The 124,923-nt window shown below is 40.4% G+C and overlaps 1 protein-coding gene across 1 annotated transcript; it reads right to left on the reverse strand.

The window, feature by feature from the left end:
- Positions 1-22,183: 22,183 nt before the first annotated feature.
- RPS6KA6 (ribosomal protein S6 kinase A6) lies at positions 22,184-93,348 on the reverse strand. The gene is made up of 22 exons (XM_063431842.1): positions 93,123-93,348; positions 75,887-75,946; positions 72,635-72,751; positions 71,378-71,459; positions 69,306-69,386; positions 68,486-68,565; positions 59,106-59,212; positions 57,712-57,749; positions 57,004-57,146; positions 56,450-56,520; positions 55,218-55,306; positions 54,595-54,659; positions 53,922-54,024; positions 52,087-52,211; positions 41,346-41,471; positions 37,701-37,790; positions 37,386-37,547; positions 29,441-29,602; positions 28,864-28,940; positions 25,609-25,726; positions 25,187-25,327; positions 22,184-24,977 (listed from the first exon to the last, which is right to left on the reverse strand). Exons 1-22 carry the CDS (start codon positions 93,195-93,197, stop codon positions 24,852-24,854), a joined length of 2,238 nt encoding a protein of 745 aa, XP_063287912.1. The 5' UTR covers positions 93,198-93,348; the 3' UTR covers positions 22,184-24,851.
- Positions 93,349-124,923: the final 31,575 nt, after the last annotated feature.

Genomic DNA, 124,923 nt, shown 5'->3' on the forward strand with positions numbered 1-124,923 from the left:
GTCCCCATGTCTGTATCCACAAGTGCCCCCATGTCTCCTTGTGTACCCAAGTGTCCCCGTGTCTCTGTGTCCCCATGTATGCTAGTGACATGGGACACACTGAGACATGGGGACACTTGGAGAAATGGGGACACAGATACTGGGAGACTAGGGGACTGGGCGACATGGGGACACTGACACAGTGATGCATAGGGACACTGATGCCAGGCTGGCCTTCCAATCTTTGGACAGACATACCCCCTTTTTGGGCATGTTCGCCCCTTCTGTCAGTTCTGGTCATGTGATTTGCATCAGTGGTCTACTCTTTTACCCCGCCCATTGGCTTCCTGCTTCACTGGACACTGCTGTTGGTATGGATTTACTTGAAAGATGAAAGCATAAATTAGATAAAGAGATTAGCATAGAGTATGTGTTTTCTTATAGCTGCATCCTTTGAGTTTCCCTCCAACACCAACTCCATCAGATACATAATGCTTGGGAGGTATGACTGTTTTAGTGTTTTTCATCAATAAGATTCTGTAATTAGGCCCCATCATAAATGTCAGCACCAGGCCCACTGGGCTCTTAATCCGGCCCTGTATAGCCGGGGTGTCCAAATAGGTAAAACTACAGCATCCACGATATTGCTGGCTAAGCATTATGGTAGTTGCAGTTCTTTTGGCAATCTACCATTTGGGTACCCCTGTTCCACAGCATGTTGGACCCAGCTGCCCCCTGACCCAAAGTCTTCATAAAACTGCTGATCTTCTAAACACTATACTACTAAATCTACTACACGCCATAACCCTAAATCCCTCATAACATTACCTTTCCTTTATATCTAACCTTATCATATAATAAACAATGCTATTGATTGAAGGGACACTTTACTGCCCAAATAAAATATGTCTTTAAAATCACTATTGAGTAGTGTGGCGAAACCAACTTCGCCACTGTGAACTGGAGAAGCCTGGTTGCTAGCCTCCTGCCGACTATGGCCCCTGGACATATTTGGGGCATATTGTATTTTATCGTGCGACTGCTGGCCCTTTAAGTAAAGTGAATGGTATTTTATTGTACTGCTGCTGGCCCTTTAAGAACTGTCTGGGGACCTATTGAGACTTTGGGTAACAATACCCTTTAAGACTATGGCCCCTGAAAACGTATGGACTTTTATTGGTGTGTATGGCCCTTTAAGAACCGTCTGGGGACATATTGTGACTTTGGTGAACAATGCCCCTTTAAGACTATGTCCCCAGACCGGTAAAATAACTTGCCCCTGGCTTTCCCCCACTTGGTTCAGTAAATAGGGCTTACTGAACCAAGTGCCACACAGGCGGACCACCCAGAAGTTAAAGTGTGCAGGCAATTTACCTCCCAGGCTGTGAGGTTACTGCGGGTCAATTGCACGTGGCGGCGGCCATCTTGGTTTCCTCGAATGCGGTCAGCGGTGTATGCTAAAGATTCTGTGGAACTAAAATCGGCTACACATTCTGCCGAACACCGCTGACCCTTACCTTCTCCCATACGGAACTTGCAGCTCCAGAGACTAAGTCCCGTTCGAAATGGGACTTAGTCGTTTTTCGGCATGAAATTGACCGACCGCACAGCCCAAATCTATGGAACTGTTTTGGGCAGGAAATTGTGCTTGCGGTCGGTCATAAAGGACTTCCAGCTAACTTTTGATCCACTGGAGGGATTTGGCTGATTTTTGGAAGTGTTTATGTTTGATGTATGCTGAGTCTGAATATGCAACTTTTATTGAAATTGAATGTATGGTTTTAAAGTTACAGTGTGTGTGTAAAAACTGTATTTTTATTGTATGTAATAATTGGTTTAACTGTTTATCTGAGGGGAGGGAATGTGTGGGTTGCACCAGATGTGTGATTGGTGATTTTATGCCTCCCCCTGGGTGTGGCCTGTAAGTGTACAAGTGTAATAAAAGCCAGGCTGGATGAGCCAGTCCAGAGGTCCTGTTTTACCCTCAACTTGAGTCCTGTGTCTTATTGGGGGAACCTGCTACAAGGGATTGCTATGCTAGGCATATTCCCTTGCTATAATCACTGAGCTCTTGTAAGAGCTTGTTCCTGCTTCGTTCTGAAGGGAGATAGCTGCAGCCTGCGGTGCTTATGGTGTCTGGTGGAGTGCTTGGAGTCCTCTGGAAGCGCTAGGAGCATCTTTCAACGGAGGTACCCAGTCGGGGTGCCAGTGGATCCGTTACAAGTAGCTTTACCCCTAATGAAAACATTGCATTTACATTTAAAATGCTCAATTTTCTATGACGTTTAACTGTATACCATTTGAGCACCTACTGGATTTTCATAACTAATATAATGGAAAAACCAAATTAAGTGAAACAATTAAATGATTCCTGACCTATTCTATCCATAATCACAGGCTCTTGGTCACCAATTTCTCAGTCCCTACTGGACTTCAAATAACTAGGCTTTTTTCAGGCCACCATGATTTCGATTTTTTTTTTTTTACAGAGGTTTAATAAAATCACATCAATTTCCAGATGTGTTAATTGGAATATGCTCATTCTTATGACGAAAGCTAACTCAACATTGAGGTTTTGGAATAGACTGCTTATCAGTTATAGGCAAGACCCTGAGACTTTAATTTATCAGGACCGGATGATGCTCATCCTGGTTCATTGGGGTACAAAAGGTCTCCAATACCTTTTAGAAAGCTTTTCAGATAGTTAATTAGAAGCTTACCTGACAGAATGCGTGAAGGTTTCAAGGTTCGCTGATTGTGATTACACCAATAACTGGTTTCGACTTTTGTGGGGGTGAATCTTGTGGCCAAATAAAGAGAAGTCAGAGGTGAAACTATCTAAACAAAATGACCTATAGTGCTATATTATTATTATTATTAGCATCTTAGATCTTTTATTTTTTTGAAAGGCGCAGTGATTGAACAATAAAGAGAGAGAGCCCCCGTTACATCTTTTGTTGTACTTCAAAGATTAAGATGTCAAACTACCCTAATTACACAGACACAAAAACTGATGTATTATAACATATAAAACTCAAGTTGCAAAGAGTTACTTATCTTTTATTCTACATATTCTAAATGAGAGATGCCAAAATATATTTTGCTAAAGATTTTAGTTTTAGAACAATGTACGGTACAGTAAACAAGTTCATCTTTTCACACTATAAAGCACTGCAGGTGGATGCCACCCGAAGATCTTCATGGGCCATATGGACCTCCCTGCTGCACTGCTGTCTTAAAGATTAGCTATGCCTGGTGATGCTAGAGTCTAAGCAGTTATCCCTCTGTATGTCCTGGCTATCACTTGGCCTAACGCCACCAAAAAGTTAAAAGGTATCTATAGAAAGGTTACTTAGTATACATTTGCTTAATATGGTCAGCTCATGAAATTGAATCTCCAATTCTTTCTTGGTTCGTCTTGTCCCCATATCACCTCTTTCTGTGTCATGGGACAACCACACATGCTCGTGTCCGTGGATAGTCCATGACATGCTGTTATAAAATACTTCAGGTCACTACTTCACTGCTGGCAGTCAGCAATGAATGATTTCATTTTCCGTATTGAGTTCAAACATGAAACACCAGAGTAAGAATCAATACATTCCATTACATACTGCACAGATTCTGAAAGGAGTTTCCAAGCCACCCAGAGCCTTCAGAGCCTTACTTGTGAGTAGGGACGTTAAAATGTCAAGCATTGACCAACTCAAGGGCGCACAAACAGCAAATTCTGAAGACATTGTGTCATTTGGCTGTCTAACTTGTAAGTACTCGATGATGCAAATATTAGCGTAAAAAAAAAAAGTTTGGCCAAGCCCAGGCTCTTTACTGAGCTAGCATCACTGCAATCCTATTTTCTCCTGGTGAACTGGGAAAGACTAGGAGGACTAGGAGGTTTACTCAATGTTGGTCTCTTAATCATCCCAAACACAAGGTTATTTAAGCCTTCTTGGATAAATAATGCACCACATGTATTAAAGGGAGGCTATAGGCACCTAGACCACTTCTTCTAATTGAAGTACTCTGGGTACAGTGTCCCTGCCCCCCTACCAGTCCTCTTTTAGTCCTCTGATCCCTCATTGGTTAGTGGCCTCGCTGCCTCATTCTGTGTTGATAACTTTGATAATTAATAACTTACATTTTAATCTAACAATATTCTTTTTTTTTTCATTGTTTACCGTTCCAGTCCTATATCCAAAAAAAAAGTCTGGATACCCTGGGTTAAAAAACACTGGTCTTGTTTTATGATGGCTAGGCTTGTCTCCCAAGTACTGTCAGGGCTATCCTCTACTTATCTCTGAATAATGGTTTAAAAAAAACACTGCCACTGCTTCCCAAAGATGTTTTGTAGCATTATCAAACACACCTGCTCAACAATAAAGAAAAAAACTAAATGTGAAAATAAAATTTTAATGCGATTTTTTCCCGTATGATAGTAAATTCCCAGAACAAAGATTCCAGGTTTCTCTGCTTTAAACCAGTATACAGATTGTCGAGTCTCCAACACATTTTCTGTGCCTATGTTCAATCTAACTCAATTACACAACCTGCTGGCCCTTTTAGTGGTGTATAAAATGTTAAAAAATTGTTTTGCCAATTTTAATTAGCGTTTGATTACGTTGTTAGCTTTCAAGGCATGATCAAGGTAAATATCTAAATGAACTCTTTGCAATTGCTGCTCTAAGAGGTGGTTGCATATTAGGGTTTTTCTTTCATAGCTGTAATTAGCATTTTCTTATTCCTGACACACTAATCAGGTAATTTCGATGCAGGTGGAGCAACACTGGATACAACTGGCCATATGTCTCATCATGGCTTAACCTGTAAATTGCCAGAAGAGAGAGCATTATTACGGTTTAACTCCTCCAGTATTTATTGTTTATTGTTAAAGCAGTCTTAGCAGTTTTTTGCAAGCATCTACCCAAAACGGTGTAGCATTTCCAGATCTTTGGATGAAAGGCATCAGATCCTGTGAACCCAAAACCATCAGTATCCAAGAGAACATCAAGGGTTCTAGGTGATTGCACCACTGAAACGACACTCCAGGCTGGAACGGACTCATTCTATATATTAAAATATGCTTAAACAACAAATCTAAAATAATAAAAGATATTCAAATAAAATAACTTTTAAAGCTCCTTCTTTTAGTGAAAATCCACAAATATTAAATTATCAGCCTGGGGCTTTTTTTTTACCACTTTAGTAAATAAGCATGGGGGGGGGGGGGGCTGCTAGGAGATTTTTATACAAAGCTTCAGTTCTGCACAGAGCAGGGGTTTCTGGGACTTAGTAGATAAGTTATTAGCGTTCTACTCATGAATGGTATAAAGTGATAATATCTATTGTTATTGGATGCTGGAGATTAGGAGAGATGAACAGAATGGGGACACTTTGTTTTTGGCTTTTTTTTTTTTAAATGTAGAAAATACAGGCACTTATTTAGACTAAAAGCTATAAAAAGTATAAACATTGCATTGGTGCCAGTGTACAAGCAATTCTTCTATTCTATTCCTCACGCGCATGTACATGTCACATAGCACTAAGGCTACCCTGCATAAATACTGTATAATGTCTGGACTTTAGAAACATTATACATACACATTGTAAATAAAGTAAGTCCTGTTGCAAAATGTCAAAAAGTAGAAAAGAAAAAAACAAACAGTTACCCAAGTTCCTGGAGTTTGTGAGCACAGTACCAAACAAGGGCTAGCTTCAGGCTTAAGTCAGAGGGTGAGAAAGAGGAAGGGAAATGTTCCGTATGCTCTCTGCATGTCAGATGTGTTCTGCTGTGTCTATCTTTACTGGGTATTTTAAGCTTCCAGAGTATGCTGAACTGACAATCCTGTAGTGTTTTTCCTGCGTGATATCACGGAGTTGCATTATGTCTGTGTCTGTGGCTATTGGGTGCAGAGGAGGTCATTATCACAGTGCTGTGGACACCGCAAGGAATAAAGTCACTGAGTGGAGCCACTACATGTCAAAGAATTCAAAAAATAAAATAACAAAAGAGATGCAATCTCCTATGCAAAGTGTCTCCTATGCTAAGTGGGAACTCAGACTAGACGTAGAAAAATGTGGTTTGTTTAACCCCTTAAGGACACATGACATGTGTGACATGTCATGATTCCCTTTTATTCCAGAAGTTTGGTCCTTAAGGAGTTAAGAATGAACCAAATTGTCCAAATGAAAATCCTTTTAGTCCACAACAAATGAATTAATTTGCCTTTATTTTCCAGATTAATGGATTAATTCGGGTGTGGATAAAAAGTAATTTTTATTTGGACGATTCGGATCTTCTATGAACGAAATACATTTTGGACAGAGCTAACTTGGGCTTTTGTGAGACGTTGCACGCTACAAGAATTTTTAAACTTGTCTCTGGGCCTTTAGCATATGGTGAAAAAAGAGGGTTACAATCGATTCTGAATTTTTTTTTCACCTTAAACATAAGTGACTGTTATTATAGAAACCATTGAAGTCTGTTTTATCTTGTGATTGAAATCAGGACAGGTGGTTTTGAAACAGACAGGCCTTTATACCATACCAGACATTGTAAGCAAAAGGAAAGATCGGAAAAGGTAAACGTAAAGTTTAATCAGCCAGACTAATGAGGTATGTAATGACAGGGCAAATAAAGTCCAACTTCCTGACATCAACACTATTTAACACGGAACCATTAAATGTCATCTGTGTGCTGTCCCCTGGGAAACACATTGTTTCACACAGTGACTGGGCACGTAGAGGTTACTCAGAGATCCCAGCCTATAACCTGTTCATTCAGCCCTCTATTGAGGCACTTAGTGAAATTCAGTACAGGAAATAAGCAAAGTGTTCAGTTCCCCAATAGTCATTAAAGGAAATTGCCGTTGCATTGCTTAGCTGCACACAGCACCTTTTACAGAAGACTTTTAGGCACTCAAAGCAAAACTATCACATAATCACAAATTATGTTGATTAGATGCAACAAGATAGCAATTCCAACATTTGAGGTCTGTGGAGTGTAAAAGAAAGTTTCACCGTATGCAATATTTATTTTGTCAAATGCTTAACTAGCCATGTGCTAGCCATGGTCATTGAAATGTAAAACTGCAACAACTCGGAAAAAGAACACTGATTTGCTTTACGACTGCTGTAAAGCTACAGAGTGCAGTACACGCACTGTGCGAGGGAATGTATTGGGCTTTTTTTAGCGTGATGTAGAAAATAAAAGAGAGAGGATTGCAGTGGGCATAATTTAAGAGGGTGCACACTTGTTTGCAGGAATTAAAAAAATTCCAAGGCTTCCCCAAACTCCGGCCCTCCAGATGTTGCTGAACTACAACTCCCATGATTCTCTTCACCTTGATTGAAAGGAGGGAGAGAGAAAAAAACAAGCAGAAGCAACACGGTCTCGCTGCTTACCTTAAAGGCACGGATACTTAAGTGTTTAGAGCCTATACCCACGTAAAAGGCTCTAATAAATGTACTACCCTGAGTGGTAAGTGTACATTTGTATTCTTGAGCACTGTGAATATACACCTATTTAGCGCTACACTCTTACCAATAGTGGGAAGGTGTTTACACTGACCCATTGAGGTTTGTTGTTCGTTTTTTTCCCATAATTCTCAGCCCATTTAGTTCATTCATAGAATCATGGGAGTTGTAGTTCAACAACATCTGGAGGGCCGGAGTTTGAGGAAGCCTGATTTAGACTCTGGTGATCTGATCATATCATTTGTAACTGCTGTACGTCTCTCATGTCAATGCATGTCGGTTTAAATATTATATTTAACCTATTATTTCAGAGCCGTTTACTGCAGGACCATTTAATTAACCCCTTCATGACCAGTTATATTGCTAGTCATTACAATATGTTCCCTTAGCTGTTATAGGAAAAGAATTCTTAAAGAGCATACGATACAGACTCCCATTAGTCTTTAATGGCTTAAAGTGACAATGTACATGCGCAAATATTCACTGACTGTATATTAATGGTTACTGATCATAGTGGGAGCATGTCTAAGAGGTTAATTCGCCAAACCGTGAACTGTGATAAAGAAAAAAAAAAATATTGCAAAATGTATAGCTAAAATAAAGTTTAGGAAATGTTGTCACCTGCCTACAATCCTACCAAGCATTTTTGTCCTAAACTTTGATTCATCACAGTCTGGTGTTTAGTGATTAACCCCTTCTAGTCAGGGGTCATGTCTTCAAGGCTATGTTCTTTATGAATGCAGCCCCGCTACCAGCTTCTAGCTCGCCTGAACGCAGGGCATGGGGTAATTTACAGATTTATTAATACCGCTGCATGCCAAACAATAAATTCAGCAAAATGAAAAGAAACACCATATTTTTTGTTACAGCAGCCTGCGTCTACAATAACTCCGTGCTATCTATCAATTTTTATGAAATACATTTGTTTGCAAAGTCTTCTATAATTTAGTCGACAATAACTGCGTGTGATCATCTGTGATGGCATCTTGAGACAAATAATAAAGAATATAAAAAGTTACCTTTGGTTAAGGCCTATGGTAAAATTCAAAATGGCGGCTTCTTAATAAAAGACTGACGCGCACACACATTTATATGACCATATCACACCATGCTCACACACCAGTATTATTCCGAATGTACACAACTTTATCATAACACCACCACAACCATCTCACAACACACTCACTATACACACCAATATCATCGCACTCACAGAACGACATCATTATAGATTACATATAATTCTACTAGAGATTGTAGCCGTATTCATCCAGTGATGTAGATGTAAAAATCATATAACATTTGTATCTTGTAATACCTTTTTTATTGGACAAACAGAATTTTTAATGACAAGCTTTCGGGAAGAACCTCCCTCCTCCCTTTCTCAAGTCTAAAGCATATCTGAGCAAGACGACACATAGAATTCAAAGTTGAGTTGTGATACAGGGGTATCAAACCTGTGTCTAAGCTGCACTCATGTCGCTTTAACCCCTGTATCACAACTCAACTTTGAATTCTATGTGTCGTCTTGCTCAGACACCGGTCTATACCTGTACATCATTACCATTCAACTATATCACAATGACACAACAGCCAAAAACAGAGCGCAAGAGAACACCAACAACAGACAATTTAAATAACTTGTCCTTTGGAGGGTCCACGCTCAGTTATCAAGCTGGTTTTCACTCATTTTGTGTTATTACAGAGAGAAACTAAACCCTTTGCATACAAGTCTGATCCCACCTAAAAGGACAGTTCAGATCCCCTTTGAATGGGATCTACAGAAACCCCGGACAATCATTTTGATCTTTGCGCACCTCATCAGTGTAGTGTGGTAGATACCCCTATAGGCACAATGAGCAGAGGGTCCACATATGGATTACACGTTTACCTAAGGGAGACCCTACACAATTTGCAAACAAATCAAAATAGGCTGCAAGAAAATACAGAGAATGGACAACAACTCAAGTAGCTTGCCCTTTGAAGGGGTTTTCAAGCTGGTTTTAGCTCACAGAGAGAAACTGAACAAGGTGCATATCTGACTTCTCCTACCCAAATGGGTGGTCCAGATCCAAAATAGCTGCCGGCTCTCTCTGTTACGTAACAGTATAACACACACAATGCAACACACTCATATACCACTATCACTTTCCTCTCACAACTACATTGTAACAAAGTAACCCTATCCCACACGCTATCTGACCACACCCATATATCAATACCCCCTATCCCACACGCTATCTCACCACACCCATATATCAATACCCCCTATCCCACACGCTATCTCACCACACCCATATATCAATACCCCCTATCCCACACACTATCTCACCACACCCATATATCAATACCCCCTATCCCACACGCTATCTCACCACACCCATATATCAATACCCCTTATCCCACACGCTATCTCACCACACCCATATATCAATACCCCCTATCCCACACGCTATCTCACCACACCCATATATCAATACCCCCTATCCCACACGCTATCTCACCACACCCATATATCAATACCCCTTATCCCACATGCTATCTCATCACACCCATATATCAATACCCCTTATCCCACATGCTATCTCACCACACCCATATATCAATACCCCCTATCCCACACGCTATCTCACCACACCCATATATCAATACCCCCTATCCCACACGCTATCTCACCACACCCATATATCAATACCCCTTATCCCACACGCTATCTCACCACACCCATATATCAATACCCCTTATCCCACACGCTATCTCACCACACCCATATATCAATACCCCTATCCCACACGCTATCTCACCACACCCATATATCAATACCCCCTATCCCACACGCTATCTCACCACACCCATATATCAATACCCCCTATCCCACACGCTATCTCACCACACCCATATATCAATACCCCTATCCCACACGCTATCTCACCACACCCATATATCAATACCCCCTATCCCACACGCTATCTCACCACACCCATATATCAATACCCCTATCCCACACGCTATCTCACCACACCCATATATCAATACCCCCTATCCCACACGCTATCTCACCACATCCATATATCAATACCCCCTATCCCACACGCTATCTCACCACACCCATATATCAATACCCCTCATACCAATTATTTAATAATAATGTAACCATAAACACATATGGCCCTTGCACCCATGCATCCTTGTCAGTTCTCTAACACAACAATATTATATTGATGCAACCAAATCACAGTGCTACAAAAATATCACACATATTAAACATGCCGCGCACCTAAATACAAACATATTGCACCACATCTGCGCACACATACACACAACATGTCACTCCACAATAATACGAACACATTTACCTCTAGACTGCAAGCTCGTTTGAGCAGGGTCCTCAACTACCTATTGTTCCTGTTACATTTTGTTATTGTCTCATTTGGTAAATTGCCCTTTTATGGTAAAGCGCCGCGGAATAAGCTGGCGCTATATAAGTACCAATAATAATAATAATTTACCTGAAGTATTTAATAGGTAACATTTTAGTAAATAGGATCGACATTAAATTCCTGAAAGCGACCTCGCTGTTGTCAAAGCCAAACAGAAGGAAGATTTGGGGTATCTTAACATTCATTTATTACAGACCATCATGTGAAATAAATTCAATATATATTATCGGGGTAACTCTAACACTAAGAAATTAGCTCAATAACATTAAGCTACTTTCAAACCCAACAGCCATTGGGTAGCCAAGTCTGTACTCTCGTAATTTTAATTGCAGCACTAGTTTAAATCAGAAAAGAAATTGGTTTTCTTTAATTTGGTGCAAAATTAATCACTCACCCTAGACTTATTCCTAGTTTAAAATTTGCTTTATAGATAATTAAAGTATCCAGAAAATTCAATTTCTCTTCCCCTTAGGCTTGCAATGTGTGTTTGCGCAGAAAGTCAAATACAACACAGCGCCAAGCGTTGAAGGATTTTAAAATATTAATTTTGCCAGCAGCCTTTTAATATGTTTATTTGAATTATATATTTTTTCCTTTGTCAATAATTTGCAAGGAACTCCATGATTGCATCCAGTACTTAAATAACAATTCCTTTGAATCTGTAAATGGTTGCAATTTATTTCCAAAACAATATGTTTAAATTATATCACTCTAGTGCAGCACAATTTAATGCCGGAGAGATTTTCTTACTCTTTTGCATATTGGATAGATAGAGCAATGCTTATGGTTGATAAATTAATACAAATTAGAGCAAATAAGAAAAATAAATTGCACATTTATATTTCATGAAAGGACACTCCTTGAACCCAATCATTAAAGGACCATTGTCGCCACCAACACCACTTTGTCTCAATGAAGTGGTGTGGGTACAATTGGCCTTGTAGTTTTGGTTTTCAGAGATACAGCACTGTTTACATTGCAGAGCTAAACATACCTGTGCTTCCATTGCTATAAATGAGTCACGCTCGGTTCTTCAGTCAATGCTTCCCATAGATGTGCTTCTCATTCACAATGACTCTCTTCGAGAAGCACTGGATTAGACGAGAAGACATCAGCATGCTATAGGCGTCAGCATGTTATAGTGTTTTGGTACGGGAAACAAGTAAAAATGTAGGGTCCCCCTCCCGTAGCGCTGAAGGGGTTAAAACTCCTTTAGCCACTTACCATAATCCGGTGCTGGTGACCTCTCCTCCCCATCCGACGTCAGCTCCCCCGTCCGACGTCACTGGAGCCGAATACGCATGTGCGGCAAGTGCCACGCGCGCATTCAAAGTGTCCATTGGAAAGCATTTCTCAAGGCTTTACTATGGACGCTCTGCGCGATGGAGGCGAAATTTGCCTCCAGCGTTGCAGATGCGCCTTTAGTGGCTGTCCAGAAGACAGCCACTAGAGGCTGAATTAACCCCAAATGTAAACAGCTGTTTCTCTGAACCTGCTATGTTTGCATCTGAAGGGTTAAAACCTGAGGACCTGGCACCCAGACCACTTCATTGAGCTGAAGTGGTCTGGGTGACTATAGTGTCCCTTTAAGTTAGACTTTCTCTACAAATAAAGGGGTTGAGCAGAGGTATCTGTAATGGCAAAAATATATTATGTTTACTCTAAAAATGCTTTTGTAAATCATTATGTGGATTAGATTTCTACAGTACCCAAAAACTGCCATTAAAGAAGAACTAATGAAATGAAAGCCCTTCTTTAAATATTATCTAGGACGGGGGTTCCCAACCCAGTCCTCATGTCCAGTCCAAGATTTTTAGGATTACCCTGTTGTGTCTAAAGTTTTTTGCTTTTTTTTCTACTTCTTCTAAAATCACCTTAGACTCAACTGGGTAATCCATCAATCTTGGACTGTTAGGGGGGTACTTGGGGACGGAGTTGGGAGCCCCTGATCGAGAACATAAATTGAGCGTCATGATTGGCTAGGTCACTTCCCTGTTAAGAGCTTAATTCCTATACTGTATTTGCAAATATTCTTAATACACTGACTATATAAGCACACTTTAAATTATTATTATATTTTTTTTTTAAAGAGTGTTTCACCCCCAGCTTGACGTGTACCTTTAACCCTTTGTGAGTACAATACAGTGCATGTCTTAAACATACACGCTTCTCCTCTTGTAATAGTGTGTTATAATCTGTAAATCTAATCATTTTGTGTTTACTTAAATAGTAAACACAATAAAGATACCCCTTAAAATCTTAAAAAATGCTAAATAAAAGCGTCAAACGATGTCCCTTTAAATATATATATATACACAGTAGTAGTAATAAGGATAAAATGCAGATGGAATATCAAACACTTTAAAGTGAGTCTAGGCTTATAATCCTCGATGTGTGTCTGTGTACATAAAATTCTGTTTGTGACACAGGAAGAACCTGTATATTATATGTGGTTTGCATTTAATATAGCGAAACTAAATCTTAGTCTGGTATTTCGAAACAAAAAACAGAGCAACAGTGCCCCCTTATGGTGCTGAGGTAAAATAACAAGGCTCTATGTTTACAGAGGTTTAACATTGAGTCTTACTAAATTCTGCCTGAACATGGTTTTACAAAGACCGATTTTCTGCAGTCTTATTCATAAACAGAGCTAACATATGTGATTCTCAAACAGTTGACTGTAGAGTGTAAACAGCCAGAAAACAGCACCGTATGCAAATTCTGCAAGATAATCTCTGCCATGGGTGTTCAAAATGGATAAAGGGAAACTATAGTTGATTTTCTAGCACTATAGATAGCCAATGGAGAGTTAACCCTGCAATGTAATTTTTGCAGTTTATCAAACATTGCAATAATTACCGTAGCAGGGTAAAGGGACCTGGGACACTACACCCAGACCACTTCAATGAGCTGATGTGGTCTGGGTGCCTATAGTGTCCCATTAATGATTGATCTCACATTTTGGATGAAATGGCTGTCAATTGCTAGATGCTATGATCAGAAGTTAATGATACTCACATTATTGATCTGGAGACATGAAAAACTATGCTGGTCCTATAACGTAAGTAAAATAAAACCAGTATGCGGGGGTGTTGGTTTAAAACTGGAGTGAATTGAGAAAACAGAATTGTTTGAGGTCAAAAGGTGGTAAATAGAGAGAAAAAAAAAAAGAGTGAATTAAGCCTAAAAAAAGAATGGTTGTTCAAGTTTTAATAAATGTGGTTTTAATGAGAGAGAAACAAGTGCCCCAATGGTAAAAAGAAGGGGGTAAAATAGTGAAAAACAAGGTTTGTTCTAGGATACAAAAAGTAAATAATGTGGCAAGAGAGTAATAAAAAAAAAAAAAGTTTTAGGATAAGCCTAAACTATACTGAAAAATCAGCCCATAGTCGATTACAACTAACAGTGTTATTTACTAAATAAAAAATGAATTCAATCGGGAATTCAAAGCGCATTTCAAAATGTACGGACAAAGTAGCCAAAGTGGACAAATTCTCCAAGTCAGCTATGCTTCCAGTGCAGCTACTGCACCCTGAAATTTGAAATTCTCTTTGAATTCCTACTTTGCTAAAAACACAGACTTGGGCATTCATTTTCCAAAGAATGGCAGCTATTTGTTGAAATTCTGAATTGCACAATGGAAGAATAAACTAATAAACAAACTGCTCGATAAGAACCTTTTTTAATTAGATTCGGACATTTTCTTTTCATTACTTCAATTAAGGAAAATACTACGCTTACATGGCATTCCATTCCATATTTAAGGTTACCACTACACATTCAGGGAGCTGTTGTGTGCTTATGCGGTTTTGTCGCTAGCTCCATAATGTAGTATCCTTAAATCTAGCAATCCCACATAAGAATAATAAATTATGGAACAATCTACCAGCTGAAAGACCAACACGATTAAAAGGGTTTTTCTTAAATGTCCTCATTCCGCTGTTAAGAAAAAGATGCGGAAAGCGTGTTGGTGCTTCGATAAATTATAATACACTGCGTGTGCATCTCCAACACCTATACAGAAACATAAAATATAAATTGTGCGAAGTTTGTACCTAGTGTATACACACACAAAGTACTTAGTTAAATGAATAGCTCCAATGATGACGTCAACAGAACCCAGAACAAATGTATCTAAACAGAGATTGATCATTATTTTCATTTATCTAATTTTACATACGTTTGTCTTTGTTCTGAATATGGTCGAACGAATCATTGGAACTATTCATTATACGAAGTATTATGTGTGTATACACTGGGTTCAAACTTCGCATGATTTATAATTAATCTTTCCGCAGTTTAGTAGACAGCTTTGTTATTTTGTATTCTTATGTGAGATTGCCATATTTAAAGTATACCAAAATACGGAGCTATCAAACATAGCTCCCTCCCAAATACCCTTAAGTATGGCAATCCCAAATAAGATTACAAAATTAGGGATTTATGTACTTTCTAAAGCAAAGATTTACCAGCGATTGTTTGAATGGAAATTCCAAACAGAAAATATTGAACAATTTTTTTCCGAAAAGAAGTGACTAAAGGGCAAAATTAATTTCTGATTAAACAAAAATTTCTGCTGTGCACAAGTCTACTTAAAAAGGAACACTAGAGTCACCAGAACAACTACAGCTTATTGAATTTGTTCTGGTGAGTAGAATCATTACCTTCAGTTTTTTTTGCTGTAAACACTCTTTTCAGAGAAAATGCAGTGTTCACATTACAGTCTAGTGATAACTTCACTGGCCGCTCCTCAGATTGCTGTTAGATATCCTTCCTGGGTCATGGCTGCCTAAAATGCATCCAAACATTCAGTATCCCCTCCCTCTGCATGCAGATACTGAACTTTCCTCATAGAGATTCATTGATTCAATTCATCTCTATGAGGAGATACTGATTGGCCCGGGCTGTGTTTGAATCATGCTGGCTCTGCGCCCCTGATCTGCCTCTTTGTCAGTCTCAGCCAATCCTATGGGGAAGCATTGTGACTGGATCAGGCAACCACTTCTGATGATGTCAGCAGGCAGGTCAAAAAGAAACAGTGACAAAGCAAGCAGCTGCAGACTTTAATACAAGTATGATTTTACTATATTTAGGGAGGCATGAGGGGATCAGGGTGGCTACATGGTGGTTTTAACCCCTATTGGGTCAGGAATATGTGTTTGTGTTCATGACCATATAGTGCTCCTTTAACACTAAATCTAGTTCATCTAAATTATGCTTTTCACGGAATCCACCACAAAGAAAGGCTTTACATGGAAAATAAATCAAGATTGAACATTAACGAGAGTGATTGTGTCTAAAGGGCAGTTTGTGTAACAAGTATGGACAACAGGAGCTACAGCTATTGATGTTGATCTATAGTAACCCTTATTGCATCTATAATGTGTAGACAAATATTTTTAAAATTGCTTGAGAAAAGTGTATTATCTATTTTATCACTTCTGGGGTAATATATATATATATATATATATATTCACAGCTTATAATAGCTTTTGTATTACAAGTTGTTTAAAGAACATTTTTTCAATGTTATTGCTTGTAAGGAAACCAAGTGTATTTAAACCTCCTTCGGTAATTTCCTCCCGAACCGCCAGAGCCTAGTATGTATAGCTCTCCGTTCGGTAGTTAAATTAGACGAAATCCATACGAAATACAAATAGTTTTACAAGATAATTCCCTTAGTAAAGCATACGAATCCCAAAACATCAGCTGAAGTCAAGAAGAAGGGTACAAAGTGAACTGGCTTTAATTATCACACACAGGCTTTATGCAAGTCCCCATGCAAGGGGACATCCCACAGGGAGGGACACAGTATAACCAATCACGTACAGTAAAATCATAAAACACACCCAGCACAAACATACAATTCCCTCCCCTAGCCCTGGAGATAATCAAGTCTGATAAAGTAATAACTTTATTATCTCCAGGCAGAAAAATCACAGTTTTCCCCAATATCTGGAACACCCCTTTATAAATGAGGTATCCCCACAAATATGTACCCTGATAGCCCCGATCTGGGTGAACAACATGTTCAAATTTCACCCAGATCGGTTCAGGGGTTCTCAAAAACTATGGAAGTCTTCTGTGACCGGTTCACCGTGAGTGGGCTGCCCAAAATAGTGTCACAAGGTTGAGTGGTTTTGCCTGTCACTTCATTAAAAGGAGAAAAACTAAAAGTACCGAATGGATCACCCTGGCTCCTAGCAGCGATTGTTCCCCTCATTTGTATGCACAACCGTACCGAATAGCGCTCTTCTAGCTAATCGGTACATATAGATCCAGCGTTCGGGAAGTCGAGTGTCCGATTTTAGTTCCAGACACTCGACGACCAATTCTCGCTGCCTTTGTTCGTCTGAAAAAAGATGGCCGCGGTTTTCTCAGCCACGTGGCGTTCGGTAGTACGAACGCTGGCCGCACACGTAGAGGGTTTAATTGAACCAGGCTTTGAAGTTTAATGAGCCAGGGGGTGGTCTTTGTTCGGTAGTTACATTTACCGAATGGAGACTGAAGAAATAATGAATAAAAAGGGTAATTTCTTCACATTGCTCTGCATCAGTCTTCTAATAATGCCATATTTTGTATTTATTTTACCAGAGTGGTATATCATTGGTTTATTGCTACTTTTTTGCAGTTATGAATTCTTTATAATTTTAAACCTCCAAAATAACCTTAACGGTGAGCTGGGAAAGTGAATAACGAACTTGCAAAACTCATCCAAATCTAGGACACAAACTTGGCTCATTTGATACCAAATATGCCACCATTTGTCATGGTGCATTCTGGTAGCTTACCAGGTCCCAAGTGGTCCAGTGACTGGAAAAGTAGCAATTATGACATAAGTTTGTATCCTGTATTATTCAGGCAGCCATCAGATCACAGTTTGGTTTAACAATTCACACATCCAGCTTGACTATTCCAATCAGCAAGTAGATAGACTGATTGAACCCTCCTATATGACTATCAGTGTATGTAAGTAAAGGCTCTCCACATCCTGGACTAAGATCCCATCACTTTGCAGAGAGGAAACCAAAAAAAAAGTGGTTTTGATCTATACATATAAGAATGACCGAGCCATGACATGTATGTAAAGTCTGTTTGTTTAATATCCAACCACCAAGGATTATAAAAATCAGAAGGGAATCCAAATAAAATTAATAAAATAAACATAATATAATTTGGTGTGGGGATGTGTTAACTGATGATTGTCAGCATTTTAGCACTGCTAAATCTTTTGGCCTGAAAGAATAATATAAAAAAAAAAAAAAAATGCAATGGCTCTTACCTTGTTAGAGAATTAGATCATTTTAAACAGAACATAAAGCCAGGGTTAATGTTGGATGCATTTTAAATGTATGTTTGTGCAGCATAAAATATACAAGACATAGTTTTAAGAATAGGCAGTTTTACTTTAGAGTATTTAAAAGGGCCACTTTAAAAGTGTGTATTTTTTTTTTTAACATTTTTTTATTTCAAAGCAGATTCCATTTTTTATTTTATTTTTAAAAACTTCCGGCATCACTGGAATAAAAACAGTAAACAGTAAAAGCAGCTGTACAAGAAAAACGTAGTGTAATGCAAATTTTAATGACCATATATACATAGCTTTAAAAGAAACATCTTTAACATTCTAAAAATAAAACAAAACTAAAAATCAAAAATAAATACATTATGATACAAAATGCACAATATGAGTACAGGAGGAGTGGTCAATACAGTATGTGAACATTGTGTCAGTTGAAGTACCTAAGACAACATGTAATTGCACCACCAGTTTTACATAATGCCCTTTCAAGTCATCAAGAGAGCCGTCAACTTGCCAGAACTTTGGGACTGCCATCCATAAATGTTCCAGTGATATGAGCGGTCACATGACAGATGGGTACCAACTTGATAACTCAATTGAATGGAGGCTTTAATGGTCAACCTGGTTACATATTGGTTAGGGATGGATTCCATCCTTCTAGATCAGGAATACCCAACAGGTAGTGCTTGAACAGTTACGTATAACAACTTTTGTTGTGCTCTGGCACCATAGCTAGGTATCCGCGTGTTGGCTGTCCCTAATCTAGAGAATACTTGGATAACATTTTAGGAAATGAAAATGATGCAAATAGACCCTTTCTATTGTATTAACAATGTAATAAATACTAGCCTAAGTTCCCACTTAACTCATCTATGATTAGAAACTTCTTAAAGGCTTAGTAAGCAATTTATTTGTGCAGCTATAACTCAACAATATGGTCAATAGTATGTTAAAGAAGAAAAAGTTACTTTCTGCATTCCAATTTTTTGAAACTATGTATTTCGGGCGCTCGCAGGCAGACCGATCAGATAAGCCAATTGTGTTTACGCATCCATCCGTTTAACTGTGAATTTACAGAGGTAATATTTAATAAAACAAAAAATTTCAATATGTAATGAGATCAGAACATATACATGGGTCCACGCTTGTGAACACAGAGTTTGTTCAGTAAACCTAGAACTGTACCAAACTGAAAATCAAAATTTGCACACACAAAAAAATGTAAAAATGGGCTTGCTATGACTAGAACGGCATGGGACTAAATTTTGCAATATGGTTTTCAATTACAATGAAAGGTTTAGAGAATAAACCACATTGTGATACAGACTAGGTTTACAATGAGAAGAGAAAACAAAAAAAAACGACAACTAGTTATGGAAGAGGAGGGAAATAAAACAAAAAGTATTTTACATGTTGGGATATTGGAAAACTGCTATAGTTGAAGAGACTCTTTTAAAAGAATGTGGTTAAACAGGGCTGACGTAGCAAGACCCATGTGCCATAACACGTTGCCTTGATCACTGGAATTTACCTGCATGGGATTCTACTAAGGCATTCAGCTGGGCAGGATGAGGAGCTCATGTGGAACCAAAGGAAGAGGAATTGACACAAGTTAAAGGACCACTCTAGGCACCCAGACCACTTCAGCTTAATGAAGTGGTCTGGGTGCCAGGTCCAGCTAGAGTTAACTAATTGTTTTATAAACATAGCAGTTTCAGAGAAACTGCTATGTTTATCAATTAGTTAAGCCTTCCCCTATTTCCTCTAGTGGCTGTCTCACTGACAGCCGCTAGAGGCGCTTGCGTGATTCTCACTGTGAAAATCACAGTGAGAGCACGCAAGCGTCCATAGGAAAGCATTATGAATGCTTTCCTATGTGACCGGCTGAATGCGCGCGCAGCTCTTGCCGCGCGTGCGCATTCAGCCGACGGGGAGGAACGGAGGCGGAGAGGAGGAGGAGAGCTCCCCGCCCAGCGCTGGAAAAAGGTAAGTTTTTACCCCTTTCCCCTTTCCAGAGCCGGGCGGGAGGGGGTCCCTGAGGGTGGGGGCACCCTCAGGGCACTCTAGTGCCAGGAAAACGAGTATGCTTTCCTGGCACTAGAGTGGTCCTTTAAGGCTGATTAGGCACAGGAGATGTTTGTAAACATTCTCCTGCAAGCTGGAGGAAAATCATGGTTTAGGAATACACAGACACAAGAGTTATAGTTAGCTATCAGTCCACTATAGAGGCCATTATTAGAAGTATGAGTTTGTTCTGTATACAACTGGGAGGTGAGAATGTTGTTATTGTTCTGGCTGACGTACATATGAGTCAATTCAACATTAAAATAGATTTAGTTTACATGATCTTGCACTTTCGTGATGAATAAACATGGAAAAAAGGAAATATAAAATACACACAGAACCAAATACTTTAGATAAATTAGAAGATTATAGTGAATCAAGCCATTTTCCAATGTAACTGCTCATACCATTAAAATATGTAATAAAAACTAAACAATAAAATTAAATACTGCTTACTTGTACTATACCAGTGAACAAATGGGCCAGCTAGTTAAGGAACATACCATAACCACTACAGCATCCTGTAGTAGTTATGAGGCTGGAGTGCCCTCACTACCTCTCCTTCCCCCATTGTATGTAGTCAAACCATACTTGAATGATGGTCTTCTTACCAAGAATGTGTTTAGCGACCTCCTTCATAGGAGCTCCTGCTGGCCCTTCTGAGCTAGGCCCTGCAGCACAGCACTAGCTCATTGGCAGAGAGAGCCAGGTGATCACTTAGCCAATGAGCTAATTTCTGCTTAGCTCAGAGAAAGCTTCCAGCTCTACTTTAGGCCATAGTGGATCAGTACCCAGCAACCCAATCTGTTCTAAAATAATTTGACTACTGACACTAGGGGGAGGGTGGTGCCAGGGCTCCTTTAAAAAGCCAATGACACAGGAAGATAACAGATAAATGAAATGTCCTGCCTCAACAGAAAAGTCACCCCTTAAAATATCCTTTATGAGGACCCATAACATTTACTTTTGGAGGTAATGCTGTAAAAACATAACCATTATGGGAGAAAAAAAATATATAATATGTATATAGGTTCCTCACGAAAGATTCATTTGCATTACTTGTGCTGTGTTTCTACAATAAGCATCGTACAACAAAGGGGAAATGTTGGCAAAAACAAAATTACCATTAAAGAAGGTGTGCATAATGTAACTAAAATATAAATGCACATGCTACTAAAGTAGAATCGTGTATGTTCAACAATTAGTTTTTTTTACTTCGAGCAGGTGTTGAAGGCCCTGCTTGCAAACATAATGGGAATAGAATGACCTCACAAAGTTCAGTTTACATCATAAACAACGAAAGACAAATGGTTTATGTGGGTCTCTAGAACCCAGGGATATTTTCCAACAACACACTTTACGGTTTTAGTTTTGTGTCTTTTAAAGTGCATTACTTTTTTTTTTTATGTTCTTTTAAAAATACTTTATTTTACTGAAATGAAAAGCACTTTATTCCACAGCAGTTGAATTGGCAGAAATTGCTGCAAAATTTTACTACCAGCTGCTACCTGATAATCCTGACTACAAACCTGCTCGTCCTCCACACATTTATTTTTGTAACTTTTAAAGATAGTAGAAATTGTATTAATCTGAAGAATGCCCTTGCAAAAAGTACAATTTAAAACTTTTTTTTTTTTTTTTTTAGAGGGGTAAATAAGAGAGTTATGCAAGAGTTTTAAGCCTACAAGACCCCATTCAGTAAAGTTTACAAACCCTATAGTTTGCAAGGGTGATGTCATCCCTGTAAATTATGGGGCTTGAAAATGAGTACGTAATATACTTTGTCATTGTTTTTGATGTAATATACACACATTTAATAAAATGTAAGAAGAAAAAAAAATTAAAAAAAAAATCACAGAATTTTGGTACTTTTACTAATTTCAATCTGTTTGAGTCTCTAGAAGCAGTCTGATCACAGAAAAAAATACAAGCATGACCAATGAAAGCTTTTTTTTATCTCACAGTTTTTAGAAGGTGCACAGAAATATCAAACATCTTTCAATATCTCATGCTTACATACGAGAACAGCCCTTAATATCTTTCAAGTATTTTAAATCATACAGAACATATGTTGACAGATTTGGCCCCTAAACATTCAAATAAACTAGATGGGGAACAATATTTCTATATTGTAAATACATACAAACATTACCATCAGGTGTGGCTACTTTCTACTTACATGGAGTATATAAAAACGGTTGCATAAATACATAGATACTGCACACGTGAAAAACACTCACAAAACGGACTGCTAATATTTAGCTATTACTGACTTACCTAAACATCAAGTGTTTAGATAGAGGGAACATTTTTTAGGAATATAAATTTTACGGTCATGTAATATGGCTTGCAGCGTAGCAGAAGTATGCAGTCACCAGGGTTAATTGCACGCATTGAGATCTCCCGTTTGCCTTGTGGTGTATTTTGATCAATACGTCCCAGATATTGCCCATGTGAGACTTGTTTATAGTTAGAGAGGGTCCTGCAGATTATAGAATCAAAACAAATGAGTTCTGGCCAATTTCAATGCAATGATGTGCAGATTATAAGTGTACCATGAGCAGATATAATAGGGAATTAAGCACATCTAGACAACGTTCTAGGTGTAGGGCCCCCCAAGATTCTTTTAAAACCCTCAAGTAAATAAAATAGGACCAGAAGACCAGATGTTCATAATTAAGGAGACTTATGCCACCAGTGGACAGGTGGACCTGACAGTGGGTTGAAATGTTGGCAACTGCACAATCAACTACATTGATAATAAAAGTAAGGTGCTGCGGCTCCCATTACTGTATTTCAAGTTTCTCAAAGCACCAGCCCAGAGAATTAAGGATTGCCCCATCTATCTGGCCAAGTAATGGTCATGTGTTGATTCCAAAACAAGAAATATATTTGTTATGAGCTAAAATTGAGTCAATCAATCACCAAGTTAGGATTGTCAAAAAGTTCAAAGATTGGCATGACTTATTAAAAGTTTCAGGCACAAGATGCAAGATCACACTTAATGAGTTAAAGATATACTTGTGGAATAAAGCCACAGAACGTCCAAATAGTGCTATTCTATCTAATGAAGAAAAGAAAGAGGCAGACTATGGCACATGACAATAGACCATTTTAGAGTGTCATTAAAGCTCCAGTCTTTATAATAGGTTGTCTCCTATATGAGCTGAACACAGCCCTCTCTAATGAGTGCATTGAACCAGACAGACACAAACATTTTTCCTAGCAAAAAGAAAATATCTGTGTATTCAGAATGAGGCTCTATTTCATTTCCATAACCATATTTGTCATATATAACTTACAAGTGAGCGATTTTACATTGTTGTTTTTTTTCTTTTACAAATTATATTTCCATAACCAGCATATTTTTCTTCTTCATGCACAGACAGGTTTGGCTAGCAAAAGTTCACACTTGCAAGCCAGATTCTTGAATTTTATTTTGTTTTTTTTTGTTTTTTAGATAACAATAAGAATAATAATTAGTTCTATAAAAATATAATTTTACCTACTTGGTAAAAATCATTGTATGGTACCTTGAATAGAACGAAAAAAAACAAACAAACAAAATAAATCAAAACAAATAATTAAAAAAAAAAAATATCCAACAAAACAAATATTGAGCAATTTGTACAATAGGTACAAAACATAATACAACATGTTTATATACAGCTCCACCCAAGATAAGTTACTTTAATACATGAAGCCTCCGAAAAGCAAGTTCTTCTGCAGAATACCCTCACTTAATGCCAGGGTCATATGGGCAAGCTAACCAGGTGAATTATTTCATTCACCACAGCCTGGTTTAGAACAGCATATATATTCAGAGAAGCAGAGACTTTAGTGACTTTTTAGGAGGGGAAGGGAAGCTTTCACAAAATGCAGGGACCATTTTTAACCATTGGATTTGTAAAAGACAACATCCACAAGACATCCACAGTGATATTTTAGTCTTTACACCAAACGCTCCGACATTGAACACATGACTCCAGTACGTAAGGAAAACAGATGATAGGCCACGCTCAGCGGGGTCGATACTTGTATCACCATCTAAAGTTGTAGTAGCACTAACTACTGGGGCGATCTAAAGCCAACCTGCTCAATATTAAAGTAGATAGCAAAGATGTGCAACACAATGCTAAGCTACTAAGTACTTGGATCAGAAGTTTTTTCTCTTTCCAATTCTAGCTTGATATGGAATCAGTCCCAACAATGTGAATGAAAAGTGAAATATAAAAAAAATAAAGCAGAAATATACAGCACGTTTTGAAGCATTTGAGGTGCAGCAGGTTCCAGGAGATTAAGCATCTTTTCAGCAGTAGCAAATGAGCAGATAGTATTTGATGCACAGAAACTTTGACATTTCGATGAAGTACCCAGATATTTAAATTAAATCAGCGACAAAAAAGACTTCAAAGACAAATAAAAACTACAAAAAAAGCACAGAATGAACCCACAAAAAAAATAAAAATAATGTTCCATGAGAGACTTGTACGCAATATTCAAGTAATATTGATAAAGACTAATTGCCGTTCAACCACAGGCTGGACAGAAGACTTCTTTAGCTTCAGTTTGGCCACGATGCACGGATTTATTTACATGTCCGTTGAAGTTCTCTTTTTCATACTCCGACGCTGAGCTAAATTTGATGCTGCAACAGGCTCTAAAACGGGCTGAAATGTCTTGTGATTCAGTGCAGAATACGTTGCCGCCATAGCTCCCTGTGGGGGTAAAAAAATATTATGACTATAAGCACAAATTAACTACACTTATTTTATCAGAAGGTTCCTAACGTTATTTTGGTGACAATTTTTTTTTTAGTTAGTATTTCTGGTCTTATTCTATGCTAGAAAGACAAGTGTTCACCACTGTACTGTGATTGACATTTTACAGAGAAAGTTATTTTCTTTCAATAAACAAGAATTGTCACCTTAACAAGATGAGGGGCATCCTGTCGGTTTAGCTGGTAGTGAGGAAGCTGGTCCCTACACGCAATCCAGGAATGTTTTAATACTTTCTCTGCTGTATATCGTTGATGTGGATCGACGTGAAGCATGTGTGATAACAAATCCTAGGAACCAAGAAACAAAATTCAACTCATTGCACGAACACAGTGAACTTTGCACCCACACCTTTTGTGATGTCAGCTCACACTTTAAGGTCTGCTGCTATAAAATAATCAAGAGATACATTAAAATACACACATACTTCCCACTTAAAAGTAGGATGTGTATCAAATGTAATGAAACAAATGTGAGCCAGAAGTGCACAACAAGATTTCAGTTCAAATGGTCTCCAAAATCTGTTGGCATACATTTCTCAGCAATTATGCTTTCCTGTATTTTACTCTACCTTTGCAAGATCTGAAACAGTGTCCCAGTTTCCTCCGCTCAATGAAAAGTTTCCACTTCCTATCCTCCGTAAGATTTCTTCTGGGGTGTCATTCGGCCCATTGGCGAAAGGTGTGTACCTAAAAATTAGAAAGAAAATTATGAAACAGAACAAAAAAAAAAAATCTCTACAATAAGACTAAAATAAATATTTGAAGGTGCATTTGGAACAGTGAATGTAATAGTCTTCCAGCTTCTCTATGGGCTGACTAAACACAGTCTAGAGCAGAGGTTCCCAACAGAGTCCTATAGGCACACCAGTAGACCATCTTTTGTAATAGTTAAAACACAATTAGGAAAAGCCCACATCCCGAACTGTTGGTGTGCTTTAAGAACATGGGTGGGAATCCCTTCTCTAGAGTGTTAGCTCCAGAATAAGACTGCCAAACATTAGTAGCAACCAGAGCGGCTCTAAATTTATTTTCTTTTTTTTATTATTGGCCATAGTTTCCAGGATTGTAAGAAAAAATAAAAAATAAATATTTAGATTGCTTTTATACTAATCTCTCTAACTATATACACATGATAGTGTCTAGATATATTTTATAGTGGAATGTCTCCCCTAGTAAATGATTTAGCGTTGGGTACATTTGAAATACGTTTTCAGAAGCTATGGTTAACGTTCATACACACCCCAACTGTACGAGACTTGTTGGGAGTTACACTCCCAGGCAACAACTGCGATTTGCTTCTACTATGATTACTGTGAAGAGATTGACAATGGGGTAAGAGAATTGCACTAACGCAAAGGGACTTGATAAACCGTAGCAGCTGCAAACAGCATGGCTGACTTAAAAATGTAATATACATTAATCTTTGCAAGCCAAGGCAGCTATAGCCCAGTGCCACCCTGAGATAAGGGGCACCACACCGCACATTGTCAGTTACCCACCAAGCAGTAAAGCATCTGAAAACAATCTGCTTGTTTGAATAAAGGCAGATCCATAGATTAATATACCGTACATTAATTTAAATGCTGTCCTCAAATGAGGAGCATTAAGTTATTTGATTGTTTGGTGTCCATAATGCTAAACGCTTGCTTATATAAAATATTACTGCAGAAAGCAGAATCTCATCTATTCTTTTTCCAAGGCTAAGCCCAATATCACTAAGCAACAATAACGTCAAATGTTCCAATATAATGTATACAAGCAGTTAGCAACCAAATTAAATGTTTTCTAACACTTTTGTGCTGGAGTGCCCTTGAGCCATTTCTCTGTAAATAGATTTAACTTTCTCATGCAAGATTTCACAATTGATTATATCCATTAATTTTAATGTTTTTTGGTTTTGTTTTATTATTTCTTTTCAGCTAGATTATATTTAGATTAGTGACTAAACTCCATTGATTTATCCAAACACTAAACAGTGATCTCATAAAAGAGAAGAGAATTTTGAGTTTGTTTCCCTAGAAAAAAACAAAATCTATTGTCTCATTTCAATGGATTCTGTCCAAAGCAGCAACAGAGACACTTTATAACTCAAATTCTTTTTCTGAAGATCCTTATTTTCCAATGATATCATTCGGTCTTTATCATCTAAATTTACTATCCTACTATCCATCTAGTGACAAGTACTTGTATTGGCATCTACCCATGACAAGATGCATGTCAGGATTGTCAACCTGGAAGATAGCAGTTGAACAGGGATGTGTGCTAGTTGACTTTAAACTACTATATTATGTTTTTCCCTCTCTGATCTTTAACAATATAGGGTACATGGCCAATGCACCAATATTAACTTTATTCCAGAAGTTAATCCAAGGGCTGTATTTGTCAAGGCTTCTTGTGGCAACAATGGTGATAAATCTTTAAAACTTTGCTCCAAAACAGCACCACGATAAATATGACCCCCATGCAGTCGTGGCCTGGGCATGTAGCGGAGCAGATGCCATTGCTTGAAACTCAGATTTTCTTTTCAACCCTCTTTAAAGAGGAACCGTCACTATTGTGGATGTTATCTTGATCTTACTGTCTATGTACGACATGAAAATAAATGTTCTCTTAATTTCATTTCACTTACCTTTAAATTATTAGAAATCTGTGTTTGGGGTCCTTTACATTGAGAGAGTCTCTTAATTTTTTAAAGTGCTTTTGTGTTCCATTCTTTTTTCACACTCCACTCATTTATATTCAAATATTTTGGTGGGTGGAATAATACCCACAAGGCCCATTTTTCTGTCAATTTACCAGTTGAAGCTGTGCTCATCGATACCTCCAGCATAACCTGGGTACTGCAGTGTCTGGCTTTAAAAGGGTTGCACAGTCCCCTACTCAATCACACCTCCTCAGTCATAGTTTAACAAAAATTGTAGTCCAGGCACTCAAAGATCAATTCAGAAGGTTTATGGGAACAGAATGCAATGTTTCGATCCCTTGTGAGATCGAAACGTTGCCCTCTGTTCCAATAAACCTGCTAAATTGATCCTGGAGTACAATTTGTGTTAAACTATCACAGGAGGGATAGCCAACCCCAGGTCTGTTTGCACCAAGATTTTAATAAGTGCGGTATTCCTCTCTTTTTTTTTATTTATACACCTCCTCAGTCATGACATTCTTTTTGTGCCCCTTATTATTAGTTACCTTGCTGTTAGCATGGAGCTCAGTCTTTTAACTCTTAATTTCATAGTAAGTTGTCAAGCAGACATTTAGGCTCACACTTGGATCATCTGCTATTACATACATTTTATTTCCTCTGCTTTACTGCAGGAACTCTTGGGGCTCAGCAAGAGCATCAAGCTTATCAAAAAGTAGTACCTGCCAGGTCCTTTATTTGGCTTACTTTGTCGAGAACTTATTGTGAAAACTTTTGCTATTTTAATCGTTGTGCTGTTGGGTGCATTTATAGTACATCTTAAATACATTAAACCTTTGGTATGTATGACTACACATGCATAACTTTGCCATTAAACTGCAATGGATGAAGTCATATTTAACATTTAGCCCCCCACACCCCCCCCCAAAAAAAAAAAAAAATCCAGAAACTCTTCAAATACAATTAACAAAAATCATTAATGTAACATTATGACATATCTGTGTCACACTTGTATCGGGCTTCTACCAAACACACCTACAAGCAGCAAAGAAATATGGGAAACTACTACACTCACAAATCATATAACATGCATTTATGCCTATATTGGAGGCAAATTACACTAGGGCTTCATCACAGATCTTTCATAGGACTAGATTATACAACGGAAGCTGTGAATTCTTACCCTGCAAGCATGGTATAGAGGAGGACACCCAGGCTCCAAATATCACACGCAGCGTCATAACCCTGCCTCATGAGTACCTGAAACAGAACATTGTTACAGGATGGGTAAGAAAATACTTCTTAGAAACATCAATGGTGCTGAAGCAACTACTTTAAAAGTGCCCTGCTATAAACATGTAGGTGCATAAAATTAACAAAATATTCAACATAGTAGAAAAAAAAAATTCAGAAACGGAGCGAGCACAATGGACTGTATATTATACTTGTTGCAAATATACTTAAAGAAACACTTGTTTGTGCTAGCTATGCACCCCATGCCTCAAATAAATGTAAGCCACTTTTTGATTTCTTATTTTCCAAAAAACTTCCATTTAATCTGTCTGATCTAGACCCTCTATCTGGTCTATTATCTCTCATTCATGTGACCTTCATATCCATTAACCATAATGGCTAATTCAACATTCTGTTGTTTTGAAACAGTTAAGTAACTAAAGAAGAAATTAAGATTTAAAAATCACAAACTTGGAAGAAAAAAAAAAAAAAGGACAACAAAACTTGGTTTGAAAGAATTAAATTACCTCTGGTGCCACAAAGTTGGCAGTGTAACACGGCGTTAAGAGCAGTCCATTATCTCCTCTCAGCTGCTTTGCGAAACCAAAATCACATATTCTTATTGAATCTGCATTACTGGAATCGTCCATATACAGAATATTACTAGGCTTAAGGTCACGATGAACCACCTGAGAAGGAATAAACATAAAAGGTTTGTAAAACAGAAAAAGCACTTGACATGCTCAGAACATCTAAAGCAGCAAGTAATTAGACACAGCGTGGCTTTACATTAAAGAAACACCATAGTGTTAGGAATACAAATGTGTATAAATTATAATGCCCTAATCACTATGAAGATTACCAGGCTCCCACTGTCAGGGTTAAAAAAAGGTGAGTTTATCGAAGATCTCAGCCAATCCAATGCTTTCCCACAGAAAAGCATTAGGAGGCTAATGTGCATGCACAGCAAAACGCCACTCTGACATCATCTGATTAAAATAGTGTAGTTTTACGCTGCTATTTCTCGGAAGTGCCTCTAGTGATTGTCTAGAGGCAAGTTAACCATGCACTGAAAACACTGCCGTTCCTACAGAAAGACAATGTCTTCAGTTGCAGCATTAAAAAAAAAAAAAAAAAAAAAACACGGGAGACATGGCACCCAGATTACTACACTGCTATGAAGTAGTTCGGGTATAGAGAAAGAAAACAAAGAAAAACAAAGAAAAGTAAAACACAGTGCCACCTTAATTTGGTTACTACAACAGTAATTATTACACTGTAGCAAATTTTTGCTTCGGAAAGGACAACGAAAATTAGTAGTGAGTTGGTTAATCATATTGGCTAGTCTTCCTTTTTGTCAAAGGTTTTGCATTGCAATTACATAATCCATGCAACTGCAGCCTAACCCAGATTCTATGAAAAGAACAGTGTTATTGTTATAAAGGGTGTGGGTACTATGAGGCCGTTCTAGCATCATGCAAACTATGGCAGTTGATAGTTTTAACTAGTTAGTAGACATGCCCCCACCTGCTACAGGTAGGTTCACAATGAGTTTTGAATCCTCCCTTATAGCAAAATGGGGATCTTATTGACCCCATAGGCTTTTTTTTCTTAATAATAATTTATTTATTTTTAACAAGTAGTCTTTCATAACAGAGACCTAGACATTAATTATGTCAGACAATTTCATTCAAATAATTTATCTTTGGAATTCAAGTATTAATCATACTATCATGGAAACGATCAATATAGTTAAGAATTTGACATAATACATGCAACAAGACATTGCATACTTATACATACTAAACTCAAAATCAAATTAAGTTGTGCGCGTAACAGGGATAACAGAACAGCCGAACCACTGTCTATTATATTAGAGTATAAATACGAAGCAGGGCTTTGTCAAATAGGAAATTTTGTTGCCTAATCATTCGACATTTTTCATACTGCTGGTGTACGAAGTACATAAAAATACAAACAAATAGATACATTGAAACCCAATGTAGAGGCGGGTGAGTGGGTTGAGCCAAGTAGAATTGTAGAGGCTTGCAGTAGGGATGGTGTTGAAAATAGGCCTAGGGAGGGAGTAGAGATAAACAGTTATATCAAGGTATTTACTGCTAGTAGTGGCAAGCATGGGGGGGAGGAGTGGGAGGGGACAAGAAACAGTTGTGATTTACAATTTAGAATTTTGCCAATAAAATCCTAACAGCCAGATTATTAATTAATGCATGAAGCTGCAAGTACAAGATACTACAGTAACATTATAGATAACAATGAAAACATTATTATAAAGAAGTAAGCTAGTGGCAAAGGGGAAAGAAATCCGGTGGGGCATCTTCTGAGTTCCAAATTTGTACCTTAAAGCTGTAGCGTTCAATTGTAGATATAAATAATGATGGCATTTTCTTAGAATTTACTTAATCTAATAAGCCAATTATTTTTCTTGTGTTATCATTGGATTCTCTGACCTCATCAAATATGCCCATCAAATATGGGCACAAGGTGTCCGACATTTTTGTATAAAATTCCACAGGGAATCCATCAGGGACGGATGCCTTATTAGGCCTCAGTTCTAATTGCACTCATAATTTCTTTATACTCAATAGGAGCATCTAAGTGGCTGGACTGTTCATCAGATAATTGTTTTTTTTTTTTTTAGAATCAATTACCGTATATACTCGAGTATAAGCCGAGTTTTTCAGCCCATTTTTTGGGCTGAAAAACCCCAACTCGGCTTATACTCGAGTCAGAGTCTGTATTATGGCAATTTGCATTGCCATAATACAGACTGGGGGGAGAGGGGGGCTGGCAGAGCTGTACTTACCTTTCCTGCAGCTCCTGTCAGCTCTCTCCTCCTCCGCGCCGTCCTTTCAGCACCTCGGTCAGCTCCCAGTGTAAGTCTCGCGAGAGCCGCGGCTCTCGCGAGATTTACACTGGGAGCTGACAGAAGAGCAGAACGGACGGCGCAGAGGAGGAGAGAGCTGACAGGAGCTGCAGGACAGGTAAGTACAGCTCTGCCAGCCCCCCTCTCCCCCCCACTGAACTGCCACTGGACCACCAGGGAAGGAGAGCCCCCCCTCCCTGCCATATATCAAGCAGGGAGGGGGGACGAAAAAAAAATATATAAATAAAATAAGAAATAAAATAATAAAAAAAAATTAATAATAAAAAAAAAGGGGTATAAGGACCACTATGGGAGGGGGGGGGGGTATAAGGACCACTATGGGAGGGAGGGGGTGGGTTAAGGACCACTATGGGAGGGAGGGGGGGGTATAAGGACCACTATGGGAGGGAGGGGGGGGGTATAAGGACCACTATGGGAGGGAGGGGGGGGTATAAGGACCACTATGGGAGGGAGGGGGGGGGTAAGGACCACTATGGGAGGGAGGGGGGGTATAAGGACCACTATGGGAGGGAGGGGGGGTATAAGGACCACTATGGGAGGGAGGGGGGGTATAAGGACCACTATGGGAGGGAGGGGGGGTATAAGGACCACTATGGGAGGGAGGGGGGTATAAGGACCACTATGGGAGGGAGGGGGGGGATAAGGACCACTATTGGAGGGAGGGGGGTATAAGGACCACTATGGGAGGGAGGGGGGGTATAAGGACCACTATGGGAGGGGGTGGGATAAGGACCACTATGGGAGGGAGGGGGGGTATAAGGACCACTATGGGAGGGGGTGGGATAAGGACCACTATGGGAGGGAGGGGGGGGTATAAGGACCATTATGGGAGGGAGTATATGGACCACTATGGGAGGGATGGGGGGGGATAAGGAACACTATGGGAGGGAGAAGGGGGATAAGGACCACTATGAGAGGGAGGGGGTGGGATAAGGACCACTATGGGAGGGGAAGGGGAAGTAAGGACCACTAGGGGAGGGGAGGGTAAGGACCACTAGGGGAGGGGTGAGTCAGGACCACTAGTGGGGGGAGTGAAGGAACACGGGGGTGGGGAGGTAAGGACCACTGAGGGAGGAGGAGGGGAAGTCAGGACATATGGGGGGGGGAGGGGCGGCAAAATTTTTTTTGCCTACGGCGGCAAATATCCTTGCACCGGCCCTGCACACACTGCATTCACACACTGCACTCATACACACACGCTGCACTCATACACACACACATACGCACACACTGCATTCATTATACACACACTGTAAATAAATATTCAATTAATATATTTTTTTTAGGATCTAATTTTATTTAGAAATTTACCAGTAGCTGCTGCATTTCCCACCCTAGTCTTATACTCGAGTCAATAAGTTTTCCCAGTTTTTTGGGATAAAATTAGGGGCCTCGGCTTATATTCGGGTCGGCTTATACTCGAGTATATACGGTAGATATTTTCTTATTTGTTCCCTATTTTTTAGTAGATCTGAAATGTTTTATAATTTTGAATACAATTTTTTGAACATTCGACCTATATTTTCTGGACTAGTGTATTCTTTATCCTCTTCAATTATTTTGAATATTCTATTTCTTAAAATTATGTTTTTTAAGTTGGTTAGTCATTTTATCTGCTCTATTACCCAAATAATACAATTTGTTTCATTTTCATATTATTAACATTTATAATGAATAGATCTTCAATTTCTCTCTGAATTATGAAAATTTCTTTAGTCTGTAGTATTAGAGCTTTTTTTTTTAACCCCATAGGCTTTAACTACCATCTGGCAAATAGTTCAGATTATTTTTAAATCTGGCCCGGGCCAGCAGTGTTTGGTGTAGCTGAAATTGTAAAATCTAGACATTGTTAAATATCATGAACAATGTCTGGATTTTGCAGTACAAAAGGCCCTGTATACAGCTGGCTGTTTCCCCTCCCATTTGTCATGGGTAGAGATGTTGTGAACATAAAATTTTCCGTTCGTAAATGGCGAATGCAAATTTCCGCAAATGTTCGCGAACGGGCGAACCGGGCAAACCGCCATAGACTTCAATGGGCAGGCGAATTTTAAAACCCACAGGGACTCTTTCTGGCCACAATAGTGATGGAAAAGTTGTTTCAAGGGGACTAACACCTGGACTGTGGCATGCCGGAGGGGGATCCATGGCAAAACTCCCATGGGAAATTACATAGTTGATGCAGAGTCTGGTTTTAATCCATAAAGGGCATAAATCACCTAACATTCCTAAATTGTTTGGAATAACGTGCTTTAAAACATCAGGTATGATGTTGTATCGATCAGGTAGTGTAAGGGTTACACCCGCTTTACAGTGACAGACCAAACTCCCCGTTTAACGCACCGCAAACAACCGCAAACTGTTGTCAGAGGCAGACACACCAAAAAAAAAATGACGCACTGCTGAGCTATGCAATGACGGCATGCTGGTGGTGGCAACAGCATGCGTTGATTGGCGTGCTGTCTGGCTGACCCCGGGTGCCGATGCATGCTGTCTGACTGTGCCACTAGCTCCCCCTGCTTCCAACTCGTCTCCTCCTCCCCATCTGAACTTTCCCCCTGTTCTTCTTTTCTTCTAGTGGGCACCCATGTGACATCCATGGACGCATCGTCATCATCAACCGCTTCACTTGTATCTGACGACTCAGCAAAGGAAGCAGCAGCGGGTACAACATCATCATCACACCGTACGTCCATGTGTGTAATGCTGCCTGACTGAGACATATCCCTGTTATCAACATCCTCTGGCAATAATGGTTGCACATCACTCATTTCTTCCAACTGATGTGTAAATAACTCCTCTGACAGATCAAGTGAAGCGGCTGTAGTGCTAGTGTTGGCGGCAGGCGGGCGAGTGGTAACTTGAGAGGTGCCCGAAGCTAAGCTGGAGGAGGATGGTGCGTCGATGTTCCGAGCGGAAGCTGTAGAAGATTGGGTGTCCTGTGTTAGCCAGTCAACTATGTCCTCAGAACTTTTCGAGTTCAGGGTACGTGGCCTCTGAACACTGGGCATTATTCTAGGGCAAAAGGGAATCACAGCACCACGACCACTACGGACCCTGCGGGGTGGCCTGCCTCTGCCTGTCATTTTTTTTCGATTAGTGGTACTATGCATGCAAGCTATTGTGACAGATATGAGTGGCACTGTGCACTGGCAGAAGTTGGCAGAGTAAACGCTGTAGGCCTGACACACACGCTTGCAGACAACTGCTATTCAATCTATTACAGTCAAATGTATTTATTTTTAAATGTACACTACTGTTACACCAGATATGAGTTGCACTGGTGTGACACTGTGCCCTGGCAGGCCCTGAAATGCACAGGCCCTGAAATGTGAAGGAAACTGACTGCTATTATATTACAGTCAAAAAAGTGTTTTTTTTTTTGTTTTTTTTTTTAAATACTATTGTGACACCAGATATGAGTGGTGGCACTGGGCAAATGGGCACAGTATACGCTGTGAGCCTGACACACACGCTGGAAGGCAGGCAACTGCAATTAGATTACACAGAAAAAAAAGACTGATGTTCTAGCCTAAAAAGGGCTTTTTGGGGTGCTGTCCTTACAGCAGAGATCAGATGAGTCCTTCAGGACTGTAGTGGACACTGAATACACTAGCCAAGCTATCAATTTCCCTATTAAATCAGAAGCAGTTACACTGTCCCTCCTCTCACTAAGAATGCAGCTTCCGGGGGGCGGGGCCTAGCTGTCATGGAGGAAAGACGCACTTCGTGTGTGCTCCCTCAAGATCTCACTTTAAGCAGCTATCAACAAGCGAATTTCACCCCAGAAGGGGATGACCCAGCAATGTTGCTCCTACCTGACCGACTCGACATGCTTAATAGCGGTCAGCAACTCGAAAGAGTCTTACTTACATCCGCGTGGCAAGTGTGGCCTGGTGCTCACCGGACGGGAGAGGCGGACGATCTTCCGATCCTGGGATGCCGAGAGGCTGTCTGGAGCTAATGGACGCACAGAGCACAGCCGCCCAGGCTGACATACTCATCTGCGACTCTTCCAATATGGCGGCAGCCGCGTGTCCTCCTGGTACCAGCAAAGCATGGCAGGATATTGAGTCTAAGCTGGACAGACTCTTTAATCAATTTTGGAAGCAAATAACAAGCAGGAAGCCCCAACAAGCTCCACCACAGCTAAGCGAAGCAGTCCCCATTAAAATCCACCAACGCAAAAGGCGTCAAAGACGGGACCGGAGGCACAAACAGAAATGCAGAGCCTGCCCCACGTCAAGCACTCGCCTCCACCTTAAGCCACCACAATCCCGCACCGGACGTGAAGCACCACCGGGACAGATTCGACCACCCGACAAAACAAGCTTCCACCACCTCAAGCCGCGAACCCGGCACTCAGCCAGAGACTTGCCTTTGTTGTTCCAGGTACCAGGGACTCCCAGGGTCTGCACCTGGCGCCCAGAAGGGATCGGATGAGCACAAGCAGTAAACAGCAGCCTGCCAAGCATGTCCCACTATAGCCGATCCTCCACACCATGCCTTTGATCACATGAACTGCTCTCTGCACATTAACTAATCGTAAAGTAGCAAGCGTTTAAACATGTCATTATTTCACCTCCTAAAGAGTTTGTCGTAGTTCCTTACATGCCTTTACCTTAACCGTTCATGTATTATGTTATTCACTAGTCTCATCTCATGGGGCGACTCACACTTGATTTATAACTAGTGGTGGAGCTGCTGATATAAATACACAGTTGATAACGTGCAAGCTACACCCTAAACATGACAGCCATCTTTCACAACAATGTACTGCTATATACTCATACCCTCAGTGCAACTAGCCATGATATACGCACGTTCAGCCTAGCATGCTCAAATTTAACACACTTCTGTCTAAAAAAAAAAAAAAAAATGCAGCTTCCGAATTAATCTAAAATTGATGCTGTCCAGGAGGTGGACGGTCTGGGAGGGAGGGTCTGCTGCTGATTGGCTGGAATGTGTCTGCTGAATGTGAGGTACATGGTCAAAGTGTACTCAATGAAGATGAATAGGGGGTGGACCGAACATCGCATATGTTCGCCATCCGTGGCGAACGCGAATAAGCTATGTTCACCAGGAACTATTCGGGACATCTCTAGTCATGGGTCCTATTTGGACTTTAGTGAATAAATGTATAAATGTATGTAGTGAGCTCTGCCCAGACTAGGAAGAAATTGACCTCTTTCAGCCAATTGTAGCATTTCCATTGTTCATAGTGAAAATGAAGCATATGAGAAACTACTGCTTACCAGATGGCATAAGTAGTTGGACAAGTAGTGAAAAAAACCACACAAAAAACATCTTCCTGTGATATCTAAGCAGGATGTGCACTTATAGTTGCAGCAATTTTTGCAATTTGTCACAGTTTTAAGTAACTATTTGCAGGGAGAGAATGACAGTGGAGCTCTTCAAACGATAAGATATCAAGAACCTAGGTTGCTATGGTGTTAAGAACATTGCAATTTGATCAGATTTTGTATGGTAGACAAATCTGAGCAACAACTTTTGCTGAGGGGGATGTAAGAAGTTGTGTAATTGAATCTGAAATGTTCACGTACCCCTTGACAGTGCAAGTAGTCTACAGTTTTGGTGATTGTGTACAATACAGCTCCGGCCTCTCGTTCAGAAAAGTATTTCTGACGCAGGATGCGATCCAACAGCTCACCACCCTTCATCAACTCTGTAACTAGGTAAACATACCGGCCATCGTCGTCATATACCTGTAAAAAGTAAGAAACAACAACATGGTATTGTCTTTCCTCAGAAAATAGAGAATATTGTAATTTAAAAAAAAGAAATAATAATAAAAAAAGGAATAAAGTCAGAAAAGGCACTTTCTTTTAAAAGAATCAAGAATACAGATCACATCTTACATCTTTCAGAGTAATGATGTTAGGATGCTGCCCATAGCGCATCAGAATTTCTATCTCTTCTGATGGATCCCTTTTACTTTTGTCAATTATCTGCAAGAAAACAAACATGCAAATCATACAATGAACTGTATACATTAAAATATACTCTCTAATGATGTAAAATCTAGTAACAGTCTAGTATGGTAGTAGTCCTATAAATAGTGAAAGTTACTCCAGCCAAAAAAAAAATAGCTTTTGGGTAGAGTAACCCTTCCGATCGTGGTTCCACCCCCCAAGAAATCAGCTAAAAACTCACCTTATGCTCTCCCTGCAGCCCAAATATCCCCTGCCAGGAAGGATGGGCTGAGGAGAGGACATGTTGTGCGTACCAATGACAGACGCTAAATATGCACAGAATTGACTTTAGCCAGCATGGAACTCTTGTTATGGGTTGGCTTATGATGCTTTAATGACGCAGAGGTGGAATTACACCTCCAGCCGCAGACGGGTTAAACTCTGCACATGCAGTGATTCATAGCAACTTTTGCCGAGGGGAATGTAAGAAGTTGGGTTATTGAATCTGAAATGTTCCCCATACCCCATTGACAGTGCAAGTAGTCTACAATTGTGGTGAATGTACAATACAGCTCCGGCCTCTCCTTCTGAATATATGTATGTATGACTACAAAATCAGGCTCAAGGAGAAGCAATGCCCACCATGGAGACTACGACTGGAAGCCAAGATAAAGACAACACGGAAGGAAGTTAGTAACCTGGATCAACTTGTTAACAGAGGAGGAAAAATATAAAGATAGATCCTGGCTGCTGCGGAAGTACAAGGATATGCCCATACAAGAGACGCTGGAAAAGAGCTAAGCAAAGACTGACCGCACTGGCAAACAGACTGAGCAGATACACCAGAGAATCAATGCCCTCTTTACCGAAGAACCATCCAAGGTGTATGCACAGCTACAGGGTAACCACCACATCTCCTCGCAAGATCCACCCAGAGCTGAGACTGAACAGTACTGGAAGAATATCTGGGGGAAAAGCAGCTCATAACACAGAGTCCCAGTGGCTACTGGACCAGAAAGCAGACCACTGCATGCTGCCAGTACAGGAACCAGTCACCATCACAGTCGAAGATATCCAACAGAGAGCAGCAGACATTAAGAGTTGGTAAGCCCCAAGACCTGACATGATCCAAAACAATTGGATAAAGAAGTTAACAACGCTGCATAAATGCCTAGCAGCACAAATGAATCATCTACTAGCAACAGGCTAACACAAGGCAGAACAATACTGATCATGAAAGACCCTCACAAGGGAACACCATCCAACTACCGACCAATAACCTGCCTGCCCACAACATGGAAACTCCTGTCAGTCATCGAAGCCTCCAAGATTCAAGGGCATATGAGTCAATATATGAGCAATACTCAGAAGGGGATTGGAAACAACACACAGGATCAAAACACCAACTACTGGTAGACCAAGCAGTCACAAGGGATTCTAAGACCAGACAGACCAATATGTGCACGGCCTGGGTGGACTACAAGAATGCCTATGACACAATGCCACACACGGATACTGGAATGCTTGGCTCTCTACAAGGTCAGCAAGACAATAAGAGCCTTCATCAAGAACTTGATGGGCAAGCAGAAAACAACTCTAGAAGCCAATTCCAGGACAATAACACAAGTGAACATCAAATGTGGCAAATACCAAGGTGATGCGCTATCCCCAATGCTGTTCTGCATAGGCCTCAACCCCCTTAGCCAGATCATCAAGAAGAGTGAATATGGATACAGGTTCAAGAGTGGAACTACCATCAGCCACCTACTCTACATGGATGACATCTAGCTGTATGCCAAGAATGAGCAGGACATTGACTCACTGATCCACCTAACTAGGATATACAGCAAGGACATCGGAATATCATTCAGACTAGAGAAGTGCGGGAGGATGATAGCAAAAAGAGGGAAGATGATCAGGACAGAAGGAGTTGAAGTTCCAGAAGGCCAAAGAGAAGATGTAGAGGACAGCTACAAGTACATGTGTGTACCACAAACCTGGCAACCATGAGGAAGAGGCAAGGAGGATTGCAACATCCAAGTACCTCCAAAGAGTCAGACAGGTCCTGAAGTCCCAGCTCAATGGCAAGAACAAGAACCAAGCCATCAACACATATCCCCGATCGGTCATCAGGTATCCAGCTGGAATGATAACCTGGCCAAGAGAAGAACTGGTCACCATGGATGTCAAGACCAGAAAAAATACTATGAATGGAGGATTCCACCCAAAATCCAGCACCCATAGATTGTACACCAGCCGAAAGGAAGGATGACGGGCCTGATGAGTGCCAAGGCCACAGTCCTGGATGACACAGAGCATCCCACAAGTACATCATGAATATGGCTCCCAAAGATGAACTGCTAAGGGAATGCCTGAGACTTCAACAGATATAGGATGCAGAAAAAGAGGAGGTTCCTTGGCAAGACAAACCTCTCCATGGGATGTACCACCGGCATATAGTGGATGTGGCTCACATGACAAAAACCTACCAGTGGTTGGAAAAGGTAGGACTGAAAGACAGCACTGAGGTACTAATCCTAGCAGCACATGAACAGGCACTCAGCACCAGATCAATAGAAGCTGGAGTCTACCACACCAGGCAAGACCCCAAGGTGCAGACTATGCAAAGAGGCCTCAGACAGTCCAGCACCTAGTAGCTGGATGCAAGATGTTAGCAGGAACAGCATACACAGAGAGACACAACCAAGTTGCTGGGATTGTGTAACGAAACATCTGCACAGAATATAGATTGGACCTGCCTAATTCCAGATGGGAGATACCACAAAGGGGTAGTCAAGAATGACAGGGCTAAGATCCTGTGGGACCTCAAGATCCAGACAGATAAGCAAGTGCTGGCCAACCAACCCAACATCGTGGTGGTAGACAAGGAATGGAAGACTGCAGTCGTGGTGGATGTGGCAATACCCATGACTAACATCAGGAAGAAGGAACATGAGAAGGTGGAGTAATACCAATGACTGAAAGAAGAACTAGAAAGGATGTGGAAATTGAAGGCAGTAGTAGTCCCAGTTGTGATAGGAGCACTCGGGGCTGTGACTCAAGTTGGGGGCTTCAACAGATTCCAGGTGGGACATCTGAGATCGCTGTCCATAAGAGTGCATTTCTAGGAACAGCTAAGATACTGCGCAGAACCTTCAAACTCCCAGGCCTCTGGTAGAGGACCCGAAAATAAGGAATAAACATACCACCCAGGGGGGTGAGAAAATTAGATATATTCTCAAATAACACATTTTACTGTAGAAGATATTCCTGGCAGTGATCTATATATTATAGTTTCCATATGTGCAAACGAAATGCTACTCTGGGGCCAATAAATGCGCTTCTGAATTTTGCTGCAAACATGATCTGACTGAGCAAACAGAGCATGCAGGTCTACAAATAAAACTGAGGCACACAGCCGTAAAAATATAGGTAAAATTCATAGAAAGGATGCATTCAAATCGCTAGCTCCACTACAAAATAGGCACACAAAAATGGATGCTAACAACAGCTTCCATTCAAATAGACATCTTTCTATGCAAAGTGAACCTTTACAAATCAGCAATGGCGTACATAAACGGGTGGTCATACCTTGACGGCAAACTCCATGTTAGTGGCTCTATGAACGCAACGCTTGCAAACAGAATACGAACCAACTCCAATATCTTCTTTGAGATCATAAATGTCCGTAAATTGAGCTCGGCTTCCGTGAAATTGCTGTCAAGAAACAGAAAATTTATTTAAAATGGCAATTTCACAAACAAGTATTAAAAAAAAAAAAAAAAAATGTAAAATAAAAAATGCCAACATACTTTTTTTTCACTTCACTTTACCGCTACAAAATTTTCTAAGAATTGACAGCATACCATGTTTGTACAGTAAAAGACACTCAAATAATGCATGTACAGACATGTCATATGCTCTGCAGAAACACCACGGTTTGTACTTAACCATGTAAAACCATTAATCCTTTTAAAAAAAAAAAAAAAATTCTTGGAAATCTCGTACAAACAAGTAGTCCCTTCCTGGGTTCAGATCAATTTAGTAACTCAAACTCCTAAAGAAAAGTACTGTCACCAATATACCTAAAGTGACATGAAAGCATGAGATAAACATAAGATATAAAACATTTATGCATGGAGGGCAGTGTATGACTGATAATTATTTTTTAGAAGTAGCCAATGGTGATTGAAAATATAGCCCTGACGAGAGGATAGTAATTCCTGCTGAATGTGTCAAGATTCACCCAGGCGTGAGGTGGACAGTAACCCAAGGACACTCTAGTGGCATAGGAGTTGAGGTTTTAAGCCCTGCCCTAAAAGCAGCATGTAGTTAAAATACGGATACTTGACACGGTAGATGTTTTGCAAAATGGCACTACTAAAGCTCCAGACTAACTCTGCATTGCTCAGAAAGAGGCTCTCCTGTAAAAAGAATCCTATTAGCTCAGCAATGTAAGGGATGGATCCAGATAGTTGCTTCTTTAAAGGAGCACTTCACTGCTTGAACTAAAAATAAATGAACAAATCACTGTTTAGTAAATATACTCCCAATGAAAGATACACAAACATGTAATTATGCATTTATTTTCATTGGGAGTATATCTAAATCAGCATGCAAAAGCTGCAAATGTCTTGTCTGCAGCCTTTGAAAAGACCTCTCCTTTAAACCCCGCCCAGACTTTCTGTGGCTGTCCAATCACAAACTTCCCAAAGCAGCTCAATGAGAAGTCTGAGCTTTTCCAGGCAAACAATGTGACACTGTACACACACACAGTTGTATTGGCAAAAGCCAGATATTACTTGGAAACTCTGCCTGAGAACACTGGGTGCCTGACTAATGACTGTGTCTTTAAATGTGAAGTCATCAGGAACGGACACTCAACCGTAAATCCCATTATAAAGCTGCTGATGCCTCATCTAAAGAGCACATCGAAGGCTCAGCAATTACCAGACAAACTCACAAGCAGCCCCTTACAGACAGTAACATTGTGGGATAGAGCACATTGCATGCAACTGTGGATGATACCATTATGCTTTCCTTGTTTGCAAGTGCTAATGGGAAGGAAATTAGCACAAAATACTTAATAAAAGCCCGGTTTGACCCTTGTGTGGTTTGCCTTATACCTGATATTTAAAAAGAAAAACAGGAATAGAAGAGGATTCAACTCTGCAGCTGTGAGTCACAGCTTAACCTGTATGATATAAAATCCTCATTAACCCATTAGATGTAATGACTTAAAGTAATACCAATTTAAAAAAAAAAAATCATTAAATAGGTTTGCTTTAGGTTTAGATTGAGTGATCCTTTTTTTGCTAAAAATAAATAAATAAAATTCAGTGAAACTTTCCATTATTCAAGCGCTGAGACTGTCTTCAGCAGGATCGCCCTCAGCTGAGACGTCAATTCTGATGAATTTTGAGCAATTATAGATACTGTTCACATACAATTTATTAAAAGCCTTAACTGCATTCGGTCTGATCACACTGTACGTGATAACACCGAATGTGAAGCCTTTCGAAAATCAAAGGTTAAAAGAAGGAAGTGCCTCTAGTGGTGGTCTGTATTTGCACAGCGAGATAAAGTTACCATTTCTGGCTCTCTACATCAATACATTCTATTTAAATAAAGAAATGACTAGTAGAATAAAGGAAGTCATTTTCACCTTGAGGGTATTCAGGAGTATGTAGGATTTACAGCCATTTTTTTTTTTTTTCAATGTTTGATTTTTATTGAAAATTTTTGGATAAATTGATAATGGGGATACAGAAAGGAAAAAGGGATGGGGCAAGATGCAAAATGTACATATATACAAATATACAACACATATATATACTGCACACAAATATACACGCAGGGCAACAATGTTTTGTAGTTACACAAAAAAGAAGAAAAACTGTGTATACAGAGTGATACTATGAAACCTTAAGAATTCAGGTAGGCACGTCTATCCAAAGGCAGCAAAGACTGTTGGGAGTCTTAGCAATTGTGAGTTCCTAAATTACAATATGTAGTTCAAAGCATGCATAATTGATTCCCAGGTGTACTAAATTCGGCTTTTGTAGAAAGTGTATTAGCCATCATTGGAAACACACATTCCACTGTTTGGACTATAATCCATGCCAAGATGCCTTACACAGTGTAGATTGGGATCTAATATCCTATAGGATGCATACCATATACACGTGAGTGTAAAGGCTTGTGTTGCTGTGTTGTGTTATGCATCTAGGGGACAACGGGCATCTTTTGTGGGCGTTTAACCTCTATGGAAGCCGGTTTGTGCGTCTTTGTGTGTTTTAGCAAGATTGTATGTCATAATGATGTTTCGATTACAACGTTTGATATAGAATGTTCGATATATTACAACCATGTTTGTGTGGTCTCATTTTGCATTTCGTGTGATGGGGAGACGCATCAGCTATTAACGAGAGGTGTTGTGAGAGGTCAAATGATTGGAACAGACCTTTTAGTAGGTATCTAATTGTACCACTCTACAGCATGTGGGTGGACATCCTCACCAAGAACTCGGTAGTAGCAAGCATGTTTAGTGCTGATTATTAACATCCTATGGAGCGATATCATATGTGTTGATAAAGAGCGGGGGTTAGGGATTGTGAAGTAACTCAGGGAAGAGGAGGGGTAAAGAGGGAGGGGGAAGAAATTAGGGGTTGAGGAAGCCACCAATAATTGACTTTCAGATATAAAACATAATCTGTGCGGAGCAGGGTAATACAACAGTTAGCGGATCACATCAGTTTAGTGAATTGTTCGTAAGTGGATTCCCAGTTGTCCCAGTGTGTATTGAATGCGGAAATATTTCCTCTTTTGGCCCATTCCCTTTCATGGCAGTAGACTGTGTGGACTCTATTGATTAATTCTTGTAGAGATGGGGTTTTGCTGCTTTTCCAATGAGTTACAATGCATAGTTTGGCTGCTATCAGGACGTTGATAATCGCTATTTTTGACGGGATACAGTGTATTGCAGGTAGAAGATGGAGTAAGCAGCTTGCTGGGCCTAGGGGTAGCTGCTCGCTGGAAATTGAATTAATAACATTGTTCACATAGTACCAAAAGGTTTTAAGTTTCGAGCAGTCCCAGAAAATGTGTAGGATTGATCCCGTTTCTTTATTGCACCTCCAGCAAATGGAGGTGGAGTCCGGGTATATGTTATGTAATCTACTGGGGACTAAATACCACCTCATCAGGACTTTGAAATACGCTTCCCATAAGGTGACGCATTTCGTGGACTTTTTGGTAAGTGAGATAGCTGCTAACCAGTCCTCTATGGAAAACTCTGCACCCAGGTCGTGTTCCCATTTAAAGCATGTAGGGTAGTTTGACCGATTTGTGGTCTGCTGAATGAGCTAAATAGCAGAGTTTCAAAAATTTCTTTGGTAAACGGGATTTGGCAGACATATAGCAGTTGTGACCTATCGTGCTAATAGACGAAAGATCTATGTGAGAGATAGCAGCGGTGGTAAGTATGTGTTTTACTCTCAGGTAGAGGAAAATATCACGGTGTGATAGGTTGTGGGAGAGTTGTAAGTCAGGGAAGCTGCGAAGGCCTTCAAAGTTATATAGGGAGTATACATGAGTGAGGCCATGGAGAGGCCAGTGGTGTACGGGGAGATCTGGTGAAATCGCCGTAAGCGCTGTCACTGGAGCTAGGTAGAGTAGTTCTTTTTTAGGGCATAGAGTCTCGCTCCATGAAGACCAAGAACGTAATAGAAATCTTGTGCTGGGAAGTAGAGACGGGGAGGAGTGCTCAACCTTTGACCACAACATGTCGGGCAGGGATTGAAGATTTCCGCAAGCTTGTTCTAGTTTAAGCCATATCGGGTTATTTTTCCTTGTCATAATATCTAGGCTTTGTGCCAGAGAGGAAGCTTTGTAATAATTGCTGATGTTGGGGACACTTAAGCCTCCTTGGTGGATGGGACGCCATAGGGAACGGAGGGCAATTCTTGGAGGTTTTCTTCTCCAGATATGTGCATTTATTGCGGTTTGAAATTTGGCAAGGATGGAGTTCGGGAGGGAAATGGGGAGTGTGCGAAACAAGTAAAGTATGTGTGGCAATGCCATCATTTTGACTGAGTTTATTTTGCCTATCCAGGAGGTGTTTAATTTATCCCACGATTTCAGTTGAGTTGATATTTTGGTTAGGACCGCTTCATGGTTTTCCTTTATGGTTTGCGTTCTAGTTTGAGTTAGTTTAATACCCAAGTATGTAATAGAGGTTTTGCGCCAATCGAATTGAAATTGTGACTTCAATGTGTCTACAGTTTGGTGGGTTAAGTTCAAGGGGAGTATTTGAGTTTTGTTGATGTTGTTTTTATAAAATGATACCGTACCATATGCTGTGAGAGTTCGTATAAGGTGGGGTATGGAGGAAGATGGGTTACCCAGGAATAGTATGATGTCATCTGCAAATACAGCGAGTTTTTTATCTCCTGCAGGAGTGGGAAGGCCGGGGAGTAGAGGGTCTTTTTTGATTAAACGAATAAGCGGTTCCAGGCATAGAATGAAAATCAATGGGGATAGGGGGCAACCTTGCCTCGTTCCGTTGGATATATCGAAGCTAATGGATGTAAATCCGGCATTAAAAACTTTTGCTGAGGGCGATGAGTAAAGGGCTAGTATGCTCGTAAGGAAGGGGTCGGAGAAACCAAAGGCTTTCAAGGTAGCCTTCATGTACGCCCAGTTAAGGCGATCAAAAGCCTTTTCTGCGTCAAGGCCCATTAGAACTCCGGTGTGTCGTTGGCGGGTGGCCCAGTCAATTAAATCCATGCAGAACCTGGTATTGTCCCCCACCTGTCTGCCTAGCACAAAGCCCGCCTGTTCTTCGGAGACTAAGTTTGGTAATATAGATTTTAATCTGTTAGCTATAAGTTTTGCATACAGTTTCACATCTGCGTTCAGCAGAGATATAGGCCTTAAGTTGCCACTAGACGTAGGTGGTTTGTTTGGTTTGGGAAGAGTAATAATGTATGCCGCTAGCATTTCCTTCGGGAAGTGACCTCTAAGTTGTATTGTGTTAAAAAGTTTGGTAATGTGCGGGGTAAGTTGTGGTTCCAACTTAATGTAGTAGTAGTTGGAAAGACCATCTGGGCCTGGAGCTTTATGTTTGGGTAGGGATTTGATAGCTTCAGCTACTTCATATTCTGTGAAAGGGGCGGTCAATTGGGCATTTTGTTGTGGGGTGACTTGCGGTAGTGAGGCATTTTGCAAAAAGGTCGAGATGTCTCGGTTAGTTGGGGTATGTATATCGTCATTTTTGTCTAAATTATACAAATCATTGTAAAATGCTGATAATTCGTTGACTATATCTTGAGGGTTGAACAATTTTGTATTAGAGTTTGAGAGAATGTATGGTATTTTTGTTTGAAGATATCTAGATTTTAATTGGTTGGCTAGCAATTTTCCGGCCTTATTATTTAGATTATAGTAAGTGTGTTGAAGTTTTGTCGCTTTAATGGTATGTTCCTTGATTTTAAGGTTTAGTATTTGTTCTCGTATTAGCGTTATTTGTTTAGTTGTGGCATGGGATGGGGACCTTTTATTTGAGTTTTCCAGCGATTCAAGCTGTAGATGAAGCGAGTCATTGAGGTTTCGGGTCATCCTTTTTTCAGTTGAACCTATTTTTATGAGTGTTCCTCTAATGACGGCTTTGTGCGCCAACCATTGAGTTTCTATGGAGGTGTCGCCTGTGATGTTTGTGGCAAAGTAGTCTTGTATTTCCTGGGTAATTTTGTGTAAACTCTCAGATGAATCCAGGATGGATTCGTTTAGTCGCCAAGTGCCACGGCCTTTTGCAGGGTATGGCACAGCTAATGTAATTATTATCGGAGCATGGTCAGACCATGTCCTTTGTCCTATGGATTGATCCATAAGATGGGGCAGAGTTGCTTTGTCAAGTAGGCATAGGTCTATGCGTGTGTATGTTAGGTGAACTGGGGAGAAAAATGTAAAATCTTTGGCTGTGGGGAAGAGATTTCTCCAGGTGTCATAAAGATCGTGTGTGAAGAGGAGATTGGAGAACATTTTGCTGTTGTGAAAAGTAGTTTTGTTGGGTTTCTGATTGTTGACACGTTGAATGTCCAAAGAGGGGTCTAGAGTGCAATTGCAATCACCACAAATTATAACATGACCTTGTTTAAGGGTGGATATTTTTTTTATAGCCTTATTAAGAAATGAAAATTGGGCATCATTCGGAGCGTATAGGGATGCGATCGTTATTTGGATACCATTAAGTTCTCCAACTAATATTATCAGTCTCCCGTTCGGGTCCGCATATTGTTTTATGGGGGTGAATACCCAATCTGCGTGAAAAAGTATAGCTACACCTTTAGACTTATTAGGTGCATATGCGTGGTATGCTGTAGGATATTTAGATGATTTAAGTAGTGGCGGTTTATTTTTGCTGAAATGGGTTTCTTGGAGGCATACAATGGCGGCATCGGCATTATGCATATCTTTTAGTAGTTGCCTCCTTTTGTATGGACTATTCAACCCTTTTGCATTAAGGGATAAAATTTTCATCGAGTTAGTCATTTTGATAGGTAATTGAGGTGTGCAGAGAAAGGGTGTGAGCACATTTTAGTGAATGGAATGAGATGAGTCTCCAAGTTGTATTGGTTATAGTCAAGATACTCCGCGTAGGAGCTTGGAGCATAGCATGAGGATGTAAGTTGTGGCTTCCGAGGGGGAGAGCTTGCTGTAAGGGTGGAGGGTAAGGGGGGAGAGGAAAAGGGGTGACAACAATAACATTATAACTATATACACAATCATTTCCCTTGAGTGGAAAACGTAAAGTGGCCATATTAAGAACACTAGGTAACTTAAGTGGTGACCAGGGGGGTGGAGGAGCTTCGGTAACCTGATATAGTAGTAGGTAGATGAGCGGACTGCGTATGATTCAGGGAGATTATCCAGGCGGTTTGAAATAATTGTCTGTCAGACTGCTGAGCAGAGATGGGAGTAGACATTTGGTATAGGCCTTCGATTCGGATAGGTATGGATTCGACCGATCGATAAGTATCAACTCGGTAGATTCCATCCGAGCATATATATATACTCATTACCGGCGGATGAGCTGTATAAACTTATGAGGTGAACTCCAACGTGTAAAGTTCAATGAGTCTGATGTCGGAGTTAAGCCTTTGAGTTATTGCAACTTAATTTTGGCTAGTGGATACAAAGGTTATGTAACAGACATGTGTCTCAGAGGCATTCATGCGCAATCAACTATAGGATATTTACATTTAAAGCTGTAGGATAACGACTAGCGCATATGTGGCACACATAATAGTAAAATATGAAACATCCCGGATATTACCAAGATAGAGACAATAAACAATAATAAAGCAAAAATTTAAATGTACCGGTTGTGGTTGTTTAGTTGGTACTAGTATTAACAGGGAGATTGATACTGAGATCAATGGTTCGCAATTAGTGTTAAGTTGGGAATATTGTGTATAGACAAGATCATAGTAGTTTAAAGTTGAGAGTGAGGGGAGGCTTTATGGCGGTGGATGAATTTAGGTAAGTCCTATAATCATATAAGCACTGAGCGATATGGGCCAAGTTTAAGGCATTTGAATGCACTCTATTCTTTGCGATATTTAGCGGCCTAGGTTTACAGTTGCGAGCCAGGGTGGTGCGTGCAGTTATGAATAAAAATTTCCCGCCCTTGGAAGGTGACAACTAAGTGGGTCTATGTGACCTTGGGATGAAAGGAACAAATGTTGGAATAGCAAACATTTGAGAGGCTGTAGATGAGTACATAGCAGAGAAATAGAAATAGCGCCTCATTGAACATATAAGGGGGTCGAGAAAAATCCCCTGTCGCTACACGTGGCGTACATGCCGCGAGAGGGATTAGTCCCGACCTAAGCAAAAGAGAAAGGGAATCCCCTTGCAATTAAGTACAGGTAATGAGGACAGTTAGACATAAAATGTAACGATTAGACATAAAGTATAAGTGCATAGAGCCCTTAGTACATAGCAATGTTTAGAAGTCATACCCATACTGCTACACGGACATGGTTAGGTTTAAACGTGACAGTCTATCTTTCTTTAGATTGGGTTCCAGCCATCTGCCATTCTGCCGAGATTTTCTTCGGTGATAGTCCGGTACCGACATTTTGGTGGTTGTCTGTGCCGTGCCATAAATTCCATTCGGATAGAAGTTTCATGCCGTCCTCAGGTTCTGTTATTACGCGAGTCTTGCCTTGTCGCCACACTAACAGCTTGGTTGGGTAGCCCCATTTGTAGGCCACCTTGTGGTTACGTAAAGTTTTAGTGACCGTTATAAATTCCTTGCGTCTTGCCATAGTGGTTGCGGAGAGGTCTGCGAATAAAGCAATTTTCGTATGCGGATCTGGAAGCACTGGATTTTTCCTTGCGGCCGAGAGCAGGGTTTCTTTGTGGGAATAATAATGAAATCTGACTATCACGTCTCTCGGCGTGTCTCTTGTTAGCCGGGCCGGTTTAGGGAGCCTATGCATCCGATCGTATGCCCAAGCAGAGTCTGGTAGATCGGGGGCCAACACGTTGCAAAGAGACAAAATGTATGCTGGGAGCGCGTCGTTGGAGACATCCTCAGGTATGCCTCTGAAGCGAATGTTCTGTCTCCTCGATCTGTCCTCCATGTCCGCTAACTTCATCTTTAAAGCAGTATTTTCTTCTGCTAGATTGTGAAGTTTATCCACAACTTCATTATGAGCCTTGCATAATTCTTCCGTTTTATTTTCAAGGTGGTTCGTTCTCTCGCCCACATTTGCGATTTCCCGCCTGAGATCGCCGTCTATCCGTTGGAAGTCTTCTTTAATCGTGGCTCTTAGATCTTGTAGCATTTTGTGAAGGCTTCTTTCTGTGACAGGTGAGTCAGCGTATCTAGAGGATATGGATTCCGGATCAGAGAGGCCTTCCGAGAAATCCTCCTGATCTCCGTCGCCATCTTGGTGTGGCTTGCGGCGGTCTTTTTTCTTTTTTAATTTCATCGACTCTGAAAGTTTGAGTTGTTTAGGAGGCGACATCTCTTTGCTCTCCTGGGTATGGGGATCACAGGTAACGTAAATGTCTGTAGATTGATGGTAGTTTATGCTTGAATTGTAGCTTTCAGGTTGTATAGCCGACGGAGCTCCTAAGCCATGCGACCAGCCGCACCGGAAGCCAGACACGCCCCCTACAGCCATTTTTTTTGTATAATGGCATTGCAATTATGGTAACCAAAGGTAACGGACAATTTGTCTGCTTATCTCAAAGCACAGAATAGGTGTACAATATATCTTCTTATCCATAGCATAGAGATATATATGCTGCAAACTTCAACTTATAATACACACCATTTAGGATTCTGCTAGCGGTTTGACAAGTACAATGTATACATGCAAAGTCAATGCATGCAAAGAACTACCATGTTCTTTTAGTATACTTTGAGAGGGCTGGTGAAAGTAGATTTGAGCATGTGGCAATTCCTCGCGATTCAATGCTTTCCTCTGGGGAAATTTTAATGTGTGCATGGCATTCATCACACATGCACATTATGTCCCCAGAACTTTGAAGAGAATTAAATTGGATATCGGCGGATATCTTGCGTCCTCCATGACATTGTGGGAGACTGGGAGGAAAGCAGTACCAAGGGAGCCTCTGGGGGCTGGAAAACGGTAAATAAAGCACTATATGTTTTCATTTTTATTGTAAAGGGAGGGAAAGGGGGTGGGGGGGGGGAGATCTATTTCTGATTAGGGGCAGGGGACACTACAGCGTTAGGAGTGTATGTTTGTATTCCTAATGCTGTAGTGGATCCTTTAACCATAATGTACATAAACATTAATATTAATATCTTAGTAGCAAGGGAAACTTGCATGTTTATTGCTTATAATCTGCCAGTTATTCGGCCATAACAAGTGCTACTAAGATTGCAGAAAGCCCTATGAATTATTGACCCACCAACAAAAGTCCCTGATATTTTTAACAAGGTGAAAACAGATAACTAGTTTGAAATCACCAGCAGCTTTCACTGCACTAAATGCCTGTATTTATATATGCAAGCAAAATTGTGAAATAGACAGCAAAGTTACAAAAAGACTACATAAACACAAAATACGCAAAGTGTAAAATATATTCTGCCGCCATGAAGTCCTATAAATTAAAACAAAATATAAGATATGGAACTAAAGATCATCTTTGGTAATCCTCCAGTGTATAGATCATTATTCAAATACCATCTTACAATGATTTTGGCAGAGGAAGAGAGAATGAAGTATCAAAACAAAAACTATGCATTCTATTTGGAATAAAGTAGTTTTTTTTTGTTTTGTTTTTTTACCTGTACAATTGGCAACACATTTGTAATCGAGGAAATCTTGTGGTCTTCAATAGATGATGTCGCTACAAAGCTGAAACCTTTAAAGAGTTGATGCGCATTTGCGCTCGGGGGAACGCCTGGAGAGTCTAGAAATAAGAAGACAAATCAGAGTCAAGCTGTCATCTTTCTATAAAATAGGTTTAGCTTTTACATTGCAGGAAATGAAAGACAATAGCTTCCCTCTGTTTACAAATGAAAATGCTCTATTTTAAATTATATAAGACTGCAAACAGAATTAATTTAGATAAAACAGGTACACACATAAATAACGATAGTTTTAATATAGTTTAAGAAGGCATCGAAAGCAGAATAGTAAAGGGACGTGTGAGCTCTTATTCCACATAATCTAGAAATAAATTCTGTATCAAAGCAGGGTATGAATAAACAGTCCTCACTGTAATCATGGAAAAGGTATTTAGTCTGACTTAAGAGAGATTGTGCCACTTTGTGTAAAAGAAAAGAAACAAAACAAAAAAACAAACAAAATCATGTTTTATACCAGTTACAATGTAATACACTGTATTTGTGGATAACAGGAAATATACAGTAGATAATTGTAATCTGTATGTCAAAAGTAGTTCTCAGATTCAATGAGAGAAACGTACGTTACATTTTAGAAACCAGGCACTAAGACGAAAGGACTAGGGAATTACAACTTTTAGTCCAAAACTAAGAAAACTGTGCAAAATTCACCAATTCAGCTATTTTTTCAGTTCAGCAATCTTGACCTACAAATTGCAGCTTGCTCGTTCTTTTTCTGCTGTTGCAAGTGAACAAACCTTGCAGACAATACCTTCCTGAAAAGGGTATACACTGAGACAGAAACATAACACAGAAAGTGTCAAGCACCAAATCGTATGTGTGACTAAAAACATGAGAGATGCAATATGCACTGTATAAGATTAGAGAACTTTAATGAAAGCGAGCAGTAGGTAAATCAAGGACTTTGCTTTGTCTATCAGACATTTCCTTCAACAAATGCCTACGTGTTTTTCAGCAGATCAGCACTTTGAACACAATACCCATCTCCTATAAGTCACTATATATTAAAATGGTCCTGCTCGTAAGGTCAGGAAATTATAGTCTTTTAGGAGGGGGTGTGGAAGAAATGACAATGCAAACTCAGCCAGGTATTTTTTTTAAACAGACAAACTATATGTAAAGGTCCATTCTCATTGCCAAGTAGAACCGAAGTGATCTAGATTTTACACTGGTCGACGGTTTTGGATTTATAGGAAGAAATATTATGTATTACATTAGAGATGTTTAATAGCCGAGCCTTCGCCTTTGTGTTAAGGGGAGGTTATCTTGAGTAGCAATTAAATACACATCACATATTACATTTATTTGGTCAGGGTAATGGTTACAAGGAGGAAATGGTTGGACAGACAAGGAGCAGTACAGGCTGTCAAGTACCAAGGAAAAACGTTATGGCAATATGTTCTCTAATTGGGAATGTAACTTCTTTTGAAAAGACTGATTCAGAGTATATTATACATTTAGATATCCCATTATTCTGTTGAAAAACTCCTTAAAATGTTTCAAAGAGTTAAATTCACTGAGAACTAATTTCCCAAATTGATGTAACTCAAGAACAGAAAGATTTCTATATAGAAATTAGAGATCCATAAAAGTGATTAAAACTCTGCTGACAGAGACAATATGAATTTTATATAAAAAGGTTTACTTAAAATTTAAAAAAGAAAAAATATAAACATCACACAGAAATGCGGTCATTCTTTACTGATAAATATATAATACAAAGAGAAAATACACCTTAAAATAGTCTGTAGTACCTTTAGGTGTTTTTGCTGTGAACTCTGGATCAAAACAGAAGGTGTCCTCTGGTTTACCAGAAGCAGGTTTAAACGGCGGCTGTATTTCCAGTCTATATAGCTTCTGAAAACACAAACATATATAAAACACATATTTTATATCTATAGACAGATAAAAGTAAAACAAAAATGCAATTATAAAATCACATTTAAAATACAACATTTTTGGGCTAGAGGTATCTGGGGGGAAATGTAAACAATATTTTTTCGCAAAGATTATAACATTCAATGCATATAAAAACGAACAATCCACAAAAAAGTCTGTACAACTTAGTCTTTATGAACTGGTTATAGAAACAGCTTTTCATTTACCCTACAGTTTTCTGCTAAAGTGATGTTTGCTATCAATCATCCACATACACAGAGATATATACATATCGGAGAATGCAGAGTGAAAATAATAATATTAATGTAAGGTGACCTGACACCAGAGTGTCAGGTCAAAAGTCTAGTAGGGGGATTTTATCCACGTTGGCAACTTTTGCCTAAATGTTGTAATTCAAGTTGGCAAATGTTATTTTAAAACAAAATTGTCAATGTACTCCTCGGCAGTGATTCACAGCTTAGTGAAAGCTCGTAACGTTTATACCATATTGTAGAGTATCTCTGGCACAATTTCTTAACGAAAACTCACATTCCAGTCTATTGTCGAGAAAAAAGGATGACGCTTTATTTCTTCCACACCGTCGAGCCCAGCACCTGAACAATATAAATTAAATTATACACTGAACCATGACTTATGGGAAAATAATGCCACCAAGTTTTTCTGCAGACACAGGAACCCAACACTAAAGATTCTCATGCACAGATAAGCCATTAAAACATGACCTATTGCTAGTTTACAAAAAGCAAATTTTTGCTTATGGAATAGGTCAGTGGTCCACAATCTTTGGCATTCCAGACTATATCCCCAGCCCATAATGATCTTGCAATCTTAACGCTGGTAAAGCATCAGGGGAGATGTAGTCCACAACATTTGGAGTGTTGAAGGTTGTCTACCACTGGAATAGATTGTTAATGCATGGGATAAGTGGTGGTGAAGGCAAAAGAGTTCCAGAAAGATTGGAATAAACAATACATTTATTTAGGGAAATGAAGGAGAATGATTTTCCGCTGCTTTTATCTTCATTATCTTTCCATGCATATAACAAGTTCATCACTTTGTTGTAGTCTGACTGAACATCTGAAAACTCAAAGAATAAAACGACATGCACACAAATTATGAAATGTCTCTTCCTTCTTACGTTCATCACTTACCCAATCTATTTAGCGGATTTCTTTTAAACAACATTCGTAACAGACTCTGAGCTTCGGGGCTCAAAAACTGCGGCATCCCAAGCTTTGATCTGATGATGAAATTGTTGAAAACTTTAAGATTTTAGCCAAGCACTGAAAAGCCTCACTGTAAATTACATTCATACAAAACAATATTGTTTTTTCCTTCAAACTATATTTTGTGGATTACATTGTGCTCCCTGGAGGCAAATATCTACCTTCCCAATATCTGTGGAATAGATGGAAGTCTCCTACTCTACATCATCTTGTGACAGACAGCAGATGTCTCTGAACTATATTTCCCTGGTGTCCGAGCATTGTGTGAAATGTAGTCCAAACATCTGCAAGCCTAAAAGTACTTTGCTGCTTTTGAGATGAGATGAAAGTACTGTTAAAGTGTTTGAGGTGTGACCAGTAGCAGCAAACAATGGAGACTGACATAATTTAAAAATGTTCTTCTTCTAATGAAAAGAGAATTTATTTTAGTGTCCTTAATTATAATTAAAAACAAACAAACAAAAAAACACGTATTCACTTAGAGAATATTTTCATAGCAAAATAACTTCACATATCTGAATGCTGTGTGACTGGAAAGGCAATATATTTATAACTTAAATGCTTTTTTTTATAGTGCACTTTTTTTTTTTTTTTTAGCCGATACAATTTTTGTTTATTGGGGATAGGGAGTTAATTTACACCACTTCAGAAAATATTTTCCATATCAGGGGGAGTCTCTTACCAGCCTTTGACTAACAAAACAACTGGGTGGGTGCAATTCTAGAAAAACAGATGCTGCCCTGCCGACCATCTAATCTTTAAAACAAAACAACCACCACTCCCCTCATAAAAAAATATTTTGTTTTGTAAGTTTGAGCAATTAATTACTTAGGCTTTAGGAGAATAACTGAGCATTTCAGGAGACATGGAGGGCTTCAACTTTGGTTACAAATTAGGGCAAAGACCATTTGAGGAACATGAATACAGGTTTAACATATAGGTGGGGATATAGGACCTTTGTTATCGTGCATAGGAGTCCTTGATGTGTGAAGGACATTTTCTACAAAACATCCAATTTAATTTTCCTTTTTCAGCTTTTTTTTTATATGGGATATAAAAACAAATCACCATACAGTATTTACCAGGACCCTGGTAGCAATTTAAATATGATTGCGCACACATAAAAAAAAAAAAAAAAAAAAAAGGAAAGTACTTACTTCAAAATCATATTCATTGTCTCATTTCGATCTTTACCTTGAAACGGCAAAGTACCAGTTAGCATTTCAAACTGAAAGAGAGAGAACACAGTGTAGAAAGTATTAAGTGGCTATATGCACTTTCAATAGTAATATCCACATGATTCGTGCATAAACACTCACAGAGGAATAAAACAGCGTTTAAAATAAAATGTATCCTATTATGATCTTTCAGTGAAATGATTTGTATGAGAAAAAAAATAAATGTTTTTATCAACATACAGCATAGTAGAATACACATTCATAGTCAATTAGTAGTACGCATGAAATTCCATGTATCTAACTAGGGGCGGTCACTTTTATATACCATGAATGAAACCATTTAAAGAAAAAAAACTACGTATTATAAAAAAATACAATGAAAAAAAAGTCTCAGGTGGCCGGCCACCTGGCTAGACCTGCATCTACTTTGCCGAGGTTTACTTATAACAAGTGCCGGGGAGTTGGGGGGGGGGTTCTTTTTGGAATAAAAAAATATACATATTTAAAACCACATTGGTTTCGATTAAACATACCATAAGGACCCCAAAAGACCACCAGTCAGCACTCTGTGTATGGCCCCGTCTGTTTACCACTTCTGGCGCCATATACTCTACAGTACCGCAGAAAGAATAGGCCTTTTTTTCATGATCCACCGATTCCTTGCTGAGGCCAAAATCTGGAAAACAAAAGTATGGCAAAAGTGCACCCTAACGAAACTTGCAGCAGTGAATTCTAAGCATGTGAGAAAAAAGGAGATCCACTATGAGTAGTTGTATGGCTCATCAAGATCTAATTTTGGTAAAACCTCATTTTATAGTGGAGGTGCCCAAACTACTGATGAATAAGCAAAAGTATTTAGCATTTGTTGGATATAGTTTCTCAGCAGTCTTTGGTAGCCTTTGTTCTAAAGTAAACACACAGCTGTGCATATTAATTTGGGGGAGTGGGGAGGAGGTAACTTTGTTCTCTTTAAAATGTAGGTCAGGTGAAAAATATGGTACCAAAATATTGATATACATTATGTGCGCATTAGGACAATTCGTGAATTCTATAGAACTTTGCGTGTCAGCTGGTGATAAGGTAGCATGTCAAGACAAACTGCATGATATGTTAAAAAATAAATAATGGAAGCTATGGCAACACAATGGAAAACTAAAATATGGTGTGTGTTTTTTTTTCCCCACTTCTGTTCATTTTTATTTTAACATGAAATATAAGTGTAGCAGGAGGAAGAGACCTACCTGTCAACTTGATGTGTCCTGCTTCATCAAGCAAAATGCTGAAAATTAAAATTCACATTCACCAATGCACATAATAAAGTTTGTATTAAGTAAAGACAACAATTCAGATGGTAAAATAAGGAGTCATGTTAGTCTAACTTTAACCCCTTAAGGACACATGACGTGTCCTTAAAGGGTTAAACAAGGCAATACAGTACACATGCAGGTTATTAAGACAAATAAAAATAAAAAATACAAAACTCTTCTCTTTCCACGTATGTGTTTATTAGTTTAGCCAACAAAAAGGCAGTTTCAACAATCTGTGTGTTGTCATTGTATTTTACAAGCATTTAAGCTTTGTAGGCTTGACTAAGACACCTGGATCTAGAAACATTGCCTTTCTGGAACACGGAACAGGGAAATTATGTATAATTTATTTTTAAAGGTTGCTGGTTGGGTGTAAAGGGAATATCTGTACTCTAAATAAGTCTGCTGTATTTCTTACTTTATAACAGAAGTAGTAAGCTTTTGGAACCTGAATTGGTCTTAAGAAGGTGCACTCTGCTGTCCTTCAGTGAAAGACTAATTTTGGCTAGCCTTAGCCAATACAATTTGCCAAATAATTTACAGTATTTAAAGGCTTTAAACAAATCGACTTATCAATTGTGTTAGTGATTTTCCAGAGGTTTGAAGTCTCAGTCCTGATTTCCATGCCAATTGCAAAATGAAGTATAAAAATGTTAACCAAGATATTTTTTAGATGCCAATAGGGTTTTATTAACCAAATATTGAATTTTAGTAAATTGAAAACAGAATTGCAAAAAGTAAAAAAAAAATTAAAAATAAAAAAAAAAGTCCTCCCTCATCCTGCTAAATTCACAGCTTGGATATTTAGCTAGAATTTAGAATAAAAGTGGGTCTTAATAAGGCCAGAATGAAAACCCTGGACAGTTTAGTGCGGACACCACTGCTAAATTAAACAGACTACTTTAGAACATACAATGAACTCTGCAGATGTTCTTGCAATTCCCAGTGGCAGCTCTGGCCTTTGTTAATAACTCCCCAAAAGCATGCACACAGGGCTAGAGTCAAATCTTGCAGGGAAAGCATTGTGTGATGGGAAGACATACACACAAAAAATGGTAAGAGTAAATATTACTAATATTACCAATAACTTGCTAGCAACATGCAATACATTTATGTTGTATATATCATTGAAATGTATGTTTTGTAAGTGTTAAATACACTTCAAGAACATAAGGGATGATGTACGAAGAGCAATGCTGGAGCAAAGTAACAAAAGTGGAGCAATCACCATGGAAACCAATGGAATGCTCCACTTTTGGAACCTTGCCCAAGGATTGTAAGACACATAACTATGTATGGATGAAAGAAGGTAATAGAGGTTACTGTACTTTTCAGGCTTCAGGTCTCTGTATACGATCCCAAGGCTGTGCAAGTGATCCAACGCGAGGGCCAGCTCTGCCAGGTAGAACTTTACATCTTCCTCTGTAAACATAACCTAATAAGAACTGTATAGATTTACCTTCTGAGATGTACATTCAATTCTAACACTACAGTAATACAATAACATTCACAGCATGCAACACAAAGTTCTCCGATAAGCTCTGGAAGTCACCTGACTTTATGGGATACTGTGGACCTTGTCAGTTTCCATCAAATACAATATTACTGCCAAAAACAAAAAGCTATGACTGCATTGCCAGTTCAGCACAAGTGATGCCAGGATTTAAACAAGCAGGGAGACAGGTACTACAAACGGGGGGCATTAATCTGAAAAAAAAAGCCTTTATGCCAATAGCAGGACAGAACGCCACAGCAATAAAGAATTAGAACTAACACCATACCGAAAAAAAAAAAAAAGGGCAGATTACATATCTTTATACTTTAAATTACTATTTAAGTGTCTTCGTAAATAATGGTAATCAAAGCTCAGTTATAATGTATATTTTTCAGTTAAACATAAGAAGACGATTAATTAGAAAATGCATTTATATAAACATTTTTTTAAGGAATTCACACAAAAGGTGATAAAAATAAATACTGTAATGCTATAACGAGGTATAAATTACAATACTGATTCAACTGTAACAGCCTTAAGAACATGCTATACATTTAACCTGTGAGTTCTCCTGTATGAACATATATATATATATATATATATATATATGTCCATATATAGATAATTGAATTTATTGAAAGCATCAGTGTAGACCTTAAACGCATGAAAAAAATCGTCTTTAATTGGATAAAAATACATAGAATAAATACAAATAGAGGTCCCTCTATTTGTATTTATTTTATATATTTTTATCCAAGCCGCTTTTTTCATACCTTCACCCGGAGTCCTGCATTTTGAGTGGAAGTGTCCAGGGGATTCCCCCAGCCCCCCATATCATCAGGGGTGGCACCATATATGCCTGAACGGTCCAAGATTCTGTGAGTGCATTTCATATTGCGCAGTGTTAATATTGTAAAACTGTATTACACTATATCTCTTTTTATTTATCTTTATTTAGACAACCAGCCGGTTCCCTCGTTGTGTTTTGTATATTTTTATTCACATGTATGTGGCTCTTTAATGGGCCTTGTATTCACATATTTCTCAATACAGATCCCTTTCTAAGGAGTTTCCATGAGGATTAATAAACGTCAGCCGAGTACAGTCCAGAGAGTTATTTTACTTGGTTGCATAGGTCTTGGTAGCCAGTAATATTTTCTGCAGGTCTATAAATGATTCCGGTAGCTTTAACCAATTCTATTTTATTAATATTCCAATAGAGGTCAGCATTTTCTGCACTGATTGAGAAAAGGTGATGCAAAATCTTTAAGACGCTGGCTGAGTTAATGTAATTATTTCACAGCTCACATGGTTGAACTGTTGAGCTATTACAAGCACTACAAGGTAAAAAAATAATAATATTTAATCGTGATGGGGTAGTTTCAATTAAAAAGCTTACATGATTACACATGTGCAGCAAATCGTCCTTCATAAAAGGGGTATTTTTTATCTTGGTTTGGCATTAACCTCCATGCATGAATCATACATTATCAGGAGAAGACAGGTGGGCGTTTTAAGATGTTCCAGGCATAAAAACGAATATGAACTGTTGAGTAATTATACTTGCATCAAACACATTTCCAACACAGAACTCTAAATAAAAAGGAAAACCCCGTCTTTACATAGCAGCAATTAAGATGAAAACCAAAAGCTGCTTATATTTTTGTACCATACAATCCCTGTGTTTTGCACAAATCTATATATATTATATATATATACTGTATATACTCGAGTATAAGCCGACCCGAATATAAGCCGAGGCCCCTAATTTTACCCCAAAAAACTGGGAAAACGTATTGACTCGAGTATAAGACTAGGGTGGGAAATGCAGCAAATACTGGTAAATTTCTAAATAAAATTAGATCCTCAAAAAATTATATTAATTGAATATTTATTTACAGTGTGTGTATATAATGAATGCAGTGTGTGCGTATGAATGCAGTGTGCGGATGAGTGCAGTGCGTGTATGAGTGCAGTGCGTGTATGAGTGCAGTGTGTGTGTGCAGTGCGTGTGTGTGTGCAGTGCGTGTATGAGTGCAGTGCGTGTATGAGTGCAGTGCGTGTATGAGTGCAGTGCGTGTATGAGTGCAGTGCGTGTATGAGTGCAGTGCGTGTATGAGTGCAGTGCGTGTATGAGTGCAGTGCGTGCGTGTGTATGAGTGCAGTGCGTGCGTGTGTATGAGTGCAGTGCGTGCGTGTGTATGAGTGCAGTGCGTGCGTGTGTATGAGTGCAGTGCGTGTGTGTATGAGTGCAGTGCGTGTGTGTGTATGAGTGCAGTGCGTGTGTGTGTATGAGTGCAGTGCGTGTGTGTGTATGAGTGCAGTGCGTGTGTGTGTATGAGTGCAGTGCGTGTGTGTGTATGAGTGCAGTGTGTGTGCGTATGAGTGCAGTGTGTGTGCGTATGAGTGCAGTGTGTGTGCGTGTGAGTGCAGTGTGTGTGTGTGTGAGTGCAGTGTGTGTGTGTGTGAGTGCAGTGTGTGTGTGTGAGAGTGCAGTGTGTGTGTGTGAGAGTGCAGTGTGTGTGTGTGAGTGCAGTGTGTGTGTGTGAGTGCAGTGTGTGTGTGTGTGAGTGCAGTGTGTGTGTGTGTGAGTGCAGTGTGTGTGTGTGTGAGTGCAGTGTGTGTGTGTGTGAGTGCAGTGTGTGTGTGTGTGAGTGCAGTGTGTGTGTGTGTGAGTGCAGTGTGTGTGTGTGTGAGTGCAGTGTGTGTGTGTGTGAGTGCAGTGTGTGTGTGTGTGAGTGCAGTGTGTGTGTGTGTGAGTGCAGTGTGTGTGTGTGTGAGTGCAGTGTGTGTGTGTGTGAGTGCAGTGTGTGTGTGTGTGAGTGCAGTGTGTGTGTGTGTGAGTGCAGTGTGTGTGTGTGTGAGTGCAGTGTGTGTGTGTGTGAGTGCAGTGTGTGTGTGTGTGAGTGCAGTGTGTGTGTGTGAATGCAGTGTGTGTGTGAATGCAGTGTGTGTGTGAATGCAGTGTGTGTGTGTGAATGCAGTGTGTGTGTGTGAATGCAGTGTGTGTGTGTGAATGCAGTGTGTGTGTGTGAATGCAGTGTGTGTGTGTGAATGCAGTGTGTGTGAATGCAGTGTGTGTGAATGCAGTGTGTGTGAATGCAGTGTGTGTGTGTGAATGCAGTGTGTGTGTGTGAATGCAGTGTGTGTGTGTGAATGCAGTGTGTGTGTGTGAATGCAGTGTGTGTGTGTGAATGCAGTGTGTGTGTGTGAATGCAGTGTGTGTGTGTGAATGCAGTGTGTGTGTGTGAATGCAGTGTGTGTGTGTGAATGCAGTGTGTGTGTGTGTGAATGCAGTGTGTGTGTGTGTGAATGCAGTGTGTGTGTGTGTGAATGCAGTGTGTGTGTGTGAATGCAGTGTGTGTGTGAATGCAGTGTGTGTGTGAATGCAGTGTGTGTGTGAATGCAGTGTGTGTGTGAATGCAGTGTGTGTGTGAATGCAGTGTGTGTGTGAGTGCAGTGTGTGTGTGAGTGCAGTGTGTGTGAGTGCAGTGTGTATATGAATGAAGTGTGAGTGTGTGATGCAGTGTGTGTTTGTGTATGTGTTGGTGGGGGTGGGCATTTGATATATTATTAATTATAATTTTTTTTTATTTTTATTATATTATTATTATTTTTTTATTATTATTTATTATTTAATTATTATTAATTTTTTTTTATTATCTTTTTTTTTCGTCCCCCCTCCCTGCTTGCTAGCTGGCCAGGGAGGGGGGCTCCTTCCCTGGTGGTCCAGTGTCATTGGTAGTTCAGTGGGGGGAGAGGGGTGCTGGCAGAGCTGTACTTACCTGTCCTGCAGCTCCTGTCAGCTCTCTCCTCCTCCGCGCGGTCTGTGCAGCTCCCTCTGTCAGCTCCCAGTGTAAGTCTCGCGAGAGCCGCGGCTCTCGCGAGACTTACACTGGGAGCTGACCGAGGTGCTGAACGGACGGCGCGGAGGAGGAGAGAGCTGACAGGAGCTGCAGGAAAGGTAAGTACAGCTCTGCCAGCACCCCTCTCCCCCCAGTCTGTATTATGGCAATGCAAATTGCCATAATACAGACTTTGACTCGAGTATAAGCAGAGTTGGGGTTTTTCAGCACAAAAAATGTGCTGAAAAACTCGGCTTATACTCGAGTATATACGGTATATTGATATAGTGGTTAATCTCATAAGAGCAGACATTAGACTGTGAGAGTGGGACCTGCCAAAGATGGGGTACATTGACGTTGTGGCAGGCTTATGCAATGTATGATCATATAATGTAACTAAATCCCCATTTTTTTGCCTGGATTAGGTGTTTTTTAAAAAAAACTTTTACAAACTAATAAAATCTGTCAACATTGAAGTTGCTGTTTAGTAGATAGGAGAGAGCGCTGGATCTTGTGTATTTATTGTATAATATGGCCCCCAGCAGCACCCCATTTAAGCATGTTTAGGTGAGTGCAACCATCCCCCCATGTTTCCTATATATATTTGGGAGTCTAGCCAACTCCTTGGTTCTGCACCCCTCCCTGTTACAGGTGCCTCATCTCAGGTCCCTATTTAGCCTTGTACTGCAGAGAGCCTCAGATGGAATTTTTTCCCAAGTAAGTGGTTAATCTCATAAGAGCAGACATTAGACTGTGAGAGTGGGACCTGCCAAAGATGGGGTACATTGACGTTGTGGCAGGCTTATGCAATGTATGATCATATAATGTAACTAAATCCCCATTTTTTTGCCTGGATTAGGTGTTTTTTAAAAAAAACTTTTACAAACTAATAAAATCTGTCAACATTGAAGTTGCTGTTTAGTAGATAGGAGAGTGCGCTGGATCTTGTGTATTTATTGTATAATATGGCCCCCAGCAGCACCCCATTTAAGCATGTTTAGGTGAGTGCAACCATCCCCCCATGTTATATATATATATATATATATATATATATATATATATATATATATATATATATATATATATATATATATATATATATATATATATATATAGAGAGAGAGAGAGAGAGAAATATCCCCTGCACTCACGCTTAAAGTTAATCCAATGCCGGGCGCACCACCAGAGCTCCAAATCATGTAGAAAAAAATATGAGGGAAGGCTGCTCTCCGGACTTTAAAACATCAAACTTTTATTTAGAAGTAGTTAAAAACGACCAACGTTTCGGTCAACGTTTCGAAACGTTGGTCGTTTTTAACTATTTCTAAATAAAAGTTTGATGTTTTAAAGTCCGGAGAGCAGCCTTCCCTCATATTTTTTTCATATATATATATATATATATAGTTCTAAAGCTTACCCAAAGTTGTGGTGACCCACAGCCAATGCACCATCCACTAATCTGGAAAATGTATCTCCTCTTTAGAGTTAGGACTTCCCAATATTAATTACATCGACCATTACTAGAACTACCATAGTTATTCACTAAAGCAAGAATTCAAAGTAAATTCAGAGTGAACTACTAGCATAGTGGGCTAGGGAATTTTTCTAGTTCTATTTTATTTTTTAATTTGAAATTCACTTTGAATTCTCATTTTAGTGAATAATCTTGTATAATTTGCTGGGATCATGCCCTAAAGTACTTAGCAATCTCTAAAATGGTTATTCCACAAGTTCCTCTTAAGAATGAAAGGTTGTATTCCACCAAAATTGGTCCCCATTATCTACTCTAAATGACCTTTACAAGCAAGGTATTTTTCAAAACATTTCTCGCTCAACTGTAAGTAATACATGGTGTTAAAGATTACATTGCTCTCTTCTGGGGTGCCAATATTTCGATCACCAACAGATGGCACATTACTCTCCATGTGCAAGTGGGAAGCTGAAATACAAGCTGGGTTCTCAGTGCAGGAATTCATTTCTGCTACGTTGGTATTGAAATGTGCGTACCACTGTCCCTCGCATCACAAAACATCAGGAAAACCGTTTCTTTTCAATTGATTGTACTTTGGTCCCGTTCTGACTGCTCAGCCACTAAACAGAGGGCCCAAACCAGACGAGAACTTGAATAATTGTATGGACATTAGAGAACTGGGAAATTTGTAGTTTAACAGAAACTGGGGTGAGCTGCATGTTGACACCCCTGAGTTATAATGTCTCTTTATGCATCTAGCCTTTTTTGGAGACATTGTGGAGTAATAGTGTAGAGTTGCTCCACAACTTAAGTCTTTGAACTACATTTCAAAGCTAAATAAATCATTCAATTACTATTTAGTGCATTATGGCCTTCTTGACAAAGTTACAGAAAACAAGATACCGGGCTGGTATCGTAATAGTTTCCCATGCCATTCTATGGCAATTTATAAAATACAATTTTAATGGAAAATTCTATTTTATTCCATCCTCCTCTTCTCCACCTAAATTAATTTTCTTCACACAAGCCAATTAATTTTTTTATTGGGTCACTTCAATCAATATAAAATTAAATAGTTTCACTATATGTTCATGTTTTGTAAGTTTTATTGCATGAAGAATTATATGCCTTGTGAATCAGGTCATATGTATTTTTTTTTTTTTTAATCAAAAATACATTAACAATTAAGTGTTTTGTGGAGTGCTCAAACAATACAATCTTGTTACAGAACAGCCATCAACTCCCTGCTACCTCTTGTCTCAAATCCCCATTATATCCTTTAAATTGTAAGCTCACTGTCCATCTAGCTACGCACTTTGTATAAAAGAGCTTCAATGGCAAGATCTCAGCTTACGTGCAGGGCCCTTTCTACCTTTCGTATTTGTTTGTGTACATTGTACGTTCTCCTCTACTTGTACAGCGCTGCGAAATATGTTGGCGCTTTATAAATACCAGTAACAAATAAATAAAATATAGCAAGGTTTTCTTGGTTCAGACCTCAAATATTCCCTACCCAACACTTCTAAACATATGCATTTAACAGCATCAGTCAAGCTGGATGCTTACAAAAAGGTTACTTTCAAATGCAAGAGACAGGATAAAATGTCTCATTGCCCTCTCGTTTAACGAGCGAGATCTCAGATACTTGTAAAATGTCAAAGTTTAAACTATGCATGATCACATGCACGTTTAAATGAAAGAACTTCCGAAACCCTCCCTTAGTTGGCTTGAAACTGTTTATTTTCACCTTGTATAGGAATTTCCCATTCCACAATCACTCATCTAACTGATATGCTTTGATGGGGGAGAAATATTTACTGGGATGTGAATCACGGCTCATTTTAAGAAGCATCAAAGGAAGATGCCTTACAAAGCTACACTTCAGAAAGAACACTGAGAAAAGTCAATTTCTTTAAGCTCAGCAATTTGTATTTCACGTTTTACAAAGGTTTCTCCAGCAAGGCAATTACAACACTCATCACTGTAAGACCTTAAATGATCTAAACTAATGTTGGACTACAGGTATATTCCTCAACTTGTTAATAACTGCTCGCTGGAAAGTTCCCCCAGACCGCATGCTCATTCCAGATTCCTACACCTTTAATGACCTTTTCCAGTTTATTTCCAGCAACTTAAAAGAACACTCCAAACACTTAGAGCACATTGGCTTCCTAGAGTGCTTTATGTTTGAAGAGTTTTCATTTTACAAAAAGTAGAAATTTCAGTGAAAACTAATTTTCCTGGTTGCACCCCCATGACTGTTAGACTATCGGTCCTGTTACTTCCTGGTTTGGTTAGCTTAGTAAAGCTAAACTCAAGAGGCAGCATTTGATCAGAGTACCTTCCTTGCAAAGACTTCTCATTGTAGCTGTATTGGAAAGTCATTTAAAGAAAGACTGGGCTGGGTTAGAAGGAGAGGGCTTGCAGAAGCAGCAGGGAAGAGACCTGCAGCTTTTGCAAGCGGTTTTAGATGCACAATGAAAAAATGCAGCAATAAAGGCATGCATGTTTTAATTGCGGGGTTATCTAATAAATTAAGAAAAACGTAAAAGTGCTGCTTTAACTCTCTGTTCCCCATTACAAAAGGAACAGAAAGCAGTTTAGCACACAATGACCTACCACGGAACATCAAAACTTTCACCAGTTTGAAAACCCTGCTTCTTGGCATCTACAATCAAATCACACATATATCACTTTATCACTGGTAACTCTAGCAGAAGATCCACTGTAATGGAGTGGATTCTAAAACTGTTATACAAACAGCCTCTTGTAGACAGATATTATACAAATTGGGGAGAACATTCATCGTGTGGTGACTAAGTAGTTAGAATACAATCAACTGTGCAAGCAATGAAAGGAGTTTCTTACAAAATAAAAATCACCAGAAAATAACAGTACAGTGTTTAAAATAGTCCCAGAATGAAAACTCACAATTCCACAAAAGACAAATACAGACACTGTAAATGTGGTCTAAGAAAGGTGGGCTGGGTTCAAGGTCGAAAGATCATGGAGATATTTCGAAAAAATTGGATAAAACCCAAGCAAAAGCTCAGAATGTTAAATTATCCACTAGATAGGTACTGTTTAGACAGCAGTCTGGTTAAGTATTTTTTTTTTTTTTTTTTTTTTTTTTTTTTAACACTGGTCAGAACAAGGCAACTTGTAAGTAGCGTGATCCAGGTAGAATTGTGTAAACTGAGGTAAGGGTGGAGTGCGAATACACCCTGTGTGTGACTCACTCCTGTATTACATTTCCTACTAATTTTAGTTGAAGATTGCTTATTATTAGCACTGATCTGGTTCTTTATTTGTGTCTCAGTCGAGATTAACTTCATTGTATTGTAAACATTATATTGGTCGTAGGATTTTTTTACGACGTCATTCCACAAATTTTTTTTTTCAGAATAGCGTTAAATAACAATTACATTTTTTTATTTATTATTTATGCATCCAATTGTTTGTAAATTCGGATTAAATCTGTCATTTGTATTTTTATATTTCATCAAGCATTTGTGTGTTATTTACCAACTTGAAAGAATTAAGAGGCAATACATTTTAAAATGAAACAACCAAACAGGGGGGACCCAAACCAGCTTAAAAGTTGTGGCCTAAAATCAATTCTCTACAATTTACCGTTTAAGTGCTACATTTTGCAGACCATCTTACATTGCACCCTAGTATAAGATCTACTACTAGGTACCAGGGTTTGGCTAACTTATGTGGAATGTAGAAGCCAACATGACCTGCCCAGTTAAACATGCACTACTGAAAGATTTTGAACACTTTTTACTTCCATGTCACTTGTTAGCGGTTACAGAGCACACACTCACAACAAGTATCTGCAATTAACAACTTAACGGGTCAAAAAAAAAAAAAATGTAAAAATTAGATAATTACCTCTTTAGACAACCGTGTGAATACATCTCCACCCCTGAGAAAGTCCAGAATCAGATATAATTTTCCTTCAGTCTGAAATGCTGAAAAGGAATAAAAAATACATTTTAGTACGATATACACACACAGATGAAAAGATCCCTCCTGGACTGATGCAAGGAATAGACCAGAGAAGAAAAAGACAAGTTACAATAATGACAAAGGCTTTAAATTATGTAAAAACAACCAACAGAGCAAACAATTCACCCATAAGCCTATATTGATAAAATCTATACCAAACATCCTACCACCAATATTTGAGCATCAGCTAATGCCTTTCTCAAGGGTGAATAGCGATATATATATTTTATCGCTATTCACTCTTATGTATATGTTCATGTGTATAAGTATGTATAAAGTGCATCATCTTCTGCACTGTATGCTTGTTTTTGTTTCCCCCCTCCCCACTCACTCTGATCTTCAGAACCCTCTGCAAGAATGATGTCTATTTTCTATCAAACCTGTGTCTTATCTGCACTCATGTCGCTTTAACCCCTGCATCACAACTCAACTTTGAATTCTGTGTCGTCTTGCTCAGAAATGCTTCAGACTTGAGAAAGGGAGGTTCTCCCGAAAGCTTGTCATTAATATATTCTGTTAGTCCAATAAAAGGTATTCCAATACAAATTTTATCTGTTTTTTTACATCTACATACATATATATATATATATCTATATGTAAAAACGAACAGATAAAATTTGTATCTTGTAATACCTTTTTTTATTGGACTAACAATTTTTTAATGACGAGCTTTCTTGTAAAAACAAAAAAAACTGTTCCTCACCATAGTGTAACTTCACAATGAAGGGATGGTTCACTTCCACAAGGATATCCCGTTCCATCTTAGTACGAACTCTGTCTCTTACTGTAAAGAAGAGAAAAATACAAATTTACCAATTATCAATGCTTTGACTCCTTTATAACATACATAGTATATGTTCTAGGGGGAACTGAATATTTTTGTTTACATTTTATTGAAAACACAAAAGTCCCTGAGATCTAAGCAATCTATTTTCTTTATTTGAATCATTTTGTATTAATTATATATATATATATATATATATATATATATATATATATATATATATATATAAAAACTGCATTATGCCTTAGCTATACACAAGAAATTAAGAAAAATTAAAAAGTTACTGTCTTATTCCTATTGAACATCCAAAATGTCACATGGGAAATTTTGCCCTATGGGAAAGCATTGGATTGGCTGAAATCAATTTTAATTATGTCAGCCAAATAGGTGGATCGGGGGTGGGGCCAGCAAATCCAAGCAGAGCTGAAAAAAAAAAAAAAAAAAGTACGTTTAAACCCTTTCTAAGGTGGCTAAGTCACCTACTTGGTGGTTTTAACACCATAGGGTCAGAAATACAGGTTTGTGTTCCTGATCCTATAGTGATCCTTCAAGTTCCATCACTACTTTGAACAGAATAGCTTAGCCACAAAATGGGTCATTTGTGAAGACTGGTCTGTTTTTCCAAGTGGTGGCCTTCTCGCAGAGAGCTCATGGATTAAGTAATCTTTGACAGACAGCAGACAAACACACACTGGAAAGCACCAGAATCACACAGTGGCCTTGATAGGATGCAGCAAATCTGCAACAGCTCTTTACTGAACTGGCTCCTGACACATTGGGGAAAAAAGCTGGCCCACCACAATAAAGAGTCTGGGATGCACGGTTCTAAAGAACAGACATGCTAATTGTTTGTGCAGGAGAGTCTATACGCTCTCACAAGTATTAGAAGGATATCAGCAACATTTCAAAAAAATCTGGCTACAATTTAAAAAAAAAAAAAAATCGCAAAATGGTTAAATAGCATGGAATTTCTTTTTCTTTTAGTGACATATTAAATGTTTTTCAGTATTAATGCAGCAACTTGTCAGGACAGCAGCACAAAACAAAACAGGATTGCTTTTCCATCAGAGACGGTCATAAGAATAGAGGAGAAAGCAGGGTCATGTACAAACATGATTAAGAGGAAGTGTAATAAGATCTCTGGAGCACACAGCCTCAAAGGTGGAAGTAACGGAAAGATGATTAGATAGGGCATTGAAAGTACCTCGGGAGGAAAATAAGTATCCATAAGAAGATAACGTTTTCTTGATCAACTGTGACTGAATATTACAATGGCATGCAAGTGTTTTTTTTTGTTTGTTTGTTTTTTAAGTGAATGGTAATGAGGCTCTCTTTTCTATCAAGCAGTACAAAATGAGAAATGCTGACGACTGCTAAAAATTTTTTTTTTCATTTAAAGATCTCAAAATATTTTGGCTTAAAGTATATTGAGGAATTTAACAGTACTGGCATTTCATCAATTCTTTTATACATAACAAATGTCACATATGGAATTAATGAATTCCATTGAGAGATGTGCTTTGTGGGACATGACAATGTCAATTGGAAAAGGATTAAAATCGTACAAAATATGGTAGAGGCCATTTGAATTTCCCAATAATTTTAAATATACATTGTATCGATAAAGATTTTTTTTTTTCTTCTAATTACCCCATGGGTTGTACTCCTTGGAATGCCCTGATGTGATGTTGGAGAATAGGTCCACTGTGGTGACCAATACAGAACAGTCTTCTTATCACCATAATGTATGCAATTTAGGCCTTTTTAACTAAAGGGGACCTTTTTATTCATATTTCAAGAAGATTTTGAGATCAACAACGCTGCCACTAGTAGGCATATTACAATTATTAATAAATTCAATACGGTCATAATATTAAATCTAGGGGGGAAATGGCAGCACAATCTATATCACAGCAGTTTGTGCGGGTATGTAGGTCCACATGTATGTTTTATTACTCTGGATAAGGTTATATTATAAACATACAGCTCACCTTTTAATGATGCCTTTTTCAATACTTTCATTGCATAAAGCTGTCCAGCATCCGGTCCAATGATTTTTCTTACCAGGAAAACCTAGAACAGAAAACATTAAATGTGTCTGCAGTTAGGTCAAAGTACTTCTAGAATGACGAGTCAAATTACATATAGAATTACACTTACACAAAATGTTCTCACCATACCATCATTAAAGATAACAAATCTACAAGTAACTGGTCACTCACACACAAATCTAACTAGCAAAACATATTCACATATGTATGTATTTGTGACTTACACACATTAAGCAATGTATGCAGATACACGTATAACTGATCAGTCATTCATACATGGAATAGACATTGGCTATTAACTGAATTGTCCTTTCTGTCTGCAGTGAAGAGGAAGATCATTTCTGTAGAACTGTCCTTGGTGAATAGAGGGAGCAGAATACTCATGACACAGACAGAGCTTTAGAACTCACCTTGTTCTCCTTAGCAGAATGCGGTCTCAAAGAGTCGAGAGGATGTTATGCCAAATGAATCCTACAAGCATTGTCAGTCATGATTCTCTGGGGGAGTTTTTCCAAGCCCTGCTCTAACCAAGCTGAGAAACTGCCAAGGCAGCCCACTTATCCGCAGCCTATATGGGCTACCCAAGGGAGACATAATCTTGATGTCAGCTGTCATTTCTGTGTCACAATAGTAAAGTGGCACCAACGATTTGCAGAGCCCTGCAGTAAAAACTATTGTATGCTGCAGCAGACACCAGGCTAATAAGGAACTCTGTCAGCCTGCCAATGAGGGCATAATACGGACCATGTTCCATGTGCTCTCATACGGTCTTGTATAGGAAGTTTCACTCAACAACCGTGAATACAGAGAAACACAGAATGGTGAAAGGGCTCTCAGTGAGGACTTTCCCATCAGATAAAGCACTGGTGACATATGTTTGAGAATAACATACAGATAACTTTAGGAGCGGTATCAAACAAAATAGTTACCAAGGGCCTCTAGTAAACCACATAATATAAAATGCCTACATAAAGGAGCAATCTTCCAGGCACCATCTTTCCCAGAAATGTTTTTTTTATATACAGAGTACTGAGAAGCCGTTTATTGACACATATGGGGATGCTGGAACAAATTTACTTATTGTCAACAACAGTTCTAAAATATGTGTCTGAAAGCGGGAGGCCAGCCAGTCACTAAGGAGGCAGATTGGTGTGAGTGGAGGATGTGGGCTGCAGGGCGAACAACAACACGTCTTACTTTTCCAAAAGATCCTTGTCCAAGAACTTTCAGCAGTTCAAACTGTGCGGGGTCCGCTTTTTCACACCCTTCTTTAACATGGTGGGTAATTGGAATCTCTTTAATGTTCCCTTCATCCTAACAAAAACAAAATAAATTAATATTCCAAATGCACTTCTGTAACAGACACCACATTAAAACACTAACTCACTATAGCTTTTATCCGTGTGTCCTGGATAGTTCAGAATTTACCACCTTCCAAATGGTGACCGACCTGACCAGTATTTTTAGTTTCTGCCAGTGGGTGAAATACAAACCCAGGGTTCTAATGGAAATTCAGTAAATCACACCCTAGTGGTTTCATTTATGAAACGTAATTAATGAAACAACGCTGCAAGCACGTATAAGGTGCAAAATAGTCCAGTCTGTTTGGATTGTTATGATTTTTTTTTTTTAATATATTTAAGGTATTTGAAATGACAGGGGGAGGGCTTACTTTCTCCAATTATGTCATCAAGTGGTGGGTGGGCTTATTATTACAAAGATATTTACATATTTCTGGAGTTGTAAATAACAAAATTCAAGGATACAATGGACAGGTGAGCTCCTTGCATGCTGAAATGACTGATAAAAAGGACAGAGTTAACAGGACTTTACAACCAAGTTTGAGTGAAAACAATAAGGAACATGTTATGTATCTTTGCAGATTACAATACCCTCATTCAACTGTTAATGTTTATGATTGAAGACTAGAATATCCCAGGTATGCTATGGAGATCATCAGGGGTGATCTGACCAATGAAGGAGACAAATCTACTTGGAGTAAGGATAGTTGCATTCTCCAACAAATAATCAGTTTTAGATAGGTAAAGTTGTCACACGCAGGCAGACAGAAGCAGCAAAGATCTTAACAGAACTTTAAACACGATAACAGAAAGGTGATCGAAATGGAGAGTCTGGTTATTATATCAATATCACGGCTCATTTTGAAGTGATTATATACCTGGGAAAAATAGCAGAGCAGCATACACAGAGCCTAAACTATCCGTGTGCCTAACATATGTGGTAAAGGAATGAGATTCTCAGCAAGCTAGACTGTGGCTTCCCAGGAGATATGTCACAAGGCTGATAATGGAAGCTTTCATCAGAGATAGGGTAGGAAAACATTCTGTATCTTGAGCAAATGCAGTTGGCAAAACCACAACTCAGGCAAACAACTCAAATGTTTCCTGACAAACCACAGATGTATAAGAAAGAAAGCAGATAAAAAAAAACAAAGAAAAACAAAAACAAACAGCAAATAATTATCGGGAACGTGGGCAGGAATTGGACACTTTAATTCTGCAACAGACACAGTGACCCTGAGAATGTGATCCAAACTGAAGTATAATAAAAAAAATACCTAATTGCAATAATATGAGTTGGAGGGGAGCTCTAAGGGCATATTAGAACCTAGCAATTGATACGCAGCCACACTGAAAGATGGTTAAAAACTGTACTACTCTATTTTGGTTTCATATGCGTCCCCCTAGGATTGGATATTCACCTTGTACATGGGCGGGTCGCCTAAACGGACCCGAGGTTATCCACACCGGAGCCAGGTCTTATAGCTCCCCATTTGGGAGTGTCCTATATATATACACACACACACCTTTTCTCACCTCCACTATGGTTTTAAATTATCTGCACCGTTATGTTATTTACATTTTTAGACATTTGAAAATCTAGATAAGTGGAAGTACCCAGTTTGTTATTTTAAGGTCATTTGTACCTTTAAATAAGCGCTACACCTTTCATCTTCTATATTTATTTGGTGCTATTTGGGAAAGTTACACTATTTGGCTGCTACAAAGTAATATTCTTTTCTGGAATAAATGGTTGCCAAATCACGGTTTGGAGCGGCAATGTGAAGCAGCAGGCAGACTCATTAACATGGAGCCGTAAGCAACACCAAAAAAAGGAGAATTTTAATTTTTAATCTTTTTTGGTTACTAAAACATTTTGTGAATTAAAACTAAATTGCAAAATGGAAGCAAACATAGCCAAGCTGTAACAATGAGTTGGCAATCTGAATAAATTTGCGATAATTGGGCGTTTATGTGCTCAGCCTGCTTTTCAGAGTATATACTAAGGAAATCATCTGGTGTGACATCACTAAAGATTTCTGTGCTAACAGAGAACCTTGGGCATAAAATAAATAACATAATATTACTGTTGATTTCTACATGCGTTTCAAATGTTTTCCCCTATACCGACATGCGTATCTGCTGTGCTACTGACAAACTGGCAGGTTTCCTAAAGCAATTTATGTTGAACACAAAATATCTAGATTGCGAGGTTGTGGCAGGGATGTAAAACAGATGCAAGCTGTGCCTTAGAAAGATAGGCAAACAGATACTAAGACACATTCAAACTGACATTTGGTGGTTGAGTCACAAGTGCGTACAGTGCGGGAGGCTATACTTTAACAACCAATTCTCTTGAAAAAAAAAAAAAAAAAGCAAATTAGAAAGAAGGAAGAAAAATAAGTAATAAACGAAACCATTTCAACGGCTATTAACCATCCTAACTGCCTCTACATTCGGAAGTAGTACTTAAAAAGAACATTCTATGCAGCATAATCACTAGAACACAATGTAATGGTGCCAGGAGTGCCTTGATAAACCCACCCCATTGTAGGCATTCTGAAACAGTTTTAGAATGGTCTCACTTCTTACTTGGGGTTCACCGGGCACCATTCCCCTCCTCCACTACTGCTACAGGAGGGCCAGACACTCTCGGTATTGTATGGGCTATGAGTGGTGCTGCTGGGCTTAGATCATTAGCTAAGAGATCAGCTGATGCTCCCATTCAATTAACTAGACCTGCACAGCTTTAGCTCAGGAGACGCAACACAATTTACCAAGAAGCAGCTTTCGACTCATGTAGCAGTAGTGGAGTTGGGAGCAATGCCCGGCAGACCCCAGGTGAGAAGGTAAACCATTCCAAACCAGCTTGACTACTTACAATGGGGCAGCGCCAGGGCACCCATCGCACCATAACCACTAGAGCACAGTTTGAATGATAAAACCCATCTAGTAGTCACCTCGGTTGCATGCAAATGGAGAGAGCTTCTATTTCAAAGAATCATAAATGATTCTTATATACCAAATGGGACGAACTGATAAAATGGATAGATGAGGGTTGATCTGACATCAAGGAACAGGGGAGGCACTGGAAAATTAGGAAAATAAATTCATAATTGAATAAAAGCAGAAATTTTTTTTCACTTACATAAGGCATTAAGGACTCCACTTCATCCATTGGCTCATCCAACATCTTTAGACCATTCAGCTAAAAATAAGAAATAGTTACAATTAGGGAAAGAGGGACATTTTTTACATTTAACTGAAATATTTAGAAGGAAAGAGAGAAAAAAAAAAAAAAACCTCCTCCCCCACCATCCAATCTTTTTGCACAGGGGCTCCAGTGAAAAGATTTGTGAAGTAATCTTCAAATTGTTCAGCCTGCAGAGATCTTGCCCTACCATTACCAGTTTGCATTACTTCCAACCCGCACTATGAAAGCAGGCACACAAAGGTTTAACCATTAGATACTCTGGGGCAACGTCAACACTACTTTGAAAACTCTTCTCTGGCACACAAATGTTAACAAGTATAGCACTCATATCTGTATTTAGATACAGGATTTCCCATCTGCACCCACCTGGATATAAACATATAAACATTTCACGTTAGTCTGGACAAATCTCCAGAAATGCCTTTTGCCCAAAATGCCAGTAGGTTGTCTTCAAAGAATTGAAAACCAATATATAGGGGAATATATTCCATTTACATGGGCAGGAAATGCTGGATGCCCAGGGACCAAATAAGCCATATCAGTAGGCCTGATCAATGCCTTATAAAGGAAAGAATCAGGTACTAATCTGCCAATTGAACTGTCAAGGGTTGAGGGAAAAAAAATGCAGCACTTCAAATTGCCGACTGCACAAGATCGATGCCAGAAATAATACGCTTACTGAGAGACTATCACAAGCAACAAAAATAGACCTGGTATAATGGAGACTATGGACGTACAGGCATCAGCTAGATTTTTTTGTGATTAGCAGCTGTTTGTAAATCTTGATATCAAGGGAAAGATGGAGGTTTTAGCTAATGAGGGCATGACAGTAAAAAGGTAGATAACCTTATTCATAAAAAAGTGCACCTACACCATCTCCTTTACCTTTCATATACAGACACAACCTGCATTAAGATGCAACCTGTACCCAGCACCACTGATCCACACCTGCTTTTGAAAGCAAACAGACACAAAGTTACATATTCAGTTAGAATGATGCACACTATATTTTTTTATATGTTTACATCACAATATTTGTATTGACAATAGCACAGCCAAGGGGCCCTCACATAGTCATGGACTTTTGTGCTGCCTTTGATGTGGTTTGGCATCGTCCCCTACTCTTGCAAACTTTTCACCAGTTTGATTACTTGGTTCAAATTGAAGCTTTCCAATTATCCTTTCAGAAACTTCTCATATACCTGGCTCTGCACAAAACTACTTTCTGCTTTCTATTACTCACTCCCCTTGCTTTTCTACTATACAACCTCTTTTGGCAAAGTAAAAGATTCCTTAGTTCTTCAGATTTCAATATCACCTATATGTTGACATATTCATCCACTTCTAGTCTCCCGAACTGTTGTCCTATGATCTTGTGTCAGTCACGTCACTTACTCGATAGTACTGGGCTACCAAGTCATCAGTGACCTCCACCATTCTCAATTCCAACAGCAATTTCTCTCTTCTACTAGCACACTATTTCTTAAACATGCAATCACCTCCTGCTTTTACTCAAGGAACATCTCCAGGATGTGTCAGTTTTAAACAATAGAAACCATCAAAATGATAATCCATTCTCTAGTCTACCCCTCTACCCGGTATATCCTCTTCAGTTCATCATTGACACCTCTGCCCAAACCATATTTTTATTCTCCTATTCTCTGCCCTGGCTGCCCATCAGCTCATAACTCAAGCCTACTGAGTTCTAACATTGCAATAAACGTTTCACTTTACCTCATACTTTGCTGATACAAAAATGTTAAAAGAAAGTTGCAGTGTAAGTATGTTAGTGCAAACCTAAAATGCTACCCCCACCCATAACTGAACAAGCAGATGCCTGAATAAGATTTTATTTAAAAGTCCTAAACTGAGTAAGACTGACAATGCTTGTGATGAACAGAGCCTCGTCACGTGGGCTTGGAGGGGCCTGCTGGCCAGCCTCTTACCAAAAGACTGTGAACCCTTTATATTGAAAAAAATAAAAATAATATCAACAGACTTGGTTCGTGGGATTTTATATTTGGTTCGTGAACCAAACAGCCGTACGTACCGGAGACCACCCTGGAGCTTTGTAGCAATTTCCACCGCAGTATTCTATGTGTTTGTCTGGGTGGCCGCAATTCCTATGGACGACCACGAGGTGGCAGCCATCTTGTTCACATACAAGCAGGTGTTTGGGCATGAATCTCATGGAACTGAAAACTGAAACTCCTGAACACTGCTGGACATCCAGCATCGCCTGCGTTTGGTTCCACAACACTTCGAAAAGAGCTGTTTAATGGAAACGTTCCCATGAACAAGGGGATCAAGCTCCAGTGTAAGACTACTAACTCTGTTATGTAGTTTGTTTCTAAACTACCGAACTAGACCAACCGCAAGCCCCGATTCTCTGGAACTAATTGGGGCATGGGACCATGCGGGCGGGCAGTCAAAATTAAGACTTCCAGGAAATTCCTGTACCCCTCAACTGGTCTGGGTGATTTTTGGATATGTTGGTCACCCAGATTAAGGTTATCGGGGGATGTAACTGTTGTGGGGATTTTGTGTGTTTTAAGTTATTTTGGGGGTTTGAAACTGTCATAAAAGGCCAGTTGTGGCTGCCATTAAACAGATTTGTTTTACCCTTCATGAAGTCTAGGCTCATGTTTGGGGGATTGGAGCTATATTCACTCTGGGGATTGCTTTAATCGCTATACTCCCTTGAGTATAATCACTAGCTCTTCTAAGATCTGTTCCTGCTACACTCTCTGGACTAGGAGAGGTCTACCCACTGGAAGCTGGATCCTGGTCTTGGGTCCAGGGTAGGTGGAGGACTGCGAGACCCCAACCAAGCTGCGGCGGTTATGGTGTGCGGTGCTTATGGTACTCAAGGATTACTAGGAAGCAGCGATTGACAGAGGTAGCCAGGCGGTCCATCACAATGCTCATTAACAGAAAAGTTTTAGAAGTGGAGGAAGGTAAATTCCCAACTCCTCTGATTTCTATGGTGATTGTTCCACTTTTGCTATTAAACAGAGAGAGAGAGAGAGAGAAAATATGGTGATGTGTGTATTGTTGGGAGAGAGTGACTGGTGGGAGTATTTTTTTTTTATTTTTTAGTTTTTTTATAGTTCACAAAACCCTGAGATGGTATTATTTCCCCCGAATTCACGGTTGTAAAAAATAAAAAAAATAAAAACACAACAAAACATATATAACATTTCTTTCTTTGAGGTTTTGATCAAGAACAGTTTGAGATTATTTTTTTCACATTTCAAAGAATCTGGAATGGAAAAAGACACACATACACACAGACCCGATAGGGGACCTGCCACGGTGCTGTCACCGTAGCTCCTGTATGCCACAACATCGGTAGCATGACTAACAAAATCTCAACATCCATACAAATATGGGGACAGGGATAGAATTAATAACAGCAACTGTACCCTGGAAACATGACTCCCATCAATGCCAGGGACACACAAACATGCCCACACATCTAACAACACTGAACAGGTTTCACAAATAAACACTGTAGGATTGCATCATGTTTTAAACATGCCGAGGAAAATATTAATTATCCGATTAAATATTTTAAATACCAAGGGTGAGGCCAGTGTCAGACCTGGGAAGTAGCCAAAGGAATCATCCTCCGGAAGAGAGCAATTACCCTTTTACACATGTAAAGAAGTGAAGAGACCCACATCAGAGACTCATACAAAACATCGCTAGGACATTATTTAGATCTAGGCATAGGGAAGGGATTGACCTGTTTTGTATTAGTGTCCTGGACCTGAGAGCCAATGTATACAGTTAAAGCATTACATCAGTATTGTCCGTTTCACAAATAGAAAACGATATAAATTGATTTTTAAAGAAAACAATCAATTTTTGACATAAACCAGTTTTAAACAGTAGACTATATTGTATTCAGAGCCATTTTATCACCCACACATTCCAAGATATTTTTCAAACGTTTATACACACAGCAAATATCTTGACAGACTGACTTCCTGGGCCTATGTCAACATTGGGGGCAAGTTAGCATACCACTAATCCAAATTAGCTCCAGAAAACCATGCATTATCTAAAAACTAGACAAACCAGACTATTTCAAATAGAGTATTTTATCATGCGGCTATTTTGCCATGACAACCTTCCACAATTTGTATACATTTCCCGGTATTTTCCGTATATAAATCCCTAAGTTATAAAAAAAAATTCATTCTAATAATTACATCTTTCAGTCGGCAAAACAGATGGTGATTCCAAGCGATGTTAGAAATAGAAATGTTTGAACCTATCTGAAACTGACCTCATCAACCATCTGTTATTATTTGATATGTCCACTTATTTAATAATTTAAGGATTCTTAAATAAGTTTGTGAATAACATGATAACAGAGTTAAAAGGGACACTATATGCACCCAGACCATTTCATTACAATAAAGTGGTCTGGCCATTCCTCCCTCCTCCCCCACCCGTTTATTATCTTAGCCAAGGAGGCAGAGCTTCCCCAAGGAGATCGGCGCAGCAAGGGAGAATAGGTATAAGTAGCATACCATTTATACTGTATATAGTATATAGTATAAAGAAGTATAAGTAGCATACCATTTATACTGCCTCCGGGTAGGGTCTGGGACCCTAAACAGCCTACAGGGCCCTAATAGCGTTCGGAATACACATTTGTATTCCTAATATTATAATGTTCCTTTAATGTAAACAGGTACTGCAGCAAACCCAGCACAGAGATTTAAAAGGTATTTGGCAAACTAATGATCGAAGCTCATGAGAAGTGTGATCGACAAAAATCGCTGTGCCAAAACAGGATAACTCTCTCCTACCCGCCCCTTCTCGGTCTCTCCACTGCTTGCACCCGTACGGCCAACTCACGCTTGCAGGACTTCTCGCGGGAGGCTCCCTTCCTATCAGACACTCCAATAAACTTCAATCATTTAAAAAGTGCCTTAAAACCCATCTCTTTAGGAAAGCGTGTGGCCTTCCCGAGTAACCTCCACCTTACATACCTGTCTCTTGCACTCTCTCCTCCAGCTCTGCTTCACTCCCACCTTATGTGATTGCCATTTCCTGTCCTAATGTGTTATAGTCTATAGGAGGTGGGGTATAAGTTCATTTAAGCAGGGTCCTCTTAAACCTATCGTCCCTGTAAGTTTTTTGTAATTGTCCTATTTATAGTTAAATCCCCCCCCCCCCCCCCCCCCCTCTCATAATATTGTAAAGCGCTGCAGAATCTGCCGGCACTTTATAAATGGTGATAATAATAATAATATCTGTTTTTGAGACTTCAAAAATGTTACTGTAGGTGGATCCTTTTGTTGCAAGATCAGTGTGGCATCTGAGCCTGGACAATTTATCTACTGTCTGCTGGAGGAAAGAGAACAGTAAATATGGATACAAAGATTGAATGTGACAGGGCTCATTCTGGTACTCTGCAAAGAAGAGAGGGTGGATTTTGCAGGATATCAAGGAGTGTTAATGTCCGAGATGTGCTGCCTATCCATCCTTTTTTGTTTCTATACGTTTACCATCCATCTACTTCAAACAAGCAAAACTATAGCATGAAAATGATGTAAAAAAAAAAAAAAAAAAAGGACAATTTCCTACGCCACCGGGTAAACTTAACGCAGGAAGGCAGACTGAGAAAGTAAACATAAAGGAAAAAGGTAGAGACAGGGTGTTCTTTGTATCAGTTTGTCACTACCGAAAATTGAATCTGAGAATCTAAAATTGAACTAGAAAACGTTTAAAAGAAGCTTCATCTGAATTAAATTAAAAGACCACCTTAGGTACCCATGTTTGTCTTTGTGTGCCCCCTACAGTCCAGAGTTTAGCAATGTCCCATTGGAACAGAACGACCTCTAAATTGATGCATGAGGGACCAGTAAGTTAGAGCATTGCATTGGCAATATAAAATTCTATATAAATGCAAATAAGAAATATTTAACTGCACCACCTACTCAGCAGGTGATTTCTTGAGCCGACTACACTTCCACCATTCGGATACTTAATGCCACATGCTTCTAAATGCATTTGGACTTGCCTAAATAAATGGTTTATTGGAAAGCATAGAAGAAGCACACAGCCCTAGCTACCTTACATCCTCATAGATTGTAAGCGTGTATGAGCAGAGTCGACTTCACCTCTAAATATCCCTTTTCTAGATTTGGAAAGCACTGCACAATATGCTGGCGCTATATAAATGCTAAAAAAGTATAATCGCACATTCAACCGGAAGGGAACAAATTTACATTAGGTATGTGCATCTTACTGCATACCAAAATCTTTAATCATTGGTCATTTTTCTTTCAAAAGCATCAGAGAAGCATTACTGCAGCCCTGTATAAACAGTAAAGAGCTGGTCCTTTAAACCAAATGGGCTGCAACAGAAAATATACAAATAGGCCTCAATGCCAATCCACTAAAAACAAAAAAAACAAAAAAACTAGCCGGCAGTGGAAAAACTACTAGCCTCACGATGAAGGGGATAAAAAAAAAAAAAAAGGAAAAAAAAAGTTTGCTAAATCTGCTAAATTACTTCACTACTCAAAAAAAAGTCAAAACATTTAAATTCACAGTCTGTGCATAAGGATTTGCAGCTTGATTAAAAGTGTCAGACAGAAGCAAAAATACGCAAGGCATTAGCATGCTGGCCTACATTTAATTCCATCTATTTGGCATAGACAGACCGCTGCATAAAATCCACACACCTGATCCAGGAGTCCTGATGGGTAAAGCTGGAGAGAGACTTTTGGAAATTGGATTAGACGAGACTGAAGAGGGTAAAGATCAGTGCATCACACCCGACCTGGAAAGAAGTCAGGTTTCTGCTCCTCCTGTACATAGAGATGCTACAAGCCATCAGGATATCCACACCCAAAGCTTGAACATATATAATTTCCCTAAGTTAGGTGACTAAGACAAAATTCAAATAAGTCAGCACAAGTTCAAAGAGACGTTTGAATAGCCTGCAACATAGCTATTCAAATCACCCACACATCACGAAGATCTTTCAAAATGAAAAGTCCCACGTCAACCTGATGTCGTACTTGACAGTAAACACTGGTGGCTACATGGACTAAATACAAACCAATAAAGAAAAGAAAATGAAATTAAAGCACATACGATCACACCAAGAAATCGAAGAATTATTGCTCCGTTATAAAAAGTTATATATTTTTGGTTTTAATATTGTACGTTCTGGTGGGTCACTGGTTCCTGGAGATCAGCAGGTTTCACCCCTTGAACATCTCTGTTTATTTTTTATTATTTGACGTTTTGGTTGTATAGTCCACAAAGTATTCATGGTCAGAATTATTTACTGAAATGAGTGTTCAAGATGAATTCAAAGTAAATTTCAATCTTAAGGTGGAAATAGCCAAACTGCAAAACTTTGCTTTCCATTAAGCTACTCTGACCTTAAATTTGAAATTCACTTGGAATTCTCACTTCAGTCAATAACCCTGTCAGTGTCACTTTAGTAAATAATCCTGTAAAAGTACATTTTAACTTTTAGGTCAAACGAACCAAACTAGAAACTATCTCAAGGTGAACTGTTGGCAGTTTAGTCTTAACATTTTAATTAATTTAGCTTTCATGACAATTTACACTTTGTGGAGCAATCCTGCTCTCAGACACCTACAGCTCTCCTGTCACTGGGAGCGTGTACTTTACATATTCCATCTTGATATCAGGGAGTTCCAATAAAGGTTTGCATTAATGAAAGAGGAGCATGTATTTCCAGAAGAACCTGTTGTATCACTATGAGTTTACTAGTAACTAAGGAGGTATGACGAAGGGGATTGTAACCAATTAGTTTTCCTAGATGTGAGAGCTGCAGAGTTTACAGGCCAAAATAAGAAAAATATAGAAAATATTTAACATAGCATGCACATATGTGATGTTAACGTGACACTGTCAGCATCTGGGGACCTTGCATAATTTGCAAAGATCACTGAAGGTGACATCACCACTGTGGAGTCCGGTGGTGGTGGAGGGGAGCAGGCAAAGGTGAGTTCTACTTACCTGAACTTGTAAATACAAAGTAAACAAGAGGTAGGAACAGCACTCAACAACTAAACAGTGAAAAAATATATGAGGCAGCACACCTGAAATAGGGGATTCCCTCTAAAACCCTAAGGAGAGAACTTAGCAAGTAAGGTAGCGCCAAAATTACACAATAAATGCAGAAGTAAAAAAGTGGATAAAAAGTTTATCCACTTGAAAAGGCCCAAAAAAGGTGAAACGCGTTGTGGTTTTATATTGAATAAAGTATTTTGGCTTACTGCTTGTTGAAAGCCATATACTTTTTAGTATTATCAGGTTTTTACTTAAAACCTGGTAATCCTACCTCTCTACTGAACCCACAAAAGAATCATAGGTGGAGATTATACCATCCATGCCTAACTCAAAGAGCAGTCAGTCAGTCTGCTCCACCTATAGTAAGTACATTTATATTTTTTTGGTGTATATACTTACCTCAATAGATTACATTATTGGCCTTTCATTTTGTCATGTGTTATGCTTCATATCATATCATCCTGGTGCCAACTACTACCTGAAGAATATCCTGCAAGAGGGGATACAATAAAACCGCATGCTGTTTTACCTAGCTCTGGTTATAGCTCTATTACATGTGAGATGGCATTTTTAAATTGTAATAGCGCTCGCTACATTTTTTTTTTAATCATATTGCACTATTGGTTTTCTCTGTTTTATGTTTGCTCATATGCTGCTACTGAACATAATTGTCTCTCAAGCATTTTAAGAATATTTGAAGACGCATTACCTTCTATCTTGAGATTGTATCTCAACAACTGGCATTTCTTTGGACTATGCCATAGACTTTGTCATTGTGCCTTTAGAGACTTTATTTTTTACTTCTGCATTTGTTATTTACTTTTGGTGCTACCTGTTCTCTTGTTTACCTGAACCTGTCCCTTGCAGGCACTGCCATCTTCGGGCGGATCCTTTTCAGCACGCTAGGAGCCGAAAGTACTGCTGTTATCTAGGGAATTTGCAAGACTAGGGCACTGAGCTCTATGAATGACCCTGTGTGACTCTCCATAGATAGAGACAATTCCCTGCAGCCGTCACTGGTGCTTTAAAACAATGCACTTCAGTAAAAGTGACCATCTTCTTAGGATACATGACATCTTATTCTGGTAGGTCAGTACATTGCATTCAATTTAATATACAAGAACACACTTTGAACAGAAGAGGATGAATAATACCTAGTCAAACATGGATACATTTCAGTATCCCAAGAGGCATGGCTTAATCTCAAATGTACACAACAACAACAGAATTTGTCTATTTGGCCATTCTCAGCTGTTGGCTTGGATGCAAAATACTGTACACACTAAATACAGATGTTGGCAGCGTCAGAGTCAAAAAGGGCAAAGATTATTCTAGACATCATTAAATGTCGTAATATCATATCCCAAAAAGTCATTCTAAGCAAGTAACAAATTTGTAGATGGAAAAACCCAACTTATATATGGCTTTTTAAAAAACACAGAATAATGAGCTTGACTTTTAACAAACAGCTTTAATAATGACCTACATTAACATATGTTGAATGCATACAGTCTAGGTGCACCTGCTCAAGATTACCGTTACAATGGATGTAAGTGACTGTGTGCACAACAACTTGCCCCAAATCAGAGACATGACATCTCACAATGTCACAAAAGTCATACACTGTGAGATACGGCACATTCACCCAAATAAATTCAAAATAGTCCACTCCAAGACTGATAAATGCAATGTAAACAATTCTGAATGAAATATGGCTGGAAAACGAAAAGATAAAGTTATTGCAACGTAAAGATTTTTGTAAAGTGAATAATACTTCAACTGAAGTTCAGAATATATTACAGGACTGTAATAAAGGGACACTAAGCACCAAAATCACTTCAACCTTGCTCAGACCCCAATTCAAAGAAATGGCAACATTTACATTTGCCAGAGAACAGGTCTTTAGTGGCTGTTGGACTGTCAGCGACTAGAAGCAACTCCTCCAGTGGATTGCAGGTGAGTTTAACTGTGCTTGTATTCTTTTTCCAATTATCAATAAAAAAAATGTAATAAGCTATAGGGGCACCAAGGGTAAAAATGCATTGCTTTATTTTTACCTTAGAGTGTTCCTTTAAATTCAGAAACTATCACATGGCTGTATAAAGAATGCTGGAAACAAACATTATGTGATCTGAATGAAAGAATGTATTAGTAGATCTCAAATGCTTGATTTGTTTATGAAGCATGTTCAACACTTGGCTCATTAGAGCCATTTTAAACATCTGTGAGGTCAGAATTTGAAAGTCCTAATTTAACTCCTGAAAGGACCAATGACAGTCTATGCCCTGAGACCATTCTGTTCTATAAAGAAACTATTCTGAAATAGACCACTATATGAGCAACCGAAAGGCTGCTTACAGCTGCCTAAGTGAAATATGAAGTACATTCCACGTTGACATAAGGCAAGAGTCGAAAATGGGTAGTGGCAAAGAGCAATATCAGACCCTCAGGGATTTCTGGTGTGCAAACCAGGAAGAACACCAAAAATGATCATAGTAATATAATAGTAATTATAAGAACATAGGACTTAAAGAAGGAAAGAAATTGCAGGGTGACATGTTAAGAGAATTCTGTAGCACTATTATCTTTTACAAACCAGTTTGGGAGATGACGGCACCAACTCATAAGGAAGTGTTAGGAAAGTAAATAAATAGAGTGCATATAATTAGGAAGCCCCAAAAGAACAAGCTTAACTGGTAGGCTTGTGGATGGCGAAAAAAATTAAAGGAACACTATAGACCCCAGCAAAACTACAGCTTAATGTAGTTGTTCTGGTGAGTATTGTTAATCCCTGTAGCCTTTTTGCTGTAAACACTGCCTTTTCAGAGAAAAGGCTGTGTTTACATTGCCCCTTAGGGACACCTCCAGTGGCCACTCCTCAGAGGGCACTGACATTCAGAAGAACATTCATCATTGCAACTCTATGAGGAGATGCTGATTGGCCAAGCCAGGGTTTGGCCCCGCCCCATTTTCCCTATGAGAAAGCATTGAATTGGCTTAGATTATTAATTCTGATTGGGTCGGCCAAGGAGGCGGATCGGGGAAGGGTAATTGACAGGCGCATTTTCCCACCATTTGGTTCACAGACAAAGTGAAAGGAAGTAACTAGTGTGCCGAGTTAGAGAATTTAGACAAGAATTTAGACAGCTCGCCGGTGACACAAAATTCAGACAAAATACTGTGTTTGTTTAAAACTGAATGCACATGTCTGTACTGGTCTTTAAATGGAAACTATATAGTCACCAGAATAACGACAGCTTAATGTAGTTGCATGTTAACACTGCATTTTTAGAGAAGAGGCAGTGTTTACATTGCCCCTAGGGACAGCTCCAAGTGGTCACTCCTTAGATGGCCACTGGAGGTGCTTCCTGGCTCAGTGCTGCACAGTAGGCAGCAGTGCTGTTCAGCGTCCCCACGCTCTGCATGGGGATTCAATGCATCTCTATGAGGAGGTACTGATTGGCCAAAACAGTGTTTGCGCGACCCCCCCCCCCCCTTTTCTGATTTTAGCTAATCCAGTGCTTTCCCTATAAGAAAGAATTGGATTGGCTAAAAATATTGGCAATTCTGATTATGTCACCAAGGGGGCGGGGCCAGCGTGACGCTGGAAATAAGGTGAGTTTTAATATCTTTTAAGGGGCCAAGGTGGGGGGAACAAATTACCAAATGGTGGGTTTTGCACTACAGGGTCAGGAATACATGTTGGTGTTCCGTACCCTATAATGTTCCTTCAAATATCCTTCAGAGTTAATTCTAAAATAAATTATGGTTTTTATTAGATTTTGTAAGAGTTTTAAAACTACAGCTGGACGCTTTCTTTGGAAACCAAAATAATTCAAGTATTTATTAATTAATATTTGAGGGAACAACTTCGTGGCAAAAAATAAATAAAAAATTGGATATGTGTAAAAGGCTGAACTTGAAGTGATGAATTGAACTTCCAGAATTAACAAATGTGTTGTCAATCTCGATACAATCCAAAGGCCAGACAAATTATTATACTGTGTACTTGTTTCTGAACTACAATTTAGAAAAATTACCCTGTTTTTTTCCCCCCTATTCATCTACATTTTGTTTCAAATATTTTGCAATTTGAGTGCAGATTCTATTAAATAACCTCTTTATTATTAGTCTACCACACTGAGTCGAACAACTTGAAAATTCTAGAGGATCCTTCTCAAAGTATAAAGGGATGAACCAGCAGGGTGCAAGAAGTATAAAACCCATTTCCATTTTTGATGGCACAGAAATGTCTGAGAGATCAATTTAAAGAGGAGTCAGTCACAGTCCCTTCCCCCCCCCCCCCCACCTGCCAAAAATGCTGCTTTGTTGCTGACAAAAGAATTTTGAAGCTACCTGTATACACAGTTTGCAGTTATCAGATCACAGTAAAATCATAATCGGTGGTGAGTTGGTTATCGGAATGGCATACGAGGGCGACGGATAACCGCTCTGGAACCCAAATCAGGTAAATCTTAAAACGTAGAAGCTATGCAGTCATTCTGTATAAAGCAAGCAATACAGGTTTGCAAACTACACACGCTCTGCATAGTACCGTATTACTAAATCACATCAGGGATTATCCATCACACCTGCTACTGGTTCAGCACAAAAATGACTAAAGCAGATATATGAAGCGGCTTGGCATATAGACACTCATCACAAAAGGAAAGTCACATCTCACCAAGCCACTTTACTGACAAAAGCAGAATCTGTAGCATGCACACCAGCCTCTTAATAGGGAGAACTGTAAATCAGACAGGGTGTGGAGTCAGAATTTCTTAAAGGACGTAAACAGTCGTTTTTAAATTAGGGGTATACAAGTAAGGGAAACCATGAAAATAAAACACTTGATGGCTGCATTTGGCCCTCGAGACCCCATTAAGACACTGAATTACAGCATTCTCAGTACCTAGTGTGTGCAGAGGAGGGGGCTGAAGCTTCCACATGGGATATTCAAAGATATGAATACGCATTTCACCAGCTCAGCAATCGTAGGGAGTGAACCCACATGTTCAAACATGCAGGATGTGTTGTGATGCTAAAGAGCTCTCCATTCATTCACATCAGAGACACTGAAAAACTAACAAAACAGAGTGAAAGACAAAGGGGGCCTGAAGTAAACAGCGGCTGCCCATACAGGATGGAGGCCTAGTACAAAATAAACAGTAAAAGTGGTCAGAGTCACCATAAACAATCAGGAACGATTCCAGTGGTGCAGAGAGCTAGATGCTACTTTTTCTGCAGTTGCAACTGCAAATCCATGTGATAATGCAGGACTAGCCACACACATCAGCCCTCTTTGTCTTCCCGCAGTCCTAACAGAGTCTAGCAAAGATCTAGTTGTAGTCCAGTTGTATGCGCTTGTCTTTGCTGTTTGAGAATACGTCAAATTTCAGGTCTGAATGCAGATGTGTCATTATAAATGTGTGGCCATGTGTGAGTATCAACATGAAGTAAAACCGATTAGTAAATCTTTATTTCTGCATACATATTACACAAAAAAACGTTACGGATGCTCACTAGCAAGAGAAATATTAAAAAATATAAAAAGAGATGGGGGGGGGGGGGGGAGTCTGCTTGGCACTTCACGGTGTATACTGTATTCATATTAATCGGAACAAGAGCAACAATCTTCAAACCAATTCGGTCTCAGTTAAACTCAACCAGCCAATGACTACCTCACATGTGCTAAAGAATCAAATTAAGGAAATTCTGGCCTGATAAAAGGGTTCTGAAGATAAGTTGGAAAAATACTGGCCAAAAAGTAGCTGCCCTTTCTTCCACTGTTGTAAAAAAGAATATGCACTTTATGACCCTTCTGGGCTATAGAATCTTTAGGATGAAGGGTATATGCTTTTAAAAACAATGTACTATCTGCCCACTATATCTGGTTTTGACCTAAACAAGTATACCAATAATTTATACTAGAATGATACACAAATCCTAAAAACACACGTCCCACGTGTGTGTATAGAGGGGTAAACATATCTGTACTAGCAAAATTTGAGTGCAAATGAAGACAGCATTTATCCATCAAATGCAAAAACAGTGATTAGAGAAGAGTGATGCTTAGTACCCTGACAAACATCTTTTGTTATGAGGGTTGCCATTAGGCTACCTTATGACAGTGTAAAAGAACTTTGCTTCAAGTGTACCGGTAATATATTTTATATGATTGACTAATATACTTTAAGTCCACATGGCATTCATAGCAAATATAACTGTGTAAACCACATGCACATACTTGTGAACATAATTCAAAACACACACACACGATAGTGTGTAAATAAAGCCACGAGTTTCACAAAATGACATGAAAAGACATTTAAACCTAGAAGTACCACCACAATAACTCTGAAATAGAGAGAGGATGAGAAACCTTTTGCAACACAAAGAGAAATAGTATGAAATAATCTGTTCTAAATAAGAATATTAAAGGAGGGCATCATATAGCAAAGGTATGAATTTGCTGCTTATCATTGTTAAATGCCAAAAAGATTTGATCAGTCTCACTTGGTTAAGAGACCCCAAGTACATTGTTGATCATATACATGTTTAATATGACACAATAGGTCCCTCTTCAAGCATCACCTACAGCATTAAAACACACTATGAAATATGGAAGACCGTTCAGAGTACAGAAAACAGCAAAATCTCACATTCTTGGATCGTCAGACTGATGTGAGAACTATTGGTGCAAATTACAGCTCCTCAGTTAGATGCACACAGACTACAAACATCATGTAAACTGCTGCAAAATCAGACACATACAGAGCAATCTTCCCACAAACAAAAATAGTGGTTTGTCACAGCGCAATAGAGAACTGCAGGCGAGCACAGAGGCCCTGGCAACAGATAGTGTGACCTATACACAACCCATGCATGTGGGTAAGAATGAGACACACAGGATAAGAACCCGTAAAATCGTATCATATTGATACAAATGAATACTCACTAGTACTGAGTGACACGCGCAACAACCACACTCAAATTCACACGTTACAGATCAGAATGAGAAACAGAGACCTTCACAAACACTTAAATGGTCTCATTGCAATAGGTTCAACTTACACACAAACTGACACATAGAGGGACCCTCACAGCTAACCAGACTAACACACAGGAGCCACTAGACTGTAAACTCGTTTGAGCAGGGTCCTCATCTAATGTTCCTGTGTAAAATTTCCCAATTTTAATAATATCGTAAAGCGCTACAGAATTATTTGGCGCTATATAAATACCAATAATAATAATAATAATCTCGGGGGATCACACTGACACACAGAAACTGACCCATACTGTGGACCAGACTGACACAGGCACCAGGTCCCTAGTCGTGAGCCATTATTGACCATTATTGTGGTTTAAGCACATGCAGGGACACTCACTTTGGATCATACTGACACACAGGTACCCTTTGCTGTGGATAACACCTCAACGACACACAGGGGCGATTGCTGTGGATCACAAGGACACACACAGACACTCACAATGGATCACCGTGACATATACATAGGGACACATGCTGTGGATCACAACACACAGAGCTATGGATAAGACAATGTGGTACAGGCCCCAGTGACACACACGCAGTTAATCGGACAATGTGGTACTAGTGGTGACACACACAGTGTATCAGACAATGTGGTACAGGCTCTGGTGGTGACACACAAAGCTGTGAATCACAATGACACACTGCATCAGAAAATGTGGTACTAGTAATGACACACACCACATGTCCACTGGCAGTATGTACACACAGCCCAACCCGCTACACCCCGGGTCACTCGCACCCAGCCCGTGACACCCCGGGTCACTCGCACCCAGCCCGTGACACCCCGGGTCACTCGCACCCAGCCCGTGACACCCCGGGTCACTCGCACCCAGCCCGTGACACCCCGGGTCACTCGCACCCAGCCCGTGACACCCCGGGTCACTCACAGCCAGCCAGTTACACCCCGGGTCATTCACAGCCAGCCAGTGACACCCCGGGTCACTCACACCCAGCCAGTTACACCCCGGGTCACTCACACCCAGCCCGTGACACCCCGGGTCACTCACACCCAGCCCGTGACACCCCGGGTCACTCACACCCAGCCCGTGACACCCCGGGTCACTCACACCCAGCCCGTGACACCCCGGGTCACTCACACCCAGCCCGTGACACCCCGGGTCACTCACACCCAGCCCGTGACACCCCGGGTCACTCACACCCAGCCCGTGACACCCCGGGTCACTCACACCCAGCCCGTGACACCCCGGGTCACTCACACCCAGCCCGTGACACCCCGGGTCACTCACAGCCAGCCAGCTACACCCCGGGTCACTCACAGCCAGCCAGCTACACCCCGGGTCACTCACAGCCAGCCAGCTACACCCCAGGTCACTCACAGCCAGCCAGCTACACCCCGGGTCACTCATACCCAGCCAGCGACACCCCGGGTCACTCATACCCAGCCAGCGACACCCCGGGTCACTCACACCCAGCCAGCGACACCCCGGGTCACTCACACCCAGCCAGCGACACCCCGGGTCACTCACACCCAGCCAGCGACACCCCGGGTCACTCACACCCAGCCCGTGACACCCCGGGTCACTCACACCCAGCCAGTGACACCCCGGGTCACTCACACCCAGCCCGTGACACCCCGGGTCACTCACACCCAGCCCGTGACACCCCGGGTCACTCACACCCAGCCCGTGACACCCCGGGTCACTCACACCCAGCCCGTGACACCCCGCGTCACTCACACCCAGCCCGTGACACCCCGGGTCACTCACACCCAGCCCGTGACACCCCGGGTCACTCACACCCAGCCCGTGACACCCCGCGTCACTCACACCCAGCCCGTGACACCCCGGGTCACTCACACCCAGCCCGTGACACCCCGGGTCACTCACACCCAGCCCGTGACACCTCGGGTCACTCACACCCAGCCAGTTACACCCCGGGTCACTCACAACCAGCCAGTTACACCCCGGGTCACTCACACCCAGCCCGTAACACCTCGGGTCACTCACACCCGAGCCAATGACACCCCGGGTCACTCACACCCAGCCCGTTACTGACACCCAGTGAAAGCAGACACACCTCGCTCCCGCCGGTCCCATACACCTCCATTTTCTGCCACGGATCCAGCACCAGCTGACTGAGCCGCTGCGGCATCCCCCTCAGAGGAGGCTCGGTCCCCGCATCCCCAGCCAGCGCCTTACGGGGTCTGCGGGACAGCCAGGGGAGGCGGGGGATCCGGCTCCCCCCCAGCTCCGGAGCCGCTGCTTGTCCCCCTGTCCGCGCAGCCACAGGCTCCGCCAATATGGCGGCCGCCGTCACCTGTGCAGCATGGAAACCGAGGAGAGGCGCGTCACCGTGACGTCAACGAGGAGATCCCCAGCCTGGCGACCGGCGGGATGAAAAAGCAAACGGCGCGAGCGCGCTCTATGCAAATGACAGGGCTGTGCGCGCGGCGGTGAGCGCAGGGGGCGGGGTCTGGGCAGCTATGGAACGCGCACTGCGTCCTGTTTGGCGCGTTTGTCTGTGAGCGCGCGGCAGCAGCTGGCCAATGCGCTGAGACTGATAGAACGTAGCGTTTCTCTGTTACATTGTATCAGCTATCTCACTCTCTGTTACATTGTATCAGCTATCTCACTCTCTGTTACATTGTATCAGCTATCTCACTCTCTGTTACATTGTATCAGCTATCTCACTCTCTGTTACATTGTATCAGCTATCTCACAGTGTGTTACATTGTATCAGTTATCTCTCACAGTGTGTAATAATATGTTACATTGTATCAGCTATCTCTCACAGTGTGTAATGATGTGTTACATTGTATCAGCTATCTCTCACAGTGTGTAATAATGTGTTACATTGTATCAGCTATCTCACTCTCTGTTACATTGTATCAGCTATCTCACTCTCTGTTACATTGTATCAGCTATCTCACTCTCTGTTACATTGTATCAGCTATCTCTCACAGTGTGTAATGATGTGTTACATTGTATCAGCTATCTCTCACCGTGTGTAATAATGTGTTACATTGTATCAGCTATCTCTCACCGTGTGTAATAATGTGTTACATTGCATCAGCTATCTCACTCTCTGTTACATTGTATCAGCTATCTCACTCTCTGTTACATTGTATCAGCTATCTCACTCTCTGTTACATTGTATCAGCTATCTCACTCTCTGTTACATTGTATCAGCTATCTCACTCTCTGTTACATTGTATCAGCTATCTCTCACAGTGTGTAATAATATGTTACATTGTATCAGCTATCTCTCACCGTGTGTAATAATGTGTTACATTGTATCAGCTATCTCTCACCGTGTGTAATAATGTTACATTGCATCAGCTATCTCACTCTCTGTTACATTGTATCAGCTATCTCACTCTCTGTTACATTGTATCAGCTATCTCACTCTCTGTTACATTGTATCAGCTATCTCACTCTGTTACATTGTATCAGCTATCTTACGCTCTGTTACATTGTATCAGCTATCTCACTCTCTGTTACATTGTATCAGCTATCTCACTCTCTGTTACATTGTATCAGCTATCTCACTCTCTGTTACATTGTATCAGCTATCTCACTCTCTGTTACATTGTATCAGCTATCTCTCACCGTGTGTAATAATGTGTTACATTGTATCAGCTATCTCTCACCGTGTGTAATAATGTTACATTGCATCAGCTATCTCACTCTCTGTTACATTGTATCAGCTATCTCACTCTCTGTTACATTGTATCAGCTATCTCACTCTCTGTTACATTGTATCAGCTATCTCACTCTGTTACATTGTATCAGCTATCTTACGCTCTGTTACATTGTATCAGCTATCTCACTCTCTGTTACATTGTATCAACTATCTCTCACAGTGTGTAATGATGTGTTACATTGTATCAGCTATCTCTCACCGTGTGTAATAATGTGTTACATTGTATCAGCTATCTCTCACCGTGTGTAATAATGTGTTACATTGTATCAGCTATCTCACTCTGTTACATTGTATCAGCTATCTCACTCTGTTACATTGTATCAGCTATCTCACTCTCTGTTACATTGTATCAGCTATCTCACTCTCTGTTACATTGTATCATCTATCTCACTCTCTGTTACATTGTATCAGCTATCTTACGCTCTGTTACATTGTTTCAGCTATCTCACTCTCTGTTACATTGTATCAGCTATCTCACTCTCTGTTACATTGTATCAGCTATCTCACTCTCTGTTACATTGTATCAGATATCTCACTCTCTGTTACATTGTATCAGCTATCTCACTCTCTGTTACATTGTATCAGCTATTTCACTCTCTGTTACATTGTATCAGCTATCTCACAGTGTGTAATAATGTGTTACATTGTATCAGCTATCTCAGTGTGTAATAATGTGTTACATTGTATCAGCTATCTCACAGTGCGTAATAATGTGTTACATTGTATCAGCTATCTCACAGTGTGTAATAATGTGTTACATTGTATCAGTTATCTCACCGTGTGTTACATTGTATCAGCTATCTCACAGTGTGTAATAATGTGTTACATTGTATCAGTTATCTCACCGTGTGTTACATTGTATCGGCTATCTCACAGTGTTACATTGTATCGGCTATCTCACAGTGTGTAATAGTGTTACATTGTATCAGCTATCTCACCGTGTGTAATAATGTTACATTGTATCGGCCATCTCACACTCTCTGTTACATTGTATCAGCTATCTCACACTCTCTGTTACATTGTATCAGCTATCTCACTCTCTGTTACATTGTATCAGCTATCTCACAGTGTGTTACATTGTATCAGCTATCTCACTCTGTTACATTGTATCAGCTATCTCACTCTCTGTTACATTGTATCAGCCATCTCACAGTGTGTAATAATGTGTTACATTGTATCAGTTATCTCAGTGTAATAATGTTACATTGTATCAGTTATCTCAGTGTGTAATAATGTATTACATTGTATCAGCTATCTCACTCTCTGTTACATTGTATCAGCTATCTCACCGTGTGTAATAATGTGTTACATTGTATCAGCTATCTCACTCTCTGTTACATTGTATCAGCTATCTCACCGTGTGTTACATTGTATCAGTTATCTCACGGTGTGTAACAATGTGTTACATTGTATCAGCTAACAGTGTGTAATAATGGTACATTGTATCAGTTATCTCACAGTGTGTCATAATGTGTTACATTGTATCAGTTATTGAACAGTGTGTAATAATGTGTTACATTGTATCAGTTATCTAACAGCGTGTAATAATGTGTTACATTGTATCAGTTATCGAACAGTGTGTAATAATGGTACATTGTATCAGTTATCTCAGTGTGTCATAATGTGTTACATTGTATCCGTTATCTAACAGTGTGTTACATTGTATCAGCTATCTTTCAGTGTGTAATAATGTGTTACCTCGTTTCAGTTATCTAACAGTGTGTAATAATGTGTTAACTTGTATCAGTTCTCTCACAGCGTGTTACATTGTATCAGCTATCTAAAAGTGTAATAATGTGTTACATTGTATCGGCTATCTGTGTAATAATGTATTACATTGTATCAGTTCTCTCACAGTGTGTGATAATGTGTTACATTGTATCAGTTCTCTCACAGTGTGTGATAATGTGTTACATTGTATCAGTTCTCTCACAGTGTGTGTGATAATGTGTTACATTGTATCAGTTCTCTCACAGTGTGTAATAATGTGTTATATTGTATCAGTTCTCTCACAGTGTGTAATAATGTTACATTGTATCAGTTCTCTCACAGTGTGTGATAATGTGTTACATTGTATCAGTTCTCTCAGTGTGTGTGTGATAATGTGTTACATTGTATCAGTTCTCTCACAGTGTGTAATACTATGTTACATTGTATCAGTTCTCACACTGTGTGTAATGTTACATTGTATCAGTTATATCATAAATTGAATTAATAACAATATGTTTTTCACATGTTTATAGTTTTATTTTCTCTTTATGCTTTGAATCAAAGCAATTTAATCTTCCTATAATCAGGTAAATATGCTAATTACAATCATACAATTCAGTCTCTGATTTTATGGTGGATTATTTGGATAATTTGTACATACATAAACATGGTTTCCACTTTTCGTAATATTGTTTGGTTGAAGAGGGAATGTTGACGATGCTATAGTATATATATTTAACTGTGTTATTTGTCTGTAGTTTCAGTGATAAGCTACATTGTGCCATTATTTATTAGTGGTGATGCTGTAAAGACCTACCTTTATAAAAAAAATGGACAAAAAAGAATCAGCACTGTCAGTAAATTACACTTTCAAATGGTAGAAAGCTAAAAGTTTAAAAATTACGTTTCAATATAACAATAAAAGGATTTAGTCACAGGGTATGATCACATTGGGTTTAAACCCACCACTTTGAAAACCTTCTTTAGAGTTACTGTAAATGTGTTTGGATAGTGTAAGAATGTGTGCATACAGGAAGAGTTTACTCTAAAGTGACACTCTAAGCATTCCAACCCAATGTCATGGTTTAGAAACCAGCACGCCTGGATCCAATCCCATAATTCTATTTAAACATTTTAAGGAGTTGGATGCAAACATTTTGTTCCCCAGCAGAGGTATAACTAGAAACCACCAGGCCCTGGTGTGAAAATTGCCCTGGGGCCCCTCCATGTGTCTTCTCCCACCCCATGTGTCTCACCCCCATTCCCCAGCCCCTCCATGTGTCTTCTACCTCCCCATGCATATCATACCCCATCCCCAGCCCCTCCATGTGTCTCTTCCCACTCCGTGTGTATCATTCCCATTCCGCAGCCCCTCCATGTGTCTCCTCCCACCCCGTGTGTATCATACCCATTCCGCAGCCCCTCCATGTGTCTTCTACCTCCCCATGCATTTCATACCCAATCCCCAGCCCCTCCATGTGTCTCCTCCCACTCCATGTGTATCATACCCCATCCCCAGCCCCTCCATGTGTCTCCTCCCACCCCGTGTGTATCATACCCATTCCGCAGCCCCTCCATGTGTCTCCTCCCACCCCGTGTGTCTCACCCCCATTCCGCAGCCCCTCCATGTGTCTTCTACCTCCCCATGCATATCATACCCAATCCCCAGCCCCTCCATGTGTCTCCTCCCACCCCGTGTGTATCATTCCCACCCCGTGTGTCTCACCCCCATTCCGCAGCCCCTCCATGTGTCTTCTACCTCCCCATGCATATCATACCCAATCCCCAGCCCCTCCATGTGTCGCCTCCCACTCCATGTGTATCATGCCCCTCCATGTGTCTCCTCCCACCCCGTGTTTATCATACCCATTCCCCATGCTGATGATTTGAATTAACAATGAAACAGCTGTCCATGAGTGTTTCAAAGCTGTTGCATACAGCAAACACAGACTCAAAGGAATCCATGTTTAAAATGAAATGAGGCAAAAATGTGATTCTTTGTCAAACTAATTTGCATATGCCGAACCAGAATCCTTTGCAGTAGTAACATCACTGCAAATTTGTGATTTCTGTGGGAAAAGCAAGTCTCATGGCTTGACTGGTGTGCAGATTTGTGTTTAACATTGTATTAACTATCCACAGACTTCAGGTGGAAGGGGTTTTCAATCATATTTTTTTTTTCCCACCATAACCTTCTTATTTATACATATGTATACAAAAAATACAGGTGATACTCGAAAAATTAGAATATCGTGCAAAAGGTTATTTATTTCAGTAATGCAACGTAAAAGGGGAAACTAATATATGAGATAAACGCATTACATGCAAAGCAAGATAGTTCAAGCCGTGATTTGTCATAAGTGCTATGATTATGGCTTACAGCTCATGAAAACCCCAAATCCACAATCTCAGTAAATTAGAATATTACATGCAATCAATAAAACAAGGAGTGCACATAAAACAATATTGGACCTCTGAAAAGTATAAGCATGCATATGGACTCAGTACTTGGTTTGGGCCCCTTTTGCAGCAATTACTGCATCAATGCGGCGTGGAATGGAAGCTATCAGCCTGTGGCACTGCTAAGGTGTTATGGAAGACCAGGATGCTTCAATAGCAGCCTTCAGCTCTTCTGCATTGTTCTTTCTCATGTCTCTCATCTTTCTCTTGGCAATGCCCCATAGATTCTCTAGGAGGTTCAGGTCAGGCGAGTTTGCTGGCCAATCAAGCACAAAAATCCCACGGTCATTGAACCAGGCGTTGGTGCTTTTGGCTGCTGGAAAATTAAGTCAGCATCCTCATAAAGCTATTCTGCGGAATGAAGCATGAAGTGCTCCAAAATCTCCTGGTAGGCGGTTGCGTTGTCCCTGGACTTAATGAAGCACAGTGGACCAACACCAGCAGATGACATGGCTCCCCAAATAAACACAGACTGTGGAAACTTCACACTGGACTTCAAGCATCTTGCAGTGTGTGCCTCTCCATTCTTCCTCCAGACTCTGGGTCCTTGGTTTCCAAATGAGATGCAAAAGTTGCTCTCCTCAGAAAGTAGGACTTTGGACCACTGAGCAACAGACCAGGTCTGCTTTTCTTTAGCCCAGGTAAGACGCTTCTGACATTGTTTGTTGTTTAGGAGCGGCTTGACAAGAGGGATACGACATCTGAAGCCCATGTCCAGGATCCGTTTGTGTGTGGTGGCTCTTGATGCACTGACTCCAGCCTCAGTCTACTCCTTGTAAAACCCCCCAACACTTTTGAATGGCCTTTTCCTGACAATCCTCTCCAGGCTGTGGTCATCCCTGCTGCTTGTGCACCTTTTTCTTCCACACTTTTTCTAATAATGTGCTTTGATAGAGCACTTTGGGAACATCCAACTTCCTTCGCAATTACCTTTTTGAGGCTTTTCCTCCTTATGGTGGGTGTCAATGATGGTTTTCTGCACAACTGTCAGGTCAGCAGTCTTCCCCATGATTGTGATTCCTACTGAACCAGACTGAGAGACCATTTAAAGGCTCAGGAACCCTTTGCAGGTGTTATGGCTTACTCAGCTGATTAGAGTGGGGCACTGTGAGCCTAGAATATTGCACCTTCTCACAATATTCTAATTTACTGAGATTGTGATATGGGGTTTTCATGAGCTGTAAGCCATAATCATCGCACTTATGACAAATCACGGCTTGAACTATCTTGCTTTGCATGTAATGCGTCTAGCTCATATATTAGTTTCCCCTTTTACGTTGCATTACTGAAATAAATTAACTTTTGCACGATGTTCAAATTTTTCGAGTATCACCTGTATAATCACCCTCATTTAAAAACAGTAGGTTAGTACTGAGCTGTTAATGCTAGAAAATGACATTCCATATCTGAATACTGCCTTCAGGGGCCAAATTGGTTCTATTCCCAAACTCTTGAGGATATGTGAATTTTATCCTAATATCACTCTACTACCTGTATGTCATTTATTCTGGAAAAATGTGTCCATTCAGTTTCACTCTGGCTTTCAATTAAATCACCAAAGACATGCTACCGTTTAAAAGTGCTCAGTAGCATCCAGAGTAATAGGGAGAATGGCGAACTTGCCAAAGTCCTTTTCTTGTGTGCCACAGCTTTTGACCAGCGTACGCTACACAAACTCAGAAACTACAATTAGGGTGAACAGACACAACCCAGAATTTTATCAAACCTTTCCTCCCCCAGGGTTCAATCCTCATCTTTCTTTCATTCCGTAATCTCACTCTTTGTAATACCTCGTCTGTCAGAAGACACCATAAAGTATATCAGGGTACCAAACCAGTTTTCTTTCCCCCCAAATGTCTACATTTCAAAATTGTGCCATTAGTCTAATCTTCTAGTTTGATCTCGGATTGCATTTTATAAATGCCAAACTGTGAGTTTCAGATCAAACTCTGAGAAACTCCACAAATATTTGAATTCAAGACATAATAATTACTTAATTTAAGCCTCAAGACAAAAGTGAAACTCCAACAAGTCATTTCTTATGATCTTCTTGGTTTGATAAGAATATTGATCTTCAACAACTATTACAAAACAGCAAAGCATTACAACAATGCTTTTCATAGGTTGTGCTACACCTATTGCTGTAAATCTTCATGCGATTTAGTTTCCAATTTAACTAGAGTGCACACTGTTAAGGTTTTTTTTTAAATAAATGTGCAGATTCTTGAATCCACACATCTCTGACTATGTTTGCTCGGTTCTGAAAGTGGCTCTGTCACACCAAACAATATTTTGTGAGCATTTCTTAGAGATAAAATCTTTCTCATAAGACAATGCAGGGACTATTTTGTCTTATGTATGTTTCCTTCTTTTGACCAAACGTGACAAACGGCAGAGCTAGCGCTATCAAGTTTTGTCAATTACCCCAGCTAGTGATGGCCGTGGGACAAAAGGCTTAGTCTATGGATTCTTCTGTGGTTTTGCGGGATGCTCCATAGGCATCAATGTTGTACTCTCGTGCATGCCAGAAAGGACAGTACTAATATGGGCTTCTAGATGGATAATGCCCCAGGAGCTGAAGAAAGTAGATAGAAGCTCTCATGGGGTACAGCTTTAGGTAAGTATATCTCACTTCCACTGCACCCCCAGGCCACAGTATGCCGAATGGTGGTGCCAGCATTGTGAGTCTTTGCAAAATATTCAAAGACCACAGAAGTAGCAGAGCGACTTTAAGTGCCAACTGGTACCCTGGACAGTATCAGGGGAGAGCTTGCAATCTTTGTCCTGTAAGCAAGCACAAACAAAAGGTCTTTTATTTCTCTTAAATCTCATAGATCTCAGGGTGGGTGGTCCTGCTCCTGTGCTGCCTGTAATGTATTGGTTTCACAGATGAGGTTAATGGAGTCACAAAGTGTGCAGAATATACCTTTCAATGTATTCTTCTAGTTAAAAAAATCTTTGGGGTATATTACAATTCAGCATCGTAACAATGTTGTGGAATGGTGTGATTTTGATTACGTGGACAATGTTAAACATTTATCTGGCAGCCATCAACACTAAAATGATTATCGAACAATTAATTGTAAGGTTACACAATTAAAATAACCCTCACATTGTAAGAAATCAGTTTATGAAATTAATAACAGTTAATGAGTTTTTAATAATGACTTTAAAGGGACACTCCAGTGCCAGGAAAACAAATCGTTTTCCTGGCACTGCAGGTCCCCTCTCCCTCCCACCACCCATCCCATGTTGCTGAAGGGGTGAAAACCTCTTCAGTGACTTACCTGAGACTGATCGCGCATGCCTGGCCACCGGCGGGGGAGACCTAATGCGCATGCGCGGCAATGCAGCGCGCACATTAGACCTCTCCATAGGAAGGCATTGAAAATGCTTTCAATGCTTTCCTATGGGGAATTGAGCGACGCTGAAGGTCCTCACACAGCACAAAACCTGTGCTAGAAACCAGGAAGTGCCCTCTAGTGGCAGTCTAGTAGACATCCACTAGAGGAGGAGTTAACCCTGCAATGTAATTATTGCAGTTTATGAAAACTGCAATAATTACATTGCAGGGTTAAGGGTAGTGGGAGTTGTCACCCAAACCACTCCAATGGGCAGAAGTGGTCTGGGTGCCTGGAGTGTCCCTTTAACATATGAAAATGAAAAAAAAAATTACAATGTTTTATTATTTGTACTTTTTTTTCCTTATTTGTATCCAGAATTATATTTTCTTTTTAGACTATACCAAATATAGTCATTTTGTATTGAGTTGCTTTGTTTTCTTTCTAATTTTTTTTAGAAACTATTAAATTGTGGATTTTAGAAAACATTGTGCTGGCTGTTACTCAAAGAATACTATATAATCAAACACATATTGAAGGAAGTGAGGATAATTCACTTCTTCATAAATGCATATATTTATATATTTAGTCATAGCTTCAGATAAATGAATTTAACAGGACCTCATAAATACTTTTTCCTCTTGTAATTTTCTCATAACTTTATTTTCAAAATAACATAATATTTAACATCTGGAAAAATTGGTTTGGGCAAATGTGTTTTTCAGCACACAAAAATGGCATATTTCATCTGCCTAGTCTGCTCCCAAGACAATACAATTTCCTTTTGTCTGTCATAGTTAGTAAGATGCATTCAAAAATAGGAATAAATATCACTTTCTATATTTTGTTAGTTGTAGTTGTGCTTTTGGTAGAAGACCGCTTCTTGTAGATTGGTACTCAGAACAGGTATACACAGAAACAAAATAGACACTAGATGGTAGTAGTAAATTAATTAGGTAAAAGGATTATTCTTTGGGCAAAGGTTCATGCGAAAAGCAGAAGGTCAGGGCAGTAACAAAGGTTTTTTTTTGGGTGGTATTGTCGTTCTAGAGGTCAGCACCGGATCAGGTCCGAAATTGTATCCAAATGTCAGGATGCCGGCCATTATAAGGAACAGGGAATTAGAAACAAGATACCACATAGGGGAGCTCTAACAACTAGAGATGTCCCAAACAGTTCGCCTGGAACTATTCGCCAGCGAACATAGCTTGTTCGCGGTCGCCGCAGCGGGCGAACATATGCGATGTTCGGTCTGCCCCCTATTCGTCATCATTGAGTAAACTTTGACCCTGTACCTCACAGTCAGCAGACACATTCCAGCCAATCAGCAGCAGACCCTCCCTCCCAGACCCTCCCACCTCCATGATGAATAGGGGGCGGACCGAACATTGCATATGTTCGCCCGCCGCGGCGACCGCGAACAAGCTATGTTCGCCGGCGAACTGTTCGGGACATCTCTACTAACAACTGAGCAACGAGTTCTCATCCATCCGAGTGTTTATAGTAGTTCATGTGGAACTGATAGCATGTCTTGCACCATACAGAAGGGCAACACGTCTATGGAATCAGCACATTTTGGGTGCTAACACTGAGCGACATACATATGATGCCATGTTAGGCCAGACATACATATAATGACCCTGACATGCACTATTATAACACTGAACATGATGATCGGGGTCATGATGTGAAGCAGGAGAAAAAAAAATGGAACTGTGATTAAATACCCATGTGTCCAAACACCATTTTTTCAAAATGGCCTCCAACCATTTAAGAGTACCTTCCTTAGTATACAAACTCATCTAAAACAACAACTTCAAACAAAGACAGAGCAGTTTAATGCCTTGAGGAGATAAGATGGTAAATGGAAAAAAAAAACACAGGCACGTTACCTTTCTTTAGCTGAAAAGAGAGACTTGTAAATTGGAAACTGTAGCAAGATCCAAACATTAATGGGTTTTGCAGAATTTGAGAGATGAATCATACAAAACATTTTCCATTTCTTTAAATAGTTTTTTTTTTTTAGTGATCTGAGACAAGATGCAGATTAAACATCTTAAGGAAGGATACAGAGGGAATTAAAGAAGCTTTTTCAGTAAAAACACTCAGATACCAGGCAAAGGTAATGCTGGCAACAAAAGCATTTAAAGACAATAGCTCTGTACCTAATATACCACAGTTTGACATCCCTGAGCTGCCTGATGGACACAAAGGAAAACTACTGTCATTTTGTGTTTTTATTGAACAGAAAAGACTAAGTTACACTCAGGGCCGGTGCAAGGATTTTTGCCGCCCTAGGCAAAAGTAAAGTTTGCCGCCCCCCATGTGACATCACAATGCCCCACCCATATGATCTGCCATGTTAACTAACGCCAGTGCTGCAGTGCCGCCGTATTTACATTAAAAGGCCTGCAGGGACAAGCTATAGACACCAGAACCACTACATTAAGCTGCAGTGGTTCTGGGGACTATAGTGTTTCTTTAATGTGAGGTAAATTAGAGATTAGTGCCACAAATAATATACTAGATTGCCTACTTACAACCTGATGAGGATGATGATGGGCTCTAGCTGCAGTCTGGCTCCACTGGTCTGGTGTAGAACAGGCTCTCTGGAGGCTGTTTGTAACTGGTCCCAAAAATCAATGTTCTGTGAGAACGGGAAGCAGCTCCATTTTTGGGGGGCCCTTTACACAGCTCAAGGTCTGGGTTCCAGGGTCCACCTTCATGTTTCACCAATGCGTTTGTTCACAGGGGGTGGAGTGTGTAGGGGATGTCCTGATATGTGTGTAATGAATGCATTGTGTGAATCTGTGTTTGTATGTGTAAGGGCTGCAAGGTGTGTTTCTGTGTATGTATGGGATGCAGTGTGTGTCTGTAAGGGGTGCATTGAGTGTGTGTAAGGGGTGCATTGTGTGTTTGTGTGTGTAAGGAATGCATTGTGTGTAAGGGTTGCATTGCTTGTGTGTGTGTCTGTGTGTGTAATGCATTGTGTGTTTTTCTGTGTGCAAGGGGTGCATTGTGTGTGATTGTGTGTGTGTGTGTGTGATGGATGTCAATCTCTTCCCCCTCCCTTGTCACTCTCTTCTTCCCCCTCTCCCTTCCTTGTCACTCTCTTCTCCCCCCTCCCTTGTCACTCTCTTCTCCCCCTCCCTTGTCACTCTCTTCTCCCCCCCTCCCTTGTCACTCTCTTCTCCCCCCCTCCCTTGTCACTCTCTTCTCCCCCCCTCCCTTGTCACTCTCTTCTCCCCCCCTCCCTTGTCACTCTCTTCTACCCCCTTGTCACTCTCTTCTACTCCCTTGTCACTCTCTTCTCCCCCGTTGTCACTCTCTTCTCCCCTCCCCCTCCCCACTCTCATTCCCCCTCCCTCCCCTGTCACTCTCACCCCCTGTCAATTTTTCTCTCCCCTGTCAATTCCCCTCCCTGTCAATTTCTTTCTCCCCCCTCCCTGTCAATTTATTTCTCCCCCCTCCCTGTCAATTTCTTTCTCCCCCCTCCCTGTCAATTTCTTTCTCCCCCCTCCCTGTCAATTTCTTTCTCCCCCTCCCTGTCAATTTCTTTCTCCCCCTCCCTGTCAATTTCTTTCTCCCCCTCCCTGTCAATTTCTTTCTCCCCCTCCCTGTCAATTTCTTTCTCCCCCTCCCTGTCAATTTCTTTCTCCCCCTCCCTGTCAATTTCTTTCTCCCCCTCCCTGTCAATTTCTTTTCTCCCCCTCCCTGTTTCTTTCTCCCCCTCCCTGTCAATTTATTTCTCCCCCCTGTCAATTTCTCCCCCCCTTTCAATTAATTTCCCCCCCTCCCTTTCAATTTATTTTTCCCCCCTCCCTGTCAATTTATTTTTCCCCCCTCCCTGTCAATTTATTTCCTCCCCCTCCCTGTCAATTCCTTTCTCCCCCCCTCCCTGTCAATTCCTTTCTCCCCCCCTCCCTGTCAATTCCTTTCTCCCCCCCTCCCTGTCAATTCCTTTCTCCCCCCCTCCCTGTCAATTCCTTTCTCCCCCCCTCCCTGTCAATTCCTTTCTCCCCCCCTCCCTGTCAATTCCTTTCTCCCCCCCCTCCCTGTCAATTTCTTTCTCCCCCCCCTCCCTGTCAATTTCTTTCTCCCCCCCTCCCTGTCAATTCCTTTCTCCCCCCCTCCCTGTCAATTCCTTTCTCCCCCCCTCCCTGTCAATTCCTTTCTCCCCCCCTCCCTGTCAATTTCTTTCTCCCCCTCCCTGTCAATTTCTTTCTCCCCCGTCTATTTCTTTCTCCCCCCCTGTCAATTTATTTCTTCCCCCCGTCAATTTCTTTCCCCCCTCCCTGTCAATTTATTTCTCCCCCCGCAGTCAATTTATTTCTCCCCCTGTCAATTTATTTCTCCCCCCTCCCCTACCTCTGTTGTAGCGTGGCCGAGCTCTGTATGGTCCGCGGGTACAGGGAGCTTTTGTTTCCTGTACCCGGTCGGACTAAAAGGAAGTGCACACTCAGTGTGCACTTCCTTTTAGTCTGGCCGGGTACAGGAGACAGATGCTCCCTGTACCCGCGGACCATACAGAGCTCGGGCATGCTACAGTGAGGGAGTGACACTCTCCTCATGCTGCGCCCGGGCGGTGTACCCTCATGGACGCACCAGCCCAGGCAAAGCTGCAACCGCCTGAGGTTCTCTACAGAGCGCTCAGTTGGCTGCAGCATAAGGGGGGCTGGTGCTCCTTGTAACAAGTAGCGCCGGCCCTGGTTACACTGATCATCTACAACATTAAAACCACCTGCCTAACATTGTGTTGGTCCCCTGCTAAGGCAGCTGTGATGCACTACGTCATGGACTTCATAAGACCTCTGAACGCGTCCTGTGGTATCTGGCACCAAGACATTAGCAACAGATGCATGTTGCGAGGTGCCTCTATGGATTAGATTTGTAGTTCCAGTACATCCAGTTGGATTGAGATTGGCAACACCTTCATCTCTTTGTCATGTTCCTCAAACCATTCCTGAACAATTTTTTTGCAGTGTGGCAGAGAGCACTGCCATCAGGAAACACCCTTGCCATGAAGGCGTGCATATGGTCTTCAACAATCTTTAGGTAGGTGGTACATGTTAAAGTAACATGAATGCCAGGACTCAAGGTTTCCCAGCAGAAGACTGCCCAGAGCATAACACTACCTCCACCTGCCTACCTTCTTCCCATGGTGCATCCTGCTACCATCTCTTCCCCAGGTAACTTAAGCACATGCACCTGGTCATCCACCTGATCGAAAAGAAAATGTGATTCATCAGACCAGGCAACCTTCTTCATTTGCTCCATCTCCCAGTTCTGACACTCATGTCTTCTGCACTTTCAGTGATGGACAGGGGTCAACATGGGCATTCTAACCGGTCTGTGGCTACACAGACCCATATACAGCAAACTGCAATGCATGGGGCGGGGCCTGACTGCCAAACTAACAAGACGCACTCAGCACGAGCTCCTGCTGTTAAGGACCAAATTCTGCTAAAAACTGTGAATACAGCAACGACAGCTGCCTACCACTCAACCCACTGGACTGGGGAAGAGGGCACGAACCTGCTGATACCTCTCTCGACAACCGGCATGACCGGGAACCGCAGCGGCAGAATGCGGCCTAACGGAGGAGACAGGGAGGAAGGGCGGCCGCCTTCCTACCCGAAGCTGAACGTCTCAAGCGACTGCGACTCACCTCCCCCCCCCCCCTGTGGACCGGTGGGGGTTATCCCGGTCTCCGCCAGACGGAGTGCCCCAACCACCATGCCTCATAACGGGCACAACGCCTGTCCTGTACGAAGGGGAACTGAGGGCCTCCAAGATGGCGGACCCACACGCGGAGATGCGAAACAAGCGGCTACAACAAAGGGACACGACATGTATCGATGGACATCCAAGGGACCCCCTGGAAGCAGCCTTCGACCGCTTCTGGGCCAAGCTGATGGCATGCTTACAGCCAAGGACACCCCGCCGCGTACTACCCGAATGGGATGTGACCGATGGCCAACGGGGGTTTGGAGCTCCTCTTCAGGGCACCACTAAGCTCCAAGCAAATGTACCCTACACCACGCGCCTTCCCGGGCCTTGGGCAACAGGGCACAAGGCCCAAAGGTGCCGGCCACACAGGCGGCGAGCAGCACAACGACGCCCCAGCCTCACTACCAAGGCTCACCGCAACCTCCCGAAAGGGACGAACCTGGACCGAGATGGGTCCCAGGCTCGTGGCAGAAGGGCACCAGCTCTCACAAGGCTCCGGGGCAGGAGAGGAGAACCGATACCCAGACGCCACGTCTCATCACGATTGGACTGTATTACCGGTGTACATCCCCAGCTAGGCGGTCACTACGTACATAACTGGACAGACCCAACTCAAGTGCCGACTAAGGGCCGAAACAGCTATACACACCGCACGGACGGGCCTTCTCACCAATGCGATCCGGGCCCACGGCACTACCACGATCATCCCCCCCGAGGTAGCTACACAATACCCTCACACACCACCATCTCTGGACTGCCCCCGCTCACTCCCAAGCCTCGGTGTGGGCTGAAAAGGGAACCTCAGATCTTGGACTGACGAACCGCTACCGGACCGTGACACCCCCAAATTTTTACAGCAGCTCTACACTCCGAACAATATCCAGGGTTGGCCATATCAGCTTTTGGCCTTATGGACTGAGGTGTTTAACTCCCCAACACAGTATGTACCCCCCTCAACCCAGGCCTTCCTCTCCTTAGACCCTTTGACCCATATGGGGTAATGTTTTTGACCCAGCACTCCGTTTTTACCGTCTGTTGTTATGTGCGTTAAATCTAAATGCTACTAGTCCATTGCAACCCTGATTTGTATGCCTTCCCAAATTCGAGCGGAGAGAAGGGCCGAGGGGGCAGAGTGCATCGCCTTGAGAGACCCTAGGGGCCTCAGATAAGCTTGTTATGTTGTGTTCCCTTGTTCTGCATTTGTTTATTATATTTTATAAGCGATCTCACCTAGAGCACTATACAGATATAGCATTAGGCAACCGTATCTCATTACGAGCAGCCATACCGCAGGTGACCTATATTCTTACGTGCTGATATCTTATTTAGCCTGACCATAATCACTTCAGACTCTGCAGCAACTACACTTTTATGATGTCAGTTTAATCATTCGCATGTTTAATTTTTTATGACAGCCCTCACGGTTTAGCCAGGCTGAGGATTATTCATTGTTTTTTCTGTTGTGACCTTACACACTACTTATTTACTATGTGCCTAAAAATTTTGCATAGCCTAATGTTACTCTCCTATAGCCTATCAGGTTAGACACTGATACTAGCTACAACACGCTTTCGTCTACACGACTCCTTCACATAATTAAACAAAAAAAAAGAAGCATCATCACTCAGGAAATGTAAATTTTTAAGCTATCGATGTTCGTACCCTTTAATGTAATTCGTTTTTGCATTTCCCTCTCTTTATTTCTGTATCCCACCTAATATGCTTCAATAAAAGAAAGATTGAAAAGAAAAAACAAACTGCAATGCATTATGTATTCTAAAACTTTTCTATCATGACCAGCATTAAGCTTTTCAGCAATTTAAGCTACAAGAGCTCTTCTGTGTAATAGAACCAGACGGACTTGCCTTCACTTCCTATGTGCATCATTGAGGTTTGGGCTCCCACAGCCCCTATGCAGGTTCATCAGTTGTCCTTCCTTGAAACACTTTTGGTAGGTACTAACCATTACATACCAGGACCACCCTACAAAACTTGCCATTTAGGAAATGCTCTGACCCAGTCCTCTATCCATCACTATTTGGCCCCTATCAAAGTTACTCAGATCTTTTTGTTTGCCCATTTTTGCTTCCAACACATGAAATTGAAGAACTGATTGATCACTTGCTTCCTAATACATCCCACACTATTGCCAGGTCACATTGTAACAATATAATCAATGTTATTCACTTCACCTGTCAGTTATTTTTAATGTTGTGGATGATCAATGTATCAATGTATAGCTTCTGTCAGAGGCGTAAAAAGAAACCACCAGGCTCAAGTGCAAAAGATGCCCTGGGCCCCCTCCCTCCCAGGCCCTCCATGTGTCTCATTCCCCCCCAAACCTCCCATATGTCTCATTCCCCCCCCAAACCTCCCATGTGTCTCATTCCCCCCCAAAACCCCCATATGTCTCACTCCCTTCCCCAGCCCATTCATGTGACACTTTCCTTCCCCTCAGCCCCTCCATGTGTCTCATCCCACTCCAAGCCCCTTTATGTGTCTCATTGCCCCCAGCACCTCCATGTGTATAATTTCCCCCCAAAGTTCCCTTCCATGTGTCTCATTTCATCCCCCCAAAGCCCATTCATGTGTAATAGGACAATTCTTGTAATAGGACAATTACAAGAAAACTTACAGGAACGATAGGTTGAAGAGGACACTGCTCAAACAAGCTTACAGTCTATCGGAGGTGAGGTATAAGACACATTAGGACAGGACTGACTAACCAATTTAGTCATTTAAAATACATACTTTTTTCAGTGCATCTCCTGGTTTAGCCCTGTTCTATAGGGCAGCCGTTTTTAAGTCTTCCTTGGCCAGACACATGTTTTGTCAGACCAAAACAACATGCAGGTACTGAAGATCTAGTGAGCACACAACTCATAGCATCGGGAGCAGGTGCTAAGCATCCACAATATGCATTCTGGGAAGTTTTCAGATATTTACATTTTGCATGGTCTTAGCAGATAATTGACTCTAAGGACGAGCTAAAGATAACTGTAAGCACACAACAAGGATACGCTGGGAGATACACTAAAAGTATATGTATTCATTACAACATAATGTGCATACATGTGGCTGTACTACATATTTTTTATTTTCAGTATTAATAAAAAATGATGACAGTTTTCCTTTAAGTTCTCCTTAGTCACAATGGCTACTTATCCTTTAAAACCATGCATTCTCAATTTTAACAGCTGAAAATGGCCCAAAACCTTGTTCTGAGTGATATAGAACTGAAGTTTACTCCACCATCTACAGTGGAAATGCAATGTTTCGACTTAGACATTTAAAACGTGATTACAAATTATACAAATGACATTATTTTCTGCAGCGAGGCTTCAGCCTTCAGACCATGCACGCTAATGGAACGGGGGACTATTGCCCCTCTGCCAGTTGTCAGTCCTCCCATGGTACTTGCTGTATCGATAACAGGTATATTAATATTCACTTCTAATTCAATATATCCCTGCGTTTTTAATGTATCTTAATATTTATCTCAATTCCAACATTTAACGTAGGCACTGGTAGAATTAAAATTCATAAATTGCCAGTTAAAACATATCCGTATAATATGCCCATTTACCAAACACGAAAACAAACAACCTATAATTTTCATTGAAAATGTCCTGGAATTTTTGTTAATATTTAGTTTTTTTATAAAGCTGTGGCTATTCAGCTGCATTGCAGAAGAGGGCTATACTTAAATTGACATATGAAATACTATACGACCCTGGATATTATTAGAACATAGATGCATACTGGTACAAATATGATTGTGGATTCTGCACTTATAAATTGACATGTGAGGGGGCGCTTGACAAACACTGTACCTAATTGATGCTTTGGTAATGTAATGTGTCATTTACATATTGTATTTCTTAATCATATATATACATTGCAGTTTTACTTACAAATGATGTAGAAAACAATATAAGATTATCACAAATATGTGCATAGGAAAGATTCTGCAGATATCAAGGAGTCATGACAATAAAAGCCAGATATGACCCCAGCCCTTCCCTTTCACCTGATAAGGTACCTGACCCCGTTTGAATATCTTAAAAACTCACAACAAAATGGCTACTGAGAGCAACATTTTATCAACAGAAATTGCCTGCTTTGCTTATCTTATAACATCTCGGGACATGACCTTGCAAGGACTGGAGAGTGATCGATAACTTGCTAAGCGAATCGTTACTTTCTCCTCTGGCACTGAAAGGGTTACAAATGGCGCCCATATTAAACCACTTCTGGAGATAATGCGGATATGAACGAGCTTCCAGTATCTGCACTTGGGATGTTTGAAATGGCTTTTCGGTGGCATTTCCTGATTAATTATTTATGCTTATTCCCTGAAATGGTTTTGTGTACAGACACTGAAAGATGTCAGACTTGGCCCCCAAGCAGATGGCTGAACATCCAACAGTTTTTTTTTTTTTTTTTTCTTGGGTTCTCAGTTTACTGTATGTTATATAACCCAACAATTAGCAGACTGGTTGCCTAAAGAGACATCAGCATTGAACCCTTTAGGATCAATGATAATCTATTCTGTGTCATCACAATAATCTGCCCTTTAAATTTGAAAACGGAATGTTCCACTGAATTAATGACAACAATGCTGTTATTCTAGGCCAAATAAACCGTTCATTCCATGCTGTCATCAGGCCATCATAGTTCTGCAAAGTGTAAAGGGTTAAAGCCACAAACACCATGGCTTGTCCTACTAGCAGGGACATTCTTTCTAGTTAGGATGGAATGCTGGTTTACAGAAAGCTTGTTTGTTTGTTTTCCAATCCCTCTCCTTTATTTTGTTGCTCTTCCTTTGATTTCTGTCTCAGCATGTTGGCACCAGCTTAAAAGGGACCAAAAATGAACCCAATCCTTGTACTAACATCACAGCTAGATGTCTGCTTTCTCAGAAGCAGCGGAGTCACACAATAGCAAAGATTAGAATGGTATGGACATTTGGGAGCTGTTCCTTAAGGCCCTAGTTGTAATAGTCTTTTATTATCCTCTTCTATTCGACTGTCCTGTTCAGGTAACAGCAGCCTGCTTTTATCCCATCCAATCAGCACTCACAAGAGAAACTATAGTCTCTTGGTTAAATTTAATATTATTGGCGAAACCCAGTAGAAAATTATTAACTGGGTTTGTACGTTATCTTTATTGAATTTTGTTGCAATATCAGCCAAAATTTTACCAGACGAACACGATAAATGGTTCGACCGTTGAAAAAACCCCACTGATGTTTATCTGTCTTTTTTAATGACTAAACAAACTCAGGCAACCCCCTTACCTGGACCATTGACATTTGTTTCACCCCACCCACTGCTCTCTGTTTCTTATATAACTATCTTGGTGGGCCCTCTTTAGTTATCTACCCGTATGTCTGTTTGGGCACACCACAACCGACTTTCCTCTATACCACGGCTTTTTGTTCCAAACCACAAATATATATATTTATATATAAATATATATACACACACATAAATATAGACTTATATAAAATATATTGTTAATTTATCTTCACAGATGGTTGAAAAGTAGAACGACACTATTGTTCAAGCAATTAAGCCGCTTTATGCAATATTAGGAATTGACATTAATAATTGTAAATGTCAGAATCTACAAAAAAAGATATAATCAAAACACTAGCTATGCCGAAGCTACAAAGCAACCTACGTATTAAAAATAATGTATGCATAATTACCCTTTCAAATATCAATGCCTGTTTATTCATATTAAAATATGGATTATATGGCTCTAAAAAAATAAAGCTGAAAATCCCACCTCGATTCCTTTTACTTTAGAATACAAATGTACTGTGTTATGTGACTCAACTTCATGTTGTCTGGTCTATATTCAGAAAGTCATTTATCAAACCAGTATTGGAGCTGTTATTGCTAGAAGAGTAAATACAAACAGCATTTACCTGAATAGAATCTGGGTCAGGCTAGCCATTTTTATTAAATATAATTGTAGCCAAAGACATACAAGCTCAAAATGTACCTGTCATGGTACCCAACAAATTTGTGTGACAAGATAGACAGGGGTGTTTTATCTACACTGATCAGCCATAACATTAAACCTACCAGCCTAATACTCTGTAGGTCCCTTTGTGTTGCCAAAACAGCTCTGATGTGTCTAGGCATGTGTAACGGAATGGAGAACTCAAAAATACTTTTATTCCCCTTTGTTCGGCTGGCTGTTTAGCCCCGTTCGTTTACCGAACCCCCTCGTTGTGTGGCCCCTTGTTCGCACCTTCATAATCACCGACCACCCCTGGCTATAAATTGGTTATAAGTTCAAGTGCTTTCCCTGTGTAGCTGTCAGGGTACCTGAGGCCTCTACCTCTAAGGGAGGTAGAGACTTGGTGGTTTATCCGTCCAGGCGAGCTGTTTGCCCCGTTCCTCGCGGTTCATCCAGTCACTTAAACACCGGCCGCGAGGAATCCACGTCCTTTTCTAGCAGGACGCTCAATACGTGACGTCATGACGCTATCACGAGCAATCTGTCACTCAAGTGTCCGATATCCAATCGGTACTTGTCAGAGGCGTGATTTCCATCCAGAGCCAGGGTATTTAAGCTTACTCCTTACTTCAGCTCATTGCCCTGTCGTGGTTCTAGCTTGTCTAGTCACTCAGTGCTCTGGTATTCTAGTTTGCTCTATTGGTTTTGACTCGGCTCGTTGTACTACCCTGCTTCTCTGTTATCCCTTGACCCGGCTTGTCTCTCGCTTATCTGTCTTCTCGTTCCCTCGACCTCGGCTTGTCTCTGACTATTCTTTACTCTCGGTACGTTAGTCCGGCCATTCTAAGGCCCGGTATACGTACCTTTCCACTCTTTGTACTCTGCGTGTTGGATCCCTGTCCCGATCCTGACAGTAGCCTCCTTTCGTATCACCGAACGCATGTGTTCAAACAATTGGCGGCCATTTTGTCTCCCGAACGAGGGCAGTGGTACATGGTTGTCGACGGTGTGGAAATATTTTTGGATACGCGTCCCCGCTAACACTCGGGAAGCTTGTACTGCTATCTATCCAACTTCCCGAACAGTTAGGATAATGGCATTCGGGAGGCATAAACTTCCGAACAGGGGAAGCATTTACACCCTAAAAGCCAGGGGGAGCATTCATCAGTGTTCGTGCGAGAACCCCTGAAAGATGACCAGTTGTTGCCTGGTTTTCTCTGGAACTGTTTTGGGACATCACCTCGTGGCCGACCGGTCAGAACTTCATTCAAATGGCGTTCCCGAAACCACCTGAAGGGATCTGAGTGATTGGCAAACTGTGCGCACAGATCCAAGCTATTCAGTGATGTAACTTTCGTGGGGTTCTGAAGTTATTCAAATGGATTTTTGGGGTGTTTTGAAATATTTTTTTGTGCCTTTATTAACACCCCATTTAACTGTCCTTTTTAATGATATCAAGAAATCAGGTAAAATTCCAGCTCAAATGTTGGAAGCACATATAGTGGCATTACAGAAATTGGCAAAGTCACCAACTCAGTGTGCTAATTTGAGACCCATTTCTCTGCTAAATGCAGATTTAAAATTGTATGCTAAATTATTGGTGCTCAGGATAAACCCCATGCTCATATGTTTAATTTCTCCAGAACAGGAGGGTTTTGTTTAAATCCCAATTAATTGGGTGCAAGATACTAATCAATCCGGCTTATTGTTAGCACTTCATGCCGAAAAGGGAATACATGACTTTAACGCTTAGACAAATAGGATTCCCCAATGAGTTTGTAAATAGTATCTAGCTCTATGCTCCCTTCCCTCAGCCAAAGTGTTTAACACAGGGTTTTTATCTAAACCATTTAAAATAACAAATGGCACTTGCCAAGGCTGCCCACTATCCCCTTTGATACCTATTTTATGTTTAGAACCGTTTATTCGACATATTAAACAGTCATTAGCAATTTCTGGCATCAATACACCTATAGGGATGCAAAAAGTAGCATTTTTTGCAGATGACGTGCTGCTGTTTTTTCTCCAACCCAGAAATGTCTCTACCAAAATTAATGCAATTGTTGGAGAGATACAGCCGCGTTTCATATTACAAGAATAATATTAAAAAGACCCAAGCACTCCCCATCAGACTACCGATTCGAACTACCCAGACATTGCGGGATAAGTATTCTTTCGACTGGCGAAAAAAGTCCATTAAATATTTGGGCATCCAAATGACAAAGACATCTAATCTTTAAGTAGCAGAAAATCATTTACCCCTACTGATGAAACTAGAACAACAATTGAAAAAAAAATTGGAAAATTTAGAAATGTCGTGGCTAGGCTGTGTAAACACGGTTAAGATGATGATTTTGCCACATGTACTGTACATATTTAGAACCATTCGTATTGAGATATCTAATGCTATATTAAAGACATTTCAGGTTCTTATTAATGCCTATGTATGGATAAAACATTCTCCTCGAATATCACATGGGGTAGCTAGAAGATCAACACAGAAGGGTGGCCTGGGTATTCTGTGCATTCGATTATATTATATAGCATCTGCTCATGAACAAGGAGTATATCTCTTGACAAGCTCTCAGACCCCCCTGTGGTTACCCTTAGATAATGCTTCCTTGAATGCTTTCTTGATATCAAGCAATATGACTTCAATACTCTGGAGAGCAGAACCCTTAAAGATTATGCAGAAAGTAAAATTTTCATGCACAAAACATATATTAAAAATATGGAGCATCTGGGCACCAAAATTAATGGGTTCAAATAAACTACTTTCAGTTGCCCCCTTACAGACAGTTACAATGTCAGGGATAACGATTGATCTATTACACAATGGGTGAACGCAGGGATTAGTACGATGGATAACCTCTGCAATATAGAAGGCATTAAGCCATTTTCTAATCTTTCCAAAGGAAATTTTCCCGTATCTAAGACTGAAACATTATTAATAGTAGACAATTACATAAACACAATACTACAGATATAACACCATCTGCTGATTTATTTTAAGCAGACGTGCCTTTGCATGTAATCCGTGTTTCAGTCCAACTACCTTGACATATTAAGAAAAGCTTGGTAATGGGACTGAAACGGTGAATGTATGTAGGGCACAACTGTAAAACATTGACGTTATCTTGTTTATTTTGAGGTCCTGTGGGTGCACTCTTTACTTTAAATATGTTATTGTGCTGGAGTATGCACCTAGCAACAAGACTGGGCCAAAATCTGCTCATTACATATAGTACATATTAATGACATTTCTCTACGTATTATGCATATATAAATGTACATTAATATATGTGTAAATATAATAGGCATAATTATATATATATATATATATATATATATATATCTAATACACACATTAATAATATACATGTCATATACCAGTAGCGGATCCAGAGCCTGATCCCGGGAGGGACACTTGTAGATTATTTAAAGAAAAAATCCATACACAATAACCACTACTGCTCTGTGTAGTGGTTATGGTGAAAGGAGTGCCGGGACCCCCTCACAGAGTAAGTAGTCAAACCGTTTAAGAACTGTTTGACAACTTACCTGGGGTCTGCTGGGATATGGGGCTGTAGTAGCGTATAGGAGCAGTGGTGCAATGTGTGAGGGGTGCAGTGTGTGTGAAAGGTTCAGTGTATGTGTGTGTGGGGGGGTGTAGTGTGTGAATGCGTAGGGTGTGTGGGGCAATGTGTGTATGGGGGGGGCTGTGAATGTGTGTGGGGCTGTGTATGTGTGTGGGGGGCAATGTGTGCATGGGGGCAGTGTGTGAATGTGTATGGTGTGTGTGTGTCGGGGCAGTGTGTCTATGGGGCTAGAGTTCACTCTCAACACTGCGACCACCAGGAATTCATGGTGGTCGCAGTGGTGAGATTGAACTCTAGCCCATAGCTCCAGGGCTAGAGTTCACTCTCGTGAGAGCCGGAGCATTGCCATGGTAACCGCGGCAACGCTCTGTGCTCGTGCGAGAAGGACGCAGAGGAGCCGGCTGCCTGCACGGTGCCTGTGGAACGGGGAGGGAGATTGGCTGGCAGTGGAGAGCCTCGTGGGGGGGTAGAGGGGTGGGGAAGGGAGTCTTCCCTCTCCTTCCCAGTCTCTCTCTTCCCCCTCTGCCTCTTTCTCCCCCTCCTCTTGTGTGTCTCTCTCCTTTCTCCCTCTGTCTCTTTCTCCCCCCTTTCCCTGTGTTTCTCTCTCCCCCACATCTCTCTTCCCCTCTGTCTCTTTCTCCCCCCTTTCCCTGTGTTTCTCTCTCCCCCCTCTCTCTCTCCCCCACATCTCTCTTCCCCTCTGTCTCTTTCTCCCCCATTACCTGTGTTTCTCTCTCCCCCACATCTCTCTTCCCCCCTGTCTCTCTCTCCCCCACATCTCTCTCCCCTTCTGTCTCTTTCTCCCCCTTTCCCTGTGTCTCTCTCTCTCCCCCACATCTCTCTTCCCCTCTGTCTCTCTCCCCCCCACATCTCTCTTCCCCTTTGTCTCTCTCTCTCCCCCTCTGTCTCTTTCTCCCCCTTTCCCTGTGTGTGTCTCTTTCTCCCCCACATCTCTCTTCCCCTCTGTCTCTCTCTCTCCCCCACATCTCTCTTCCCCTCTGTCTCTCTCTCCCCCACATCTCTCTCCCCCTCTGTCTCTCTCTCCCCCACATCTCTCTCCCCCTCTGTCTCTCTCTCCCCCACATCTCTCTTCCCCTCTGTCTCTCTCTCCCCCCCTCTGTCTCTTTCCTCCCTCCACCATCTTTCTATTCCCCTTTTTTCCCCTCTGTGTCTCTCTCTCCCCCTCTGTCTCTTTCCCCCATCCTTTCCCTGTGCCCCTCTGTTTTATTTCCCCCCTCCCATTTACCTGAGAGGAGTGAGTGGGGCCGGCCGCATTCCACGCTGGAGCCGCTGGGGGCTGATGGAGGAGGGAGGAGCATGTCTCTCTACCATGCTCCCTCGCGGTTCCCTTGCTGGGAATTGTGGGAACTGTGAGGGAGCGTGGTAGAGAGAGACATGCTCCTCCCTCCTCCTTCAGCCCCCAGCGAGTCAGCATTAGTGACAGCCTGACAGGAGTGCCGCCGGACCGGCGAGGCTGCCACCCGGTCCGGCGGCTCCAGCGTGGAATGCGGCCGCCGGCCGGCCCCCTTAGAGTGTGTGCCACCGGACTGGCCACCCGGTGGCTCAGCCCAGCCCCAGGTGCCGCGGCCCACCGGTGGGCCAGTCCGGCCCTGCCCACATGTATGCTGATATTTCTTCAAAATGCTGGAGATGCTCGCAGGAAATAGGTTCCTTTGTACATATATTTTGGAAGTGTCCAGTCCTGTTACAACTTTGGAAAACTTATTTTAGCTCAAGTTATTATTTCGACCAGAGCTGTGTCTACTTCATATGATCCCTACTCTCGCTAGCATCCCGCAAAAATAAATAATAATACACCTACTCTTAGCAACAAAAACTAGCATAGCGGCACAGTGGAAATCTCCCCTTCTGCCTACTTTAAACTAAGTTTTAGAAAGAGTGGATGACATATACCACTTAGAACAAATGGCATATCACATAAAAAACACAAAGAACATGTCCATATTGAAAAATGGGCTTAGTGGCTCACTCACAGATCTTCTTTACTAAATTAAACGAAAGAGTACTGTAAAAAGGGAAAAGGGAAACGTAAAGTTAAAAAAAAGTAAGAGGAAGGGAATTTGAGGTGGGAAAATGAAAAAAAAAACGAAAAAAAAACAAACAAAAAAGACTAATGGATGTACATCAGTACATTAGACATTAGATTTTAGCTGGTGTTTATTATGTAAAATAAGATAAGCCTGAATATCCCTGAATCTGTTAACTTATGTCTTTGTCTTTTTTTTTTTAATTTTACTACGTGCTCATGGGAAAGACAGATAAGATAATTAAATTTAATGAGGTGCAATGCTGAACTAAATCTGTGGACATAACCGCGATAATATATGATGTATTACAACTGCCTTACGCAAACATGGTGAATCATATTAGAACGTACTTATATAGGCATTTAGAATACACTGACTTTATTATGACCTGTAAAATACTGTAACTCAACGTATATTAGGGATGTGCATGGGCAAGAAATGTAGTTCGGTTCGGCACTTCCAAAATTCGGGACTTCGGTTCAGCACTTCTGATATTCGGGACATTGGCAATTCACTAACCCCACCCCTACCCCTCCCCCTACCATGACCCTACCCCTAATCCTACTAGGGTTAGGGGTAGGGTTAGAGAAAGGTAGAGGTAGGGTTATTTTTCTTTTTTTTGTGTGTGCATTTCTATGGAAAAATGGAAATCTTTCTTCAACAAAAAAATAAGACATTAAAAAAAAAAAGATCTGGGGAATTTGGAGGCCATTCAATACCATGAACTCTTGTCATGTTAAACTTCCCCACACTGTCTGCCATGGCAGTCTACCCTGTTCCTCTCTGAGGACTGTCAGAGATCCAGAGACATGCAGAATGAGTAGCTACATATTAATTACATTCCTGGCCCCTTCATTCACTGTACACCACTCTAAGCTTTAATTGCAGACCGGTCTAAATTGGTAGAAGTGGGTATAGGATGCCATAAAGAGGAAGGGAGCATTGTTGGAGGGGCACACACATGGATGAGGGGGCTAGAGAGATACACGTAAGGAGGGGTTGAAGTGACACAGAAAAGAGTAGAGTTTGTTGGCAAGACAAACATGCCCAGCTTCCCGAATGTATTGTAACAATGGGTTGGTTTATCGGTTTATCATGCATCGTTATGGTCATTTGAAATATAAATGTATACCCACCATCAATCAAAGTGCCAAGCTCTGGCCATAATGTGTATTTGCCGCATTTACAACATTTCAATAAAAAAAAGCAATAAAACACATTTAAAAAGAATTTAAGATTATCTGATATGTTACAATATAAGGGGCTACAGCTCCCTTTGGACATGAGAGGTTATTGTACAGAACTAATGTAATTTTACAATGTAGCTATTGGTTCCAGTACAGCTGGCAATTGTCAAGAGCGTAGTCATTATATGATATCTTGTTTCAAGCTTATTTACCGTAACGTTCACTATGGAACCCTAACTTGCAGACAGGACAGAGTTGAGAGAATTGCAATACCGATCCTTAGAATGGTCGGGTTATGTAAAAATAGATAGTCAAAACACTAGCCGAGGTCAAGGGAAACAGAGAGACGGAATAACGAGAGTCAAAGCCAAATAACAGTAACCAGGAAATCCAAATAACAAGTGCAACGCTCAATTGTAAACCAAAGACCACAACAGGGCACTGAGGCAAGGGAGAGGTTAGCTTATATACACACAGGGTGTGTCTGATTGGCTGATCTCCAATTAGTGTTAACCACAACACGTGGGACGAGTTTCTTCCCTCCCTTGTGGTCTCTGATGTCATCACTGTGAGCGGGGTCACATGACCAGGTGCAGCACACATATAAGACAGCTACTCTGGAGGGTACAGCGTCAGACACACTGCCAGTCTGGAGACATGGACCGGATGACACTGCTCACGGTAAAGAAGTAAAGTCGCCGCGGGGGCAGGGGACCTGACATTTACTACACTGTGAGTTGCACTGAGCTGCTATATATACCAATTTGCCTGTGGGTCTCTCTAAGCGCCCCTTGCTTTTTCCCTCCTCTCTAAAACACAATTTCATTCCTAATACAATACATTTTCTTGTTTTACAAAATAGTACATCTACCTGCTTTTGATTTAGCTCACAAAATTGTTTAGTTTTCATCTCCAAAAATACCTGAATATGTCTTTCTGGGCACTCAACAAATAGCTCAATAGACGTCTCCCATTTTTGACTCTTTTGATAATATCAGTTATGAAAGAGCAATAGTTTCATTCATCTTTAATCCCAGGTTGGATTTTGACCACAATACCTTCTCCAGCCAAGTTAGAGAGCATTGGAATGTGGAATTTTTACAGATAGCCAATAGATCATAGTGGATGACATACAAGAATGTGTGCAGAATGTTAATTACCTACATATGGAATTGTATTCAGTCATCCAACAAATATGGAGAAAATAAAAATAATTCCTGATGGAAAATTTTACAAAAAACATCTCTATTACCTTAAGAGTGAGCTGGATGTAGAAGTAGCTTATTTATCTAAACACAAACTCCCATTACGTTTATCAGATAATTCTACACATTTGATCACCTTGTTGAAAAACGTCAAATCCTCATGTCACAATATTATGTGGTTCTGGTTTGTCTTCAGATTCTACAAAAAACATTATTTTATGTCTGGATTAACCCTAACCATTAAAAACGTACTAATTAAATCTTAATATTTTTTAAATAATAAGAGCAGTTCACTATGTAGATGTACTGAGAGTACACAGTTGGAGGTATAATTAAATAAGGTAATTAAATAACGTGTAATTTACTGTAGAGTGTTCTTTTTAAATGAAGAAAAATAAATTCTACAAAACATTTTACATGCATTAACAGCACCCACCCAGTAATGCCCGTATGGAGCATAATAGATTAATGACGCACTTGTCACCTATTCGTATTTTCAATGTGCTCAGCTGTCTGTAACCTTCAATTCGGTTGCTTCTAAGTGTGGTTGGAGATATTCTGGAGATAACCTGGAGGTAATCTGAGTTATTCAGGAGGATAAATAAAAAGTTAAGATTTACTTGATTTAAATTATTCACCTCATTGGAATGGCAGACTTAGTTCAATGTAATAGTTGCTTTGCATTTGTTTCACGTTTCACTTTTTGGAGGTTTGGTTGTTGTCTAATCTGTAGACAGTTCTCTATCTTGCGGCAGGAGATTGTATTTTTGAAGAGATTTGTAAATTATCTGGTAAACAAACTCAGGCAGGAACTGCTGCAAAGCCACTGCTGCAGAGACATACTAGGAATGGCAGATGGATTACTGTAGGATCTGGTAGACTTAGAGTTGTGGATAAAAGGCATATTGCACTGTCTGTTGCTCTACATAATTCATTTTCTGCACTTTCAGAGTGTAATGGTGATATGGAGACAGGCACTGAGGGTAGTGGTGTTGTGGAGAGAGGCATTGAGGCTAGTGGTGTTGTGGAGAGAGGCACTGAGGCTAGTGGTGTTCTGGAGAGAGGCACTGAGGCTAGTGGTGTTCTGGAGAGAGGCACTGAGGCTAGTGGTGTTGTGGAGAGAGGCACTGAGGCTAGTGGTGTTGTGGAGAGAGGCATTGAGGCTAGTGGTGTTGTGGAGAGAGGCATTGGGGCTAGTGGTGTTGTGGAGAGAGGCATTGAGGCTAGTGGTGTTGTGGAATGAGGCTTGAAGACTATGATGAGGCCTAATAGAAAGCAGTTGTTGTTGGGGGATTCCATCATAAGAGGTGTGGAGATGGACAATGGTGGTCTTGTGAGGTGTCTTCCCGGAGCTACTGCTCACAGAGACAGGAGACGTATCTGTAATATTGTTAAGCTAGCAAAGCAGGAAGGTAAATTGGATGTACTTGTCCATCTAGGGACAAATGACTTGGCTTGCAATGAGGTTTCAGAGGTTAAGGACGTTTTTAGTGTTTTTGCCAATGATATACAGCAGGTTGCTTCCACACTGTCATTCTCTGAAGTTCTGCCTGTGCATAACACTCAGAACGACAGGCGGATGCGTATTAGGGACTTAACTTGTGACTTGGTGAATGGTGTCGGGAGCAAGGATTTGGCTTTATTTCTCATGGTAGCTCTGTTTGGAATGGAAATAAACTGTACAAAAAAGATGGTTTGCATCTTTCTCAAAAGGGAACAAATGTTCTCAGTGAGCAGTTCAGAGGTTTTGCTAGGATGTATTTATCCCCTTACGGACACATGACGTGTGTGACATGTCATGATTCCCTTTTATTCCAAAAGTTTGGTCCTTAAGGGGTTAAACTATATATTTTTTTCATGATTTGACTTTGCTTTGAGAAATGCATGACTTGGGTACATTTTGCTATTTTTTTTTTTAAAGTGCACTTCAGCCAATATTTGAGGTAGTTCAAAGGTCTTTATGGTCACCTCTTTCTACTCTGCAGTCTAACACTGCACTTCCTACCTGTTGATAAGCCTTTCTTCTCTGATTAATTGACACCACAATCTGTCCGTTTATTAAAGGAACACTATAATGTTAGGAACACAAACATATATTCCTAAAGCTACTGTGTTTTGCAAACTATTTAGACGGTCCCCCCCCCTACGCTTGCAATAAAAACGATTTACTTATCTTTCAGCCTCAAACGCACTTGTCACCATGCGGTCGCCCTGCCTCCTTTGCTGAGATCATCAGTCTTGATGATCTCAGGTAATCCTGTGCTTCTTCATAGGAAAGTGCTAAAAAATGTTAGTGTGCATGCTTGGCAAATTGCTGCATCAATTGGCATATCCTCAAAGCAAGGCATTGATCTCCGTTGAGTTGCAACCCAGGACTCCCTCTAGTGGCTGGTCATAGTAACAGTTTAAATACTACCCTTTCTCCGAAAAGGCAGCATTTACACTTCTAATCTTGCAGAGACAGGCTGTATGCCCCAGAACCAGTACATTGAACTGTAGTGCTTCTGGTGACAATAGTGTCCTTTCAATATATCTTTTGATATTTTTATCTGCTTTCACATTGGCAAGCCTTCATACAAGGTACTATCTCAGCAATCAGGAAAATTTTCACATAGTTAAATAATTGTCAATATTTTAATTACATAGTTGCATAGGTACATAGCTGAAAAGAGACTTGCGTCCATCAAGTTCAGCCCTCCTCACATTTGTTTTTTGCTGTTGATTCAAAAGAAGGCAAAAAAAAAACCAACCCAGTTTGAAGCACTTCTAATTTTGCAACAAACTAGGAAAAAACTTCCTTCTTGACCCCAGAATGGCAGTCAGATTAATCCTTGGATCAAGCAGTTATTACCCTACATTGAAAGATTATATCCTTGAATATTCTGTTTTTGCAAGTATGCATCTAGTAGCTGTTTGAACATC

Source organism: Pelobates fuscus, chromosome 9 (assembly GCF_036172605.1).
Source record: "Pelobates fuscus isolate aPelFus1 chromosome 9, aPelFus1.pri, whole genome shotgun sequence".
NCBI classification, from domain to species: domain Eukaryota; kingdom Metazoa; phylum Chordata; class Amphibia; order Anura; family Pelobatidae; genus Pelobates; species Pelobates fuscus.

What these genes read in the sequence shown, in the direction of transcription:
- RPS6KA6 (XM_063431842.1), bottom strand. Translation starts at nt 93,197, where the DNA reads ATGCCGCAGCGGCTCAGTCAGCTGGTGCTGGATCCGTGGCAGAAAATG. An exon ending in TCACACGGTTGTCTAAAGAG is followed by an intron (nt 59,213 to 68,485) that starts GTAATTATCTAA and finishes AGTTCTTATTAG; the next exon opens with GTTATGTTTACAGAGGAAGA. An exon ending in ACATCATTACTCTGAAAGAT is followed by an intron (nt 37,548 to 37,700) that starts GTAAGATGTGAT and finishes TACTTTTTACAG; the next exon opens with GTATATGACGACGATGGCCG.